The following is a 144,179-nucleotide window of genomic DNA, read 5'->3' as shown; positions in this document are numbered from 1 at the left end:
ACCTGTATTACGCACGACATTACTACCTCAGCTGTGTTGGGCAATGCAATGGGATATTTCTATGTACCGCCGGTGGCTTCCTGGCACCCACCCATGCTGTGGGTCCACAGGGAATTATAAATGCATGTGTTTCCACTTGTAAAGAACCCCAGTCTGACTGGGGCATGCAGTGTGGGCCGAAGCCCACCTGTATTACGCACAACATTACTACCTCAGCTATGTTGGGCAATGCAATGGGATATTTTTGTGTACCGCCGGTGGGTTCCAGGGAGCCACCCATGCTGTAGGTGCACACGGAGTGTAACCTACATGTGTCCACTTGTAAAGAACCCCAGTCAGACTGGGGCATGCAGTGTGGGCCGAAGCCCACCTGTATTACGCACGACATTACTACCTCAGCTGTGTTGTGCAATGCAATGGGATATTTCTATGTACCGCCGGTGGCTTCCTGGCACCCACCCATGCTGTGGGTCCACAGGGAATTATAAATGCATGTGTTTCCACTTGTACAGAACCCCAGTCTGACTGGGGCATGCAGTGTGGGCCGAAGCCCACCTGTATTACGCACAACATTACTACCTCAGCTGTGTTGGGCAATGCAATGGGATATTTTTGTGTACCGCCGGTGGGTTCCAGGGAGCCACCCATGCTGTGGGTCCACAGGGACTTCACAATAGGGAGTTGTACCTGCCTGTGTCTATGAATTAAGAACCGCGGTCTGACTGGGGCATGCAGACACCTTGACAGAATGAATAGTGTGTGGCACATAGGTTCCCCATTGCTATGCCCACGTGTGCAGCTCCTGATGGCGGTGGCACAGGATTCTATTTCTCATTGCTTCTGTACAGCATTGTGGGCTATCGCCCCGCCCCTTTTAAAGAGGGTCGCTGCCAACCCTGTGCAGTGTGTGCCTGCGGTCCCTCGTCATGGCAGACGCACTTCTAAATAGACATGACGGTGGTGTGGCATGAGGGCAGCTGAAGGCTGCGCAGGGACAGTTTGGTGTGCGCTGTGGGGGGGAGGGGGTGCGGTTGGTCAGCATGTAACCCAGGAGAAGTGGCAGTGGAGTGTCATGCAGGCAGTGATTGTGCTTTGTTGGAGGTAGTGTGGTGCTTAGCAAAGGTATGCCATGCTAATGAGGGCTTTTCAGAAGTAAAAGTTGTTGGGAGGGGGGGGGGGCCACTCTTGCCGGTATTGTGGCTTAATAGTGGGACCTGTGAACTTGAGATTCAGCCCAACATGTAGCCCCTCGCCTGCCCTATCCGTTGCTGTGTCGTTCCCATCACTTTCTTGAATTGCCCAGATTTTCACACATGAAAACCTTAGCGAGCATCGGCGAAATACAAAAATGCTCCGGTCGCCCATTGACTTCAATGGGGTTCGTTATTCGAAACGAACCCTCGAACATCGCGGGAAGTTCGTTTCGAATAACGAACACCCGAGCATTTTGGTGTTCGCTCATCTCTAATTATATTAGAAGAGAAATTTTACTTACCCCTGAGGCAACACCATTTTTGTTGACTGCCTTTTGCTGAAGGAGCCTCTCCTAGGTGTAGCATCATTTTTGATGTTAAGAATCCCTGTTTTAAGGAGATATCGGAGGGACGAGTCCATACCTGGTCTCCCCTCTCATCAATATTGTAACTTTATCTGCCACTAATTACCAAATTGCTCTGGTTTTAATCTGAGTTAATAAAGGTTATTTTTTAATCCTATTCTGTGTAGACATTTTTGAGGTAATCAGGATTTTTTCTGCCTTCTGTGATTCCTTTAAGCTTATATGTTACTTACTTTTTTTGTTACTTTTTAAAAATTCCTTATATCTTGCATTTTTCACATTGACCACTGCAGAAAATAATAAGCTGACACTCCCTGTTAGAGAAAGCCTTTTAGTAGCTACCTAGTTATCACAAAATGATTGCTACTAGTAGAACAAACTGTTACTGCCAGCGGCATAAATAAAATAATCTTGTAGACAGGATGCCATTTAATGACTTACTAAAAAAACTGTTACAGCAAGCTTTCGAGACAATTCAGGTCTATTTATCAGGCATGATATAACAAAATATCTCAAGAGTTTTGTTGTCTCCAAATTGATGTGTGTTTAGGGATCTGATTGCTCCCATTATCCTTGGACCAGATTTCTCAGATGTTGTAACCTGCCATAAATCCTTGTGACAGATTTAGTCCTGTGTTCAAAGTATAAAAGATTTTTTATAAATTTGTATTCTCAGACTGTTATTTCCCTATGGAATTTGACGTTGCTTTTAATATAACAAGCCTCATATGGTTTGCAGTGTGTCCTTGGCTACAAAAATGCTTAGCCATAGGTAAATGGCTTTTTAATGTGTTTGGGGTGGAAGCTGTTCCATCTGAGGTATGTAGGATGAGCAATAGGTTTTAAGTACAGGGATGCCTGTATTGAGCTGTTTAGAATTTTTATGGTACTGTCTAGAAAGTTAATTTCCATATATGAATAGCTCAATGTCAGGTTAATGCTGGGATGAAATTCATTTATTGGAATTTTATTAGTTCTTGTTCAGATGATTACCATGTCATCAAATAGAAGTAAGGCAATGGTTTGATAGAGCAGTATGCCAAGAACTCACTGTCCAGTTTTGTTATGAAAAGGTTAATAGAAAATAATAAAAAATATCTAAATTAAAAAAATTATAAAACCTGATTCAGTGCACCTATTGGTGGTCTTTATGTTGGATAAATCGGACAAAAGCTTAAAACAAGGAGGTGGTTTCATTGCCACACAATTAAGACAAAAACACTAATTTACCTGTGGCTCAGCAGTTTTGTAGCAAAGGACACTATAGCTTTTTTTTTTTTTGCTTTCCCTGAGGACACTGTAAGGCAAAAAACTGTCGGGTAGCTATAGGTTAGATTTTAATATTGTTTGGTGGTGCTGACTTATTAATTTCCACATAGGCTTTTGGAAGTTGGCCATCCAGGCCTATGTTTTAGGGCTCTTTCACACAGCCGTAGAAGTTTTTACGTGCACCTGCCGGCGCCGTAAAAACGCATGTACGGGTGCACAAATCTAACTCGTTCAGGTCCGTTTAGACAGCACAGCCCCAGTGCGTATATGCTGAGGCTGCAATGCCATTGGTCGTGGGGAGACAGCATAGCTGTCTCCCCCTTCCCTCCCCCTTGCTGACTCACCTCCTCACTCCTCCTCTCTGGCTGTTTGCAATGGGAGGGGGCGAGGTGGGGGTGGAGCTAAACTCCCACCCCCTTCCCCCGCCCCTTGTCCACAAACAGCAATGAGAAAGGGCGGGAGAAAGAGCAAAGCTTAGCTCCACCCCTGTTCTGCTCCCTCCCATTGCAAACAGCCGGAGGGGAGGAGAGAAGGGAGAGGGAGTTTAGCAGTCACGCTGCTAAACTCCCTCCCACCTCCCTTCTCCAGCCGCTGTCATTGGCTCCCATAGGAGCACATGCATCAGCCAATGTATTCCAGCCGGAAAGATAGCTTCAGGACTATCTTTCCGGCCTGGTGTAAAAGCATCTGGCGCTATATTGTACCGTCTGGGCACTTTTACATCGCGGTAATACAGCCATGTGATCTGATGCATTGAAATCCAATGTATCAGATCGTAGCGTATAATCGTCCGGCTGTGAAAAAGGCGGCCAATATATGCTCATGTGAAAGAGCCATTAGTGTGTATATGCACAATCACACACATGATACTAATTGATAACTGCTGGTCACATTTCATTACTACCATTAGCCCATTTATTTTAAATATCATTCGATGTGGTCTTTGTCTTTTTTGAATAATAAAGTATTTATATTATATTTTAGGAGATATTACCTAGAGGCATTCTTTGCCTTTGGCAATAAGAATTGTGTTTATATAACCCGAAGTATTCCTAGGGCAATTCCATATTATAAGGACACAATGTAGAGCATATGAATGTTGTTGTATTAAAAAGGTAATTTCAAATTAAAAGTCTGAGAATACAAATTTATAAAAAATCTTTGATACTTTGAATACAGGACTAAATCTGTCGCAAGGATTTATGGCAGGTTACAACACCTGAGAAATCTGGTCCAGAGGGGGTGAGGGCACCAGGTCTCTGAACCTACATCAATTTATAGATAATTATTAGAGATGAGCGAACGTACTCGTCCAAGCTTGATACTCGTTCGAGTATTAGCGTGTTCGAGATGCTCGTTACTCGTGACGAGTACCACACGATGTTCGAGTTACTTTCACTTTCATCTCGCTTTTCTGGCCAATAGAAAGACAGGGAAGGCATTACAACTTCCCCCTGCGACGTTCAAGCCCTATACCACCCCCCTGCAGTGAGTGGCTGGCGAGATCAGGTGTCACCCGAGTATAAAAATCGGCCCCTCCCGCGGCTCGCCACAGATTTGTTCTGACATAGGGGAGGGAAAGTGCTGTTGGTGCCGGAGCTGCTATAGGGAGAGTGTTAGGAGTATTTTAGGCTTCAAGAACCCTAACGGTCCTTCTTAGGGCCACATCTAACCGTGTGCAGTACTGTGGAGGCTGCTTTTTGCAGTGTTGCACTTTTTTTTTTTTGTATATCGGCCGTGCAGAGCATTGCGCCCTGCAGTAATACTCCAGGGCCAGAAGTGGTGGTTACGCAGGGACAGAAGACATATATTGTGAGGCAGGGACAGAATACATATATTGTGAGGCAGGGACAGAAGACATTTATTGAATATAGGCAGTGGGCCTTTGCAAAAACATTTGGGGAAAAAAATCTATTTGGGCTGCCTGTGACTGTCCTCAGTGTTCTGGGTCTGTGCTGGGTGTAGTAGTCCTCCTAATTCATATGCAGCCAGCTAAGTGTTACAGCAGGCTTGCGCAAAATTATTTCCTGGCGTTCCGTAAGCGAAGTCAGCCTCCAACCACAGGCCAATAAGCGGCACATTTAATTACAGCGTTCTGTTTCTGCACTAATGGTAATACACCATGCTGAGGGGTAGGCCTATAGGACGTGGACGTGGACGAGGACGCGGAGGCCCAAGTCAGGGTGTGGGCACAGGCCGAGCCAGTGCGGTGGCTAGGGGTAGAGGCAGGGCCAGACCGAATAATCCACCAACTGTTTCCCAAAGCGCCCCCTCGTTCCATGCCACCCTGCAGAGGTCAAGGTACTCTACGGTGTGGCAGTTTTTCACAGAGACGCCTGACGACCGACGAACAGTGGTGTGCAAACTTTGTCGCGCCAAGATCAGCTGGGGAGCCACCACCATCAGCATGCGCAGGCATATGATGGCCAAGCACCCCACAAGGTGGGACGAAGGCCGTTCACCGCCTCCGGTTTGCACCACTGCCTCTCCCCCTGTGCCCCAACCTGCCACTGAGATCCAACCCCCCTCTGAGAACACAGGCACTACCGTCTCCTGGCCTGCACCCATACCCTCACCTCCGCTGTCCTCGGCCCCATCCAGCAATGTCTCTCAGCGCACCGTCCAGACGTCGCTAGCGCCACTGTTTGAGCGCAAGCGCAAGTACGCCATCACGCACCCGCACGCTCAAGCGTTAAACGTGCACATTGCCAAATTGATCAGCCTGGAGATGCTGCCGTATAGGCTTGTGGAAACGGAGGCTTTCAAAAGCATGATGGCGGCGGCGGTACTGCGCTACTCAGTTCCCAGTTGCCACTACTTTTCCCAATGTGCCGTCCCAGCCCTGCACGACCACGTCTCCCGCAACATTGTACGCGCCCTCACCAACGCGGTTACTGCCAAGGTCCACTTAACAACAGACACGTGGACAAGCATAGGCGGGCAGGGCCACTATATCTCCCTGACGGCATATTGGGTGAATTTAGTGGAGGCTGGGACAGAGTCAGAGCCTGGGACCGCTCACGTCCTACCCACCCCCCGAATTGCGTGCCCCAGCTCGGTGGTGGTATCTGCGGCGGTGTATGCTTCCTCCACTAAACCACCCTCCTCCTCCTCCTCCTACGCAACCTCTGTCTTGCAATCAAGATGTGTCAGCAGCAGCACGTCGCCAGCAGTCGGTGTCGCGTGGCACAGCAGCACAGCGGTGGGCAAGCGTCAGCAGGCCGTGCTGAAACTACTCAGCTTAGGTGAGAAGAGGCACATGGCCCACGAACTGCTGCAGGGTCTGACAGAGCAGACCGACCGCTGGCTTGCGCCGCTGAGCCTCCAACCGGGCATGGTCGTGTGTGACAACGGCCGTAATCTGGTGGAGGCTCTGCAGCTCGGCAGCCTCACGCATGTGCCATGCCTGGCCCATGTCTTTAATTTGGTGGTTCAGCACTTTCTGAAAAGCTACCCACACTTGTCATACCTGCTCGGAAAGGTGCACCGGGTCAGCGCACATTTCCGCAACTCCAAGACGGACGCTGCCACCCTGCGGACCCTGCAACATCGGTTTAATCTGCCAGTGCACCGATTGCTGTGCGACGTGCCCACACAGTGGAACTCTACGCTCCACATGTTGGCCAGGCTCTATGAGCAGCGTAGAGCTATGGTGGAATACCAACTCCAACATGGGCGGCGTAGTGGGAGTCAGCCTCCTCAATTATTTACAGAAGAGTGGGCCTGGTTGGCAGACATCTGCCAGGTCCTTGGAAACTTTGAGGAGTCTACCCAGATGCTGAGCTGGGATGCTGCAATCATTAGCGTCACCATTCCTCTGCTATGCCTCTTGAGAAGTTCCCTGCAAAGCATAAAGGCAGACACTTTGCACTCGGAAACGGAGGCGGGGGAAGACAGTATGTTGCTGGATAGTCAGAGCACCCTCAAGTCTATATCTCAGCGCGTTGAGGAGGAGGAGGAGGGAGAGGAGTATGAGGAGGAGGGGAAGAGACAGCTTGTCCCACTGCTGAGGGTACCCATGCTGCTTGCTTGTCATCCTTTCAGCGTGTATGGCCAGAGGAGGAGGAGGAGGAGGATCCTGAAAGTGATCTTCCTAGTGAGGACAGCCATGTGTTGCGTACAGGTACCCTGGCACACATGGCTGACTTCATGTTAGGATGCCTTTCTCGTGACCCTCGCGTTACATGCATTCTGGCCACTACGGATTACTGGGTGTACACACTGCTCGACCCACGGTATAAGGAGAACCTTTCCACTCTCATTCCCGAAGAGGAAAGGGGTTCGAGAATGATGCTATACCACAGGGCGCTGGCGGACAAACTGATGGTAAACTTCCCATCCGACAGCGCTAGTGGCCGAAGGCGCAGTTCCGAGGGCCAGGTAGCAGGGGAGGCGCAGAGATCAGGCAGCATGTACAGCGCAGGCAGGGGACCATTATCCAAGGCCTTTGCCAGCTTTCTGGCTCCCCAGCAAGACTGTGTCACCGCTCCCCAGTCAAGGCTGAGTTGGCGGGAGCACTGTAAAAGGATGGTGAGGGAGTACGTAGCCAATCGCACGACCGTCCTCGGTGACGCCTCTGCCCCCTACAACTACTGGGTGTCGAAGCTGGACACGTGGCCTGAACTCACGCTGTATGCCCTGGAGGTGCTTGCTTGTCCTGCGGCTGGCGTCTTGTCAGAGAGTGTGTTTAGTGCGGCTGGGGGAATCATCACGGATAAGCGTACCCACCTGTCAACCGACAGTGCCGACAGGCTTACACTCATCAAGATGAACAAAGCCTGGATTTTCCCAGACTTCTCCTCTTCACCAGCGGACAGCAGCGATACCTAGGCAATACGTAGGCTGCACCCACGGATGGAAGCATCGTTCTCTATCACCATCAAAAACGGGGACCTTTTAGCTTCATCAATCTATGTATAATATTCCTCCTCCTCCTCCTGCTCCTCCTCCTGAAACCTCACAATCACGCCGAACGGGCAATTTTTCTTAGGCCCACAAGGCTCAGTCATATAATTTTTGTAAACAATTTTTATACGTTTCAATGCTCATTAAAGCGTTGAAACTTTCACCTGACCCAATTTTTATTTTAACTGGGCTGCCTCCAGGCCTAGTTACCAATTAAGCCACATTAACCAAAGCGATTAATGGGTTTCACCTGCCCTCTTGGTTGGGCATGGGCAATTTTTCTGAGGTACATTAGTACTGTTGGTACACCAATTTTTGGGGGCCCTCGCCTACAGTGTAATCAAATTAATTTTTAGCCCACCTGCATTAAAGCTGACATTACATCAGCTGTGCTGGGCACTGCAATGGGATATATTTATGTACCGCCGGTGGCTTCCTGGCACCCACCCATGCTGTCGGTCCACACGGAGTTGTAACTGCATGTGTCCACTTCTAAAGAACCCCAGTCTGACTGGGGTATGCAGTGTGGGCCGAAGCCCACCTGCATTAAGCACGACATTACCTCAGCTGTGATGGGCACTGCAATGGGATATATTTATGTACTGCCGGTGGGTTCCAGGGAGCCACCCATGCTGTGGGTGCACACGGAATTCCCATTGCGGAGTTGTACCTGCCTGTGACTATTTATAAAAAACTGCGGTCTGACTGGGGCATGCAGACACCTTGACAGAATGAATAGTGTGTGGCACATAGGTTCCCCATTGCTATGCCCACGTGTGCAGCTCCAGATGGAGGTGGCACAGGATTGGATTTCTCATTGCTTCTGTACAGCATTGTGGGCTATCGCCCCGCCCCTTTTAAAGAGGGTCGCTGCCTAGCCATGCCAACCCTCTGCAGTGTGTGCCTGCGGTTCCTCCTCATGGCAGACGCACTTATAAATAGACATGAGTGTGGCGTGGCATGAGGGCAGCTGAAGGCTGGGCAGGGACACTTTGGTGTGCGCTGTGGACACTGGGTCGTGCGGGGGGGGGGGGGGTGGTCGGTCAGCATGTAACCCAGGAGAAGTGGCGGCGGAGTGTCATGCAGGCAGTGATTGTGCTTTGTTGGAGGTAGTGTGGTGCTTATCTAAGGTATGCATTGCTAATGAGGGCTTTTCAGAAGTAAAAATTGTTGGGAGGGGGGGGCCCACTCTTGCCGCTATTGTGGCTTAATAGTGGGACCTGGGAACTTGAGATGCAGCCCAACATGTAGCCCCTCGCCTGCCCTATCCGTTGCTGTGTCGTTCCCATCACTTTCTTGAATTGCCCAGATTTTCACAAATGAAAACCTTAGCGAGCATCGGTGATATACAAAAATGCTCGGGTCGCCCATTGACTTCAATGGGGTTCGTTACTCGAAACGAACCCTCGAGCATCGAGATAATTTCGTCCCGAGTAACGAGCACCCGAGCATTTTGGTGCTCGCTCATCTCTAATAATTATCTATAAATAATGATGCTGCTGAGCCACAGGTAAATAAATCTATAAATTAAATCATAATTAAATGCTCACATTCTTATCTATAGACTAGTTAAGGATTTACTCTCCAAGCACATTTTGGTATTTTCTTTTTTGAAATGTCAATTAATCATGCCATGTCTCTGCTCACACACATGCTTCCACTCCATGCACTTTAATGCTGAGATAACCGAGCACTAGAACTTGGCTATCTCCAAGAAAATATGAATGTCTCCAGGCTTTGGCATAACACAATCCTATCATCTGAACTGTAAGTTATACTGTTGAGAAAGGCCTTATGGGGCTGAAACATTCTTAATACTTTGTTCTTATGCTTTTACAAACTACATCTGGATGTTTGTGTATCAATAAAAACTGTTTGAATTCCATGGATGTGAGAATGCTGTGGATTTCTTCTTTATTGTACTGTAACTGGAAATAAGTCATCCATGGGAATCTCATGCTATACATTGCCCCCACCCTGACTTGTGATAGCTTTAGGTTGCAATATATTCAAGTTACAATGGCCTCTCCTGAGCTATCGTAACTTGAATATGTATTAAATAAAGGATTGTTTTGTCAGCTCTGATCTTTAGCATACACTATTGACTGGAAGATACAGCCATTGGGGTGCATATTGTTACTGCAAGGCATACAATCATTCGCTGGTCTTCCATATATGCTAAAGATCAAGGCTGACTGCACATTTGAATTTAAAATATCTTGGCTTCCTTTAATGTTAACTTGAAAGTTCGTGTTCCCGGTCCCTTCTACTCATCTAGGAGCTTCAGCTCTGTAATGGTCAGCAGCATGCCCCCAGGATGTATCCTTGCAATTTGACAAGGATGAGGGGCCTTCTCCTCTCAAAAACTTTTAGCAATACTGCACACTCCGGATGGGATGTGCCCATCGTTCCTTTAGCTACTCTATCTGTTGTGAGTCACTGCACTGTTTGCAGATTCCCTATCTTCCTCTCCTAATTCCTTCACACTGTTTTTTTCACAGTTGTAAAAAGAGTTGGCTCTTTCATAGTGGCCGCACACGTTCTGCACCTGTAATATCTTTAGTGGTACATTGTGGAGTATATGTTAGTTCGCATTGTACCATTAACTATACAGAGGTCACAGTCTCCAATCCTAAGCGTATGTTCACATTTGACGTAAATGCTCAAGATTTTCCATAGTGGAAATGGCCACCAAAAATCTGCAGCATTTTACTATATAGGCATTTGTGGATGGGATTTCAAGAAATCTCATCCACAAACTGTAGAAAAAAATATGGTGTGTAAATTGACCTATGCTGTGGGATTTAAATTTGCAGCATATCAATTTTTTGCTACTGTTTTTCACCACAGATTTCACCTCTTCAAATGATGATGTGAAATCTATGGTAAGTCCTCAAAAAAATTCACATGCTGTACATTTGGATTTTGATGCAGATTGGCACAAAAATTTATTACAGATTTGTCACATGTGAAAATGACATCTCTTGTGGACATACCCTAAAGGCACTTTCATTATTGTAGAAAGTAATTCCAAAGTTCCCGCAGCTCCTTTTGACTGCTATATAGAAAGACTTCCTTTATCTATATTGATTCTGTGATTATTTTTATTCAGTTTTTCCTTTTTTTGACAGGACAGTTGACATTTCAGAGAATTTACAACCAATTACCAGTTTTTCATAGAGTTACGGTCTCAACCTAAAATATTTTCAATATATAATGATCATCCCGACACCAATTAATATTGTATGTTGAGGGATTACAGTACTATGTAGTGCAGGACATCCATTGAATAGAGGTAAAATGAGGACTACCATAAAACGTAATTGATTTATGTTGACATATTTGTAGGCAACGGCAGGTAATTTCAGCCTCCTAGACTCATTCATGTTATTATGGAATGCTATTGCAATTTGCACTCCCTCAACTGATAGTTAGAAATTTCCTTGTCAAGTCACATCTATATTGTCTTGTGAGATGCATTGTCTCTGAAAGACATGCTGAGCCATGGATTGTGGCCGCATGGATGTGATGACATAACAAGAACGGTAGTCCACACCATGGCTATTGGAACAGCTGAAAGTCAGGACAGAACTGCAATGAGGGTCTACAGCTAAGTATTTTAATGTCGGAATCTTGCACTGAAAAACACATTTAATATATTAAATGTTCTATATGTCAAATCAAGACTGATTTATTATACCATTTATAAGAAATTCTATCAGATTTTTTTTTACACTGAACACTAAAATATACACAAAAGGCAGTGTTGCAGCTGTTCTGAGATCTTCACTTTGTTTTCAGGTTGGACCAGGTTTTAGCAGTATCTCTGCCTTTCCTGGGGCAGAGGGGCCTGGTGTCAGGTGAGTGATGTCAATTCTCACCTGTCTCTAGTTACCCTGCCCTATATAACCTGTTTTAGACCGGACTTCAGTTTTTTCCTGGATTGCTGACGAGGAGCACAGCCTGCCTCTGGAGCTCCTTTTTCTTGCTGTAGACTGCTGCTACAGTTAAGTGCAACAGTTGGTTTCATTGTACAGTTTTTTTTGTATTTAGGGCTCCCTGGGAGGGATTTATTAGTGGCCAAGGTACGTGTGTGGGTCTGTACTTATCAGAGCGGTCGGCCTGCTGTTGAGGCAAGGGTTTCTCCAGGGGTAGGGGTTTACAGGGAAAGGTTTCCCCTTCATTTCATTTTGTTGCACGGTCATACTTTTGGCTGTGTTACACAAGGTTCTGCTTATTCTTACGTTAGTGTGGCGTACACATTCGATCAGGACGCAACAAAAAAAGATTTTCATATGTAACACAAAAAATTAGTTGTATGTATTCTGCACCCAAATGCTATGGATTTAATAAGCTTTTTTTGTTAAGTATTCACTGCTTAGTGATTAGCAATGATTGAGATTCAGCTAATTGAAATGCTTGAAACAAATGCATTTCTTGAAGGTCAGGAATTCATTTAGTTTCTTAAGAATATCAAAAGTAAATTAATGTAAAATATGTAAAGAAGATCCCAGGAAACTAATACAACTACAGTATTTAATGTATTCTTAAGATTAGGATTTAGAGTCAATAGTTTGATCAGTCCTTTAGGATCACATAAAAATCATCTAGTTATTTATCCTAGAGGGAAAGAAAGTATGTTTTATCACTTTTTTTGTGATGAAACTCAATTGCCCATATAAAGGTCTTTCCACACAATTTTATTTAAGTGGTCTAGTTCAGTATTTGTGATATGTGTAAGTATAGGGCATGGGGAAGTACTGTAGTCAGTTTTCAGTTTCTACTTTTGTATAATACATAAATAATGCAAACAACTGTAAATGGACCCTTGAATTTAATAGCCTGTAGATCCCCTAAAGTTGCAATCACCACCACCAGTGACATCTGAAAATTTATATTTTCCCTTTCCATGCAAAACCATCTGTTTCTAGAGCCCAATGTTCTCTCTGCTTGTCAGAGAAGATGCTGACAAAGCTCATGTGCAGTAAGCATTGCTACTCACTGGCATATTTGCGCGCGCAATACTCAGAGAATAGGACCCATTGATTTCAATGTGTTCATTCTCACTTCCTTCCTTTGCATGCACATTGCACACGCAAAAAAAAAATGCAGCATGCTTTACGACAAACATTTCTAGAAGTCTACGGGGGATGCGCAAATGCCCGCGTAATGTACAGTGGAATGTGCAATACACTGCGCAATTCTGTGAGAAAAAGAACAAATCGAACTGATTAGGCTTAGTAGCAGATATTTCCAAAAATGAAGAAAAAAACGTTGCTTATCTATGAGAAATCTTTTAGCCTTTATTCTTCAGTGTCACGCATGAATGTCAGATACAGAGAACGCATTTCGATTCACAAACTAATCTTGGTCACCTAATTGTCATACAACATCACTTCCTTTTAAACCCGACATGATTAAAACCTAATTAAAAACAAAAGAAACAGCTGACATTTAACTCCTGCATCACTAGTTTGAAATGCAAAGCACAAATTTCAATGCCAAATGACTACCATATGAATTTTCCAGTTAACATATACATTATCTAATGCTTGAGCACACTGACTTGGCAAACAGCTGATCAGAGGGCGTTCTAGGTGGCAGATCCCCACCAATCTGCTATTGGTGGCCTATGTTTGGCCGCCTGCAGATGGCCGGGTCGGATCCCGCTGTGAGAATTGTTGCAGCAGGATGCGGTCCCATGCCCTTTGCACAGCCCTGCACATACCCACTCCCGGCGTCTCCCCTTTGCGCTGTGTGCCGGCTGCCGGTCAGCCGACGCATGCGAAGAAAGAAGCCGGCCCGTCACCACTGACATTTCTGTGCGGGCCTCTGCTAGACACGCTCAGAAATAGAGCATGCCGCGATTTGCTTTCTGCGTGAAAATCACGGCCGTCTGCCTAGGATTGCATTATCTAATGCAATCCTATGCAGGCAGGCACTGACAGAAATTATGCGGGAAATGCAGGCGGCCTTAACCCCTTAGTGACGAAGCCAAATTTTGGAAATCTGACATGTCACATAACATAACTCCGTGAAGGTTTTGCATATCCAAGTGATTCTAACATTGTTTTTTCGCCACATGTTGTACTTCATTTAGGTTGTAAACATAGACCGATATAATTTGTGTATATTTATTAAAAGTGCCAATATTGGGAAAATTTTGAAAAAATTGTCATTTTTTCACATTTTCAACTGTAATATCTCAAATATGTGCAAACAAACTGTACAAATTTTTGCTCAGATATATATTTCCATCTGTTCACTTTATTCTGGACACATGTTTAAAAACTTTCGTTTTTTTAACCATTTAGGAGACGTACAAATTTAACATTAATTATCAACATTTTGACGAACACTATTTTACGGCACCAAGCCAAGATTGCAAAGGCTCATGGGTATCAGAATTATAGATAACCCCATTTTAAAAACTACACCGGAGTATTTTGACCCCTCAGTTTCTTTTCAGGAATTAATGCAATTTAGAGTAGAAAAAATAAAATTTCATATTTTTGCAAATATGTAATTTAAACAGAGGATTTTTTTCTATAGTGCACATAAAAATGAGGATTTACACCTCAAAATGCATACCCCCATTTGTCCTGTGTTAGAAACATACCCATTGTGGCCCTAATCTTCTGTCCGTATGTGCAACGGGGCCAAAACTGAAAGGAGCAGCCGGTAGCTTTCAGATCAGACATTTTGCTTGAAGGCGTTTTAGGCCCCATTGCCCACTTGTAGACCCCTTGAGCGTCCAAAACGCAGAGGACCCCCACAAATGACCTCATTTTGGAAACTAGACCTCTTAGCGCATTAATCTAGGGGTGTACTGCGTATTGTGACCCAACAGTTTTTGAATAAATCAAAGCAAAGCAGAAGTAAAAAATTACGATTTTTGTTTTTTTTTATCAATTATGTAATTTTAAACACAGTTTTTTTTGGACAGCAGACATATGAATGGAGGCTTTCACCCAAAAATGGATACCCCCGTTTGTCCTGTGTTCAGAAACATACCCATTGTGGCCCTAATCTTCTGTCTGTATGCACAACGGGGCCCTAACCGAAAGGAGCAGCGCGTGGTTTTCAGAACAGACATTTTGCTTGAAGGCGTTTTAGGCCCCATTGCCCACTTGTAGACCCCTTGAGCGGCCAAAATGATATAGAACCCCCGCAAATGACCCCATAATAAAAACTAGACCCCTTAACGCATTTATCTAGTGGTGTACTGCTTATTTTGAGTCTACCGTTTTTAAATGAATCGAAGCACAGCAAAAGAAAAAAAATTACGATTTTTGTTTTTTTGGCAATTATGTAATTTTAAAAGGTTTTTTTGTACAGCATACATAGGAATAAAAACTTTCACCCCAAAATGTATACCCCCATTTGTCCTGTTTAGAAACATACCCATTGTGGCCCTAATCTTCTATCTGGATGCACAACGGGGTCCAAACTGAACGGAGCATCAAACTTTAACTTTTACGTGATCGCCATTATCCATTGGATAATGGCGATCACGTGACTGAAGACGCTCACTGCGGCCCCCGTGACATCTCCAAGCTATTGGCTATCTTTAGTATCCAGGAGCAAGCAGATTTTAAATTTTCTCTTGCCCTCCCCAGCTTCTGCGCTTGCGTCCACCATTTTGGCGAAGGGCGCATGCGCCAAAACTGGGGAAAGGTCCGCGGATAAGGATCCCATCAGGGGACATTGCCAGTGGCCTTATTTAAGTAATTTCGACTCCCCTCAAGGATGCGATCAGTGAGGGGAGGTGAAAATTGAGTTTTTTTTACTTTTATGTGATCGCCGTTATCCATTGGATAACGATGATCACGTGACTGGGAAAAGCGTACTATGGCACCCCATGAAATCTGCAGGCTCTTGGCTACATTTAGTAGCCAGGTGTGGGGAGATTTTAAATTACCCCGCCAATCTGGCAGCGGACGCGTGCGCAGAAGCCGGGCAAGGTCCGAGGATAAATCTGGGGGCTTTAGGTATCGAATTTCATCTCCCCTCATAGATATGATCCATGAGGGGATAGCAGAGATCATGTGACCGGGAACTGCATACAGTGGCTCCCGGTGACAGCTTCCTGCTCTCGGCTACTCATACTAGCCGGGAGCAGGGAGTTTTTGAATTTTCCAGGCCTCCCGGCTCTCTGCGCATGCGCGTGACGTAATGCGTCTGGCGCGCGTGCGTGCATGCGCAGGTGCCGGCGGCGGGGCCGGGGAGAAGCAAGAAGATGCCGGATGGCGTGGAGGACGGGGGTGAGTACTCTCAGCTCCCCTTACGGATGGGAGCTGAAACTTTACTTTTTTTACACTTCATCGACTTCAACGCGATCGCCGGTAACCGGCAGCATGGAGCTATCACGTCCTGAGCCTGCAGGGCTTTTATTCCTAGAATATGCATATTTCTACGTCCTCTAGAAATTAAGCCCAGCAGGCCAGGACGTAGAATCCCGATGGGGCAGTCACTAAGGGGTTAAGGATAGGCTATCAATATTTTACAACTGGACAACTTTTTTAATGACTAAGCATTACTTTCCTTTTTTTCATTATTTCATTCTAAAAGCCATAACATTTTTTGTTGATATATAAGGACTTGTTTTAGGTGGGACAAGTGGTATTTTTTTAATTGCACATTTGCAGATATGTAGCATTCACCTTACCATATAAATAAAATTATACAGTATCTGAGTCAATACCATTAAGGTAATATCAAATTTATATACTCTGTTTTGAATGCTTTTGCACAATAAAAAAACACTTGTCTTCCTGTCACAACATTCAAAGACCCATAACATTTTTATTCCTATAACAAAGCTGTCTAAGGGCATATTTTTTTGCTATTCAAGTTGTAGTTTTGATGTAAATATGACATTTGATCACTTTTTATTTCATTTTTGAATGACAGAAAACAGCAATGGTGCCATTGTTTGCTTTTTCATGTTTTGCTGTACGAGATAAATACATCATATATTTACTCTGTGTTGATAGGATCAACAAACATAGCTTTATGTTTTATTAATTTTACACAACACCACTTAAAGGGCTCCTTGCCACGGACGGATTTCCGCCGCATAATTCACGGCGGAAATCCGCTGCGTTGCCCGCAGCTATTAGGTTCTATTGAACCTAATAGCTCAGGGCTCACGTCGTGGAATTCCACTGCGGAATTCCGCACCGTGAAATCACCCGTCCTCACCCGCGGCATGCTCTATTTGCCGCGGGTGTACGTGCGAACGGCTTCCATTGCAGTCAATGGAAGCCCACCCGTCACTATCTTCCGCTGTAGCACAGCGGAAGATAGCGTGAAACCGCTTCCCCGCCTACTGCCGCCGCGTCATATGACGCGGCCGGCCGTGTCATGTGATGCGGTGGGCGTGTCATGTGACGTGGCCGTCGTGTCACATGACGCTGCGGCGCGTCACGCTGAAGCGTCATGCGGGAGCGAGGATGCTGGATCCGCAGGTAAGTTTGGGGGTCTCTGGGGGGCGCCAAGGCGGGCTCCGCCGCGTGCAGCCGGCCAAAAAAAAAAAAAAATCGCTTGTACTTAAATTGCCACATTCAAAGACCCATATTTTTTATTTTTCTGTTAATGAGTTGTTTTTATTGGTACCACTTTGGGTCAAATATGATTTGATCACTTTTTTAACCTTTTTTTTGAAAGACGTAATCAAAAAGTAGAAATTTTTCTGATTTTTGTTTTTTCTGTGCTCATCAAAGCAAAGTGATAATTTTATAGATAGGGTCATTGCGAATGTCACAATACCTAATGTAGCCTCTTACTGGCGCTGGGTAGGAGCCATGGGTGTAGTAGCTGTGCAGATCTGGAGAGGTAATCAGGGATGAGCCACAGGTCAGCAATGGGTGGTTTTGGTATGCAATACAGAAGATGAGCCCTTCGGGAGGGAAGCCAGGAGTCGTTATCAGGAAATTTTCAAGTCACTTGAAGTGGAGAAGGAGGAGAGGATCTAGATCAAGGGCTGTGGAGCTGAAATAATATCGCACTGAGGGAGTGGCAGGGCCAGGCTTTTATAGAAAGTGCTAATTAGCAGTAGGGCAGGACCAGAACAGAGAGACAGGAACTAGATTAGGAGCGAGGACAATGCTGTGATCATCAGAGAAGCTTGTCCAGCAGGCTGGATAGCTCACTGCTGAGAGAAACCATCCGGAGCACAGGAGGTCTCAAGTTCAATCCCTGATAGTGGGCCCCTCCTTCAAAGATGACCTCTGGTCATCCCAGGGACTAGGTTACTGAGGTACTTTTTATGAAAATCCTACATGAGCTTAGTTACATGCACATTTTGGAATGGCTCCCATGATTTCTCCTCTGGCCTGTATCCCTGCCACTGCACCAAATACTCTAACCTTCCTCTATGCCTTCTGGAGTCAAGAATTTTTTCCACTATTAATTTCTCCTGGCTCTGAACCTTCATGGGAGGGGTAAGTGGTTGATGTCTTCCCACGAATGTATTCTCCAGGAATTATTTTAGCAGGGACATGTGGAAAACAGGGTGAATCATTAGGCTGCCCGGGAGTTTCAAATGCCACCTGGTTGACCCTCGCCGAGATTGGGAGAGGCCCAATAAATTTTTGCCCAAGTTTGGGGAGGGTATGTGGGCATTTAGATTTTGTATTGGATAACCGCACCTTTTCTCCAACCTGGAAAATAGGAGCTGCTTGGCGGTGTCAGTCGGCCACCTCTTTATAGGCATTCCGGGTTTCCCATAAGGCTTATATAGTTCCTTTTGAATCTCCGCCAGTGCTGCCAGTGATTGACCATTGGGACAGGAGTGTTAACAGAAAGACCAGAAATGAAAAGGTGGCTGTAGAACTATGTTGGGCATTACATGTGAACTCTGCTGTGGATAAGTAATCCAACCAATCATCCTGTAGATGGGAGATGAAGCAGAGGATATCTTGCTCAGGGTCTGGTTAGTTCTCTTGGTCTGGCCATTAGATTACTGTTGAAAGGCAGAGGAGAGACTCACGGTAGTTCCCAGGGTTGTACAGAAGTGTCTCCAGATCTTGGAGGTCAACTGAATCCCTCTGTCCGAGACAATATCATCTGGAATTCCATGTAGTCGGAAAACTTCTTGAATCATTAACTCCGCAGTGGGAATTTTTCTATGGGGACGAAGTGAGCCATTTTTTAAAGTTGGTCTACAACAACAAAAATGGTTAATCATCCCTATTGAGGGGGGCAGATCCAGTATAAAGTCCATCAATATAGATCCCAATGGTCTGGATGGGATTGCTGGAGGTTGTAGGAAACCTAGTGGGTGAGCTTGTGGTGTCTTGTTCCAGGTACATACCTCTCAAAAGTGAACATCTCTTCACATCCTTCCTGCAGTTGGGCCACCAGGAGGAACGAAGCAGGAGTTCCAAAGTCTTTGTGACCCAAAGTTGACCAGCCAGCTTGGAAACTTGGACCAGCTTGAGGAATTCGAGTTGACCGACCTCAGGAACATGTAGTTGATGTTATTACCTCCAAAGTCCATTCCTGAAAGAGAGCTTCACATCCTTAGAAGGACAACTCAGCAAAGGGTCACTTTTGTAGCCTCCCTTAAACTTTGCAGAAGTGCAGGATACCTAAAAATTTTGGGGGGGGATAGAATTGTGTGATAGGCTTTGAAAATATCCTGGACAATGCATCTGCCTTGCCATTTCAGAAACCGGGGCGGTAAGACACAAAATTAAACTTAAAGAACAGGGCCCATCATGCTTGTCCCGCCGATAACCTCTTAGCAGTACAGAGAAATTCAAAATTTTTATGATCAGTAAGAACCATTACTGGATGATGGTCTTCTTCCAAGAAGTGCCTCCATTCACTGAAAGCAACCTTGATAGCTAGAAGTTCCTTGTTCCGGACATAATAGTTTTTCTCCGTGAGTGATAAGGTGTAGGACAGAAATGCAAAAGGATGTAGTTGCATCTTATCTCTGCCTCGTTGTGATAGGATAGTTCCCACAGCAGAGTTAGAGGAATCTATCTCCAAGAGAAAAGCCATACACAGAAAAAAAGTAGCAGGCAGCACACGGGAATTCATTACATAAAATATTACATCCTAAGATGCGTCTTTATTCAGTCCATTAAAAGAAGCTACGAGAAAAGTCAATTCTGGTCTTGGGTGAATCAGTACTGGTGCTGAAGTAAACAGAGTCTTTAGTTTCTCCAAAGCGACATGTGCCTACGGGGACCAGGAAAACGTGCTTTCTTTGTGAGGGAGTTGATGGTAGAGTTGACTTTTGAGAAGTCCTTGATAAATCATCTGTAGAAGGGTTTACTTCCTTCAAATTTCTTGGAATGGGCCAATCCAGGATGGCTTTAATTTTGCTGGGATCCATGCTTAAGCTGTTTAGGGAGACAGTGTATCCCAGGAATAGCATTTGGGTTCGTTCAAACACTTTTCTAACTTGCTATAGAGGTTATTCTTTTGGAGTTGTTCCAAGACCACCCAAACGTGCCTGTAATGTTCCTCCAAATTGTCAGTCAGAAAAGATGAGGATGTCTTCAAGATATGCCACTATGAATTGATCCAACAGGTCTTGAAATACATAATTGATAAAGTGCTGAAAGGTAGCGCGAGCATGGCATAGACTAAACGGCATCACTAGAGATTGGAAGCGTCCATATTTTGTTCTGAAGGCCATCTTCCATTCATTTCCGGGATAGATCCGTACTAGATTATATGCTCCTCTGAGGTCCAGTTTAGTAAAGACCTTGGCTGCCGGAAGCCTCTCCAGTAGTTCTGGGATTAACATGAGAGGATAGTGATTCTTAATAGTAATCTTGTTTAGTTCCCTGTAATCAATGCACAGTCGAAGAGTAGAATCTTTCTTTTCAACGAAGAAAAGGAGTGCTCCCACTGGGGAGGAAGGAGGACGAATAAAGCCCTTCCTTAGATTTTCATCCAAATGTTCCTGAAGGGTCTTTAATTCTGGTTCTGAGTAGTTGAAGATATGCCCAAATAGCATAGAAAATCCAGGGAGCAGCTCAATAGGACAGTCATATGGCCGATGAGGTGGCCGCTGGTCAGCCTTTCTTGCTGCAAACATCCCTGAACATCTGGAAGTGAACTGGTAATTTCTCAAAGTCTTGTTGATCATCCTCAAAGTCTTGACTAGGGGTGTATGGTGCCACCTGGCAGTTCTCCTTACAGTATTCTGAAGGGAAGGCAATGATCCTTGTTTCTCAGTTGATAGAGGGATTATGGGTAGAGAACCAGGGAATCTCGAGAATCACCGGAAATCTAGGGGACAAGATGAGCTGGAAACTGGTTGTTTCTTGATGGTCAGGGTTCATGCAGAGATCCCATTTAATTGTCACTCGTATGACAGGACCTGAGGACAAGGGTGACACATCCACGATTTCCATATTGATCAGTATGGGCTTAAATCTGGTTACAAGAGTTTTGTCACAAGCAAATCTTAAAACCATGAAGTTTCCTCCTAACTCCTGAATCCAACATTGCTGAACACTGCATCTTCTGATTACCTGTTAAAATCTCTATTTGGAGGACAAAAGGGTGGAGCAGGTGAAGGGTTGTCATACTGTCTTGAACTACTGCTGTAAAGGTGTGTTTGGTAGCATCTCCTTGTTTCATGAAGGCTGGATTGCTCTTGATGTTGGCTAATGTCCCGAGCTTTTACAATTAAGGCACAGATTTTCAGTCCGCGCCTTTATTTTTCAGTTGTGGAGAGGGGTTTGCGGATGACGTCAACCTGCATTGGTTCAGGTGTGTCTTCAGTTCTTGGCTAGGGACTAAATGTAGACTGACTGAAGGAGTGTTGGTGCCCAAACCTGCAGTCTCTTTTCACCGCTCGGTAAGTCTCTGATCAATCTGGATGCATAGCTGAATAAAGTCTTCCTTATCAGGAGTTTCCACACTGGGAAGTTCATCCTTTACCCACTCAGATAATCCCCATCGGAACAGGCTCTGTTGTGCAGCTGGGTGCCATGTGGTATCATTCACCCAGCAATGAAATTCCGCTGTATACTCTGCAACAGAACATTGCCCTTGCCTTTAGCCATGGCACAACGGTTTGAATTATCAAAGATTTAACCCATAGCGGTTGTGAAGGCAAGAAGGTTATCAAGGAGATGACTGTTGGTCTCTACACATGGATAGGCCCATGCAAGCACCTCATCATTTAGGAGGTTGTTGATAAATAATACCTTCTTCTCGTCACTGGTAAACAAAGTGAGCTGCATCTAGAAATAGATTAGGCACCAATTCTGGAAACCTCAGTATTGTTGACAATCTCCACCAAATTTCTCTGACAGTGGCATGTGGGCATCCTGCACTGAATTATGCATCTCCAGAAGTTGCCTCTGTAACCTTTCAACCTCCTTTGCATTCCAACAACCCTCTTCTGGTAGGAGGAACAAAACTATTGGAGCTCTGTGACTTGTTTCAACAGAGTAGTTACTACAGACTCCATTTTGAGGCACGATTATTCTGTAGCATCTTACTGGCGCTGGGTAGGAGGCACAGGTATACTGGCCATGTAGATCTGGAGAGGTAATCAGGGATGAGCTAGGAGTAAGCAATGGGTGGTCTCAGTATGCAATAAAGAAGAATGAGGCGGGTAACGTAGTCCAATGGAAAGCCAGAAGTCAACAATGGGTGGTCTTGGTATGCAGTACAAAAGGATGATGCAGGTTGCATTGTCCGGAGGGAAGCCAGAAGTCATTATCAGGAAGTCTTCAAGTCACTTGTTGTGAAGGAGGAACTAGATCAAGGGCTGCAGAGCACAATAATCTCGCACTGAGGAAGTGGCAGGGCCAGGCTTTTATAGGAAATGTTAATTAACAGCAGAAGGGCAGGGCCAGGACAGAGGCAGGAAATAGATCAGAAGCCATGACAATACTATGATCAGCAGCAGAGCTTGTCTAGCAAACTGCGTAGCTTACTGGGGAGAGAAACTGTGCGGAGCACAGGAGGTCCGAGGTTCAACACCCAATATGTTTTTTAATTTTTTTACATAACAAAAAATGTGTTGTAAGAGAAAGATGTGATCTTTAATTTTGGATTTTTTTTAAGTTATCAGTCCCACAAGGGAACTTGAGGATGCAATTGTTTGCTTTTTTTTTTTTTTTAATAATACACTGAAGTGTATTCAGCCTTTTATGTTATGGCAGCTAGCCTATTAGGCCCTGCCTAGGCTAGGTTATACGGCAGACCCTTTGTTATGCCTCTGGCTGCAATTGCGATCACCACACCATGACCATATCACAGGGGCTGATGGATTAGACAGGGACACAGCCAATCTCCTACTTTTCCTGCTGCGGGACTCCCATGCTTGTCTAAATCCGCTACACACCAAAAAAGTGTATATGCAGTTTAGAGCACGATAGTGGTCACTGTAATAACATTTTAGCAGTCACTAGCAGTTTAAGTAAGTGTAGATATTAACATTTTTTATAATCGACTGAATTTTAAAAAATTATATATTTTTCATAGGACAACTTCTTTAACATCTGTCTTAATAAACCAAAGTAAACCTTACTTGATCTTCTTTCGTTATTGAATTCTCTGAGGGACCTTTCACACAGGATGGAATATTCTGCAACAGCCATCCCTGAATTCGGCGCCAAAATCCGCATAGCTGAATATGGATTTTGATGTGTAATTGCGCCAATATCCGCACATTAGCAATTCAGATTTTGAGGATGAATATTCCACAGGAAAGCATATGCCAAAATGTTGTTGCGGAATATTCTGTCCTTTGTGAAAGGTCCCTTAGTTGCCCAGGTTTTTGACTACAGATGTCTAATATAAATAAGATTTCAAAAAGGTGTGTTGTATCTTTCTAGATCTGTGGGTTTTGTCAAGCAGCATTTTTTATAGAACTTGATGATTTAGCTTGACTTTATTTTCTTTTATGAAGTTAATGGATTTTTGGGACTGTTGAACTGTAAATAAGAAGCAGTGTAGCACGTTTCATGCCAAAAGTTATCCAAAGAAATACTTCACCATATACATATATTGAAACCCTTATACTCTTTAGTATTTCACACCGCATTCAAATTTCAATTACCACAAACTATAATAAATTACTTAAACATGCTTCTAGGTATGATTCCTAGGAATTATATTATTAATGACTTCTGAATAAAAATTAAATTATTATACTGAATTCCTGTTAATATCAATTTTAATCTTTTTTCCCATTGCAACTTATACTTGTGAAAGCTGGACATTTAAAAAGAATGACAGGAGAGAGTCAAACACTTTTTATTATGGTGCTGGAGAAGAATGCTTCAGATCCCATGGTCAGTGAGAATCACTAACAAGGAAGTACTAGATCGTGTCAAGCCAAAAAACATCTCTAGAGGTGAAGATTTCAAAACAAAAGCTATCTTATTTTGGACACATCATGCGAGCAAATGGACTGGAGAAGGATATTATGCTGGGATTTGCCAGTGGTTCATGAAAAAGAGGTCACCAAAGAACTTGCTGGCTATAAACAATCACGGAAAATACTGGCATGACTATTTGCTAGTTAAAAGAAGTTGTACTTGAGAGGTGAAAATGGCAAGAGTTGATCTATAGGATGACCCAGAGTCGGCAACGACTGGATAGTTAATCATCATCAATCTTTTTAAAATATTTTCAATTTTTATCTTCATTTTGCAAAGTTACAAATTAATATGATGTGAAATATTTATTATCATTATAAAAGTCAAGACAAAGCAAAAAACAATATAATATAATGAAGTAATTTACATAACATGAATGCATGGAGATATGAAGATAAGAAAAACTATTCTTGTGTCCTTCTGCGAGCAGTCGAAAAGGAGAAGCTCCCATTGCAGCCAGTTGTATAACAGGAAGCATCACTTGAACCATGGCAAGATTGCAGATCTCTCATGAAATTTCATCTAGGTTAGTGGGTTGTTGACACACACCCTTAAAAAGAATAATTTACATATATATTATCTTATGTTTGAACAACTGACCGATAATCATGGACCACAACCTCAGGGTTTGCGTATAAATTTGTTTAGCGGAAAAAAAAGCTGTGTTGTAGGTTATCTCCTTATGGCTGAAATCTGACATGCAGTTTCTGTGGCAGTTCTTTGGATGCAGTTTTTTGAGCCAAAGACGGGAGTGAAAGCAAAAAAGAAACAAAAGGCTGCTTCCACATGGGTGACAAAATTGCGCAATTTCCTTGCTATGTGACAGCACTACAAATCTCATGTATGTGAAGCCCATGCTTTCCTATGGGTTCCTTCACATTAGCAATGTTTTGTAAGCTTCTACATCACGAGAAAAAAAAAATTGTTGCATGCTGAATATTGCCACGATTTGCAATGTTTTGTAGCCTATGTTTCCCTATGGAGCTTTTCTTTGTGTTGCATCGCAATGAAACTTTTACAGTAGGAAATTCTACTGTTTCCCTTAAAATAACTCCTAGTTACATTGAAAAAACAAAAGGAAAACACACCCAGCTCTTCCTGGTCAGGGGTTCTTGAGGGTCGCGGCTCAGCCAATCAGAGCCAGGCTTCCTGGAGACCTCTGACCAGGATGCGTTGGGTGAAAACTACCAGCAAGTCTGCTGGAGCTACAGAGAAGAGCGGTGGAGCCAGACAGCACCTGTTAGGTGATTTTTAAAAAAAATGCAGCCAAGGTTTATATTCCAAGCCCCCCAGAAAATTCTGGCAAAAGAGCGCTACAAAGTTGAACGACAATCGCGATATCACTGTGAGAAAATGCAGTGATGTCGCAAAGAACACAGATGCGATATCGCTATGATTTATTTCGTGCCATGGCAACCAAATGGCACCTTGCAGTCTCATTGCCAGGGTTAACAGACTCAATCAGCGTTCAAGCTGTTCGGGGCTGTTGAAGCCAAGTGTCACCTGTCAAAGACAGCCGGGACCCATACTGTATGAAGCAGAATCAGCTCCTGATCCCCCTCCATACAGACCCAGAACACGCAAGATGTAACTATGTCATGTGCCATTAATTAATTAACATACAGATGTGTCATGTTTTAGATTGACTCTTAGGACAGAGACTCATGGCAGTGCAGCATATTTGCGTATGAACAAGGTTTGAAGAGCAATGTAAATCAGCCTGTCTGCATACTGCTGTAATTTTAGTGCTCACAGAGCAAGTTCACACATGCAGGCAACACATCCTTTCCATGGAGTTTAATAGCCATGTGAAAGAGCTCTCAAGGTGACATGATATGACAGTGTGCCAGGCTATAAGGGTGGTTTATTTACGCTATGAATTATTTTACAATAGGTTTTGTTGTGTTAAGAGAAGAGTTTTTTTAATGCATTAAGTTACAATAGTGCGATCACAATGAAGGTAAAATTTGTCCCATCTTTAAATAAACATAACACAGCATACCATGATGTCATATTGCATTAAGGCCTCCTTCACACGGGCGACAAAGTCGGGGGATTTTGTTGCATTGTGAAAATGTGACAAATCTCGTGTTCGTTCAGCCCATGCTTTCCAATGGGTTATTTCACACATGCAATGTTTTAGAGTGTGCGACATCTTGACACAAAAACCTTGCAGGGTCTGCGATATGCACGTGACTTGTGAGGTTTTTAGCCCATGTTTCCCTATGGAGCCTTTCCTCTGTTGCATCGCACAAAAATGCGGTTTTCATGCAGTGCGATGCAACGTTGACAGTAGGAAATCCTACTGTCAAAGCCATAACCTAAGCCGTAGCTGCTGAAAAAAAAAAAGAATACATCACTTTATAAGCGCTGTCAGCTCCTCTGCATCTTCTCCCTGGTCCCCGACACTGGTCGTCTTCATCTCTTCTGGCCGGGGAATGAAAAATTCCCGCCTCCTAGAAGTGCTGCCTCTGATTGGCTGATGCTTAGCCAATCACAGCCAGCGCTCGATGAACCAATTACAGCCATTCATTGAGCGTTGGTTCTGAATGGCTAAGCGTCACCCAATCACAGCGAGCGCTTCCAGGAGGCAAGATTTATCAATTCCCGGCCAGAAAAGATGAAGAACTATGCCGGGGATCAGGGAGAAGATGCAGTGGAGCCCCGAACATAGAATCATAGAATGGTAGAGTTGGAAGGGACCTCCAGGGTCATCGGGTCCAACCCCCTGCTCTGTGCAGGATTTACTAAATCATCCCAGACACATATTTGTCCAGCCTTTGTTTGAACACTTCCATTGAATGAGAACTCACCACCTCCCCTGGTAACCTGCTCTACTCATTGATCACCCCGTCAGAAAGTTTTTTCTAATATCTAATTTTTGTCTCCTCACTTTCAGTTTCATTCCATTGCTTCTAGTCTTTCCTTGTGCAAATGAGAATAGGGCTGATCCCTCTGCAGTGTGACAACCCTTCAGATATTTGTAGACCGCTATTGAGTCTCCCCTCAGCCTTCTCTTTTGCAAACTAAACATTCCCAGATCCGTTACCCGTTCTTCATAGGACATGATTTGCAGACCGCTTACCATCTTGAAAACTCTTCTCTGAACTTGCTCCAGTTTGTCTATGTCTTTTTTAAAGTGGGGGGCCCAGAACTGGACACAGTATTCCAGATGAGGTCTGACTAAGGAAGAGTAGAAGGGGGTAATGACCCCATGTGAGCTAGACTCTATGCTTCTCTTAATATATCCCAGAATTGTGTTTGCCTTTTTGGCTGCTGCATCACATTGTTGACTCATGTCCAGCCTATGATCTATTAGTATACCCAAGTCTTTTTCACATGTGCTACTGCTTAGCTCAATTCCTCCCAATCTGTATGTGCTTTTTTCATTTTTCTTGCCCAGATGTAGGACTTTGCATTTCTCCTTGTTAAATACCATTCTGCTAGTCGCTGCCCACTGTGCAAGCTTTTCTAGATCTTTTTGAATACTCTCTCTCTCTCTTCCCTAGTGGGCCTAAGACAGAGCATTGTGGTACCCCACTTGATACATTCTTCCACTTGGATGTGCAGCCATTTATGACCACTCTGAGTATGTTCACTTAGCCAGCTGTGAATCCACCCAACAGTTGCCTTGTCAATCCCATATTTGGTCATTTTTTTAATAGGTATAGTATGAGATACTTTGTCAAATGCTTTACTAGAACAGCGCTTCTTAGGTGATTTATACTTAAAAAAATTTAAAAATCTAGGGCTTCTTTTCAGGGTAGGGCTTATATTTCAATATTTTCAAAATTTAGCTACTTTCTCGGGGTGATGCCATGTTGCCTATGTGAACAAGGCCTAAGAGTCAAGCTAAAAAAAAAATTATATATATATATATATATATATATATATATAGGTGAAAGCCCTCACTCACTGACTCACACCTAATTCTCTAACTTCCCATTGTGTTGCAAACATGAAATTTGGCTTGACCATTCTTTAGGTCCTAAATAGGAAAATCAAAGGGGTCACTACTCGATTATTTAATGGTAATTGCAAAAGTAAGTGCACCTCTATGTAATGTAACTTCTCATTGTTGTGCTAGCGGGAAATTTTGCGCGAGCATTTTTTAGGTCCCAAGTGAGGAGAGTAGGATGGGTGGCACATTCTGCAGTGGGACATCGGTACATGCGGCCTGAGGAAAATCTAATGCTTCTCTATGTGTATATTTTTTTTTTTCCTCAGTTACTCAAAAGTAACCTTGACTTCATACAATTTTCCATGCAAACACCACAAACACCTGTATCAAATTAACTCGGGCGAGGCAAGGTATATCAGCTAGTATACATATAAAATCATCCAGTACATTAGAAAAAACAGTAGTTGTGTCACAAAACCATGTGGCATCTTCACATCTAATGTTACTAGGCATGTTAAATTATGTTTGCAATATGAGCTACCAAATTAACATCTCATCCTTCTTTGATGCCTAAACCCTCTTAAGTAGATTAAAGCATAGGTTATTATTAAAGAATTGCTTATTTCATTACTGAAAGCAATACTATGCATGTAGTTCTGGAATCATTTCTCATAGGATCTGCAGTATCTTCATCTAGGGGAAGAGATGCTACCACAAGCACTTGGATTATGTTACATGAAATTCACCATTGAGATGTAAATTATTACCAGGTTTTTGCCAAACAGGCTTCATGAGATGTCTGCAAAAAGATGATGGGGGATCTTGGTATTGAATTCAAATAGATGTGTAGAACTAGAGGGAGTGGGTAGAGCTCCTATATTGTGTGGAAAAGCTGACTCATTTTACTACCTGGCTTATTTTAATGGCTTACAGTTTGGGCCCGTGAAAAAGTATATTCTTAAAGGGGTTGTCCCGCGCCGAAACGGGTTTTTTTTTTTTCAACCCCCCCCCCCCCCCCGTTCGGCGCGAGACAACCCCGATGCAGGGACCTAAAGAAAAAACCGGACAGCGCTCTTACCTGAATCCCCGCGCTCCGGTGACTTCTTACTTACCGGCTGAAGATGGCCGCCGGCATCTTCTCCCCTCGGTGGACCGCAGGGTTTCTGTGCGGTCCATTGCCGATTCCAGCCTCCTGATTGGCTGGAATCGGCACGTGACGGGGCGGAGCTACACGGAGCCCCATTGAAGAAAGCAGAAGACCCGGACTGCGCAAGCGCGGCTAATTTGGCCATCAGACGGCGAAAATTAGTCGGCTCCATGGGAACGAGGACGCTAGCAACGGAGCAGGTAAGTGAAAAACTTTTTATAACTTCTGTATGGCTCATAATTAATGCACAATGTACATTACAAAGTGCATTAATATGGCCATACAGAAGTGTATAGACCCACTTGCTGCCGCGGGACAACCCCTTTAATTGAATTGTTCTCATCTGAGTGGGAATGCATGAGGAAGTGGGAAAGTGAGGGAGGAGGTTAAAATGCAGAATTTTTGGAACGACAAAATATATCTAAGGGAACATGTTATGTGCTCATTATCCTAATACGTATAGGATATGGTACTGGATAAATGGTATTAATATTGCTCTAAGTCCATGGTTTTTCTATATGTTAGCTGCAAACCTAACTTTTATCATCTGGAAGTACAATAATGGTTTGCCATCTACTACAATGTTGAACAATAGTGTCATGGTTGGTATTATATCTGTTATGTCCACGCGGCGCACTAACGCGCCCCGCCTCAGCACAGATGCAAGAAGGTGTCCTAATAAAACCGCAGCAACTCTCATGTTGCATAGATCAATTGCACCACTCCAGGTAAAGATTGAAGGACCCCTGTCCCTTACTAATCAGGGAACATTGGGAACCCCTGCCTAAAAGAAGGGCGATTGTCCCGATAAGGACAGCCCCACTGTCTTCATCTGGGACCTGGCTATCCCTGATTAGGAACCTGGATATATGTGCAAAACACAGGACATGACACTGTTCACACATACTAAGCACAGAACACAACAGTTCACATGTCATGTCTGGCCACCTACACAGACACACGGAACAAGTCGCTGTTCACACCAACACACAAGATTATGCATACCACATGGAACAGAAATCTCACCCAGAACTCACATGCATACAGATAGTAAAACCATAGCTAGTCCAAGTGTCCTCACACCAAGGTGATAGAGTCAGCTGTCATGCTGACATAACCGGGAACAGTGTCAGGCATCACCCATCTGACACAGATATAAGACAGACGGCTGGAGGCCGCACCTGCAAAGGGATAAGGAGAAACCTACAGCCTCATGCAGTCACCGTACCACAGAGTACTCAATGTACATATCCCAGAACATAAGGAGGGAAGAGACAACAGGTGTCCAGACCATCCTCATGGAAGGTGAGAGAGACACTCCAGACAAGCATGCATAACACCAGCTCTGAGTGGGATTAACACAGAGTAAAATAGTAAAGCACTAAAATGACCAGCATCTACTACCAAGAGATGCTGGTATTTATATGCATCAGACCAGAGGGGATTGGCTAGTGGAGAATACCACACCCAGCCAGCTTAATTAACCCTCACCTGTGAAGCTGTGCTCATGGAAACCTGTAGAACCACAGGTCCCAGGTAAACAATCTAACAATATCCTCCTTCAGTTTAGATTTGTGCTAATTTACAAGGCCTGATGTATATGGCTGTATTTTGACTACGTACAAGGTACTAGTTTTATGGAGCAGTAATAGGACATTAAAGAAGCCAGTATGCCTCAGATTTTTTTTTGTTCTGATATTTATGGAATCTGAGAGAAAACAAATCTTTTTATCTGAAAGGAAAGCTGAAAATTGTAGACAGGGCTCCCGGGTGAGCCTTGCTTTTATATGAAGGACATCATGTCTGAAATACTGCTACATATGTTTCTTTGAAACCAATGAAAGTTACAAATCGCATCAAAAAGCTCTGATGTTGTTGTCCCATTTTTAGTTTTTTATTACACAGACCTTCCCTGGAAGTGGATATTGGAATGGACACATACCATTAACTATATTTTTAATTGGGGTGTGCTACCATTTGTTATGTTCAAAAGTATTTTATTGACTTTCATATAGAAAATTGCAATCAGAATTGAGATATAAAATATTGAATTAAACTGAAATACCAGAGGAACATTTTCACAGTCATATTTAATATTGCTGGAATTCATGTCTTCTCATGTCAAAGTGAATGTACCACTTTCCCGTATAAACATATGTTAACAAAAATAACAATTTCAGTGCTATTTTGTGCTCCGTCCAATGAACACCTGCCCAGCCAGCTCCCCAGCTACTAGGCCATGAGGACTCCCAGAGAGCACCCCTCAGACACAACATTGTCCCCTTTCTATTACTCATTCTATCCATGAACATCCAAAAATGTACAGAATTAGAAAAGAAGTCAGAAAATGAAAAAAGAGAAAAAGAACAAAATAATGGGAAAAAAAGCAGGGGAAAGTGGCAAAAGAAGGATTTAGAGGGGGAAGGGTACCCGCATTCAATTATGGAGGTTTCTCAACTCTTCACACAGAACCACTCAGATTAGCTCTCACGAGACCCATCCATTCCTCATCCAAGACGTCAGAGAGGGGAGTCTCAGAACTCCACCCAGATGGCCCATGTGGAGTAGAATTTTGAGTAATCCGTTTCAAGGTCACTAGATTTGAGCTCCCCCATGTTGTTTAAGGAGTCCATGGCCTCCAACCACACTATTCTAGGGATTGCAACACACTGTCTCCAATATCTAGGAATAATCTCTTATTGCCATAATAATGTGCCGGAGCAGACCCTGTTTGAGCTGAGAGACTGGACCAGGTGGAATAGACAGGAGCACCAGCTCTGGTGTGAAATGAAGTGAGGATACACATATAGCTCGATATAGTCAGGTTATGTCCTGCCCCAGGGGGACTATAAGAGGACAGTCCCACCACATGTGTAACATGAACCCATGTGAGACATACACCTCCAACACTGTTCTGAAACTGAGGGGTATATTTTGTGTAGTCTGACTGGGGTTCTATACTACTGTGAGATTATTTTGAAGTTGTATTTCTGTAGTCTGAGTGATACATTTCGTTTTTTGTGATAGGGCAAATGATTTAGACCAGAGCTCCCCAGGAACAGTTCTTTTAAGGCCTCCTCCTACTTCCTGATCCAGCTAGGATCAAACTTCCCTGTCTACTCATCCATCAGGATCGTGTACACTAGGAAGATTACATGCACAGATATACCCCTGATCTGTATAATCGTTGAAATAGTTCAAGTTCTGCTGTAAAATCTGAGAACGGGGCAAGCGCAGTAATGTAGCTGTGCAATTGGAAGTATAGTAACCAGGCCCCCCCTGGTGTTCTCCCTTTAAAGGGGTTGTCCCGCGAAACAAAGTGGGGGTATACACTTCTGTATGGCCATATTAATGCACTTTGTAATGTACATTGTGCATTAATTATGAGCCATACAGAAGTTATTCACTTACCTGTTCCGTTGCTAGCGTCCTCGTCTCCATGGTGCCGTCTAATTTTCAGCGTCTAATCGCCGGATTAGACGCGCTTGCGCAGTCCGGTCTTCTTCTTTTCTGAATGGGGCCGCTCGTGCCGGAGAGCGGCTCCTCGTAGCTCCGCCCCGTGCCGATTCCAGCCAATCAGGAGCCTGGAATCGGCAATGGACCGCACAGAAGACCTGCGGTCCACCGAGGGAGAAGATCCCGGCGGCCATCTTCACCAGGTAAGTAAGAAGTCACCGGAGCGCGGGGATTCAGGTAAGCACTATCCGGTTTTCTTTTTTAACCCCTGCATCGGGTTTGTCTCACGCCGAACGGGGGGCTATTGAAAAAAAAAAAAACCCGTTTCGGCGCTGGACAACCCCTTTAAGTCTGTATGAGTTCACATACCCCAAGACCCCATGATATCCCAGACACAGGGAAAATCCCTCCCTGGCAAAAAGGAGATGGAAGTATGTGATATCGTAAACAATATTTCGGGGTTTCCCACCAGTGGAATGAGAGCCCCTGGCCTCGAAACCACCAAACTCCGTCTAGTGTATTTATGCCAAGTTTATAATAAAGCCTTGATAAGGGCTGAAGCATCGATCCTCTCCTAGTCCACTCTGCTGAGAGCACAGAATGCTCCTTTAACCTGAAAAGGGTTTAGAGCCTGCTCCATCTCCAGTGCTACCATTTGTTATATATGAATTTGTAGTGAGAAAACATAGGGACTCAGTTTGTCAGTGCAATGACCAATGACTCTTCCATTTACATGTGGCCTACATGTTTCCTATTTTTTTTAGTACTTTTCCATTTATAAAAAGATTTAGTTTGCATAGGGAAGCAAGTGGCAGATTCTTATGAGCGTATAATTCTGAATACTGGAAAATATGCCTTAGTTTTCAAGGTCAAACAGTAGTCATTATAATTGGCAAGACTATGTTTCTAATCAACTTGTTTTTCAAGCATTACCAAAAAGTGAACTTACACATTAAAATTTTGTAAATAGTAGACACAGTAGCAGTGTAATTATTTGTCTGCAGTCTCTGTTCTCTTTATATGACTCTAAGGTTAAAACCACAATTACAAATCAACAACGAATTTGTTTACATGTCTTAGATTCAGTATAATAAAAATGTGACCTAAGTGACAAGATCTTAAAATACCACTCCAAGTCAATAAAATAGTTTACAGTATTTGTTGTTATTGTATTTTTTCTGCCCACGGTTGTTAACCATTAGAAAATGTTTGCCTTTAGAAAATTAAAAAAAGATCATCATAAAATGTAATTTAAAGTACGTTGTTAAATTTTAATGTTAGTTTATTGGGACAGAATGTACAATCAAATAGCAAGTAATTAGGTTTCAACATAAATTTCCAAGACAAGAAGGTGGAAGCTTATGGCTGCTAATAGTTTAGTGCTGGCTAGACTGAGGCTTAGAGTTTACGGATTCCCTGTTTTTCAGCCTTTAACGCCCTATATAGGTGTAGGGAGGAGTGCCCTTTGAACATACTATATGCAGCTACTCCAATACACAAAGAAGGAAGGAAATGATCATGTACCTCTAGTAATGACCTACAATTCTAAGCTAGAGCTACTAAGGAAAACCACAAAGCAACTCAATCATACCCTACACAAGGATGACCACCTGAAAACCATTTTCTTGGACCCTGCTCTTCTTTGGGCAGGAGACATGGATGTTACCAATATACACTAAATGGGGTACTGCTAGGGAAAAGTGATATGGAAAAAGACCTGGGGGTACTAGTGGATTGTAGATTTAACTGGAGCAACCGATGCCAGTCAGCTGCTGCAAAAGCTAATAGTCTTGGGGTGCATTAAAAGAGGTATATGGGCGAAGGACGAGAACATTATTCTTCCACTATCTAAGGCACTTGTCAGGCCCCACATGGAGTACTGTGTACAATTCTGGACACCGGTGCTCAGGAAAGATGTTGCAGTGCTGGAGGGGGCTCAAAGAAGGGCAACTAAATTAATAAATGGAAGGAGCGGATTGGAATACCAAGAGAGGCTATCAAAATTAGGACTTTTCATCCTGGAAAAAAAAAGATGGCTAAGGGGCGATCAAATAATGTATAAATATATTAGGGGACAATACAAGGATCTCTCCCATGATCTGTTTATACCCAGGACTGCATCATTAACAAGAGGGCATCCGCTACGTCTAGAAGAAAGCAGGTTTCATCACCAGCACAGAAGGGGGTTCTTTACTGTAAGAGCAGTGAGACTTTGGAACACTCTGCCTGAGGACATGGTAATGGCAAAATCCATTGAGGAGTTTAAGAGGGGACTAGACATCTTTCTCAAGCAGAAGGATATTACAGGATATAGACATTAGGTGACCAGTGGGTTTGAAGTTCCAGGTCTTATATTTAGATAGGAACTATCTAAAGGTTGATCCAGGGATTATTCTGATTGACATTATGGAGTTGGGAAAGAATTTTCCCCCAAATAGGCTACTTGGCTTCTGCCTCTTGGGGTTTTTGCCTTCCTTTGCATCAACTAGGGGTTAAAACAGGCTGAACTAGATGGACATTGTCTTCATTCAGCCCAACATACTATTTTACTATGTACTATATTACTATGTTTGTTGTTGGCAACCTCAACATTTGAGGAACTTTATAAATCAGGAGTGCCTTGCCCTCTGACCCAAAAAGGAACTTATCCTTGCAATGAAAGCAGCTGCAAGACCTGCTCACATGTACTGACCATGGACAGGATACAAATCCCCAACACACAGCTAGACTATAAGATCCCTGGGAAATTCACATGTTCCATGTCCATATGTTGTGTACTTGATTCTGTGCAGTAAATGTTCTGTTGGGGGGTTTTATATCGGAGAAACTGGATAAAAACTGAAAGCGAGGATAATCTGTCATCACCACACAATTAAAGAAAGAAAGACAGAATTACCTGTGACAGAGCATTTTTCTAGTCACGGACACAACATAGAGCACATGGAAGTCACATTTTAAAAGGCAATTTCAAGTCACAAAGTCAGAGAAGAATTTGGGAGTACAAATCTATAACAACTTTTGACACTTTTAACACAGGGTTAAATTATTCAAGAAGATTCATTCGTGACTGGGAAGAATGAGAAATCTATAGCAGAGATAACACGCAGGCCTTGTGACCCCCTAACACTAATTCAGAGACCATAAAACCTTCACATCTTTACTTGTGGACTATTTAAGTATTTATCTCTCTACTCATCCTTTTGTTCTTTGAAGTGCAAATTAATCACATCCATGTCTGTGCCTTGTCATAAGTATGCATGCCTCTTCTATTTTATTATGCCTAAAGAAGAACCCTGAGAGGTTCAAAATCTTGCTATAACATCATGTATTTTTGTTAGCCATTAAAAGGTATCATATCTACAAGATTACTTGTTTTCTCTTGCTGGGAACAATCTCATATGCAACAGAGATATGTTTTCCCCTTTGTTGATGTACGATGTTCCTATGATTATGTTTTATATCCGGAATGTTAATGTAACAGACTGTTGCTATCTTGCTGTAACTCAGGGCTGGACTTTTGTGAATAAAACAATGTACTTGCTGTCATCTAGCAGCTAACTTTAATTATTACCTTATTGTTATACTTTTTTCAGCCGAAAAGGAGGGGTGCGGTTGCATGAGGACGGTAGTACTCCAGGTAACCTGGAAATGCTAGCAGTCTGGGTGTGTTTTGCAAGGACATCAGAGATACTGTGTCAACCTCTGGTCTCCTGAAAGTACACAGCATTAGCAGTATGTGCAAGGTGTACTGTGGGCCCGTTCCAGTGCAAGGAAAGCAAACATCTATGAATGGTAAAGATGGTGATCAAGACCTGAGAAGGTTGAAATGCATCCTCAGGACGTTTGTATTTTCCTTGTTATGATGGGCACATACTGAATAAAGAGAGAAGAAAGCTTTTATCTCTATGCATCCAAGCTCCTATCCTTTAAATGCACTTGTGTCAAGAAACCGCCTAGGATCGAGTGGTATGGATGAGAGACTGCTTTCTTCATGCTGAAAAGAGGACACAGCAAGGAATATAAGACGGGAGCTAACATAACCTGCTACATAGGTGAGATTAATACCTTTATTTGAATATTTATGAATGGTAAAGATGGAATCAAGGGATCAAAGCAAAAGTTTGACCCTAAGAACTTCATTCAGTTTTATAAACTATTCATTTGCAAGCATCAACCCCTCTTTGATGGCTGCATTCTTCATTCGAGTGGGTAAGTAAAACCGCTGCGACTGCATACACTACATGAATCCACCCAAATTGTCCAGCACAGTGTAGTGGGACAATGGCGCTTTTACCTGTGTCCCTGCCTAAAGTAGATTGACGACATCCGCACAGGCCCCTTAGAGCCAAACCTGCCCGGGGCCCCTATTGTCACCCTGGAGCCACCAGATCACAGGGATCTGGTGTTCACTGGAAGGAATTCCCACAACTTTGTGTATAGAACAGTCATCAGTAGGCAGCTGGGTTCAGCCATAAAGATGTGAAAACTGAACTGAAGAGTATATATGTAGTAAAGCAATAGCACACAGACTTCATGGAAAAGGTAGAAACCTCCTGGTTTATTCGCCACATGTAACACATGTTCAATGTTTCCACATGTAACACATGTTCAATGTTTGGGTTCTAATGAGCCTTTGTTAAGCCTTGACAAATGTTCATGTGAGCTGAAACGTTGTACATGTTTACATGTAGTGAATAAAACCAGGAGGATATTACCTTTTCCATGAAGTCTGTGTTTTTGCCTTACTACATATGTACTTGGATTGATGTTCATGCTAGCTCTGTGAGCTCATAATGTACTGCATCTGGTATTAACTGCTATTAACTGTAGAGTACACAACAGAAGAAACATGGTCAAGATAGCTGCGGGCAGTCACCAGCCGATCAGTACAGGAAGCATTCAAAGCATTCAGAAGCTAAAGTGTAGTCCTTATTAGGTAGGGATCAGAGCAGGAAGGAATTATAAGTACCAGGAGTAGCATTACAAAAAAACTGGGAACATTGAGGATAGAGAAGGAGCCCAAAATACTAAGGGCTAGATGAGACTGGCATCAGGAAACTGCACTGGGAATTGTATACTGGCCCCTAAGCCCTAAATGAGGGCAGGACCACCTGGGGTAGCACTGATGTGGTTGCGATGTGGATTAAAACTTCAGCATTGTGGGACGATTGTGTTTTTTAACCCATTAGTGACCAAGCCTGTTTGCGCCTTAATGACCAGGCCAAATTTTGCAAATCTGACATGTCACTTTAACATGGAAAAACACCAGAAAGGTTTTGCATATCCAAGCAATTCTGACATTGTTTTTTCGCCACATGTTGTACTTCATTTAGGCGGAAAAAATAGACTGATAGAATTTGTGTTTATTTATTAAAAGCGCTAAAATTGGGAAAAATTTGAAAAAAATCGTAATTTTTTCACATTTCCAACTGCAATATCTTAAATATGTGCAAACATAATATAGAAATTTTTTCTAAGATTTATATTTCCATCCATTTACTTTATTTTGGGCGCACATTGGAAAAACTTTCGTTTTTTTAACCATTTAGGAGACGTACAAATTTAACATTACTTTTTAGCATTTTGAGGAACACTGTTTTCCTACACCAAGCCAAGATTGGAAAGGCTCATGAGTGTCAGAATAATAGATACCCCCACAAATGACACCATTTTAAAAACTACACCCCTTAATGTATTCACTGAGGGGTGTCATGAGTATTTTGACCCCACAGTTTTTTTTCAAGAATTAATTCAATTTAGAGGAGAAAAAGTAAAATTTCATATTTTTGCAAATCTGTCATATTAAAGACATATTTTTTTCCTATAGTTTACATGAAAATGAGGATTTACACCCCAAAATGGATACCCCTGTTTCTCCCGTGTTCAGAAATATACCCATTGTGGCCCTAATATTATATCTGAGTCCACAACGGGGCCCAAAATGAAAGGAGTAGTCAGTGTCTTTCAGAACAGAAATTTTGCTTGAAGTCCTTTTAGACCCCATAGCACACATGTAGAGTTCTTGAGCATCGGTGAGGGGAGATGAACCTTCAATTTTTTTTACTTTTAGGTGATCGCCATTATCCATTGTATAATGGCGAACACGTGATCAGGAACCGCTCACCGCGGGTCCCCGTGAAATCTCCAGGCTCTTGGCTCAGTTTTGTAGCCAAGAGCAGGGAGATTTTCAATTATCCTGGCAATCCACAGCTTTTGCGCATGCGTCCGCCATTTTGGCGACGGGCGCGTGCGCAGAAGCTGGGGTAAGGTCCGCAGATAAATCTGGGGGCCTAAAGTACGTACTTTCATCCTCCCTCATGGATATGATCCGTGAGGGGAGATGAAACGTACACTTTTTAAACTTTTTGAAAACTTTTTAAAACTAACTTTTTTTTAAAAACTTTTTTACACTGTTTTTTTTAACTTTACATGATCACTGTCATCCACTGGATGACAGTGATTCATGTCCCTGGTGACATCCCTCTGCTCCGGGCTACACATGGCAGCCAGGAGCAGAGGGATTTTGAATTTCCCGGGGCTCGGAGCCCCTCTGTGCACGCGCCCGATGTCAATCATCGGGCGCACATGCGCAGAGGGGGACTTCGGGTCCCGTACCATCGAGACATCGGGGAGGACTTAGGTGAGTATTTTCACCTCCCCTCATGGATCCAATCCATGAGGGGAGGTGAAACTAGCACCTTTTTTTTTACTTTTTAAACTTTATCGCGATCGCCGCTATCCATTGGATAGCGGCGATCGCGGGCCCGGGGACCGCTCACCACGGTCCCCGGTAACACCTCCTGGTTCCCGGCTACCTTCAGGAGCCGGGAGCCAGGAGGTTTTGAATTTGCCGGGGGCTCCCGGGCCTCTGCGCATGCACGTGGCGTAATCATCTGACGCACATGCGCAGAAGGCCGCCGGCGGGTCCGGTAGGACCAGATCTTCATCCGGCAGAGTGGAGAAGGCGGGTGAGTATTTTCAGCTGCCCTGATGGATCCGATTCATCAGGGCAGCTGAATATCTATCTTTTTTCACAGGTTTACTTTTTTGTGATCGGCGCCGATCGCAATGCTGGGGGGGGGGGGGGGGTCCCCGCCGCCCGGGATGACAGCTCCATGCTGTTGGCTACCTGCGGGCACCGACAGCATGGAGCTGTCACGTCCATAGCCCACGGGGCTTTATTCTCTGCAGGACACATGTTTTTACGTCCTCAGAGAATAAAGCCCACTTGGGCAGGACGTAAAAACACTATGGGCTGGTCGTTAAGGGGTTAAATTGATTAAGTGGAACCATGATTTTGCCAGAAACCAGCAGTTTTACCCACAAGATTGCATGCTATTGCAATCAGCTCAGTTTCTAGCTGAGCCTCAAAGACCAATACACTATGTATAATACCAACAGAGTATTATACCACCGAACAAGAGTTATGAACTTCAAGTTTCCTAGTGGAACAAAGAAGAAAAGTTAAAAAAAAAGTGCGTACAAAAAAAAAAAAAGTTAAAACCTTGCCTAGTATGTAAAAAAGAAAATAAAAAACATTTGGTATCACCACGTTTGCAATGACCCATGTAAAAAAGTTGCCATTTTCACCATCTCGCCTCACTAAAAACAAAATAGTCATAAAGTCATATGTATTACCAAATAGTAATATTAAAAAGGACATGTTCTGCAAAAAAAAAAAACCCTCTTATAACACCACCAATGGGAAAAAAATAATACGTTAGCAATTGTGGCAGTACATAAAAATGCATCTTTGTAAGGCTTTGTTCCCATGAGCGTATATCGGCCCACCAGTATTTCACGGTCGGCCGATATACTCTGTGATCTGTTGCATTAGATTTCAATGTATCAGATCACATGGCCGTATTTCCACAGCGTAAAAGCATCTGGCCAGCCAATAGTTTTTACGTCGGGTCTGAAAGATAGACCTGGGCTGGAATATGTGGCTGCTGCATGGGCTTCTATGGGAGCCAATGACAGTGGCTGGAGAAGGGAGGTAGGAGAGAGTTGAGCAGCGTGACTGCTAAACTCCCTTCCTCTTCTCTCCTCCCCTCCAGCAGATTGAAATAGGAGGGTGTGGGACAGGGCAGAGCTAAGCACCGCCCTATCCCACCTCCTCCCATTGCTGGCTGCAGACAAAGGGCACGGAGGGGGGAGAGCTTAGCTCCACCCCCTCCCATTGCAATCAGCCGGAGGGGAGGGGAGGAGAGAGGAGGTGAGCCAGGGAGGGAAGGGGGAGGAGAGAGGGAGAGGAGAGAGGGAGAGGAGAGAGGGGGAGGAGAGAGGGGGAGGAGAGAGGAGAGAGGAGGTGAGCCAGGGAGGGAAGGAGAAGGGGCAACTTAATGGCGGCCTTGGTGTATATGTGCTGCAGCCCATGCCATCTTAATGGGCACACTATAGATTTGTGCAACTGTTCACGAGTTTTAACTCTCAGATCACAGCGTATATCAGCCGGCTGTGAAAACATATTGCTGCACTTTTTTCAATGGGACTTTCTAATGTTAAAATCGCATCACAAATATGTTCACAGTATGACTGATGACTCTTCTATCAGATGATAGAATTATTTTTTCTATTTTAGAGAAACTTCCATGTACCAATCTACATGACTGTATACAATATATAGTCTCTCCTTGAGTGTCATATTTCTGTTTAAGACACTCAAGGGGAGAGATGATTAGGCATCTAAATGTGTTTATACCTCCATAATACGTATAGTTAAAGGGGTTGTCTCGCGGCAGCAAGTGGGGTTAAGCACTTCTGTATGGCCATATTAATGCACTTTGTAATGTACATCGTGCATTAAATATGAGCCATACAGAAGTTATTCCCTTACCTGCTCCGTTGCTTCTGCTTCTACCAGTCCGTGCTTCTGGCTGGTGAATGGGGCCGCTCGAGCCGGAGAGCTGGTCACCGCGTCATCATCGTAGCTCCGCCCCGTCACGTATGCCAATTCCAGCCAATCAGGAGGCTGGAATCGGCAATGGAATGCACAGAGCCCATGGTGCACCATGGGAGAAGACCTGCGGTGCACCATGGGAGAAAACCGCAGTGCATCCCTGGGAAAGGACCGGCGGCCATCTTAGGGAGAAGATTTTTTATAACTCCATATTTCGTTGGATCGGTGAGTAGCAAGCGGTTTAAAAACCGCTTTAAATTGCTATTTTATGCCGGGGGGGTGACAGGGGGAATGGGGTAAGGTAAAATTTTGATGTTTGCCGCGAGACAACCCCTTTAATCAATTCATCAACTGTTAATTTGTTCTTAAATGAGTACATGTTAAAGGGGTTGTCCCGCGAAAGCAAGTGGGTCTATACACTTCTGTATGGCCATATTAATGCACTTTGTAATGTACATTGTGCATTAATTATGAGCCATACAGAAGTTATCAAAAGTTATTCACTTACCTGTGCCGTTGCTGGCGTCCTCGTCTCCATGGTTGCCGCCTAATTTTCGGCGTCTAATGGCCAAATTAGACGCGCTTGCGCAGTCCGGGTCTTCTCCTTTTCTCATTGGGGCTCCGTGTAGCTCCGCCCCGTCACATGCCGATTCCAGCCAATCAGGAGGCTGGAATCGGCAATGGACCGCACAGAAGCCCTGCGGTCCACCGAGGGAGAAGATCCCGGCGGCCATCTTCAGCAGGTAAGTAAGAAGTCACCGGAGCGCGGGGATTCAGGTAAGCGCTGTCCGGTGTTCTTTTTTAACCCCTGCATCGGGGTTGTCTCGCGCCGAACGGGGGGGGGGGGGGTTGAAAAAAAAAAAAAAAAACGTTTCGGCGCGGGACAACCCCTTTAAGAAGCATTCATCAATTAGGTTTATTTTCCTATAGGTTCCCTCATCATTAGCGCTCAGATACTTTATTCAGACATGGCTATGATCAACCATGTGTCCTAAATATATTCTGAACATATTTTAGCATTCAACAACTTTTTAAGGCTAGTTTTCAATATTGCGTGATGCTACTGGCTTCAATCATTAGTCTGAACTGCAGAAACGGAAAGGTGGTTGCAGTCATTAGCACATCGGAAGTGAATAATGAATTACTTGAACTTGTCAGATGTAATAACCATGGTGCCTTTTCACTACAAAAATAATCCCTCTACATACTTGAAATACAGAGAATTTCACTTTGTTGCTTGGAAATGTTCTTTCATCCGCTTGTCACTATGTGTTGCCTTGAAAAGCATTTGAGAATGAACATGTTTTTAAGAAAATGATACGTAAACATTCAATATAAAGCTAATGATCTTAGGAGCTCTAAATTGTTATATACATTTGAATTAGTTAATGGTCTTTACTCATGGGAAATATAGGTATGTCTCTCCAGACTAGTTAAGCAGGAATCATATACATAGCGTTGATATGTAATACATGCAGAATATATTATTTGCCCCAAATGCTCAGCTTTTAATGAATTTTAGGGTGCATTCAGACGACCATATATCGGCGTCCATCTCTGCAGGGGGAGGAGGCTGGAAGAGCCGGAAGCAGTGCCTCCTCTCCACCCCCTGCACTACTTTCAATGAGGAGAGGCGGGATGGGGCGGAGCTAATTCCCGGAACTTATCCCTGCCCCTGTTCCGCCTCCTCTCATTGCAAATAGTGCAGGGGGCGGAGAGGGGGCGGAAGCTCAGAGCACTGCTCCTGGCTCTTCCAGCCTCCTCCCCCTGCAGAGACGCGCCGTATATCGGCTGGGCATGAAAACCTTCTTGTATCAGATTAGTTCCCATTAGTGTTGAAATATTTCTTACATTTAACAAAAATTATTTGAAAATATTAAATATTTTATTAGCCATTATTCTTCAAAAAATATTCAAGTGATTTTTGACCTGTAAAAAAATCTTGTCCCACAGTAGGAGTGGCAAAAAAGGCAATTATTCACCCTTCCACTGTGCCTCCAGTGGAGCACCACCACCATTCTCTCACTCTTGCTCCTGCTGAAACAGGAAGTGATGTCACTTTCATCACTCACATAGAAAAAGTAGTTTTACCAGCAGCACACAAATTATGTACTTACCCACAGAGAACCATGGGATGATTATGGGATGTTGGATAAACTCATGCATGCGCACTTCAACTATGAGATGCTGATTAATATTAACCTAAGTATCTCTGACAGCGGTTTTGGCACCTGGACCCCTTTCTTTGGACTTCTGTAGGGTATTTATGGAGTTAATTCATGTCTATTATAGTTGATTGTTCATAACTGATGTGTAAATTGTAAAAGGGGTGTACACTGCGAGGTCATTGGGTATGGCATGTCTGACTAGTGTTATTTATTTTTGTTATTTATTGTCTTTCCACCTTCTAACCAACCTCCCCTCAACATCTCCATTCCAGTGTCTGGCATAACCCCCAGACGGCATGCCCGATGCCTTGGGATCACACTGGACTCTGTCCTCTCCTTTACCCCCCCATATCCAATCTCTGGCCCAAACATGCCACATGCACCTCAGAAATATTGCTAAAATACGTCCTTTTCTAACCACAAACACGCTAAAGACACTCGTGGTCGCTCTCATCCACTCCCGGCTTGACTATTGCAACTCGCTACTCATTGGCCTCCCTCATACTAGACTCGCTCCACTCCAATCCATACTAAATGCAGCAGCCAGGCTCATTTTTCTATCCAGTCGTTATTCAGACGCCGCTGCATTGGCTGCCAATCCACTGCAGAACTAAATTTAAACTCCTCTACCTCATTCACAAAGCTCCGCATGGCGCTGCGCCAGCATACATCGCCTCCCTCCTGTCAGTACACCACCTGGCCCGCTCACTCCGATTGGCTAACACACTCAGACTAAACACCCCTCTAATACGAACCTCACATGCTCACCTACAGGACTTCAACAGAGCAGCACCCATCCTCTGGAACGCTCTACTCCAAGGCATCCGGACAATTGGTATCCGGACGATGCACGAAATTTCAGACGTGCCTTAAAAACGCACCTCTTCAGGGAAGCATACCAAATCTCCACCCCGTTTGCCTTCTAATAATTGATCTGCACATAAAATTTCCTATTGCCTGTGTTCCCCACCCCTTGCACCTCCTGTACCACCCCCAATCCATTTGTGTCTAACCCAATGTACCTCACATTGTAATTGTTGTATTGTTTTGCATTTATCCATACCTGAAAGCGCTGCGGAATAAGTTGGCGCTATACAAATAAAGATTACTATGTTTATTTCTGTCATCATTTTATGTTAAATTGAGCTTGACAAAGACTAGGAGGTCAAATGTTGCCTTTTAGGAATATGGAGGAATAAAGAAAGAAAATTGTATCTACACAGTATTTATGCTGCCACATATTCTGTTATTTTTGTGGACTTTCATCACTCACATGATTACTGCAGACAATCCACTGGCCAAGGTAGCACACATTACTGCGGAAGCCAGCAACTGACTGAAGTGGACATATGAGCAATGAATGTGACGGCAACTAATGGCTATTTTATTGTGTTATGCCATTTCCTACCATGGTGAAAATTCTCTTTTAGAGGTCAGAAAACCTTAATGTTATCTAATATTTAAAGAGAGTAAACTTAGACACGGCAGTGTAAAGATGTGCCAGGTTCACTAACTTATGCTGCATAATAATTTGGCGTATCTTGCTAGGTATCTTTTTTTCTAACTTTATACCACCTATTAAACTATTTCCCACTAAGCCATGCCCACTTATCTAGTCAGACATAAAAAGTGTCTACAATGTAATAAATGGGGTACAAGGTATGTACACCAGCATTCTGGCATCCCTCTTGCAGTAAGTATCACTCCTTGTCTGGTATCACATCATGGTACACATTATGCAGTCATGTCTCAACTTGCTGATGGGATCATAAGACTCAAAGTAAAACTGAACCTGGAGATGTTCACATCGTAGGACTCCAGGTAAGTAATTTTGTAGCAATGGTAAATAGGACCTTCATTGGGCAGAAAAAAAGAAAATAAGTCCCACAATTCAGATCAGGTATAATGTTCTGGTAACACTGCAAAAACTACATAAGCAAGTGGTAGTTCGGTCAGACTCCTGAAATCATCAGTAATTGATTGCACTTTCTTTAGACACTGGGTCATAACAATGATCTTGAACAAATTTGAAAAAGTTATTTACTTCTAAGTTATGATCTTGAGAACATTATGGGTTTTCCAAGCTAATTCAGTTGCTGCTGAGATCAGCCAATGACTGCAGTGGTCATATCCTGATGGAGCACGTCATCGCAGAACGTGTGTAAACAAAGACTGGTGAGGGGCCACGGGAGCAAGCATTGGCACTGGCGGAGCAGAGGATTTAACAATTTAACAGGTCATTTAAAAAAAATATATATTTTATTACATTTTCTACTGCAAGTTTATTTTTTACCCTTGAAACAACTTCTTAAACATGTATTTCATGAATGTTCAGATTTGGTGAACATTTGCGTCAAATAGAAATGTTAATTCTTCCTATTATTATGAATATGAATTGCTATTATCATGTTGGAGAATAAGACAAACAGGAGGAAACATATTTTGACTAAGGGCTCCTGCACACGGACGAGGGTGATATCGGGATGTGATTCACGGCCCGATATCTCCATCATAGTCCTGAAAACCCCTGGATGCGAGGTGTTTTTACAGGGAAACTACCTCGCATCTCTGCAGGGTTCCCTTCATCCCAGCTGTGGCAGGAGATCACGATCTTCTCCCATTGTTTTCAATGGGGCCTACGCTGCTGCCACCGGCCCATTGAGAGCATGTGGTAATCCCTGTATGTGAGGTGTTTTCATTTGAAAACCACCCTGCATCACTGCGGGGTTCCCTTCATCTCTGCTGAGACAGGGGGTTGCAATCTTCTCCCACTGATTTCATTGGGGCTAGCGCGGCTGCTGCCAGCCCCCTTGAAAACAATGGGCAATATCGCAAAAAGAATGAAGTTCCTGTGATTTGTTTCCTGCATGCCATCGCCACGTCGTGCCATGCAGGGACACATTGCGAGTGTGAATGAACCCATTCATAAGAACAGGTTTCATATTTGTGCGAGATTTGTGCGTCTAGCAAAGCACAAATCTTGCATGCTTTTCTCGCCCGTGTAAAGGACCCCTAATGTGGTGGGCCATATTCTATGAATCTGCCAATTTTTTAATGCAGTCATGAATTGTATTATTATTCCTAAGCATTGTAGCTGTTTCCCAATTATCACTATTTACTACAATTTCTGAAGATGCGAAGGAGACAAAACAAGAAATTAATGTTGTAGAAAATGGATGCTGAAAATGTAGGTAGATGTGTTTTATTAGTGATAAGATGGAATATAATACAACTTCAGTTTATGAAGAGAGGAATACTAACTCATATTTAGTCTACATGCCATAGTCATATTGCAGGCTACATCTGAAGACAATGTACTTTATTCCTAAAAAACAAAGTCTCACTGGCAAACAATAAGGAAAACTTTTGCTTTCTTCCATAAATATTGAGTCATGATTTATCACCATTTAATAACAGGTATGATGATTTTTTATCCCCCCCTTTTTTTTGGTCAAAGCCATAAAAAACAAGGTCACATCATACAGTATATGAACCATACCTACTTTTTGATAATAGCAGTACCCTCAAATCACTAATGCAAGAATCAAACTCTCAAACAATAGAAATACTACACAATGCAAATTACTGAAAGGTGCAAATACCTGTTAAAATTGACATTCATCATATTAAACTCAATATATCAATCGTAAAGATAGCCATTAATCCTACTAGTCAGGAAGGAGAGAAAGGCTAAAAGAAGAAAGCTTCATATTAGATAAAAAGGTGTCTGCCGCAATACCAAATTACCTTATCACTAGTTGCATAGTTACTCTACTTCCACCCTCGCCCCTTACCCTGTCTACCTTTCAAATCAATATATTTATTGTGGCAAATACATAAGAGAAAGAGCACAAGGTGATAATGCAAACAATGTTCCATGCAAAGAAGTTTAAATATTAAGCAAATAGTAAACTGATTAATAATCTCTTCTCCAAATTGAACAATAGAAAAGTATTATGTATTGAGATATACGGAATGATAAACACTGTTTCACCACCAAAATGTGCTTCCCACCCAATAAAGAAGCTCATCAGGAAAAAAGACAAGGGGGATATTCACAAATATGCCTAATTAAATATATGATCCAGTATGCCTACTGATAGTGTGCTGATTCCAGTATTAGATTGAAACAGTAGTGGCTGCTTGTTTTCAGAAAACCCAAAGCCCCATTTAGACACACCCAGTGACGCTCAAAATCCGCTCAAAAGCCATCATTTGAGCGATAATCGTTCTGTCTATCTTACTCCTGTCGAGCAGTTTTCGTGAATGATTCGCTCATCGTTGTCTTTCAGTCTGCTTAAAATCCATTGTTCAGCAGTTCGCTTCTCGTTTCGTTAAAATGACATTCGTTCAGTCATTCAGCGATTTGAGGTGTTTAATCGTTTGACGGGCGTTCATTCAGCCAGCTAAAGGCAGAGCGATTGGCTGTTGGGAGGACATGTTGTTCCCTAAACACAACTGCAGATTCTTTTAGGCCATTAATAGGTCAATACACTAAACTACACATTTTTGACACGGATGACCTAGAGATTAGTTACATTCCAATGACAAAAATACTATAGTTTGTACTACCTAGTTTTTTTTCATATATAACTATCGCAATTCCTTAACATAAATCGCCTATAATAGGAGTCTTTTTTTTACTTTTATATTAAATACATCTAGTTTGTCACTGCTAAATAGCTAATTTTTCTTAAAGAGATAGGCGCACCCACGATTTTCACGAGCCAATACAAAGAAGCTCTTTTGTTTCCCTTCAATAATGCACACGCCTTTCAAACAAACTATCGCTCAATTATCGTTTAATTTTTGTTCAATGCAAACTCTACACAATTATAATACAATGACTGAAATGCCCGGTCGCTACGTCCATTTTCCAATGACTTGTTAGGTTAAAATGTTCGTCTTTAAAAGCAAAACCATCACTCACTTATAACGAATTTTGAGCAATAATCATTGTGTCTAAATGGGCCTTAAAGGGGTTGTCCCGCGCCGAAACGGTTTTTTTTTTTTTCAATAGGCCCCCCGTTCGGCGCGAGACAAACCCGATGCAGGGGTAAAAAAAAAAACTGGATAGTACTTACCCGAATCCCTGCGCTGCGGCGACTTCTTACTTACCTTGCTAAGATGGCCGCCGGGATCTTCACCCACGGTGGACCGCAGGTCTTCTCCCATGGTGCACCGTGGGCTCTGTGCGTTCCATTGCCGATTCCAGCCTCCTGATTGGCTGGAATCGGCACACGTGACGGGGCGGAGCTACGAGGAGCAGCTCTCCGGCACGAGCGGCCCCATTCAGAAGGGAGAAGACCGGACTGCGCAAGCGCGTCTAATCGGGAGATTAGATGCTGAAATTAGACGGCACCATGGAGACGAGGACGCTAGCAACGAAACAGGTAAGTGAATAACTTCTGTATGGCTCATAATTAATACACGATGTACATTACAAAGTGCATTAATATGGCCATACAGAAGTGTATACCCCCACTTGCTTTTGCCTTACAACCCCTTTAAGTCCTAATGAAGAAAGACCAAATAGAATTGCAAGGCCAAGTATGGAGTGCCCCTTCAAGGCATCACAACAGCCATACATCACATATGTATTTGCCTTTCGTTTTTTTTTTTTACTTCTCCCTTCTTTCACATTAAGTAGGATGGTAATTATTCAGTAAAACTGCCCATGGCAAGATGTATAATACAGGGTCATATATATTGCCTGTGTACAGCCAATCCAGCTTCACAGGGGTCCAATGGGAGGGATGCAGTTAAACAGAAAACACAAAAATACCATATTTTTCAAACAATTAGATGCATCTGACCATAGTACTTGTACAACTGCATTTTTTTTCCTGATCATTATAATTTTGTTTTCTGGAGAATTCTGTCTACTGCACGGTTAGAAGAAAAGCCCTTCTCATATATATTATTTATGCTGGGGAATTAGGTTCACGGAAATAGTAGAGTGGGAAGCTTTGCCACACAACGTGAACCAGTTGCAAGGGAAATATGAAACATTTAGCTTAAAGTACTTATTTCCTGTGAGCAATTAGTACACATTAGGATAATAGGCCCCACTGTTTGGACTATCCATTTCAATGCTTTGCCTGCTGTCTGTCAATTTTAGTGACAGATATTCAACACATGTAGGCCATGGGTTCACTAAAGCGTAATTAACAGCAATCTTTATGATACATAGGAGACATGATTTCTTTTGCCAGTCTGACACAGAGATCATGTTTATACAGGCAGGCTCGTTCTGAAAAAACTTCAGATTCAATAGGTGATACAATTTAACAAGGAAATTCCGTTAGGATAATTCAATTTTATCACATAAGCACATTTTCGTAGACTGCAAAGTAGATGAGAATATTGGAAAATAATGGGGTTGTCTTATCACAGACGACCCTTTTTGAAATTGTTGTGTATGCAAGTATAGCAACAAAGTATACAATGCAATTTAAAGTGGAGATGAATAGGTTCTATATAGATGGAACACAAGTCTTCACGTGGGCTCAATGAATCTACTCCGATTTTATGCATTAATTGCATTTAAGCAGTAAAATTCAAATCACTTGTATAATATGCCCCCTGAACCTAAACCTCAACTATAACAACATTCCACATTTCATATTTCAAATCCTACATAGCATCTATTTAAAGATATTGGCTAAGTAGTTTCCAGAGCTTTATGCCTATATAAAAATAATTTTTTGTTATTATATGCAAAAAAGTTCTAGAGAATTGTGACTTTAAGAAAAATGTTCATTTAATATCTACTAGATCTTTACAATTTCATAATAGATAACATAAATCATAGATTTACAAACATGTTTAAGATAGGAGATGACTGTCAAATTGCTGAGGGCCCACCATTGGAATACACATGACCATTAGGAGAGTAGCCAAGTCACTGTTAGACCTTGGTCAGACGAGCATTTTTCTTGCGCAAAAAAAAAATAAATCACCGCTCGCATGTGTCAACGTTTCATGCGCAGAAGACCCGAACTTCATGCGCATAAAAATTACCTATTTACTTTAAAAAGTGCAGCTGCTCCAGGAGGAGAGAGAAGAAGCAGCCCTGCAGGGCTTTGAGATTTCCCCATAGCAGGGAGAGAGAGCAGAGCTGTGGGGGATTAACTCATAGCAGGGAGAGATTGAGTGGGGCTATGGGTTAATCCACCATAGCTCCTCTCTCTCTCCTGGCCCTGGGGACCCCCAAGAGATATCCACATAGCATAGAGAGAGTGGGAGAGGCTATATGGCTTCTCCCAGAGCATCCCCCACAGCAAACAGAGGGGGCAGGGCTATATGGACAGGCAATAGGGTGGATCCCTCTAGCCCCACCCCCTCGGGGAAAGCCCTGTAACCCCGCCCCCCTCTCTCTCCGCTATAGGAAAATATCTTGGGGAGAGAGGGGGAGGGAGTCCCCTACTGCCCCCTGCTGCTGGGGAATTGCCACACTGCTTACAGCAGGACACTTCAAACGTGCTACCCAGAAGCAAATTTTAAATGTCCCTTTAAATTCCTGTTAGTCCCCATGGGGATTAAGGGAATCCACAGAGAATCCCCTTATTCCTGTGGGGACTAACAGGAGTTTACAGCGGGACATTTAAAATGTGCTTCTGGGCAGCAGGTTTTAAATGTCCTACTGTAAGCAGTTTCCATTATCTCCTGCTCCCATAGGAGACAATGGAAACTCCTGCACATCGTGCACCACAGGTAGCCAATGTTCTATCTTTGTTAGGTGCGCGTCATTTTATGCTACTACATTCTGTCATGTGAGCGCTTTTATAGAATCCCATTGGTTCTGACCAAGGCCTTATATGATAAGGGGGAGTTTGAATGGCATGTCAATTGAGCTTACACTCTGCAGTTCCATACAATATCTATGGGGCTGATAGAAACAGTTGAGTACTTGACTGTCTCTCTGCAAGAGATTCATTAACAAAGCCCACACCCTCTTGAATTTACCCAAGTCTTGCAACAACATTGTAAAAAATCGGCTATAGAATAAGTGAATTAAAAAGCTTATTTAAGCTTTTCTCATATTTCAGGCAATATATTTCACAACAGTTTAGCTGGACCTTTTAAAATAACGTGCCGGCTGCGAATGGTAAATTGCAGGGAGAGTGGAACCAGCACTTATAGAATATAATTAAAATACCTTGACTGGTTTGTTGCTCCACAAATTAATTGAATTTCAACTTGGCTGTTATCATTACCGCTACAGTAGCTAGCATATGGATTGGGTGTATATGGATGTAGGTAGCATATGAATGATATGATCAGACATTTATCAGCAATCCTATGGATAAGTCATGAATGTTGTTTGTAGAAAAACCCTTATGGAAACAACGCCACTATTTAGGCTAAACCTCATTGCAATAAATGAAGCTGGGTTACAATACCAGACACAGCTCATATATATAAATGGTGTGTTTGCTGGAAAAAGCAGTCTCTACTTTCTATTTTCATTCAACCACAATACAATTCCTTTAATATGAAACTTTTATAATATTACTGTTTGCTCCAAATTTCAGAAAGATTTTCATGAAAATTTAATTAGCGATGCGGAATATTTTGTAATGCTTCACATTTACTATTTACATGTTACTATGATGTCACTATATACATAATGATACTTGGAATCTGGCACACGCATAGCAAATTTGTTCAAATACACTGTGGTATAATATATTTTAATGAGTCAGCATAACAAACTGTCACAGTATGATGCTTTATTAAGCCTTGTTTGACAGTTTGTTTGCAAGGAGTCAATTAAAAAAAACCACATTCATTCCTCTCTGCCCAAATAATCTGTTACAAATAAACCAGGGTTTGTTTATAGGAAGTAAGTTAAGAAGTTTCAGAAGCAACACCTAATTATATCTCAGCAATAAAACAAGTTTTGTCTCAATTGGCTACCAAAACAGTTAATAAGAAACTCTTCTAAGGCTGATGGATTCGTGTACAACATGCACCATGGTTTCATCCTATAAAACTTACAATCCAGCAATGCAATTTATTTTAAATGCAGCTCCAGTAAAAATACATAATAATGCTCTTAGATTCTAATGAATAGTACAAGACTTTGTCAGTTACCATGTTACAGATACAGTGGAGGTCATGGCCACTTTGTCTATTAACCTATAAAACTTGCTACCACTCTACCCTCACATAGAAAAAGAAACAGTCTGCTTTAATCAGTGCAGATACTGCTGTGATCACATGATTTATTGGCTAGCAAGTTCCCTCTACAACCACACAGACACCTTGTTCAGACAATAGATTCAAAATATTTTAGATATATCTTAGAGATGAGCGAGCGTACTCGGAAAAGCACTACTCGCTCGAGTAATTTGCTTTATCCGAGTATCGCTGTGCTCGGGGCTAAAGATTCGGGTGCCGCTGCGGCTGACAGGTGAGTCGCAGCGGGGAGCAGGGGAGAGCGGGCGGGAGAGAGGGAGAGAAAGATCTCCCCTCCGTTCCTTCCCGCTCTCCCCTGCAGCTCCCCGCTCAGTGCCGGCACCCGAATCTTCAGGGACGAGCACAGCGATACTCGGATAAAGCAAATTACTCGAACGAGTAGTGCTTTTCCGAGTACGCTCGCTCATCTCTAATATATCTCTACATTTTAGAAAAGTGGAAGTAAAAGGTTGCGACTTCTCTTACTATGCCCCATAGGGAACTGAATGGAGTGTGTAGCCTGCTAGGGAATGAAGCTACTTATGGCATATAATTCTCTTTTTTTTCAATAATTCTTTTTTTATTTATACTATATTAAAAAATGTAACAAAACCAAAAACATTTAAGAGGTGACAACTCCGGTATAAAACAAAAACTTGTTAAACATATCACAATGTGGAAACAGCAGATATTAAAGGTGTACAATTAAAATAATTGTGCAAGTAAACAAAATAAATAATGATTAATGATTAAAAATAACAATTATAGGAATAGTGTCCCCACCATCACTGAGTACCATAATGAGGAAAAAGAATTAAAAAATCAGAATGAAGCAGGGGTTGAACAAATCAAAATGAAACAGAACATAGTCTCTAGGGGCATACAGACTGGGCACAAGCGATATATCCCCAACGACAGAACAGTGTAGGTAGCGTATACATTGAGGAATTTTCAGCAAAATTTTCTGTACAAGGTACTCGGGATACAAATTAGGAGGTTTTAGTAAGATGTTTATAAGAATATAGTTCCTTCATGTGATACATTAAATTAGTGGAATTAATAACTTTGTTTAAAGAAGGTGTTTCTGAAGAGTTTCAGTTTGCTTTTGCAAGCGACATGCAAGAAAAACATGGACAAAAAGCAAAACTGGTTCCGGGGCCACAAAATGGTAGGATACAGTATGAACAAAATCAAAAATCGTGTTTCAAAAAGAACGAATGACATTGCAAAACCAACACATATGAAAGAAAAAAAATCTTGAGGTCATATGCTCTCCAACATGTTTCTTGGATAGAATTCTTCATTTTTTGCAAGGACTTCCAGTGCCTGATTCCATGTGAAACTTTTTTAGTCCAACACAGAGCCAGCTCTAGTTTGAATTTGCATTTAAAGTCTTATTCCTATAGTGGCATATGAAGAGATTTGCTTTGGGAAGCTGGGGATAAAAACTGTCAAAGATGGAAACGCCCTTGGATGCCTGAAAAGGTAAAGGAAAAAAGTGGACTTGGGGAAAGTAGGCTTATGAACATCTAGTGATTGAAGCGCAAGCTGCAACCTTAGAAGGGCAAAAAATATACTAGTAGGTATAGGAAATGACTTAGAAAATGTAGGAAAATCTAATATAGAATTATTCTCATAGAAAACATAAATTTTCCTTATGCCCAGAGATTCCCAGGCTTCAAAATCTGTGAGAAGGAAGGCTAAAAAAAAAATTGAAGGACCGAGATTGGAACCAAGGATGTTGATGAAGAGACATAATGCTGCCAGACATGACCTGAGATTTGCAAGCTCAGTAAGGAATGAGATGCTAAAGGAGGAGATTTAACCCCAAAAGAGAAATCAGAGGGGTTCCTAAGAGGATTCAATCCATACCCATCTTCTTCTTGAAGAAGAAATCCAGCAATATTTCATATGGGCCAGAATCATTGCGTGAAAATAACAGTTAATGTCAAGGTGCTATCAAACCGCCTATTTCATAAGGCTTAGCTAAGGTGGAAAATTTTATTGTAACATGAGTACCGCCCGAAATGCAATTGTTAAGAATAGTCTGTATTTGAGTGAAAAAAGAATTTGGGAATGAAATCATTATGGTTCCAAAAATATAGGGAATTTGTAGAGCATCCATCATTATTACCACTGCTATCTTTCCCACTTAGAAAATAAAGGGTTTATGAAAGTCATTTAAAAGTTGTGGAATGTAATTAAGCATGGGCAAATAATTTTTTGTGAATGTACAGGAGCTAGGGCTTGTTTAATGAATACCCAAATAAGGTATGGAATGGACATTCCATACAAATGGGAAGGAATTAATTATATGTTGTCTAGTTTTAGCACAACTGAGCTATTGAGATTTTGCATTATTTACTCTATAATACGAAAGTTTTCCAAAATCAGAAATTACAAATTGAGTTTGCTTTAAAGAGGAGATAGCGTCCGTTAAAGCTAATGTAATCTGCATAAAATCATATTTTATGTTCCTGATGTACTAGTTTAATTCATTTAGTGTTATTAGTTCTAATCCATTCAGCTAGTAGTCCCATAAAAAGGGAAAAAATTGGAGTTAGAGAGGGCAAACCTATCGAGTACCATTAGAAATTGTAAATGAAGGGGATATGCACGCAGATGAAAAACCCGTGCAGATGGTGCCAAATATTAAGACAGGATCACAAATTTAATGGAACTAGAGAAGCCAACGTTCCCTAAGGTAGCCTCTAAATAACCCTAGTGAATCAGATCAATAGTCTTTTCTGCATCTAGGCCTAAGAATAAAGAAGGTGTACAACCAAGTTCAGCAGTTTTGATGAGGTTCAGGAACCAACAGGTTTTATTAGGGGCCTGTCCCTGTGGGACAACACCTAGTTGGTTTGCTGGAACTAATGTTCGAAGAATAGAAAAAAGTTAGATACTGAGGATCTGGCACAAATTTTTACATCAGTATTCAATAGTGAAATAGGATGAAATTTAGCTGGAGAAGTAGCTTCTTTGGCAGATTTGGGTAAAGTGACTATAACGGTCTCTAGCATTTTCAAGGCAAAAAAAACCCTTAATTGCCTCATTGAACACAGCCACCAGATAATGGGCCAAAAAGGACAAGTTTTTTTTTTACAACAACTATTATAAAAGTCATCTGGGCCCGGAGATTTGAGAGGTTTTAACGTTTGGATGATTTCCAGAACTAAAAACATGGATATTGGTGTAAAAAAGAGAGGTTACTTGGTAAAAGAAGATGATGATTAATTTTCTGGGGATAGCTTGAAATTTCTTATGGTTAGGGCTGATACGTATTTGTATCTTCTGATAGATTATAAAGGGAGGAGTAATATGAGGCAAATGCATTAGCAATTTCTGGAGGATGGGTAATTTTATACCCATCAGGGGCTAAAAGATAACAAACTTTTCCCTATATTTAGGCACTCTGAACTCCTCAGCAGTCCCCAGCAGCGTGATTGCCAGGAAGAGGACTGTCACAAGCACAGAGTAGATGGCCAATGGATCCAGCCTCCAGCACATGCGGGTGGAAGGGGAGAGTCTCACAGGAAGCAGAGTAGGAGCGTCCGTCCCCAGAGATGTTGCCAAAGTGCAGGAGTCCAGGGCTAACAGGCTGCGACTAGGCTTAAGCCACTGCCACTACCAGGCAGGATGTGGGGAGCCCCAGAAGGCAAATTATGGAGCAGGGGAGTCCACAATCTGCCCCAGTCATCCCAGGGACCCCACCCAGTGCTAAAAGGATCAGAATCTGTAAGAAAAAAATGGATTGCAGCAGAGCCACTCCACTGTGCATCTGTTCAGCTTGGCTGCCAGACCCTCTCTTTCCACAAAATGCTCAGTTTTTATTCTAGATTAAAAACTTAAATTTACACATACAGAGATTCATAACATCAGAGGATCCTGCATTGATCACTGATGGTATGCTTTGACAAAATAAAAATTCTACTATTGTTGCAAAAAATATATATATTTTTTTCTTAATTTATACTTTGTTTTCTCACAGAAGAACTAATATTATTGCTTGGAAACTTCATGTTAATTTCTGCTCATTTACATTTAGTTTGAGAAAAATGCTTAATTCTTTGTTTTACTATTCAACATTATCTTTCTACCAGAACATGAAAAATTGCACCAGCAATTGTAAAACAATTGTCAAGATATTTCAGTTGTTTTTTATTGTCTAATTGAAAGCAAATATCTTTTGGCTATAGCCACTTTCAATGGCCCTTTATAGGCTGCCAAATTAGTTTAGTAAGATTTATTAGGTTTTCTTTCCAAAGAAAACAAAATGCAATAGCATTGTGACAAATTGGGCATAGAATAAGTGGTTTAGAAAGTTTATTTAAGCTTTTCTCAGATTTCTGGTAACAAATCACAACTGTTTAGCTGGACCTTATAAAATGACTTGCCAGCTGCTAATGTTGATTTGTAGAGAGAACAGAGCTATCACCTATAGGATATAATTAAAATACCTTCACTGGTTTCTGCTTTGGAAATTAATTGAATTTCCACTTGGCTGTAGGAGTTTATTATTACCGTCAGGTAGCATATGGAATGTTACTTAGATTTAGGCAACCTAAAAAAAACAAATATTGAATGATTCACAAAACATTCCTCCACTGAAACATTTGTGAAAGAGTGATTTTGTAAGTGTTTTACCATTTAGCACTGTGCTTTTTTGTTGGTGGAGTCTTGTATGCTTTCCTTTCCATTATCTCTTCAGTTCTTGCCATGGTTTATTCATTTTTGGGTAACAAATTTTATATAACTGTACTCAAAGTTTACCACAAGTCTACCATTGACTATGGAACTTACACAACCCAAATAGTTTTGTGTTGTACTAGTCTTTCTAACTTTCACTTTTCGTTTAAAATAATATAACCTTGTACTATGTGATTTCTAAAAATATGGGTCCTCCAGTGGAACAGTATGTGCAGAGCTTATTTTCTAATAATGGTACTCCTATATTACTTTAGGTCTGTTGCCATTTGCAGCATAAGGCCTCATTCATACAAGCGTGCATTTGCACGTCCATAAGGTGCTCACAAATCCGCGCGTCCACGCTTATGCCAAAACACGCATGAACGAAGCTCCATGCAGCATTGATCTCAATAGGCTACCAGCAGCCCCACTGAAAGCAACAGCCTGCCAGCAACCCCTGCAATAGGATGCCAGGGGTGTCGGCATCCTATTGCTGTCAATGGGGCCTCCAACAGCAGAATCCCCATTGAAATCAATGGGAGAACTTCGTGATCCTCTGCCACAGCTGTGGCAGAGTATTCCTTACTCCCCACGGGGAGTCCCCTTGTCACTGAACACTGTGGCAATGCTGTCACAGTGTTCAGTGATGAGGGGACTCCCCACGGAGATGAAGAAATCCTCTGCCACAGCTGTGACAGCTGTGGCAGGGGATTATTTACTCCCAATGGGGAGTCCCCTTGTCACTGAACACTGTGGCAGTGCTGTCACAGTGTTCAGTAACAAGGGGACTTTCCGCGGGGAATATTGATGCGCAGCACACCTGTAAAACACAGACATGTCAACACACCATAGGGAACCAATGGTCCTAATAAACGCACGGTTTTGTGCGGACATATGTACGCACATAAACACGCTTGTCTGAACGAGGCCTTAGGTCCTTGTTGATAACATGTGCTGTTCTGAGAAGTGACAAAAACTTAATGATCTGTTATAAGTTAAAGGGGAGGGGGCAGATTTTAAATGGATCATAACAAATCCAATAAATGGGTTATAACAGATCATAATAGATCTATTGGTCCTTTCAAACTACTTTTTTTCGGTCGTGTTAAACTTATCTGAAGGTCCCCTATGAGGAGGTAAGTTCTGGACTGGACCAGTTTAGTGCATTCAGTGCATGAGCTAGGCCCAGATGGAATACACCCAAGGGTTCTAAGGGAACTAAGTGACATGATAGATTGCTATTTCTTATGTATATGAACTCTATTGAGACCGGTGTTGTACCACTGGATTGGTGCATTGCCAATGTAGTTCCAATATACAAAAAGGGGTCAGGAAGAGAGCCTGGTAACTACAGGCCAGTCTCACTTCAATAATTGGAAAAATATTTAAAGGTTTCTGAGAGATGCCATCCTGGAATACCTCAAGGAAAACAATGGTATAATTCCTCAGCATGGGTTCACGAGGGGTCGACTATGTCAAACCAACTTGATCAGCTTCTACAGTGAAGTCAATTCTACGCTGGACCTGGGAGTCTATTGATCCCATATATCAGGATTTTTCTAAAACATTTGACACCGTGTTGCATAATAGGTTAATCTATAAAATGAGACAGCTCTGTCTGGGAGAGAATGTGTGTAGCTGGGTAAAGAACTGGCTCGAAGATAGAAAAGCAGAGGGTGTTTCAACTCTACTATTCTATGATTCTTTATTTCTATGATTCTACTTTATAGTTTGTACTCTGATTGGGCCACCGTTGCTAGTGGGGTGCCACAGGGTTCAGTATTGAGATCTCTCCCATCATCTATTTATACCCAGGACTGTGACTGTAAAAAGGGGGCGCCCTCTACGTCTAGAGTAAAGAAGGTTTCTACTCCAAAATAAAAGGGGCTTCTTTACTGCAATAGCACTGAGTCTATGGAACTATCTGCCAAAGGAAGATGGCAGGGTGAATTGGCATGGTGAATTGGCAAAGGAGTTCTAAAGGGGTCTGGCTTAAAGATGAGGGAGCGTACTCGCTAAGGCAAACTACTCGAGCGAGTAGTACCTTATGCAAGTACCTGCTCGATCGTCTCAAAAGATTCGGGTGCCGGCCAGGGAGAGCGGGGAGTTGTGGGAGTGAGCAGGGGGGAGCGGGGGGGGGGAGGTGGAAGAGTGAGATCTCCTCCCCCGCCGCTCCCCACCCCCCACCGGCACCTGAATCTTTTGAGATGAGCGGGCAGGTACTCGCATAAGACACTACTCGCTCGAGTAGTTTGCCTTAGTGAGTACGCTCGCTCATCTCTAGTCTGGATCCTCTCTCAGTCTAATAATATTTCAAGTTATAGTTACCTGATTACTGAACATGGGTTGTTGATCCAGAGATTTATTCTGCTTATCATATTTGGAGCCTCTGGATCAACAATACAGGATAACAGGCTGAACTGAATGTATGTATGTCACTTCTCAGTCTACAATCTCTGATACTAATGGATAACTTTGGCCTGTTTGATACGGAACAAAATAGGATACGCTGAAATTCTTTTTTATACGCATAAAAAAACGAACGTCTGACTACACCAATTCCAATCAATTGTGCTGTATACTGTCCATATTACATCCATAAAAGATATGGACGTAGTATGGACAGGAAATTTCTCCAGTGTGAATGGGCCCTAAATGTTTTCTTAGAGGTTCGTTACAGTAAAAAAGAAACACTGCCACACCAAATTGCTTCATTAAATGAACATTACTTCTAACAATTTGAAGATAGTGAACAATCATTACGGGGAATCAGTTGGCTCCTATAAGCTTCATAAACGAAAGTTAGGGGTTCATAGGATCTGAAATGCTGAATTGATGGGACTTTTATACTTACTCTCTTCGGCATTCCCCGACCGGCCCCTCTCAAAGCTTTAGCTGCAAGCAGATTGTGGACTATATAGGATCACATATAGAATAACAGGACTAGTCCTTTCATTCTCTGCACATTCCTATGAAGTTCGTGGTCTGTATGCAGCCATGCTTGCAAGAGGGCAGTGGAGAATGCAGAGAAAAGTATGTATGATAGTCACATCCCTGGATTCAGTGTTTCAGTTGCTAAAAGCCTTCAACTTTAGGTTATGGAGCTAAAAAAGTCTCTTTCCTGGTGTTTGTTGGTAGCAAATTTGAATTGCACTTTTCTTATTAATTTTTATCATGGAGAAAATCAGTACCATTTCAATGAAACAGTTCAATAAAAGTAGCAAAGGTTACAGTAAAGGTTACAGTATTTTGTTTATATTTGTAATGCCCAAAACCTGTAATTTACTTTGAAAGTTGTGACAGCAACCTACCATTAAGAACAGCAGGATCATAAATCAACAATATCACACTTACACAAGATTTCCAAACATTGTACGAGTGTGATATTGCTTATGTGTTTTCATGCTGTTTTTAATATGATGCAATAAAGGGAAACTTTTAATGTTTGAACACCTGCTGCTCAGTATTTTGCCTGTGTGATTAATAGGTGGTTAGCAAAAGGACATAAACTTCTTCATCTTCCGGCAACAAAGTAACCTGATGAAAGAGTAGTGCAAGGAAACTTTCTTTTAATTTACTAAAAAAGCTTCTCATCTGTTTAATCCCACTGGAATTGCAGTTTTATTTGTAATGGAAAAGTAGATCGATACTTAACAGTTATTATTCTGTTGCCAGCTGACGCAAGAACAGAGATGAAACTAAAATTGAAATAAGGTTAACCTGACTACAATTCAAGAGATTTTTTTGTCACTTGATCCAGAAGTGATGAACATGATTAATAGGAAAAGCTTGAGGAACTATTTAAAAGGCAAGACGAACTTGAATGAGATATTATTACTTTGATAGACCTATTACAAGCAAGAATAACAATATGATAAACTAATAGAGGTGCTGTATACAAGTGAGTACAATTGCAACCACCAAAGAGTCAGCCCTCAAGTTTGAAACAGAACGTACTGTTTGGTCCTGTGAAGTCATCTTTGGATCTCTTGTCTACGCTGATAGAGAAGGGCCTTCATCAGCATTAGGGCTATTATCTGCTGACTGCAGTTTTTGACTAGACAGGAGAAACTCTTAGAAGACCCTTTAGTAGATTCAAAAATTATGTGACCCTGTCCCAGATTCCAGCTATTTTCCCTGGGATGAGAAAAGTGAGATTCCATATCTGATTTAATGAATAGAAAACCAGACCAGTTGGTGCTTTGGGTATACTGCAGATAGAATGCCCTACATTTGGTAGCCCTGCTCAATTAATCTTCAACTTGTCTCTGTACCCTGAAGCTAATCTTCTGTTTATCATTGTGGGTTCAGGGTCTAGCCTAAACAGAATGTCCCTAAATACTTGACAGACATGAGAACCATAATTTGTTGCTACTTGTGGTGAACCATGGCTCCTTATATGTTGGAATAGGTGTGGGAAATGAATTACCTGCACACAGAAAAACAATTGCAGACAATACATAAAATTACGTAAATTCAATGCTAGCATGTCTTGCTGGATAATCTTCCAGACGTGATTCTCAAGTCTTTTCTCAGTCTTTCACTAATATGATGCTTCCATCCCCTGTCTTTCTAATACCGTGATACTTTCTCATTATCCATCTTTTTATTTTTTGTTCTTCATTCTAGCCTTAGGTTAGCTTCACACAGGACTATTATAAGTCAAAAATTCACTCAAACGAACGGTTTTAAGTGATATTTGACCAGTTGAAAACATGCTCTGACAGCATACTGAGCGAGAAATCAATTAGTAGCTGCTAGCCACAATGTTTCAGTTCACTGAAATGAAGCAACTAGTGAACATATTCTTGCTTGGAGTAAATAGGCAGTTGTACATTTTTGAATGACTACCTGTTCAACGTAAATGGGGGTGGGAGGCCAGAAGAGATCTCCCATGTGCTCTGCCTCCATTCACTAAATGACCATCATTCATGTGTGAAAGTATAGGAGCACTAAGTGACTGGGACAACTGTCCGGTGCTTGTGTGCTCAGCAAGCATCCCGGGTAAAGTCATTCTTACCATATTTCTTGTCTACTACTTTCTCTTTATCTTCCATTTTTCTTCTTTGATCTGCCTTCTTTTCCTACATCTTCTGGGATATGTAATTGTATTTCACCAATATGGTTTTGCAAAACAATGTGGGTAAGGGGCTTTATACACTAGATGATCTCCCACATGATAACACTTTTTTTCTGTAGGTGCTGGTGCTCTCCATTATATGTAATATTTGCACAGTTATTGCACTTGTAAGAATATTGCCTTCTACTATCTTTCAATATGCATAAATTTCCCAGAGGAGCATGCATGGCCTTATGGGCCTCTTCACACCTACTAGGTGCTCTCCCTAAGATGAAACTTTGCTCTATTGTCAGTATGCTATTCATTGAGTCATACTGTATGGTACAAACTGTGATAGATTCAATTTTTGCTTATTTATGAGGTAAGAATATAGTATCTCTGGAATACATGTTTTATTTTTAAATAAATGTCGAATCAAATATTCTTTTTGACATTTGTCATATTTTGATTAATTTTAAAATGCATCTGAATAAGTGTAAAATCAAATATGAGTATGTACTGAAATCTTAAAATATGCAGCTTCAGGACTCATCCAGTCTCTTCAAAATGACTTCACAAGTAACTGTAGACACATGGACTTCCAAATTTTGCAGAATTCTTATTTTAAGCAAATAAAATATAAATTTGATTATCACATATGTTTTGCATGTACTTGTATGGGATGCTTGTGTTCTCCTGTGGGTAACTTGAAGCGAGGATATCATTAAACCAGATTTGGATGTAACACGTTGAGGAAAATTATGTATGCGTAAATTGTTATAAAAAAAGTGATTGTGTGAGATTATAATCTATTATTACAAAGATGAGAAAGAGATATTTAAGTGCCTATCAATGGCGGCTACGTATAGAAAGAGAGAAAGTATAGCCTACACATCCAACAGAAGTCTAATCATACTTTAGATCAAACAGCATAACTGGTAGGGGATCATAGTAGATTTCATGAATGTTGTATTAGTGAACTGAATGCAAAGAATTCATGTCCCACAAAATCCATTTTTAACAAAATTTATCAAATATTTTTTTTATTTTTTTTTACAAAAAAATAATGCAGATTACAGCATCTAACTCAACAGCACCGTATGCTGTATGTAATGATAAACCAAAAAGCAAAGAAATGATGATGAATGGAACTTGTAGACGGATAGTCCACCATTGCCATAATTACATATGGGGAGCATACATGTTTACCATTATATGAGATAATGTACAGTATCAATAACATAATTGAGTAGGGAAATTAAAGCATTTATCCAAAATTTAGATTTAATGGGTTCTTAGCTTGTATAGATAGCTCCTAAATATTATGCCTTTTAAGGCCGCCTGTCAATGGCCGAGGTGGGATATCGCTAGCGATATTCTGCTGCGGGGGAGGAGGCGGAGCACTGACAGGTCTCCGAGGTAAGTCTATCTAATACATAGGCACACTGCGGAGAATCGTGGCAATCGCAGTATGCCGCGATTTAAATCCTGCGAGCGAAGAATCGCTATGATTCTCTGCTAGTGGACGCCGGCGCTGCACTTTCCATAGTAATCCTTTACAGAGCTTGATCCGTGGGTGATTTATCGCCCACGGATCATTGCTCTTGGACAGGCAGCCTAAAACTGCAGATATTTATTATAATAATTACTATTTATTTTAAATCCGCATTATTTCCAGGGCTAAGTACAAATGAAGAATAAGGGTTTAACAATGTCTGCTAAATGACTAACAAATTGGAAAGGAGGGAGAGAAGACCCTGTGCACAATGACTTAAGGTGTAAAGGGGAAGGGGTAAGGAGACAGTAGGTAGGTCGGATGGAAGGTGTTAATCTGTTGAGGCAGCTGTGTTACTGTAGGTTGTAGGCTTGTCTGAAGAGGCAGCTGGGTTACTGTAGGTTGTAGTTTTCCTGAAGAGGAAGCTAGGTTACTGTAGGTTGTAGCTTGTCTGAAGAGGTGAGTTTTAAGGTTCTTTTTGAAGCTTTACAAAGTGGTGGAGAGTCTGATGCGCTGAAGTAGTGAATGCCAAAGTGTAGGTGATGCACAGGAAAATAAAATACCCTTTAATTTGAACTTGAGTTGGAAGATGATTCAAGTGCATAAGACGTAAAGCTAATTGAGGGTATTTTGGTATTTTGAGTCTACGCACTTGAATAATAAAGTGAACACTGGTAGAGCATAAATGTTTTCTGGAGTAAGATACTGATTTATGGTGAGTTTCATTGTTGTTTCCAAATCAGAAGAATTTTTCAAAAATGTTGCTAAATTCTCTCTCAGATATAGATGTAAACAACTGGGAAACCTCTAATATCTCCTGTATTGTGCAATTTTATAAAAATGTACTTGGTGTTGATGTGTGGCTCAGCATTTACAACCATTTGAATTCCTTGCTAATTAATTTCAAATTCCTCACTGGGACTATTGAGTACCTTAGGATTAGAAACTTGACCCAACAACTCGATATTTGGTCTCCTGTGAAAGGCTCTCATAATTTAATTCTTCATTGAACAAACTCAAAGGTATAGCTTGTTTCTATAAACTATTACAATCTCACCAATGTGAAATAACACTTCACATCAGTTCAATTAGGAACAGCTATTTCAGTTCCCTTTCTCTATACAAAACTACTTAGCAGCCACAAAGTCCCTTTTTAATGGAAAGCTTCACCTTGGAAGCAATGTAAACCTTACATTAGGAAACATAGCCTTCCCAGCACTACATTATGTAAATTATATGATGCTCAAAACATGTTACAACCAACTCTCTTCACCAAATTAAAAGAGGTTTTCCAAGTAATTTTTTAACATTTTATGCCCCCATGCCCTAAACTATTCTTGCTATTATACATACTGTGATAGCAACTGACCTGTGATAGCACTGTGTCTCCTGTCCTGGTGACACCCTGTAAACATGTTACATAGGCCTCTAATGTAGAAGTCCCCTTTGTCAGGCCTCCTATTAGCTGCAGGAATCACATGGGTCAACAATAGAGATGAGCGAGCATCAAAATGCTCGGGTGCTCGTTACTCGGGACGAAATTTTCGCGATGCTCGAGGGTTCGTTTCGAGTAACAAACCCCATTGAAGTCAATGGGCGACCCGAGCATTTTTGTATATCGCCGATGCTCGCTAAGGTTTCCATTTGTGAAAATCTGGGCAATTCAAGAAAGCGATGGGAACGACACAGCAACGGATAGGGCAGGCGAGGGGCTACATGTTGGGCTGCATCTCAAGTTCCCAGGTCCCACTATTAAGCCACAATAGCGGCAAGAGTGGCCCCCCCCTCAACAATTTTTACTTCTGAGAAGCCCTCATTAGCAATGCATACCTTAGCTAAGCACCACACTACCTCCAACAAAGCACAATCACTGCCTGCATGACATTCCGCTGCCACTTCTCCTGGGTTACATGCTGCCCAACCCCCCCCCCCCCCCCCGCGCACGACGCAGTGTCCACAGCGCACACCAAAGTGTCCCTGCGCAGCCTTCAGCTGCACTCATGCCACACCACCCTCATGTCTATTTATAAGTGCGTCTGCCATGAGGAGGAACCGCAGGCACACACTGCAGAGGGTTGGCACGGCTAGGCAGCGACCCTCTTTAAAAGGGGCGGGGCGATAGCCCACAATGCTGTACAGAAGCAATGAGAAATATAATCCTGTGCCACTGCCATCAGGAGCTGCACACGTGGGCATAGCAATGGGGAACCTATGTGCCACACACTATTCATTCTGTCAAGGTGTCTGCATGCCCCAGTCAGACCGCGTTTTTTTATAAATAGTCACAGGCAGGTACAACTCCGCAATGGGAATTCCGTGTGCACCCACAGCATGGGTGGCTCCCTGGAACCCACCGGCTGTACATAAATGTATCCCATTGCAGTGCCCTGGACAGCAGAGCTAACATCAGATTAAATGCAGGTGGGCTTCGGCCCACACTGCATGCCCCAACCTGACCGGGGGTTTTAATTCATAGACACAGGCAGGTACAACTCCCTATTGTGAAGTCCCTGTGGACCAACAGCATGGGTGGGTGCCAGGAAGCCACCGGCGGTACATAAATATATCCCATTGCATTGCCCATCACAGCTGAGGTAATGTCATGTTTAATGCAGGTGGGCTTCGGCCCACACTGCATGCCCCAGTCAGACTGGGGTTCTTTAGAAGTGGACACATGCAGTTACAACTCCGTGTGGACCGACAGCATGGGTGGCTCCCTGGAACCCACCGGCGGTACATAAATATATCCCATTGCATTGCCCATCACAGCTGAGGTAATGTCATGTTTAATGCAGGTGGGCTTCGGCCCACACTGCATGCCCCAGTCAGACTGGGGTTCTTTAGAAGTGGACACATGCAGTTACAACTCCGTGTGGACCGACAGCATGGGTGGGTGCCAGGAAGCCACCGGCGGTACAAAATTAATTGGATTACACTGTAGGCGAGGGCCCCAAAAAATTGGTGTACCAACAGTACTAATGTACCTCAGAAAAATTGCCCATGCCCAACCAAGAGGGCAGGTGAAACCCATTAATCGCTTTGGTTAATGTGGCTTAATTTGTAACTAGGCCTGGAGGCAGCCCAGTTAAAATAAAAATTGGTTCAGGTGCAAGTTTCAACGCTTTAATGAGTATTGAAACGTATAAAAATTGTTTACAAAAATTATATGGCTGAGCCTTGTGGGCCTAAGAAAAATTGCCTGTTCGGCGTGATTACGTCAGGTTTCAGGAGGAGGAGCAGGAGGAGGAGGATGAATATTATACACAGATTGATGAAGCTAAAAGGTCCACGTTTTTGATGGTGATCGAGAACAATGCTTCCATCCGCGGGTGCAGCCTACGTATTGTTTAAGTATCGCTGCTGTCCGCTGGTGGAGAAGAGAAGTCTGGGGAAATCCAGGCTTTGTTCATCTTGATGAGTGTAAGCCTGTCGGCACTGTCGGTTGACAGGCGGGTACGCTTATCTGTGATGATTCCCCCAGCCGCACTAAACACCTTCTCTGACAAGACGCTAGTCGCAGGACAAGCAAGCACCTCCAGGGCATACAGCGCGAGTTCAGGCCACGTGTCCAGCTTCGACACCCAGTAGTTGTAGGGGGCAGAGGCGTCACGGAGGATGGTCACGCGATCGGCTACATACTCCCTCACCATCCTTTTACAGTGCTCCCGCCGACTCAGCCTTGACTGGGGAGCGGTGACACAGTCTTGCTGTGGAGCCAGAAAGCTGTCAAAGGCCTTAGAGAGTGTTCCCCTGCCTGTGCTGTACATGCTGCCTGATCTCCGCACCTCCCCTGCTACCTGGACCTCGGAACTGCGCCTTCGGCCACTAGCGCTGTCGGATGGGAATTTTACCATCAGTTTGTCCGCCAGGGTCCTGTGGTATAGCATCACTCTCGAACCCCTTTCCTCTTCGGGTATGAGAGTGGAAAGGTTCTCCTTATACCGTGGGTCGAGCAGTGTGTACACCCAGTAATCCGTAGTGGCCAGAATGCGTGTAACGCGAGGGTCACGAGAAAGGCATCCTAACATGAAGTCAGCCATGTGTGCCAGGGTACCTGTACGCAACACATGGCTGTCCTCACTAGGAAGATCACTTTCAGGATCCTCCTCCTCCTCCTCAGGCCATACACGCTGAAAGGATGACAGGCAAGCAGCATGGGTACCCTCAGCAGTGGGCCAAGCTGTCTCTTCCCCCTCCTCCTCATCCTCCTCATGCCCCTCCTCCTCCTCCTCAACACGCTGAGATATAGACAGGAGGGTGCTCTGACTATCCAGCGACATACTGTCTTCCCCCGCCTCTGTTTCCAAGCGCAAAGCGTCTGCCTTTATGCTTTGCAGGGAACTTCTCAAGAGGCATAGCAGAGGAATGGTGACGCTAATGATTGCAGCATCGCCGCTCACCATCTGGGTAGACTCCTCAAAGTTTCCAAGGACCTGGCAGATGTCTGCCAACCAGGCCCACTCTTCTGTAAAGAATTGAGGAGGCTGACTCCCACTGCGCCGCCCATGTTGGAGTTGGTATTCCACTATAGCTCTACGCTGCTCATAGAGCCTGGCCAGCATGTGTAGCGTAGAGTTCCACCGTGTGGGCACGTCGCACAGCAGTCGATGCACTGGCAGATGAAACCGATGCTGCAGGGTGCGCAGGGGGGCAGTGTCCGTGTGGGACTTGCGGAAGTGTGCGCAGAGCCGGCGCACCTTTCCGAGCAGGTCTGACAAGCGTGGGTAGCTTTTCAGAAAGCGCTGAACCACCAAATTAAAGATGTGGGCCAGGCATGGCACATGCGTGAGGCTGCCGAGCTGCAGAGCCGCCACCAGGTTACGGCCGTTGTCACACACGACCATGCCCGGTTGGAGGCTCAGCGGCGCAAGCCAGCGATCGGTCTGCTCTGTCAGACCCTGCAGCAGTTCGTGGGCCGTGTGCCTCTTCTCTCCTAAGCTGAGTAGTTTTAGCACGGCCTGCTGACGCTTGCCCACCGCTGTGCTGGCGTGCCGCGCAACACCGACTACTGGCGACGTGCTGCTGTTGACACATCTTGATTGCGAGACAGAGGTTGCATAGGAGGAGGAGGAGGAGGAGGAGGAGGGTGGTTTAGTGGAGGAAGCATACACCGCCGCAGATACCACCACCGAGCTGGGGCCCGCAATTCTGGGTGTGGGTAGGACGTGAGCGGTCCCAGGCTCTGACTCTGTCCCAGCCTCCACTAAATTCACCCAATGTGCCGTCAGGGAGATATAGTGGCCCTGCCCGCCTGTGCTTGTCCACGTGTCCATTGTTAAGTGGACCTTGGCAGTAACCGCGTTGGTGAGGGCGCGTACAATGTTGCGGGAGACATGGTCGTGCAGGGCTGGGACGGCACATCGGGAAAAGTAGTGGCGACTGGGAACTGAGTAGCGCGGGGCCGCCGCCGCCATCATACCTTTGAAAGACTCCGTTTCCACAACCCTATACGGCAGCATCTCCAGGCTGATAAATTTGGCTATGTGCACGTTTAGTGCTTGAGCGTGCGGGTGCGTGGCGGCGTACTTGCGCTCCAACACTTGCGCTAGCGACGGCTGGACGGTGCGCTGAGAGACATTGGTGGATGGGGCCGAGGTCAGCGGAGTTGAGGGTGTGGGTGCAGGCCAGGAGACGGTAGTGCCTGTGTCCTGAGAGGGGGGTTGGATCTCAGTGGCAGGTTGGGGCACAGGGGGAGAGGCAGCGGTGCAAACCGGAGGCGGTGAACGGCCTTCGTCCCACCTTGTGGGGTGCTTGGCCATCATATGTCTGCGCATGCTGGTGGTGGTGAGGCTGATGGTGGTGGCTCCCCGGCTGATCTTGGCGCGACAAAGGTTGCACACCACTGTTCGTCGGTCGTCTGCACTCTCAGTGAAAAACTGCCAGACCTTTGAGCACCTCGGCCTCTGCAGGGTGGCATGGCGCGAGGGGGTGCTTTGGGAAACAGTTGGTGGATTATTTGGTCTGGCCCTGCCTCTACCCCTGGCCACCGCACTGCCTCTTCCAACGTGCCCTGCTGCTGCACTTGCCTCCCCCTCTGAAGACCTGTCCTCAGTAGTCGTAGCAAACCAGGTGGGGTCAGTCACCTCATCGTCCTGCTGCTCTTCCTCCGAATCCTCTGTGCGGTCCTCCCTCGGACTTAGACAACTGTGTCTCATCATCATCGTCCTCCTCACCCACTGAAAGCTCTTGAGACAGTTGCCGGAAGTCCCCAGCCTCATCCCCCGGACCCCGGGAACTTTCCAAAGGTTGGGCATCGGTCACGACAAACTCCTCCAGTCGGAGAGGATTCGGAACCATTGCTGCCCATTCTGGGCAGGGGCCCAAGAACAGTTCCTGGGAGTCTGCCTGCTCCTCAGAATGTGTCATTGTAATGGAGTGAGGAGGCTGGGAGGAAGGAGGAGCAGCAGCCAGAGGATTCAGAGTTGCAGCAGTGGACGGCGCAGAATTCTGGGTGGTCGATAGATTGCTGGATGCACTTTCGGCCATCCACGACAGGACCTGCTCACACTGCTCATTTTCTAATAAAGGTCTACCGCGTGGACCCATTAATTGTGAGATGAATGTGGGGACGCCAGAAACGTGCCTCTCTCCTAATCCCGCAGCAGTCGGCTGCGATACACCTGGATCAGGAGCTCGGCCTGTGCCCACACCCTGACTTGGGCCTCCGCGTCCTCGCCCACGTCCACGTCCTCTAGGCCTACCCCTACCCCTCAGCATGCTGTATTACAAGTAGTGCAGAAACAGAACGCTGTAATTAAATGTGCCGCTTATTGGCCTGTGGTTGGAGGCTGACTTCGCTTACGGAACGCACAGCAGAGGCAGGAAAGAATTTTGCGCAAGCCTGCTGTAACAATTAGCTGGCTGCGTATGAATTAGGACAACTACCCCCAGCAGAGACGCAGTACAGTCAGGACGGTCACAGGCAGCCCAAATAGATTTTTTTTCCCAAATTTTTTTGAAAAGCCCACTGCCTATATAGACTGGATATGTCTTTCACTGTCCCTGCCTCACCACCACTACTGGCCGTGGACTATGTAAAATTACTGCAGGACACAATTCTCTGGACGCAATGCTCTGCACGGCCGATATACCAAAAAAAAAAAAAAAGTGCAACACTGCAAAAAGCAGCCTCAACAGTACTGCACACGGTCAGATTTGGCCCTAAGAAGGACCGTTGGGTTTCTTGAAGCCTAAAATCACTCCTAACGCTCTCCCTATAGCAGCAGCACCAGCAGCAGCACTTTCCCTGAGCTATGTCAGAATGCATCTGTGGCGAGCCGCGGGAGGGGCCGATTTATATACTCGGGTGACACCTGATCTCGCCAGCCACTCACTGCAGGGGGGTGGTATAGGGCTGGAACATCGCAGGCGGAAGTTGTAATGCCTTCCCTGTCTTTCTATTGGCCAGAAAAGCGCGCTAACGTCTCAGAGATGAAAGTGAAAGTAACTCGAACATCGCGTGGTGCTCGCCTCTAGTAACGAGCATCTCAAACACGCTAATACTCGAACGAGTATCAAGCTCGGACGAGTACGTTCGCTCATCTCTAGTCAACAATCATGGGTCAGACAAAGTAAACAAACTGATAGAGAACTGGAGTGGCGAAGGAGGAGCGGCATAGCAGCAGATAGATGACTTATTTTTTTAATATACATTTCATCCCCGCACTCTCACTAATGCATTCATGTATTTGATAACCCATTTAAGTGAATAAAGGTGTTTTGCATGTAGCTATTGAAGCAATTTGGGGAGCAGGTTTGTGTATTGTATGTATGAATATACTGTATATGTGTGATTGTTGTGGGCAAAAGTTAGTCAATGGCTATGCACATACTGTAAGTGTTGCTGACTGTATGTTTGCTCTGAATTGTCCATATGAGTGTTAGTGACTGTATATCTACTCCTGTCTCTCCATATATCAGCTCCTGGCAATCCGGTTGTCGACAAATGACTTGGGTATAATGTCCCTCAGGATGCAATATATTCAAGTTACAATAGCCTCTGATAGGCCATAGTGACATATGTATATTTAACTTATAATTAAACTGACAACCCCCAATTTAGGTGCATATGATTGGCCTGGAGATGAGCCAATTGGGTACATGTTCTGACTTCTAGGCGCATGTTGGTTGGCTGGATTTTCCAGCTAATTTCATGTGCCTCAGATCAGCACTGACAGCACAACCGCTGTTCTCCCCTCCCTTATACTCCATTAGCTGTATTCTTACATGCAGACACATGGTGACCAAAATCCTGTAAACCTCACTATATGACAAGTGAGAAGCCTCTTCCATCCCTGTTTGCTGCTAGAATCAGATTGCTGTACAGCTGTGGTGTCCTTGCCTCCTTTCACCTACCTGCAGGTGAGACGCTGTTGTTCACTAAAAAACAATCCCCTCTTGACTTCTATAACTCTGTGAGCTACTCCACTTTTTCCGCTAACCCATCTATGCTGTTTACACTTGTTGAGTTAACCCTTTTTTAGAAGTGGCTACGCAATGCACTGGCTCAACACCTCTCACTTTTTTCAGGTTAGCTACTTATAACAAAGGGGGGCAAAAATGAATTGGTAAGACTGGATTCATATGTTCTGGATGCATTGTGACTGAAGGGTGCATAAAAAGTGTTTGAAAATGGATATATGCATGGCTTTGAAATGACTGCCACTACTAGCATTTTTATATTTAATGGCTGTGCAATAATGTGCTGTTTTGCTGCATAAATGCATGGTTATTAAAGACGTAAGTGTTTTATCTGCAATCATAAGAAAAGCACTCTGATCTCCATATCGATGTAGTTCTTGGATGCATTTTAAATACACCTCGGCCATGGCGTGTCTGGAACCTATGAACCGAGCCTAGAAGACACCTACATTTCAGAAAGATGGAAGGAGCATGAATTCATAGGTTATGTTTACATTTGGAGGATTTATGGAGTGGGTGTTTACCAATCTAAAATTTGCTCTGGGACCTTTACTACTCTAGTTATGCCACTGGATGCTCCCATGCTTGTAGAGAGTGATTACCAGTTCCCAGTTGCTCCTGTCTTATAAAAGGACTTCCTCTATCTCTAGTGATTTTGTGATTATTTTGTGGGGGTTGGGTGGGGGGATGGGGAGTGGTTTGATATTACTGAGAATGCAATAATCGGTTTGTGTTGGTGTAGGGCTAATTTCACAAAATCATTACAAATTGGGACTGTTAATGCTGATTCCCATTAAAGTCAATGGGAGTAAAAATTGGGTTCACTAATTTGCCCTTAAGAAGGTCCCCAATGCAGCCAAAGTCTTCCAAATTGCATGTGAATATAGACACACATCTGGGGAGCACTGTGCTCTTCCCAAAAATTAGTACAATAGTGTACAGTGGTGCAGGGGTCAATTGTAGCACACGGGTGTCACTGAAAACAAAAGAAGGCCCACATAGGGGAATTATAGATCAAAAATTGCGTCAAGGAATACAGTAGATGTACTGCTCGTTTTAGAAGCAATATCATTAGTTTTGCAAGGAAAAATTCTGCCAGGTGAAGACAACACAAGCATGGGCCTGCTCCAAGGAACAGCTGTAGAGGTACCAAAAATTTGACTATGCAGGCCAAGTGCGCTGCTTGTTTTAAAAGCAATGTCATAAAGCTTGAAAAAGACAAATTCTACCAGGTGAACAGAACAGCCAATAACGATCCTACTCCAATGAACACATGTATTGCTTCAACTGTTTCTTGAGCTTTAGAACATTTTCAGTTTGGAAGGAGGAGATATAGTGAAAACAGGAGTTAGAGAGCAGCAGCAGTTCTACCACCACCAGCAGCAACAGCACCTTGAGGGTACAATGTTGTTCCTTATGGAAACATGAGAGCTGTAGCTCCGTATTTCCATATCAATATATTTTTCATTTGGAAGGGAAATAGAAGGAGGAAACATGGTGAAAGCAGAAGAGCAGTACCATTAGTAAAAGCACCTTGAGGGCAGTGTGGTCATTGATATAAATCTATTCTCAGTTCTATATGAGTAAAAATTGCCAGCATGCAAATTAATCAACAGAATCTGCCATAGGTGCAGAAGTCAGGTGAAATTCTTGCCCGATTCATTTTTATAATTGTCTAGCGATCCACATTGTCTGTGGACAAGTGGATGCGTCTGTCAGTTATCCCAATTCCAGCTGTGCTTAACACCCTTTCTGATAGCACACTGGAAGGCAAGCACCTCTAAACATGTGCAAGTTCTGGTCACTCGTTCAGTTTAGACACCCAGAAGTCAAAGAGGCCAATGCCATGTCCAAGTACACCTATGCAAGAGCTGACATACTCTTGGATTATCATGGATAAGTGCTGCCTGTGACTGTCAGTCCCAGTCTGTGCTGCTGCGGCAGCTTCTTGCTTTTTGAAGTGCCAACTTGCCCTGTCCTCTACCACCAGCACATACATTTTTCCTACCCATTGCTTTTTATTTATTCATTTATCATTTTTGGTTTCATTTTTGCATGTAGTTTTATGTAACTTATCAGCTTACTTTGTAGAGAACCACTGCTAACTGTGTATAGCCTGCAAAAAATTTGCTAGACTGGTGACTGTGAATGACATCTGAGGCAGCTAACATGCACTGTGTGTATTTGCTGTTTTCCTGTTTGGTTTCCTTTTTGTTCTCTATTAAAGAAAAATGAGCACGCCCAACTAAATAAACCACAATCCCTGGGTGACACGATATGTGACAACAGAAGGCCATAGAATATAGCTTGCATCTTTCTGAGCTGTCCCTGTTTGGTGCAGCTTAATTGAATTTCCTGAACCGCAGTGCAAGATGCATAAGGTGTGCAAATAATTTGTAGTGGCTTGACTGGCAATTTTGAATGATGTTTGAGGCCATAAACAGAGAACTGCAATATTTCCCACACCAAAGCTTATTTGTCTGCTTTATTACTATAACAACTTGGGTTTTTTAAGCTATCGGAAACGCCATCTGTCCTCCAATCAGATAGGTGGCCGCACCTTAGTAACCCACGTTCAGGCCAAAATTTGTGGTAAACTCAGGAAATCCGTATATTTTGGTAATATCACTAACAGAATAACAGAAACTTCATATTGTTGTTAATAGTCACAGTACATACATTTATGCCATTTCCTGTCTGGCCACAAAATAACACTAATGCACTAGCTAACCTTGGCCTAGTGCCTTACACACAAAGTCCATCATATCCAAGCAGGAAGTCGTCCCGTCAGGATCCTAGCTTTCAGCCACCGTGCTCCTCAGAGCTACCGTCTCTCATGGGCCTCACAGGGCCCTCTCCCAGGGACACTGAGTGTAGCAGGGCTGCAGGTTTTATTTCCTTCCTGCCACACCCACACTGGTGTTTTGTCTAATTTACTAGCAGACTGACTGCTCTACCGCCCTCTGCAGGAAATCTGTTCTACTACACTGCCACACTATATATGTTGACAGCAGCAGAAATATCCCCTCTCCCAATGTAAAGACCACGTTTGGTATAGGCACATAAACGTGATGCAGCAACTTTCTTTGCTCCCTTCAATAGAACATTCTTTGCTGGCATACAAGCTTTTCCATCCAGCAGCAATATATCCTCTGTAGAATATCTGTTCTTGACAACAGCATAGAAATGTGATACAACTTCTCTGTACTGTTGTACAGCGCAGCTTTCATTTTACCTCAGCAGTATAACAAGTGAAAGCTGAGCTGTGATTGGTTGCTATTGGCAACAAATTACAGGGAAAGTCATGAGTTTTTTTTATTTTTAAGTAAGCCAGTATTACACAGACCTCCTGCTCCTCTGATAATATCTTACACAGACAACTTCCTCCTCCTCATATACCAATATATTACACAGACCTCCTGCTCCTCAGATATCTTATACAAACGACCTCCTGCTCATATACCAATATATTACACAGACCTCCTGCTCCTCAGATATCTTACACAAACGACCTCCTGCTCATATACCAATATATTACACAGACCTCCTGCTCCTCAGATATCTTACACAAACGACCTCCTACTCCTCAGATAATATGCAGTAAGATATTACACAGACGACCTCCTCATGCAGTAAGATATTACACAGAAGACCTCCTCATATACTAATATTATACAGATGACCTCTTCCTCCTCATATACTAATATATTAAATCAGTACATATATAAATACACACACAAATTCTTTTCGTGTCTAAAAATAAAATACACGGGCAACGCCAGGTAATCAGCTGGTAGGTGATAAATCAGATGCCCTATCACAAGTTCATGCTAAAAAGTCCTATGGTTTAAAATTTAGTTGTATAGTCATAATTAAACCAATATAAATTGACGTAACACATTTGTTGTGGTACCGATCTAGTAATGTAATGAGGGATAAGCTCTTCATATAACATCCATTAATTGACCTAACTTTTTTATAACAACCGTTATTTGACCCTACGCGTGTTTCAAACCAAATTAATGTATGATCAGGGGTCCTATATTAGAAAGTACCAGTTTCTTTTATTGGTTAATTGATCCTAGGTACCTTGTATCCTATTAGCAGTGGTAGTTCATTGACAGTAATGGGGATGTAACCTTTATAACAGTGAGTACAAAATGTCTGCATAGACCTCAAATATGATATAAACAAGGGAACACCCTGCACTTCCATATATATATATATATATATATATATATATATATATATATAAATAAAAGGAGTACTCAATGGTGCTGCAATCTGGTGTAGAAATATGACGGTTAGCTCCAGAAGTTCCAGGGTTATTTATTACTTCAGTAGACACCATGCTGCACTTACTATCTGACTGCTAGAAGTAACAAAAGGGGCTGATTTCCATTAGCCAGACGTAGCCGTTTTTAGCCTGGTGTGGCTCAATGACAGCTAGACTAGCTACTCTGCCTAACTGCCCTGTCTTTGCTAAGTACAAGTTGCAGTTAGCTAGTCCTGAAAAGAACTACCAAGGTGTGGAAAAAACACCTAGCATGGCTGCTCCTTAAAATGTCATCAAGAGACTGCTGCACAGGCCTACCTATTTATTCCATATGCTCCTCCTATTCAGGTGCTGGAAGAACCAATAGAGACGTAGATGCACACCTGTAGGTTAATAGTGAAAGTTCATGCAAGACACTATCTAGATAGCAAAAGTCTGTGCAAATTATGAGCATCAAATACCGAGATGAAGTTAGCTCAGTCTGTAAGAGCACAGCGCTAGAAGTAGCAAGGTTGTGGGTTTGATTCCCACATAAAACAGTTACTTGGAGTTCTCTAAATTCTTAAGTCCATGAATCATCATTTTAGACCACTGCCATGCTTTGCTCCTTTTATATATGCTAAACACCAACATCAGAAGCAGACATAAAGTTAGTTCAGTTGATGAGAATGTACCATTAATAGTGGCAAGGCTGTAGGTTTGACTCCCTACAGAGCCAGTTACTTGAAGTGCTGCAATAAGCAGCAGAGGAGATCCTCTCCAAAGTTCTTTACCATTTTAGACCATTCCAATGGATTGCTCCTTTTATATGTTGGTCCGGTGATAATGAATAATGTCAGCAGACCATTGTACCTAATCAAGACATGAACTATGCTCTTGCACCTTATATAATCTACAGTCCTTAGATCAGAAAAGACACCTGATATTCTTGTCATCACCAAGACAAAATTGCATCATGATTGGATTTATCAAGTGGACGCGAAATTGGTAAATCAGTAGTAAAAACAATGTACAAGCTTTAGGAACGTGGAAGGCCATCACCTTCCCACAATTAAATGGCATAATCTCCCAAGCACAGACTGAAAAAACAGAGTTAGACGAAAAAAGCACACTTTTTTAGTCAACTGAGGAACAGAATCGTATGAGGGATAAATAATTCAGGGATAAAGCAGGTAAGGGTCTGAATCTCATTCAACCCTCTAGGATGAACACAATCCAGCCTGAAAATCCATTGAGATTATTTTTCAGAAAGTGATTGTCCCAATTACCTTCTCCTAACGAGTGCTGTTTTTTTTTCTATGGCTTGGAAAGAGATCTGTCTACAGTCACCACCATGAACCTCATTGACATGTCTTGCCAGTGGTTTGTCACGTTTGTTCTTAGCATTGCAGATATGTTCCCTAATCCATCTGCAGAATTGTCTGATCGTTTTGCCGACGTAATCCATTGGGCAGGTACAGGTAGCAAGGAAAACTATTGCCATTGTCTTACTGTCGGCGTGATATTTTAATCTGAATTCCTGATTAGTGACCGCACTCTTAAAACTGTTGCCCATGTTCACAAAAGGGCAGGCTGAACACTCGCCACATCTGTACATACCGGTCTGTCTGTCCAGATGTTGTGGTTTATGTTTGGTAAGGTGACCGTGGACAAGTCTCTTCCCAAGACTTTTTCCTTTCATATAGGTGATTAATGGCGACTCCCAAATGTTGCTTGCAATATGAGGGTCAAGACTGTAAGATGTTCGGCACTTCTTTATGTTTATCATCAAAGAGGCCTATGATTCTGGCTACATTCGAATCCTTTTTATTGTCATTCTGAATTATTATTTCTCTTATCCATCCTGAGGGCTGTCTGGTATGCTTCTGTCAGCATTGGTTCTGGGTATCCTCTATCCCTGAATCTTTTTCATATTTTCTCTTGCACGAAATCTGAATCCTTTCTTGGACAAGCAATTTCTCCTTAAATGGAGATATTGTCCTTTAGATATCCCCTTCTTCATTGGTATTGGGTGATAACTATCCCATTGCAACAGAAAAGTTCTCTGGATATCCATCATTCTCTGAAAGAGAACAAAGCCTGAAGACAAATATAGAAAAAAATCACTTTGTGAGGGGAGAAGACAAAGCCAGGAAGATGATGATTCATTTAGCTCTGTAAGGTACTGCCACATGGAGGAAGATGATCATCTACATGGGTAGACATAATGGGAGAAATTACCCAAGACTATGTTCCCCCCTACAAGCTGGTGGCCCACGCTCTATACGACCACTAAGGCTGGCCATGGCATTAAACCCTCTGCTTCCATTGACCACCAAAAATAGTGTCATATGCAAAGGATGATTTCTGCTGAGGGCAAGCCTTAAGAAACTTGTAGGCTGAACTGGGTGGACATATGTATTTTTTTGTCCTTACATACTATGATACTAGGTTTTGCCATGGATTTTTCCTTAATTTACTGTATGCAATCCTTATTATCCTTGCAATGAATGAGTTTGCAGCATAAAAATGTTAGCAACATGTGAAAATGGGGGTGGGCATTATTTCACCACAGCTACCGTAGCAGAACGTTGCCCCCAGATTCAATGCATAGGGTAGTCTAAACCATCAATATGACATTGTTTCCATAACAAGTACATACATTCTGTATACAGCTAAACTGTTCATGCACTACTCCTTACATATATTTTTAATGCTTTCTCTTGTTTTTACTTTTCTACTTATTTCTTAAACCTGCAAATGTTCTCCACTTTAAAATTAGTGTGCAGGCTTTTAGATATTTTCTGTAGACTTAATGAGGGTTATTAGAGCCTTTATGTTGAGAAATGAAAGCAACAAATCCTCCCAGTGCTACCTTTGCAGTTTGACAAAAGACATGTTTTCTTTTAAACTACAAATAGTGTAGAAATTTGTAATTATCATGCATATGAGACTCAGCTTAAAGCTGGAAAGTCTTATAATAGGACTTAATGAACAGGACAAAATCTTCCACATTTAATGAAATGCATCCTATACCGATTTAAATTGATGTTAGATGTTCTGAGCCTCACATAAAAACATTATCTTTCAAAACCAGCCTAGTAAGTCAGTTAAAAAAAACATTATTTCCAAAACATCTCTCCTTTCACTTCAATGGTAATAATGGCAGCTGTAAGCAGTAAAGCAAGCCAATTTAATTTTGCTTTCAATGTCTGTCTGTCTCAGGCTTTATTCACACGAGCGTATATCGGCCGCGGTTTTCACGGCCGGCTAGTATACGCTACCATCTGATGCATTGGATTCCATCAGTTTAGATGGGCGTATTCCTGCGGTGTAAAAGTGGCCGGCTGGCCGGCCAATATAGCTCTGGGCTCTTTTATGCCAGGCAGGAAATATAGTCCTGGAACTATCTTTCTGACCAAAATACGTCAGTAGCTGCATAGACTCCTATGGTAGCCTATGACAGCTGCTGGAGCGAGGAGGTGGGAGGGAGTTTAGCAGTGTAACTGCTAAACTCCCTCCCTCTTCTCTCCTCCTCTCCTCCTCTTGCCGGCTGTTTGTAATGGGATGGGGTGGGAGCTAGTTGCTAAGCTCCCACCCCATCCCACCCCCTCCCATTGCTGGCTGCTGACAAGGGCCAGAGAGGAGGTGGAAGCATAGCACACTAGCTTCCACCCCGTCCCACCTCCTCCCCTTGCTGAGAAGCGGCAAGGGGGTGGAAAGAGTAAGGCAGTTTAGCAGAGCTAAATCGTCTCCTCCTATCTGACGGCAATCTGGGCTCGTTGTATATGCACCGGGCTCGGGCTGTCTGAACAGCTAACAAACAGCAGATTTGTGCACCCATTCACACGTTTTTACGGCACACGGGTGTACATAAAAACGACTATGCCCGTGTGAAAGAGCCATCTATTTATCTATCTGTTGCTGGGATTCAATTTTGAAGTAGCAGATTTCCTAATTAATTGACTAAAATATGTGTCTGATGTGTTCACAGTGTAGGACTCCACAGAAAATTACCATTAAACTAATAATCCAATAAAACAATCACAATGCTCCAAATCTATCTTAATGTAGTCACTAATGCTTGAGCAAAGTTCATTACATATATACTGCACAAAAACCAAGCACAGTCCATAGCTCCATGTACCATTGAAGATGCCAGTTTTCTGGTGAAACATGTTGGGGGAGCTCTAGTGCTATGTTTTAGCTTCAGATCTATGCTGCAGGCATGCATCTCCTCACTACTGATTGTGGTGCTTTTCGTATATTAGTACCACTGATACCAGTCAGTGACTAGTGTCATATATGCACTAGTTCACATGTCCCTATTGGTTTCTATGACTCAGGCCTTAGTCAGACGGGCGTCTTTTCGCGCGATTTGCGCATGCGTCCGGCGATTTTTTAAAACCATTGATTTGCAATGGTATCGGACACATGAGCGCTTTTTATGCGCTCGTCCGATAAATTATAGAACAGAAATCGCAGATCGCACCTATCTGTGATCTGCGATTCCTGTTCTCTTCTCTATATGCGCTCAATGGGGCCGGCGGCAGCAGCGCCGACCCCATTGAGAACATATAGAAGACAAATCATTCTTCTCTGCCACAGCTGTTACAGAACGATGTTTGCCCATTGAATTCAATGGAGCCGGCAATACAGCCGGCTCCATTGAAAGCAATGGGCTGCCGGCGATCGCGGGATGAATTGTTGGGAAGGGCTTAAATATATAAGCCCTTCCCTGCAATTCATCCAGAAATGTGTAAAAATAAAAAAAATATATATACTCACCTTGTCGCGGCAGACGGAGTTCAGCGCGGCCGGCCTGCAGTGGGTGTGAAGGGGGTGTGAGTCAAACCTGCCCATGATTGGCTCAGCGCTGAGCCAATCAGAGGCAGGTCTCACTCACACCCATTCATGAATGGGTGTGAGTGAGACCTGCCTCTGATTGGCTCAGGGTGTGAGTGAGACCTGCCTCTGATTGGCTCAGCGCTGAGCCAATCAGGGGCAGGTTTGACTCACACCCCCTTCACACCCACTACAGGCCGGCCGCGCTGAACTCCGTCTGCTGGGACAAGGTGAGTATATATATATATATATATATATATATTTTTTTTTTTTTTTACACATTTCTGGATGAATTGCAGGGAAGGGCATATATATTTAAGCCCTTCCCGACAATTCATCCCACGCTCGCCCGCAGCGCATTGCTTTCAATGGAGCCGGCTGTATTGCCGGCTCCATTGAATTCAATGCGCTGGACAGCTCCGGCCCGTTTCTAATGAAACGCGGCTAGGAGCAGATTTTTCGGGCGATTTTTGGGCCCCAGTCACGCGATTTGCGGATGCGCATCCATCATGCGATCCGCAAATCGCGCAAAAAAACGCCCGTGTGACTAAGGCCTCAGTGTGCATAAGCCATCATGCTGGAGTCAGTGGAGCGAGTGCTAGCTCCACTGTTCTTAATAAAGAAAAATGTGATTGTTCCCAACAAGAGACACCAAGCAATCTTGTAGATATGATATCTTTTATTGGTTAACAAAAAAATATGATCGTGAGCTTTCGTACTTTCTCAGGGTTCTTCCTCAAGCTTATGAAATAGATCCGAAGATGCATACATATACGAGTATTTACACATACATTTAAAAAGGCACAGATGTGGTGTGATTAATTCTTTGGATCTATTCCATAAGCCCGAAGGAGGACCCTAAGTAGATTTAAAAGCTCGCTATAACATCATGTATTTTTGTTAGTCAATAAAAGGTTTCATATCTACAAGATTACTTGACTGCTCTTACTGAGAACAATCACATTTTGCGCTACTGACTAACAGGGTTCCAAACTTAGGTTTTTTTTCAATAAAGTATATACACCTAAGGTATTAAGTAAGATAGGTAGTTCATATCTTCAGACTCTTTAAGTCTGTGTAATCATTTTTTTCTGCTGCTACAGCATATCTGTTCTTTTCATATTTTTTTGAGGTGAAACTTTAAATGTGGTTATTAGGTTTTTCTTTTAAGGGGTTTCGGTATTGATTACAGTGGGACCCTGCTGGATCCTGAGCCTTTTACTTTTTGTCAGTCCATAAATACAACACTTTGAATAACAGTATTAGGACTAAGATCAATACAGGAATAAATTCCGAAGTCATGTTAGCCCCTGCTATTTTTCCATCATGAAAAATTACACCTCCTGGTATAGCCTGAACAATGCCACCTATAATTTTGGGAATTGTTAGTTCACAAACAAGAATGTTACCACCCATTTTAACTCTGTAGACCATAGAATGACTACAGGATTCATCAAACACAGTCAGAGGGAAAATAAGCATTGACATTCAATGACTCATAGGTAATGTCACCTGTGATTGGTCTTGTTCTCCTTTTCTTTTTCATCTGGCCTAGACTGCCATGATGATTTCTCCTGGACACAATTTGTTTCTTCAGAGTTTGCCACACAGATGACTTTGGTCCTTTGCTGATACATATCTGTAATCCCTATATTAAGCTAACTCATAATAGCGCCAAACACAGTGTCCCCTGAATATATTATTACTATGTACCATGCTCCATGAGATGCTAATAAGCCTTCACTGTGTGCTTTGAGTAATTAATAAACCCCTACTGTGCCACCTGAGTAATTATTAAGCCTCACTGTTCATCTGCATAATTCATAAGCCCCACTGTGCCCCTTAATTATTTATAAGCAACCACAGTGTCCCCAAATTATTAATTAGGCACCACTCTGCACCCAAATTATGAATAAGCCACCACTGTGCCTCTGGATTAGTAATAAATGACCACTGTGCCTCAAAATATTATTATTGATTATTAATAATTTCATTGACCTCTTTCACACTTTTATACTGTTATCTTCCATACGTAGCTTTGGCCTCCTCTGGATGAGATCCTGTGGACCAATGCGGGCAGTGTGATGACATCATCATAATAACTGCATCCCACAGAAGGTATTGGGTAGTGGAAGATGGAGCTAAGCATGGCTTACTGCCGAGTTACTGCCATAGTGAATTATATTTACATTGCCCCTTTGTATATCTGCTGCTTTGCTCTGAAACTAAGAATTATGAACCCTTTTTTGAAAATTTGTCCCTTATGTTTTCCTGATGGGCTGCAGCTAGTATAGCTACTGTGGTAATGTGGAATTCATGGGGTATGGTGTAGTGCTAACCTTGGATAGTGACGTAGATAGAGGTCTTATGGAAAAATTGTCACCCAATAGCTTACATAAACATGAGGAGAACATGCAAAATTCATTCACTTTTTATAAAACTTGTTTCTAGTTTCTGATGAATGCACATACTTTAAAATCAAACAAAATTCATCAGTTTATTAATTTACATGAAAATATAAAGAAGACAGAAGGAGGACACAATCATGAGAATAAATATCTGGCTTTTTGACAATAATGCCGCTTACACTTTCCTACCAGAAGGTATTTAGCAAGAACTGCCAGAGTTCATTATCCTTCTGCTCCAAACACTGTCCAGTGCTGGCTTTACATGAGCAAAAAGGAAATTTCCAGAATGACTCTACAAACTTTTTATTTTTAAAATACAAAAAAAGAATCATATTGATACCTAACACGTTGCAATTTACATATTTTTTAAAATAAAACATGACAACTAGTGTTGCTCATTGTGATCAGCCGGGTGTGTTTCAACTGTTAGCACTGTTACTTTACAGTGCTGGAATCCAAGGTTCAAATAACATTTATATAGACTTTGAAAAACTTCAGCTAAATGTTGCTGTTGGTCAGATTTGAAACTAGAACTCCAGCACAGCAAAGCTGCAGTGCTAACAACCAAGCCACCACAATTGTCTGTTCTGTTCTAGAAAAGGGGAAGAACAACACAAAGAGAATGTTAAAACAAACTTCCAGATGTTGCCCTTGGACAGACTTAAACCTAGAACTCTAAGATTGCAAAACAGAACCACCAATGATCTATTCTACACTAAAACCTGGAAAATATCAATTAGCATATTATTTATCTTATGACTGTTGAAGTAATCACTTAATTTAGGTGATACTCCAAGGGTATTGGATTCTTATGAATCAGGTATACCAAGTTATTATTCAATGCATCGGAGAAGAAACCAATGAGAAACACTCAAATGATGTTTCCAAGCTCTTCTGTTTTATTTTTCGATGCAAGAGGTTATATTGTGTGGCATCCACCACAAAGTCAACAATTCAAAGTCTGCAACATGTGTGATACTTTTCTCTTAGTAAAACATTACAAAGGTTAATTATGACAAAGCTGCGTGTTCAGCGTCTGAGATCCTGCAAAAATTTCACTACAATGCCTGTCTTTTGCACACATACTTCTTGCTATGCACACAGCACATATATCATGCAAACAATCGTACTGCATAAAATATAGGTCAATACTTTTACATTTTCCCCTCTTGTGAATAATATTTTTACCTAACAAGTATATGTCTTTCAGCTCAATGAAAGAGGGAATCTTTCAAACCTACTGGGGCTATTTCCCAATAGGACTTTCTTTACCCCATTCCCTGTCAGCTTTCAGGAAAACCTTCACTTACAGATGGCAGTAGGTGTATATACCTTGGATATGCATCATCATAAGACCGTGGTTTAGTTCCTTTTCTACAAAGCTTAAGGAATATTGGGAGGCTGCATAAAGCTATTCTGAACAGTAAATAAGTAGCAAAGCACAATAGTATGATCTGAAATATAGCTTGGATGACTTCCATGATCCATCCCTTAACAGATTTCAACCGATATGGGTTCTGTTCATGTTCTTTCAACCATTTGTTTCTCATTTCCTCAATTACCTGTATACTTGCTTTGATCTGCATATTACCTTTGGGGGCCTTTATATAGTGGCAAAAGGTCGGTCCAATTATATGACACATTCTACCTTGGGCAGCTGGAAGGTAATCAAGTACTATTGTATGTTGGTTAGTGACTACAATTTTATGGGACTGCATTTATCTGTTTTACCAGTCCTAACACAGTGAATATCTGATCATCTAAAATAGTCTGTTGTCACTACCAATTTCTTCCACATTTGCATAAGTATGGAATAGATACAGATAAACAAAATCTTATTAATAATAAATACCACATAAGACTTACCATTGGGCCTTGTGACGTTATCTTCAAATCTCCTAAAAAAACGTGGTTAGGGATACTAATATAAGATAGACATTCATGTGGAAGTATAAAGGTGGCAGATGAAAGCTGACCAAGGGTAAATAACCCTGTCTTGTTCAATGGAAGCGACTTACAGGCCTTATGTCCATGTACAATGTAGATACTTGGAGGAAGTGCTAGGATGGTTGGGGACAACAGCTAACCACCATGCCCAAACGATATCTACTGTCTTTTATTTGGATGCCTTATCATTGTAATGGCTGCGAGATAGATTCACTGACCTACAGTAATTAGAGATGTAACCGCTTTTAATTATGGTTCTCCTCCTATACACTGAGCATTGTGTGATGAGTTTCCCAAACAAATTTTATGCAGTGTGTGGGTATGGAAAGAGTGGGTCTACTGCACTGCTGCTTGTGATCACAGAAAGGGAAATATAAAAACAATCACTCAAAACGGCCATATACTTACTGATACAGAAGGGCAAACATGTGCACCACCTCAACATGCAGGTGTCAGGACTCGGGGTCCGGGAAACTGGAGATCCCTGAAAATACCCGCAACCCCTGTCCCTTCCTACTTGCCCCCCTGGGCTAAGCCCCAGGGCGACAACTGGGCGACGGTCCCTACACTCACTAAGGAAGGGGGACACGGGGACTAACGAACAGACAGGCACTGGAACAAACAACAGCAAGGAGAGTCAGACAATCCGGGTCAGCAACGAGAGGGTACGCGGTACAGGTGGGTCAGGCAAAGGCAACGTCAGGTCCAAAGGCAGAAGGTCAGTGTCAGGAGTCAGGAGTCAGAAGTATGCAGTACGCTGGTGTAGCAGGAAATCCAAAACTAACACTGGCAATGCTAGAGAGAAACAGGCAGGTTTAAATGCTGTCAGAACTTCCGCCCCAGCAGCTGATTGGGGCGGGGAGTCTGCCAGCAGCCAGACCTAGGCAAAAGGCAGCGAGTGCAGATCCCAGACCTGCAGCAGCAAGTGCAGATGCTGCTAGTCCTAACAGCAGGCAGCCAAACTGCCAAATGAGGGAGCAAGTTACACCTGTGGAGGACACCAATGAGACAGCCACTCACACAACCGCCTAATATAGAGGGGGTGGCTGCTTAGTGTATACTCCTTCACAGAGTAGATACAAAGTGCCAGACCATTTTGATACATGTGGTGCACCATGCAGACTAGCAACCTATTAATGACGCCATAATAGTTCGGCGGGCTTATTAATAATATCTAATTAATATCACTCAAGGGACAAGTAATTTAATTCAGGGTAGATTTGCAGAAGAGTAAAATTATTTCACTACTTGGAATATAATGTTATATTTGACGAGGTTTGGAACTTCCATTGTTAGTTTAAAAGCAAAACAAGCACCATTCTTGTTCTAGATTATGCACCTTGGAATGTATATTGAAGGAAAACTAAAACATTCAGATAAAGAAGGAAGATGGTAGCACTAGACAGGATGATTACTGTCTTTTATTTTATCATTACTTAAATTATATTATTCTGCAGTGTGTGGATAATATATTACTAACATTGCATTGTTCAAATTGGAATGCACAGTTCTATTCTCCTATAATGGCTACACATAAAAGTTACGATAAATGCATAAGAAGTGAACTAAAAACTATATGCGCCCTAAATGCTAAGTCACGCAGGCATATTTGCGCCCTGAGGGCGAAGTCAGATGAACATTTTCTTCTTTAGGCATGCCTATGTACTTCCGGCACTGCCAGAAACCGTTCACATTGGTGCAGGACACATCTGCTCTGTGATTTAAAAGGCTGTGCAGCCTAAATAGAGAAGTTCATTGCACAATTGAACTGAAATCAGATACACATAGACACCTATGGTACCTTTGCTGCGCAAAAGTGCACCAAAATAAAGCATGTAGCAGTTTTCTTGCATGTGCATACACGCTCAAGTGAAGCCAACATAAATATTTTGACCAAAACAAGACAAGAACTTCACATCGCCATGCAGACTACATGGGACTTGTGTATAGATATGTTCTCAGTTAAAAGAAATGCTTCTGGGGCAGAATGCTTCCAAACAACATATGGCATCTCATGGAGCATGTCACCATCTTTTTCTGTTCAATTCATGCAGCATCCGACTTTAAAAAAAAATAAACCTCAGCATGCCTCCATATAAAATTGAATGCATTGACAAAGATCTATTGAGAGATCGAAACGTTGCAGCTTTTTATGCTATGGGGGAATAAAAGTTAAGTTTTTTTGCATCTACACATGCCGCTACGGTATTTATTTACTGGAACTATATATTGTCTTTTTTGGGATCTGATCCGAATCCCTTACTGTGGCGTGCATACTATTTGGTCCTGCCCTATCGGGGAAACTGGTGAGTGCCGATGGTGCTACTATACATAAAAAGGGATTTGCTAGAGTCACTTGAAAGGGTATCTGTGATGAGCACTCTGTTCAAATCTGACAGGGGCATTTAAACCCCCCAAAGGATGTTCAGGGGTCCTGTACAGCCTCCTCATGATGAGATCGGGAGAGCCGAGTGGGTGTCATGGCAGCCGGGGTACTTCTAAAAGGCCACAGGGCTGTCATGGTAGAATGCATCCCCGTGGGGGGGCTTGATAGACTGCCTGTCAGATCACAGGATGATTTAATACTATGGCATTACATCATAGTGCAGGAGCGATCAAAGCATCACTAGTTGTGGTTCCCTCTGGGGACTAAAAGAAAATGTAATAATAAGAACAATAAAGTTTTATTAATTATTATTTTAAAAAAAGTTATAGAAGTGCAATCCCCCCTTTTTCTATATTTACAATAAAAAATCTAAATAATAAAATAAAAATACATATTTAGTATCGCTGCATTAATAAAAGTCTGATCTATCAAAGTAATGTTTTATTTACTGCGCATGGTCAACGTCGTCTGAAAAAAAAAGAACGCCAGGAATGCGCTTTTTTGGTTATCCTGTTCCCAAGAGAAAATCTAATAAAAAGCGATCAAATAGTGATATGTATTCATATGGTATCAATGGAAACTACAGGACGTACCACACGAAATAAGCCCTCGCACAACTATGGCAACAGAAAAATATAAAAGTTATTGTGTGCAGAAGATAAAGACAGAAAACAATTTAAAAAAATTAAATATCTTTAAAAAAATACAGCAAAAAAAAAAAAACTATACAAGTTTGGTATCATAGTAATTGTACTAACCCATAGAATAAAGTTATGTCATTTTTGTTGTAGTTTGTGCGCCGTAGAAAGTCGCACCAGAAGATGGTGGAATGTCGATTTTTTTTCCATTTCTCTCCACTTAGAATTTTTAAAAAGTTTTTCAGTACATTATATGTAGAGATGAGCGAACCTACTCGGCCACGCCCCTTTTTCGCCCGAGTGCCGCGATTTTCAAGTACTTCCGTACTCGGGCGAAAAGATTCGGGGGGCGCCGTCGGTGAGTGGTGGGTTACAGCGGGGAGTGGGGGGGGGGGGGAAGGGAGAGAGAGAGTGATCCCCCCTGTTCTCCGCTGCTACCCCCCGCTCCACCACGCCGCCCCCCGGCGCCCCCCAAATCTTTTCACCCGAGTACGGAAGTACTCGAAAATCGCGGTGCTCGATCGAGTAATCACTCGAAACGAGTATATTCGCTCATCTCTAATTATATGGTACATTAAATAGCTCCATAGAAAAATACAACTCGTCCCGCAAAAAACAAGCCCTCATATAGCGATGTCGATGGATAAATAAAGTAGTTACGATTTTTTAAATGGGGGGGAGAAAAAAACGAAAATGGAAAAAAACAAAAAAGCTTGGTCACTAAGGGTTTAATAAAAGGACCTTGAAATAGTCCCCTACTTGCACCATGTATGCATATCTACCCTTGAAGCCTAGCTTGCAAGGAAATAGAGGCTAATATTCATAACTCTATGGAAATAACCTTCTGAAAGTCTTACTTTTTTATCTTTTCAAAAGTTCTCCAACATTTTCTTCACATTTTGGTTTTGCTAGCCTGGGTTACATGTTAGGACAACATGCTCTGTACTTCTTTAAAGCCTTTCATGCACTAAATTATAGAGCTCAGTTCTTTAATGTTTCATTTCTCTTACAAGTGAAAGCCAAACCAAAATATTTCTTTATATGGTCTCCTGCCCTGAACTCATGTTTTCCTTTTCTTTTAATTTATGTGATCCTTAAAGTGTATTTTACACAACATTCTAGATACTTTAGGAAAAATGCTGCCTCTAGTATACATTTATGAGTATAGCCTTTAATAATTAAATGTACTTATATAAACTACATAAAGGACTGCAATACAGTGGACCTGAAAGCTGTAGCTCTCAGCCTTATGTAAAACTACAACTTCCAGCATGTCCTGACAACCCACAGCTGCAGGTCACTGTGTACTTTGTGTACATTATTTTCTTAACCAAATATGCCTTCAAAATTTGTATGATGGGATGAGTGTCGGGCGCTGAAGCTGTCTTTACACAGGAGGATCATTGCTCAGTCAATGGAGATGCAGCGGGCCAGAGATCGTTCCAGTCCACCCGCCTCCATTCACAGTAAACAGGCAGTCGTTCATAGATAGTCGACTGCCTGTTTAAACTGAACGATGCGGCGGCAGACTAATGATAATTCTATGGTCTGCATGAAAGATTTAATCAGCAATTTATTGCTGATCGGTCTCTCATTGCATGCGTTCACACTGTACAATTATTGTACAGACTGCTCAATCTAATGAGGGATTTGCATGATAATTGTCCTGTATAAAAGAAGCAAATATGTACAAGGTTGATTTATGTGCGTGTCTGCAGAGTTTAGGTTTGTTCACATGAGCGTTTTATCGCAGTAATTTTGCAGCGATAAAACGCCAGCCAAAAATCGCGTCAATTTGAAGCATTGGATCACAATGCATTTGTTCAGACGGGAGATTTTCTGGTGTGTAAAATCGGCTGGATGGAAAAGATAGCGCATAAGGTGCCACTTTTACATTGACCAAAAAAGATAGGTCTTGTCCTATCTTTTGCCGGAATATGCCGGCCATTCCCATAGACTCCTATGGGAACCTATGAGAGCCATTAGGAAAGGGAAGAGGGAGGGAGTTTAGCGGTGGCTCGCATTGCTAAAGTCCTTCCCCCTCCCCTTGCCGGCAGCTCCCATAGGCTGAGGAGGGAGGGGAGGTAGTTTAGCATCACTAGCTCTGCTAAGCTCCCGCCCCCTACCTTTGCCAGTAGCCGGCACGGGGCAGAGACGGTGAGGGAGTTTAGCAGAGCTGAACTCTCTCCCCCCAGCCGACAGTATTCTGGGCTGCGGCATGTATATGACACACTGAATGGGCAATAAAATGGGAGATGCAGCTGTGACTTGGTCGTGACTGGCTCATGTGCATGCGATCTTCAGTCGCGATTTGGACGGCCGAAAATCACAGTGCCCGTGTGAAAAAGCCCTTACTGTACTTTTTTGCATATGCAGGGCCTGTTCACATGAGCACGGAACACCGTCCATCCTGCCCTGATTTAAAAGGCTATTTAGCCTAACGTGGTACTAGTGCATTCTGCTCCTGATGAGTTTGCACAGTGTCTTGCGCATCCCGTTGCACACTACATAGACTTCTATGGGGAGCCCTGGTATGTAAATATGCAGGAAAATAGAGCAGGACCTACATTTTTGCGTGCACATGAAATGGGCGCAAAAAAAATTGTCACTGTGAGTGAAACCATTAACATCAATGGGTTCTATTCTCTTCGTATTGTGCACGCTAAATCTATGTGCGCAATGTGTGGCACATCCATTCATCTGAAGCCGCCACGGAGGTAGAGAAAAGTAGATGAACTGAACCATTACTGTTTATTTTTCCTTTTTATAGTTGTAAAATGATTGTATGTGATGAGTAAAAAAATATTGACATCATTATATCCTTTATTATTGCACATTCATACAAGAATTTCTCCTACTGAAGAACTTGTGCCAGAAATTCACCAAAGAAGTAATGAGGCACACAAAGCTATCGATTTTTCTTTTTTCTGTTACATGAGAGATTTCAGTGTTATCTAGAGGGATCGCAATAATAAAAGTATAAGAATCCGCTATATTGCATGTTTGTGATATAAAAAGGTAGTAACAAAACATACTACAATGCAAGTAAATAAAAAGTACAAGCAATGGATGAACATCTTGTATAACCTGAACCTGTGAAAAAAACGAAGAGTCATCAAAAGTAGGACAGTTGCCATTGCAGTAAGAATCCAGCTCTCATTTTTCAGAGGCCCTCTGGGCTTACACTTAGGGTTGCTTCACATGAGTGTGTTTTTGTGTGTGCATACGCACGCACAAAAACACGAGTCTATTACAACCACTGCATTCCCTATGGTATGTTCACTAGAGATGAGCGAGCACCAAAATGCTCGGGTGCTCGTTACTCGGGACGAAATTATCGCGATGCTCGAGGGTTCGTTTCGAGTAACGAACCCCATTGAAGTCAATGGGCGACTCGAGCATTTTTGTATATCGCCGATGCTCGCTAAGGTTTCCATTTGTGAAAATCTGGGCAATTCAAGAAAGTGATGGGAACGACACAGCAACGGATAGGGAAGGTGAGGGGCTACATGTTGGGCTGCATCTCAAGTTCCCAGGTCCCACTATTAAGCCACAATAGCGGCAAGAGTACCCCCCCCCCAACAACTTTTACTTCTGAAAAGCCCTCATTAGCAATGCATACCTTAGCTAAGCACCACACTACCTCCAACAAAGCACAATCACTGCCTGCATGACACTCCGCTGCCACTTCTCCTGGATTACATGCTGCCAACCCCCCCCCCCCCGCACAACGCAGTGTCCACAGCGCACACCAAAGTGTCCCTGCGCAGCCTTCAGCTGCCCTCATGCCACACCACCCTCATGTCTATTTATAAGTGCGTCTGCCATGAGGAGGAACCGCAGGCACACATTGCAGAGGGTTGGCATGGCTAGGCAGCGACCCTCTTTAAAAAGGGCGGGGCGATAGCCCACAATGCTGTACAGAAGCAATGAGAAATATAATCCTGTGCCACCGCCATCAGGAGCTGCACACGTGGGCATAGCAATGGGGAACCTATGTGCCACACACTATTCATTCTGTCAAGGTGTCTGCATGCCCCAGTCAGACCGCGGTTTTTTATAAATAGTCACAGGCAGGTACAACTCCGCAATGGGAATTCCGTGTGCACCCACAGCATGGGTGGCTCCCTGGAACCCACCAGCGGTACATAAATATATCCCATTGCAGTGCCCAGCACAGCTGAGGTAACGTCAGCTTTAATGCAGGTGGGCCAAAAATTAATTGGATTACACTGTAGGCGAGGGCCCCAAAAAATTGGTGTACCAACAGTACTAATGTACCTCAGAAAAATTGCCCATGCCCAACCAAGAGGGCAGGTGAAACCCATTAATCGCTTTGGTTAATGTGGCTTAATGTGTAACAAGCCTGGAGGCAGCCCAGTTAAAATAAAAATTGGTTCAGGTGCAAGTTTCAACGCTTTAATGAGCATTGAAACATATAAAAATTGTTTACAAAAATTATATGACTGAGCCTTGCGGGCCTAAGAAAAATTGCCCGTTCGGCATGATTACGTGAGGTTTCAGGAGGAGGAGCAGGAGGAGGAGGATGAATATTATACACAGATTGATGAAGCAAAAATGTCCCCATTTTTGATGGTGATAGAGAACGATGCTTCCATCCGCGGGTGCAGCCTATGTATTGCTTAGGTATCGCTGCTGTCCGCTGGTGGAGAAGAGAAGTCTGGGGAAATCCAGGCTTTGTTCATCTTGATGAGTGTAAGCCTGTCGGCACTGTCGGTTGACAGGCAGGTACGCTTATCTGTGATGATTCCCCCAGCCGCACTAAACACCCTCTCTGACAAGACGCTAGCCGCAGGACAAGCAAGCACCTCCAGGGCATACAGCACGAGTTCAGGCCACGTGTCCAGCTTCGACACCCAGTAGTTGTAGGGGGCAGAGGCGTCACCGAGGACGGTCGTGCGATCGGCTACGTACTCCCTCACCATCCTTTTACAGTGCTCCCGACGACTCAGCCTTGACTGGGGAGCGGTGACACAGTCTTGCTGGGGAGCCAGAAAGCTGTCAAAGGCCTTAGAGAGTGTTCCCCTACCTGTGCTGTACATGCTGCCTGATCTCCGCGCCTCCCCTGCTACCTGGCCCTCGGAACTGCACCTTCTGCCACTAGCGCTGTCGGATGGGAATTTTACCATCAGCTTGTCCGCCAGGGTCCTGTGGTATAGCATCACTCTCGAACCCCTTTCCTCTTTGGGTATCAGAGAGGAAAGGTTCTCCTTATACCGTGGGTCGAGCAGTGTGTACACCCAGTAATCCGTAGTGGCCAGAATGCGTGTAACACGAGGGTGACGAGAAAGGCATCCTAACATGAAGTCCGCCATGTGTGCCAGGGTACCTGTACACAACACATGGCTGTCCTCACTAGGAAGATCACTTTCAGGATCCTCCTCCTCCTCCTCCTCCTCCTCAGGCCATACACGCTGAAAGGATGACAGGTAAGCAGCATGGGTACCCTCAGAAGTGGGCCAAGCTGTCTCTTCCCCCTCCTCCTCATCCTCCTCATGTTCCTCCTCCTCCTCAACGCGCTGAGATATAGACAGGAGGGTGCTCTGACTATCCAGCGACATACTGTCTTCCCCCGGCTCTGTTTCTGAGCGCAAAGCGTCTGCCTTTATGCTTTGCAGGGAACTTATCAAGAGGCATAGCAGAGGAATGGTGACGCTAATGATTGCAGCATCCCCGCTCACCATCTGGGTAGACTCCTCAAAGTTTCCAAGGACCTGGCAGATGTCTGCCAACCAGGCCCACTCTTCTGTAAAGAATTGAGGAGGCTGACTCCCACTGCGCCACCCATGTTGGAGTTGGTATTCCACTATAGCTCTACGCTGCTCATAGAGCCTGGCCAACATGTGGAGCGTAGAGTTCCACCGTGTGGGCACGTCGTACAGCAGTCGGTGCACTGGCAGATGAAACCGATGTTGCAGGGTGCGCAGGGTGGCAGCGTCCGTGTGGGACTTGCGGAAATGTGCGCCGAGCCGGCGCACCTTTCCGAGCAGGTCTGACAAGCGTGGGTAGCTTTTCAGAAAGCGCTGAACCACCAAATTAAAGACGTGGGCCAGGCATGGCACGTGCGTGAGGCTGCCGAGCTGCAGAGCCGCCACCAGGTTACGGCCGTTGTCACACACGACCATGCCCGGTTGGAGGCTCAGCGGCGCAAACCAGCGGTCGGTCTGCTCTGTCAGACCCTGCAGCAGTTCGTGGGCCGTGTGCCTCTTATCTCCTAAGCTGAGTAGTTTCAGCACGGCCTGCTGACGCTTGCCCACCGCTGTGCTGCCACGTCGCGCGACACCGACTGCTGCCGACGTGCTGCTGCTGACACATCTTGATTGCGAGACAGAGGTTGCGGAGGAGGAGGAGGGTGGTTTAGTGGAGGAAGCATACACCGCCGCAGATACCACCACCGAGCTGGGGCCCGCAATTCTGGGGGTGGGTAGGACGTGAGCGGTCCCAGGCTCTGACTCTGTCCCAGCCTCCACTAAATTCACCCAATGTGCCGTCAGGGAGATATAGTGGCCCTGCCCGCCTGTACTTGTCCACGTGTCCGTTGTTAAGTGGACCTTGGCAGTAACCGCGTTGGTGAGGGCGCGTACAATGTTGCGGGAGATGTGGTCGTGCAGGGTTGGGACGGCACATCGGGAAAAGTAGTGGCGACTGGGAACTGAGTAGCGCGGGGCCGCCGCCGCCATCATACCTTTGAAAGCCACCGTTTCCACAACCCTATACGGCAGCATCTCCAGGCTGATAAATTTGGCTATGTGCACGTTTAACGCTTGAGCGTGCGGGTGCGTGGCGGCGTACTTGCGCTTGCGCTCCAAAGGTTGCACACCACTGTTCGTCGGTCGTCTGCACTCTCAGTGAAAAACTGCCAGACCTTTGAGCACCTCGGCCTCTGCAGGGTGGCATGGCACGAGGGGGCGCTTTGGGAAACAGTTGGTGGATTATTCGGTCTGGCCCTGCCTCTACCCCTGGACACCGCACTGCCTTTTCCAACCTGCCCTGCTGCCGCCCTTGCCTCCCCCTCTGAAGACCTGTCCTCAGTAGGCGTAGCAAACCAGGTGGGGTCAGTCACCTCATCGTCCTGCTGCTCTTCCTCCGAATCCTCTGTGCGCTCCTCCCTCGGACTTACTGCCCTTACTACTACCTCACTGATAGACAACTGTGTCTCATCGTCATCGTCCTCCTCACCCACTGAAAGCTCTTGAGACAGTTGCCGGAAGTCCCCAGCCTCATCCCCCGGACCTTGGGAACTTTCCAAAGGTTGGGCATCGGTCACGACAAACTCATCCAGTGGGAGAGGATTCGGAACCATTGCTGCCCATTCTGGGCAGGGGCCTGAGAACTGTTCCTGGGAGTCTGCCTGCTCCTCAGAACGTGTCATTGTAATGGAGTGAGGAGGCTGGGAGGAAGGAGGAGCAGCAGCCAGAGGATTCAGAGTTGCAGCAGTGGACGGCGCAGAAGTCTGGGTGGTCGATAGATAGGTCCACGACAGGACCTGCTCACACTGCTCATTTTCTAATAAAGGTCTACCGCGTGGACCCATTAATTGTGAGATGAATGTGGGGACGCCAGAAACGTGCCTCTCTCCTAATCCCGCAGCAGTCGGCTGCGATACACCTGGATCAGGAGCTCGGCCTGTGCCCACACCCTGACTTGGGCCTCCGCGTCCTCGGCCGTGTCCACGTCCTCTAGGCCTACCCCTACCCCTCAGCATGGTGTATTACCAGTAGTGCAGAAACAGAACGCTGTAATTAAATGTGCCGCTTATTGGCCTGTGGTTGGAGGCTGACTTCGCTTACGGAACGCACAGCAGAGCCAGGAAAGAATTTTGCGCAAGCCTGCTGTAACACTTAGCTGGCTGCGTATGAATTAGGACAATTACCCCCAGCAGAGACCCAGTACACTGAGGACGGTCACAGGCAGCCCAAATAGATTTTTTTCCCCAAATGTTTTTGGAAAGGCCCACTGCCTATATACACTAAATATGTCTTCTGTCCCTGCCTCACCACTACTGGCCCTGGACAATGTAAAATTACTGCAGACTGTTTCACTGTGGAGAGGAATACAGCGGTGATGTAACAGGCAACACAGAGCCAGGAAAGAATTTTGCGCAAGCCTGCTGTAACACTTAGCTGGCTGCGTATGAATTAGGACAACTACCCCCAGCAGAGACCCAGTACACTGAGGACGGTCACAGGCAGCCCAAATAGATTTTTTTTCCCAAATGTTTTTGGAAAGGCCCACTGCCTATATACACTAAATATGTCTTCTGTCCCTGTCTCACCACTACTGGCCCTGGACAATGTAAAATTACTGCAGACTGTTTCACTGTGGACAGGAATACAGCGGTGATGTAACAGGCAACACAGAGCCAAGAAAGAATTTTGCGCAAGCCTGCTGTAACACTTAGCTGGCTGCGTATGAATTAGGACAACTACCCCCAGCAGAGACCCAGTACACTGAGGAGGGTCACAGGCAGCCCAAATAGATTTTTTTTCCCAAATGTTTTTGGAAAGGCCCACTGCCTATATACCAGATGTGGCCCTAAGAAGGACCGTTGGGGTTCTTGAAGCCTAAAATAACTCCTAACACTCTCCCTTTAGCAACTCCAGCAAGACAGCACTTTCCCTGAACTATGTCAGAATGCATCTGTGGCGAGCCGCGGGAGGGGCCGATTTATATACTCGGGTGACACCTGATCTCGCCAGCCACTCACTGCAGGGGGGTGGTATAGGGCTTGAACGTCGCAGGGGTAAGTTGTAATGCCTTCCCTGTCTTTCTATTGGCCAGAAAAGCGCGCTAACGTCTCAGAGATGAAAGTGAAAGTAACTCGAACATCGCGTGGTACTCGTCTCGAGTAACGAGCATCTCGAACACGCTAATACTCGAACGAGTATCAAGCTCGGACGAGTACGTTCGCTCATCTCTAATGTTCACATGTCCGTGTTTTAAAGGTGCGTGCCTGCAAAGATAGGACATGCGTGCACCATAGGGAACGCACGTATTGTCTTCAATGGAGCCGCTGCTGCTGCCGGCGGCTCCATTGAAGGCAATCGTCTGCCAACACCCCGGAAGTGATTTTCAGGGAAGAGCTTTAAGTATATTCGCATTCCTGCAAATTTACCTGTACTTTTTTGCACTGCGGGGCCCATTTACCACATCTCCTGCGCCATGATTGAACAGGCTGTGCAGCCTAATTAGTCCCCGATGTTATGCAGTTCAGTGTGCGAGATTTCGTGCAGATAAGGTACCATTTGTGCACTTCCATAGACTCCTATGATGCCTTGGCTGTGCAAATACGTACAAAAATAGAGCATGCCGCGTATATTTTCGTATGCACGAAAATTGAGTGAAAAAAACCCTGAATGTCAAGGAACCCATTGAGATCAGGGCAAGTGTAGTGCAGGTCAATTTATGCTGCAGATGTTTTTAGTGCAGCATGTGGATGAGAGTTAGTAAAATTTCATTCAATAAACTGCTACTAGAAAATCTGCAAATTTTCTGCATGCAATTCCTTTGCAGATTTACGGCTTGTGGGAATATATCTTAGGGCTCTTTCACAAAAGCGTATATTGGCCCGCCGTTTTCATGGTTGGCCAATATACGCTTTGATTTGATGCATTGGATTTCAATGCATCAGATCACATGGCCATATTCCTGTGACGTAAAAGTGCCCAACCGGCCAATATAGCGCCGGGCGTTTTTACGTCAGGCTCAAAAGATAGTCATGGAACTAGGAGAGAGGAGGTGAGTCGGCTAGGGGGAGGGAAGGGGAAGGCTCAACGGCATGACAGCCTCAGCGTATATGCCCCGGGACCCATGCTGTCTGAACGGGCGCGCAAACGTTAGATTTGTGCGCCTGTTCGCAAGTACTTACTCCTCACATTGTAGCGTATATCGTCTGGAAGTGAAAATGGCAACCGATATATGCTTGTGTGAAAGAGCCCTAAGACTGTATTCACACTTGCAAGAAAATCGCGCTAGAAAATGCAGAATCATGAAACCCATGATTTTCAATGGCTTTATTCCAGTTTGCGATGTATCCTCTCATGCGATGTTGCGAGATTTGGAAATCGCTGCCTGCCATATCTTCCTGCGGTTTGCAATTCTTTTTTCTTTCTTGCCCATGTTTCCCTATGGAGCCTGAGCTTTATTGTATCACAACACAGAATTTGCGATGCTCACATGATGCGATGCATTTTTAACATTAGCAACTCCTGTTTTCATCCATCGTGCGAGAAGATTGCAAGTGGCAGCGATGCAATGAATCGCTGATGCTCAGACATCGCATGAGCGCATGTCAGATATTGCTGCCATTTTCTTGCGGCAATTTCGCAATCGCCATTGTAAAGGATCCCTAAGGCTGCCTTCTAGCATGGCGGAAATGCTGCTGATTTGCTGATGATATTCTGCAGCACTTACAATCCATATGGAGGAATTAAAAAGGTTTCCTTCACATGGTGCGGATATTTTCTGTGACAAATCTGCAGCATTTTTTCAAAATGTTTATTTATGCTACGGAATTCAGCCCTTGAAATACAAAAGTTAAACACTGTAGGTGTTCTCCAAATAAAAACAAGGCCACATTTGTACCATTTAGGTGTAGATTTGGCCATCGCTGAATTCTTGCAGAATTGCTGCAAGTTTTTTTTGCAGAATTTATGCAGCGATTCTGCCATATGAGAACGTGGCCTTAGGCTGTCTTCACACTTGCGAGAAAATCGAGCGTGATTTCTGTGTTGCGACACGCACAAATACGAAACCCATTTTTTTAAATGGGTTCAGTCACATTAGCGATGTTTTCCTGCATGACACAGCAATGTAATGCTATGTGCGAAACACATCACAGCATGTTCTATCTTTCTGCTAGATCATCCATTGCCTTCTATGGGGCCGGCGGCAGCAGCGCAGGCCCTTTTGAAAACAATGGGAGAACTCCGTTGTCCTTTGCAGTGACTGTGACTGCTGCGTTGGGGATTCCGTTCATCCTTTGCAGTGATGGGAGGCTGTTTTCACGTGAAAACACCTTGCATCCATGGGGCTTTCACATAGTGGCAAGTGTGATATGGGCCAAGTTTCACGCCATGATATCGTCTTCGCCAGTGTGAAGGAGCCCTTACTGTTTTTTTTCACTTCAGCCAGTCATAGATCTTAATGCAACTGAAGCTCTCTGATCTTCATATATCAGGGCAGTCAGTGTAATGTCCTTTTACACAGGCCAACAGTTGAGTAAACATCTGCACGAGTGCTGACATCACTGCTAAGGTCACCAGCATTCTTGCACAGCATATAGACTGGAAGACATTGCTGACTTCTTGCTGGCTCCTCGCTCAGTGCTTCACCTTCTATGTGAAGTTCTATGTTTACACGCAACATGAAGACAGCGATCAAGTGATACTTTTTTTGTGACTGAGAGTCAGTGATAAACAACCGCAAACAAATAGTGAATGATTTTTTTTTGTATTTAGGGCTTGATCAGACAAGTGTGTTTTGCACGCTGCTACAGCAGCGTGCAAACCACGCTTCTATAGCAATCCTTGCTGTCCAGGGTGCTCACCATAGGCTTCTATGGGAGCCATGGAAGCAGGCTACCCGTACCACAGACATGTGACAGGCTGCTCCGCGGAGCTAGAAGAACCCCATTTATGCGCAGAATTCCCTGTAAATGGGCCATAAGTATTGAGGGTATAGTATTTTTAAATGATTATAATCGTGCAAATAACTTTGGTGTCCTCTAGGCATTGCATAGAATCTATATACTTGATGGGGGAGGTATATATATCTTAACCAATGTTAAAAACTGTGAATAACCTGAGGCATGCCTGCCCAAGGTTACGCAATCTTGGATGTGCCCCAGGCCATAGAAATATGTGTGTTCAAACTGGATCAAATCCAGTTGTTTGGCTAATGCGGTTTCTAAAATGTTCAGCTTTGCAGTCATTAGGGTTAGTTAACCAGGAGGAAAAATATCGGATGAGCAAAATGATTGGAACCATCTGCTTTAATCTCTGCTCTGTCTATAAACAAGTCAATGATGATTAGATGTATTTTATTAATTGCTGGCATTTCTGGGCTGTACCTGCTGCAATAGCTGATGATGTCTCCTTTAGGAGACATTATATGATCAGTGGGTGATTTATTATTGTACTGTATGTCACAATAACCGGAATAAACAAAACTTGTTAGAGCATTATATTGGTGCAGAATGTAAACTATACAGAACTCAGTGATAGCGATCAATTAATTAAGAGCGGAGTCTACAAACTCCTCTATGAAATATGCTTACCAGCAAAAAAAAGCTGAGTATTTAGCTGAACGCATCAACAATGACACTGAAAAATGCAGCTGTGTTCTACATATTGGACGTTCAATCTAATTGAGTTTCTTGTACTGTGAAGAAAGATCTCAGGAGGAATAATACACCTACAGTACATGTGGTATAAACATGTGAAATCAGATCTAACACTTCAGCACAGAGAGGACTGTAGAGCTCTTTTCAATACTTTATATAAATATTAACACATTATTTTCACTTTTACAGTATGAGGTCATGGGCAATGTGCTTTTCAGCTTAGGTGTTACAGTATATTATGAATCTATAGAATGTATTCAGCAAAATGGAAAATTCAACCTTATAAACTGAAGTAAAATTACAGTAAAATTAAAATATAAACTCCAATATAGGTTATGTGATTAAAATTTTTATTACTTTTTACAATACTGAAGTGACTATTAATATATATGGTCATTTACATGCCCAAAACTCCTAAAGTAACATTACTTGTCTCTGTTTTACAATCCTAGGCCAAATTTAGGTGACCATAATGTGGCCATGTTTTAGAGTCCGCCCCATTTCAGCCCTGACCGCCGGACTTATGGCCCAAACAAACAACTTATTAGGGATCTAATTTAAAGGGGTTTTCTTTGAAAATATACATTTTTTCCTTTTTGAAAAGCTTTTTTATAGTAATTAAAGCTAGTCTCTCATCAAGGTTTCTTTAAATCGTGAAGCCGGCCCATCATGGGTTCAAGTTCCGAAACACTCATGTTCTGTTGATATGTCCTACGGATATACACACAGAGTAAAATCGCAGATTACACAATATAATATCTAAGAAAACATAAAAGTGTGGAAACAGGGAAACTGAGTCTAACCTACTAATATGAAGAGACCAAACCTAAAATTGGAGTGCTCACCCTGATGAGGGTAACCCCAGATCAGGGACATTAGGCAACCCTGACTCTCCATAGATGGTGACAGGGAATGTGGCAAAGGTTAGATGTTACACAAGTATATGAACGACAGACATACAGGAGATAGGATATAACAACATCCCAGAAAAAATAAATTACCAGATAGACTTATCTGAACTGAGATGCAGGACTGAACCATGAGCTACCATCTAGATCAGAAACAACTTCAGACTTAAGGTATAACCGGCATCGCGTGTGAGGAGGAGCCGGAATGTGTACAAACTAAACCCAATTGGCTGGCTGGGATAAATACCTCTCAACTAACCAAACCCTCCATACACTAACAGAAATGTGTCCTCATCATTTTCCAGCACCAAAATTACAATGAGCATGCATTGACATAAGGATCATGTGGGTCGAGGCTGATGCCGCGGCATCATCCGAGACTCAATCCTCCAACACCACCCGCAACCCGTGACACCTCAGCAATCAACTGTTATGGATAAAGGATACTCTGGCTGGCAATACATGGTCATAATTTTAATGAATAGCCATGCTTGTAACATGTGGAAGGTTTGGGTCCCCCAAGGTGAGAGCAGCTGTTTGCAGTGGTTATCTGCTCTGGCTCCTTGAGGGTGCACCTGAGGTTTCCTAATAGAAGATATAGACACTTGCTAGTTTGGCACAAATAGATAGGGACATACTGTATGAGGGAGGCTTCACACGAGCGTGTTTTTGTGCATGCATATGCGCCCAAAAATACACGCTTCTATTGGAACCAATGCATTCCCTATGGTGTGTGCACATGTCCGTGCTTAACAGGCGTGTACCTGCAATGATAGGACATGCGTGCACCACAGGAAATGCATGCATTGTCTTTAATGGAGCTGCGGCTGCTGCCTACGGCTCCATTGAAGACAATGGTCTGCCAGCACCCCTGAATTGTCTTTCAGGGAAGAGCTTAACATATAAGCTCTTCTCTGAAAAACTAGAACTGTAGTGTAAAAAAAAAAAACTTACCTGTCCGTCGCTGCCGTGTCCCCACGGGGATGAAGAACACATCCGCCACATGTGGCAAATGTTTCCTTCATCCCCATGAGGAAAAAGAATTCCCTGCTGCACCTATTTTATTATGGGGAATAAAGAATTCCCTACCACAGCTGTCACACATGACAGCTGCAGTAGGGGATCCAGCTGCCGGCATCCTGTAATTGTTTTTTCAGGGAAGGGCTTTAAATATAAGCCCTTCCCTGAAAAACAAGAAAAAGTGGTGTTGAAAATAAAAAAAAAATCATACTCACCTTCCTTCAGCTGCTGGGGCTCAGCCGCGTCCTCTCTGCTCTGTCCCCAGCTCTTCAAAGCAGTTCTTTTAGCAGGCAATTTAAAATCCCTGCCTGCTGAAAGAACTGCTTCTGATTGGCTGAGGCGCTCGCCAATTACAGGCAGCTCTCGGCTGTCAGTCATTCAGCAAGAGCTGCCTGTGATTACAGACAGTTGCTTCTGATTTTAAATCCCCGGCTGCTGAAAGAACTGCATTACAGAGCTGGGGACAGCGCGGAGAGGACGCAGCTGAGCCCTGGCAGCTGAAGCAAGGTGAGTATGCTTTTTTTTAATTTTTAACACCACTTTTCCTTGTTTTTCACGGAAGGACTTATATTTAAAGCCCTTCCCTGAAAAACAATTACAGGATGCTTGCAGCTGGATCCCCTACCGCAGCTGTTATCTATGACAGCTGTGGTAGGGAATTCTTTATTCCCTGCAGGGATAAAGAAAATTTACTACGTGGACCCTTAGGCTAAAGATATTAAAATATAACTTTTAATTGACAATAACTAAAAAGACAAAAGAGGAAGAACATACACACATATATCAAATCCGATAAAAAACGGTAAGTTAGAATCTATGCCACTGTCCGTAGACAAAAGTAGGACCAATCAGGCTGAGTGAAATTGTTACTCAACTATTTCGTATTATCGGTCTTTAAAAGAAAATTGACACAATAGTCCAAGTTTATAGCGCACACGTCATTCTAATCAAAAAATGACATGTGCAAGAAAACTGAATGTTACAAGCGTAACCCTACACGTTTCCCCCACACAGTGGGTTCTTCAGGGGTTTCGATACGCTGGCTCCAGTGATGTACTGGATGGTGGCTTCCAGTGATGTACTGGATGGTGGCTAAGAAAGATGATAAATAATGAAGCCTCAAAGTATCCAAAGTTGGATGGAATGGATAAAACGTTGGATACAGAGGAGTGAATTAATATAGATCTGTCAGTTCAGGTGACTACAACCATCCTAATAATTATATAGTTGTTACCAGGTGGTAGATGTCGCCTGACAGATCTATAAAGACCCAGTTCCTACGATGGAAATGATTAGGAGTAGGGTATGCTTCAAGAACAAATCTACTCTTTTAGATCAAGTTTGACCGGGATGATATTCCACGGTACAAAAAAAGTTTTTTTGCCGTCAGATCGTAATGTACCAAGATAGCTATCTAGAAGTTCTCAGTTAATACTGCCAAGATAGCTATCTAAAAGTTCTCAGTTGCTAAGCGATATTGGCTCAAAGAAATCATTAGATAACGTTTCTAAGACCTATATTAGTCCCTCGATAGTGTGGTTCCTAAGTCAGAGCTTTAGAAAACAAACTGAAATCAAATAAATGAAAAAAACGGTCAGTCCTGACATGCCGCCGTTTTTTTCATTTATTTGATTTCAGTTTGTTTTCTAAAGCTCTGACTTAGGGACCACTCTATCGAGGGACTAAAATAGGTCTTAGAAACGTTATCTAATGATTTCTTTGAGCCAATATCGCTTAGCAACTGAGAACTTTTAGATAGCCATCTTGGCAGTATTAACTGAGAAATTCTAGATAGCTATCTTGGTACATTACGATCTGACGGCAAAAAAACTTTTTTTGTACCGTGGAATATCATCCCGGTCAAACTTGATCTAAAAGAGTAGATTTGTTCTTGAAGCATACCCTACTCCTAGTCATTGCCATCATAGGAACTGGGTCTTTATAGATCTGTCAGGCGACATCTACCACCTGGTAACAACTATATAATTATTAGGATGGTTGTAGTCACCTGAACTGACAAATCTACACTAATTCACTCCTCTGTATCCAACGTTTTATCCATTCCATCCAACTTTGGATACTTTGAGGCTTCATTATTTATCATCTTTCTTAGCCACCATCCAGTACATCACTGGAAGCCACCATCCAGTACATCACTGGAGCCAGCGTATTGAAACCCCTGAAGAACCCACTGTGTGGGGGAAACGTGTAGGGTTACGCTTGTAACATTCAGTTTTCTTGCACATGTCATTTTTTGATTAGAATGACGTGTGCGCTATAAACTTGGACTATTGTGTCAATTTTCTTTTAAAGACCGATAATACGAAATAGTTGAGTAACAATTTCACTCAGCCTGATTGGTCCTACTTTTGTCTACGGACAGTGGCATAGATTCTAACTTACCGGTTTTTATCGGATTTGATATATGTGTGTATGTTCTTCCCCTTTTGTCTTTTTAGTTATTGTCAATTAAAAGTTATATTTTAATATCTTTAGCCTAAGGGTCCACGTAGTAAATTTTCTCTAATATATAGTTGGACTGAAACTGCCTCTGTAAAACTGCAGGGATAAAGAATTCCTTTGTTGCATCTGACACAGATGTGGCAGGTGCAGCAGGGAATTCTTTTTCCTCACGAGGAATAAAGAATTCCCCGCATGTGGCAGATGTGTTCTTCATCCTCGTGGGGGACACGACAGCGGCGGACAGGTAAGTATATTTTTTTAACACTAAAATTCTTGTTTTTCAGGGAAGAGCATATATATAAAGCCCTTCCCTGAAAAACAACTCAGCGGTGCCGGCAGACCATTGCCTTCAATGGAGCTGCCGGAATCAGCCGTGGCTCCATTGAAGGCAATGTATGGACCTTCATACACGCATGTTTTTGCACATACAGGGATGCGAACGTATGTACGCACCTATGTACGCGCAAAAACACACTCATGTGAAGCCACCCTGACACTAATGTTTTCTGGTAAAGCATTCACTTCTCTACGTTTAATGTGCCATCTGAATGCATTGACAGTGACTTGTCTTTAGCAAACCTGTATTATTTGTGTAGTTTAATTAGAATTAAAAAATCAGTAAAAAGTGAATGGCATATTGAAAAGTATTAAAAATTTACAAATTCTACCATTGCAAATTAACAATTTAGACATTTTAACCATAATGTTTATGCCAAAATCAATGGGCTAGTGTGCATAGAGATATAAATGTGGGCCAATATGTGTAGTGTTATTGATATATTATTATAGACAAATGGCTAACATCTGACCATTTAGTTTTCATCTTTGAAAAGCACTCCAAAAGAGCTGCAAAAACCACAACTAAAAAAAAAATACCCATATTTATTAATCAGTCTACACCAGTTTTTGGCATGAACTGAGTCCCCCCAAAAATCATAATTTGCACAAAATTGTCATTAAAAATTGTAAATTGCAGAAAAAAATGTAAACTTCTTTAGCTACATTTGCTAAAAACTGGAAAAGTGGGTGCGGTTTACCAGGTAGGTCATAGTCAATAATGTTGAGACAACTTTATTAAGTTTAAAGCCAAAATTGGTAAAACATTTTGGGGCAAATTTACATCTCTTCGTAGCTGCTATGGATTTCATTTTCTGACTTCAGGACAGTCCAAAGTCCACTCAATTTATTTGTGTGCTTTTTAATAATTTTGGCATAATCCGTATCAAATGCCAGTCTTAATAAATCTGCTTGTGTGTGGGAATATGGCTTAACCATGTTTTATTTTGAGTGGCACCAAGGTGGAGTGTGACTTTAAAACAATGCATTAGTTGTGTTGTCCTTCTCCAATTTACTTCAAGACAGTGAAAACAATACATCTTCCATTCTCTTACCAAGGAAATATATGGCTTTAGTTGTGATTGTTTGCAGTATCAAAGCCTTATTTCATGGAGAATCAAAGATGGATATAGTCTGCAGAAGACAAAATTGTTTTGTGCCCTTTTGTCAAGGATAACTTGTCCTTTTCACAGTGCAATAGGGGAGACCACATATCTTCCCATACAAATGATTGCGAGCGCCTGTATACTATATCTATGGTTCTGTATGATCTGTATGTGCATTGGTGTTTATATTTCCAGCAATATGAAATGAAATCATTGGCTGTAATTTTTATTAGTGTGTTATAAAACATAGAAAGGTTTCTGTTCTGATTGCTCTTTTGCTATTAAAAAAGTTAGGTCAGACGTGGAAAAAAAATAATCAAAAAATTTCAATTACATTTACTGCAGCAGCTGAAGGGGAACAAAATCAATGAAAGGAGCATACTTATTAGAGACCTGCAGTTGCCATAAAACTGAAACTAAATCACAATGACAGTGTCTGAACTTCAAATAAATTGCTTTGTATTCTGAAGGGGAGCCTAGAGAAAAATGGAAATGATATTACAGTTGTTAGAGAAAAGGGATAGAACTTTCTATAACCGTCACTACTCTAAACTGAATCATCCAAACACGGCATGGACCGCTGATTTGTTACGGATCTCTTTCTGGAAGCCACTGTTTTTACAAGAGATGAAACAGTGTTCTATGTTTAAAAGCAGAAGAAAAGCAAATAGTGTTGAATGATATTTTACTGTTAGGCAGTCTATTCACCTTAGGATATACATTGCAGAATGTATAGGAAATATCTAGAGAATTAGTAGTGCGATAGATAGATTTAAGTGGACTCATTAGCTTTCTGACATGTCTGTCTTAGTAAATACAGTGGGGAAGATTTACTCTTGAAAGCATGCCAGTTTTTCAGAGCAAATTAAGCCTAAACCTGCGCACCACATTTAAGATGTTTTTAAACACTTTTACACATTTTTTGGCAAGTCTGAAAAAGGGGCTTTGCTTCACAGGAAGGGGGCTTAGGCTAAATGCTTCACTGCACACCAAAAATGTGCCAGAATTTTGTTACAAAAACTGAGGGCAAACCTAGCCAACTAGTAGGTAATGGGCATATTCATCATTGCACTCGAAGCATGGAAAACATAGAAGCCAGGACCAGAGGCGTAACTTGAAGCTTCTGGGCCCCAATGCAAAACCTGTAACAGGGCCCCCAACTATAATGGTTTATTCATAGTACTGGGCTCCTTATATGGAGAAGAGAGGCCTTATGGGCCCCCTAAGGCTCCTGGGCTCGGGTGCAACCCCATCCCCTGCATCCTCTATAGTTACGCCCCTGGCCAGGACTGTAGTTCTACGCAGTGACTGCTGTCAGTTCTCTCCTTTCTACTCCTGGTTGTCTGTAATCTGCCTCTCCCCAACATCACTGCTACTAGCAGTACCCCTGACAAGTGTGTTCATTGGACATGTAGGGATTAACGCTCTGAAGGGTGCATGTGCTGAGAGCATTTATACAGGTCACAGAACTCTGAGTGTGTATTTGCCTTAAGAGGATTAATCCACACTAGTCTACTTGTCAGAGGGAGTGATAATGGTAGTGATGTCAGGTAATAGGCAGAGTACAGCCAGCCAATCACGAGTGGGAGAGCTGACAGCAGTCACTTCCTAGTACTACAGGCCTGCCTTCTGTTTTCCATGTTCCAAGCATGCTCAGAGTGCAATGATGAACATGTCCAGTATAAACTTAAACTAGACAGTAGAGATGAGCGAACGTACTCGTCCGAGCTTGATACTCGTTCGAGTATTAGCGTGTTCGAGATGCTCGTTACTAGAGGCGAGTACCACGCGATGTTCGAGTTTCTTTCACTTTCATCTCTGAGACGTTAGCGCGCTTTTCTGGCCAATAGAAAGACAGGGAAGGCATTACAACTTCCCCCTGCGACGTTCAAGCCCTATACCACCCCCCTGCAGTGAGTGGCTGGCGAGATCAGGTGTCACCCGAGTATATAAATCGGCCCCTCCTGCGGCTCGCCACAGATGCATTCTGACATAGCTCAGGGAAAGTGCTGCTGGTGCTGCTGCTATAGGGAGAGCGTTAGGAGTTATTTTAGGCTTTAAGAACCCCAACGGTCCTTCTTAGGGCCACATCTGACCGTGTGCAGTACTGCTGAGGCTGCTTTCAGCAGTGCTGCGCAATTTTTTTTTTTCTATATATCGGCCGTGCAGAGCATTGCGTCCGCAGTCTGCAGTCATTGTACAGAGTATAGGGGCAGTACTGGTGAGGCAGGGAAAGAGATATTCAGGCTATATACGCAGTGGGCTTTTTCCAAAAAATTGATCGCCGTCATCCCGCCAGAGGGAAAGAGTATACATAACATTATACGCTGCCTACAGTATCTATCTGCTGGGGGTAGTAGTCCTAATTAATACGCAGCTAAGCGTTACAGCAGGCTTGCGCAAAATTGTTTCCTGGATCTGCTGTCTCTGTTACATCAGCGCTGTCATCCCGCCAGAGGGAAACAGTATACATAATATTATACGCTGCCTACAGTATCTATCTGCTGGGGGTTGTAGTCCTAATTAATACGCAGCTAAGCGTAACAGCAGGCTTGCGCAAAATTGTTTCCTGGATCTGCTGTCCCTGTTACATCAGCGCTGTCATCCCGCCAGAGGGAAACAGTATACATAACATTATACGCTGCCTACAGTATATATCTGCTGGGGGTTGTAGTCCTAATTAATACGCAGCTAAGCGTTACAGCAGGCTTGCGCAAAATTGTTTCCTGGATCTGCTGTCTCTGTTACTTCAGCGCTGTCATCCCGCCAGAGGGAAACAGTATACATAATATTATACGCTGCCTACAGTATCTATCTGCTGGGGGTTGTAGTCCTAATTAATACGTAGCTAAGCGTTACAACAGGCTTGCACAAAATTGTTTCCTGGATATGCTGTCTCTGTTACATCAGCGCTGTCATCCCACCAGAGGGAAACAGTATACATAATATTATACGCTGCCTACAGTATCTATCTGCTGGGGGTTGTAGTCCTAATTAATACGCAGCTAAGCGTTACAGCAGGCTTGCGCAAAATTGTTTCCTGGATCTGCTGTCTCTGTTACATCAGCGCTGTCATCCCGCCAGAGGGAAACAGTATACATAATATTATACGCTGCCTACAGTATCTATCTGCTGGGGGTTGTAGTCCTAATTAATACGCAGCTAAGCGTTACAGCATGCTTGCACAAAATTGTTTCCTGGATCTGCTGTCTCTGTTACATGATCGCTGTCATCCCGCCAGAGGGAAACAGTATACATAATATTATACGCTGCCTACAGTATCTATCTGCTGGGGGTTGTAGTCCTAATTAATACGCAGCTAAGCGTTACAGCAGGCTTGCGCAAAATTGTTTCCTGGATATGCTGTCTGTTACATCAACGCTGTCATCCCGCCAGAGGGAAACAGTATACATAATATTATACGCTGCCTACAGTATCTATCTGCTGGGGGTTGTAGTCCTAATTAATACGCAGCTAAGCGTTACAGCAGGCTTGCGCAAAATTGTTTCCTGAATATGCTGTCTCTGTTAGATCAGCGCTGTCATGCCGCCAGAGGGAAACAGTATACATAATATTATACGCTGCCTACAGTATCTATCTGCTGGGGGTTGTAGTCCTAATTAATACGCAGCTAAGCATTACAGCAGGCTTGCGCAAAATTGTTTCCTGGATCTGCTGTCTCTGTTACATGATCGCCGTCATCCCGCCAGAGGGAAACAGTGTACATAATATTATACGCTGCCTACAGTATCTGTCTGCTGTATCAGCTCAGCATTTAAAAAAAATAGAAGCAAAATACTTAAGGCCTACTACTGGCCTTTGGCCACTTGACTGCCTCTGCGCTGTGAATTCCACTAGCTCAGTCATACGCACCTAAGTCTCACTACAGGCGTGCGCAAAATTGTTTCCTGGCAATGCTGTGCGTTCTGTAAGGGAAGTCAGCCTCCAACCACAGGCCAGTAAGCGGCACATTTAATTACAACGTTCTGTTTCTGCACTACTGGTAATACAGCATGCTGAGGGGTAGGGGTAGGCCTAGAGGACGTGGACGCGGGCGAGGACGCGGAGGCCCAAGTCAGGGTGTGGGCACAGGCCGAGCTCCTGATCCAGGTGTATCGCAGCCGACTGCTGCGGGATTAGGAGAGAGGCACGTTTCTGGCGTCCCCACATTCATCTCACAATTAATGGGTCCATGCTGTAGACCTTTATTAGAAAATGAGCAGTGTGAGCAGGTCCTGTCGTGGATGGCAGAAAGTGCATCCAGCAATCTATCGACCACCCAGAGTTCTGCGCCGTCCACTGCTGCAACTCTGAATCCTCTGGCTGCTGCTCCTCCTTCCTCCCAGCCTCCTCACTCCATTACAATGACACATTCTGCGGAGCAGGCAGACTCCCAGGAACTGTTCTTGGGCCCCTGCCCAGAATGGCCAGCAATGGTTCCTCTCCCACCGGAGGAGTTTGTCGTGACCGATGCCCAACCTTTGGAAAGTTCCCGGGGTCCGGGGGATGAGGCTGGGGACTTCCGGCAACTGTCTCAAGAGCTTTCAGTGGGTGAGGAGGACGATGACGATGAGACACAGTTGTCTATCACTCAGGTAGTAGTAATTGCAGTAAGTCCGAGGTAGGAGCGCACAGAGGATTCGGAGGAAGAGCAGCAGGACGATGAGGTGACTGACCCCACCTGGTTTGCTACGCCTACTGAGGACAGGTCTTCAGAGTGGGAGGCAAGTGCAGCAGCAGGGCAGGTTGGAAGAGGCAGTGCGGTGGCCAAGGGTAGAGGCAGGGCCAGACCGAATAATCCACCAACTGTTTCCCAAAGAGCCCCCTCGCGCCATGCCACCCTGCAGAGGCCGAGGTGCTCAAAGGTCTGGCAGTTTTTCACTGAGAGTGCAGACGACCGACGAACAGTGGTGTGCAACCTTTGTCGCACCAAGATCAGTCGGGGAGCCACCACCACCAGCCTCACCACCACCAGCATGCGCAGACATATGATGGCCAAGCACCCCACAAGGTGGGACGAAGGCCGTTCGCCGCCTCTGGTTTGCACCGCTGCCTCTCCCCCTGTGCCCCAACCTGCCACTGAGATCCAACCCCCCTCTCAGGACACAGGCACTACCGTCTCCTGGCCTGCACCCACACCCTCACCTCCGCTGTGCTCGGCCCCATCCACCAATGTCTCTCAGCGCACTGTCCAGCCGTCGCTAGCGCAAGTGTTGGAGCGCAAGCGCAAGTACGCCGCCACGCACCCGCACGCTCAAGCGTTAAACGTGCACATAGCCAAATTTATCAGCCTGGAGATGCTACCGTATAGGGTTGTGGAAATGGAGGCTTTCAAAGGTATGATGGCGGCGGCGGCCCCGCGCTACTCAGTTCCCAGTCGCCACTACTTTTCCCGATGTGCCGTCCCAGCCTTGCACGACCACGTCTCCCGCAACATTGTACGCGCCCTCACCAACGCGGTTACTGCCAAGGTCCACTTAACAACGGACACGTGGACAAGCACAGGCGGGCAGGGCCACTATATCTCCCTGACGGCACATTGGGTGAATTTAGTGGAGGCTGGGACAGAGTCAGAGCCTGGGACCGCTCACATCCTACCCACCCCCAGAATTGCGGGCCCCAGCTCGGTGGTGGTATCTGCGGCGGTGTATGCTTCCTCCACTAAACCACCCTCCTCCTCCTACGCAACCTCTGTCTCGCAATCAAGATGTGTCAGCAGCAGCACGTCGTCAGCAGTCGGTGTCGCGCGGCGTGGCAGCACAGCGGTGGGCAAGCGTCAGCAGGCCGTGCTGAAACTACTCAGCTAACGAGAGAAAAGGCACACGGCCCACGAACTGCTGCAGGGTCTGACAGAGCAGACCGACCGCTGGCTTTCACCGCTGAGCCTCCAACCAGGCATGGTCGTGTGTGATAACGGCCGTAACCTGGTGGCGGCTCTGCAGCTCGGCAGCCTCACGCACGTGCCATGCCTGGCCCATGTCCTTAATTTGGTGGTTCAGCACTTTCTGAAAAGCTACCCACACTTGTCAGACCTGCTCGGAAAGGTGCGCCGGGTCAGCGCACATTTCCACAAGTCCAAGACGGACGCTGCCACCCTGCGGACCCTGCAACATTGGTTTAATCTGCCAGTGCACCGACCGCTGTGCGACGTGCCCACACAGTGGAACTCTACGCTCCACATGTTGGCCAGACTCTATGAGCAGCGTAGAGCTATAGCGGAATACCAACTCCAACATGGGCAGCGTAGTGGGAGTCAGACTCCTCAATTCTTTACAGAAGAGTGGGCCTGGTTGGCAGACATCTGCCAGGTCCTTGGAAACTTTGAGGAGTCTACCCAGATGGTGAGCGGGGATGCGGCAATCATTAGTGTCACCATTCCTCTGCTATGCCTCTTGAGACGTTCCCTGCAAAGCATAAAGGCAGACGCTTTGCGCTCGGAAACGGAGGCGGGGGAAGACAGTATGTCGCTGGATAGTCAGAGCACCCTCCTGTCTATATCTCAGCGCGTTCAGGAGGAGGAGGAGGAGGATGAGGAGGAGGGGGAAGAGACAGTTTGGCCCACTGCTGAGGGTACCCATGCTGCTTGCCTGTCATCCTTTCAGCGTGTATGGCCTGAGGAGGAGGAGGAGGATCCTGAAAGTGATCTTCCTAGTGCGAACAGCCATGTGTTGTGTACAGGTACCCTGGCACACATGGCGGACTTCATGTTAGGATGCCTTTCTCGTGACCCTCGCGTTACACGCATTCTGGCCACTACGGATTACTGGGTGTACACACTGCTCGACCCACGGTATAAGGAGAACCTTTCCACTCTCATACCCGAAGAGGAAAGGGGTTCGAGAGTGATGCTATACCACAGGACCCTGGCGGACAAACTGATGGTAACATTCCCATCCGACAGCGCTAGTGGAAGAAGGCGCAGTTCCGAGGGCCAGGTAGCAGGGGAGGCGCGGAGATCAGGCAGCATGTACAGCGCAGGCAGGGGAACACTCTCCAAGGCCTTTGCCAGCTTTATGGCTCCCCAGCAAGACTGTCACCGCTCCCCAGTCAAGGCTGAGTCGGCGGGAGCACTGTAAAAGGATGGTGAGGGAGTATGTAGCCGATCGCACTACCATCCTCGGTGATGCCTCTGCCCCCTACAACTACTGGGTGTCGAAGCTGGACACGTGGCCTGAACTCGCGCTGTATGCCCTGGAGGTGCTTGCTTGTCCTGCGGCTAGCGTCTTGTCAGAGAGGGTGTTTAGTGCGGCTGGGGGAATCATCACAAATAAGCGTACCCGCCTGTCAACCGACAGTGCTGACAGGCTTACACTCATCAAGATGAACAAAGCCTGGATTTCCCCAGACTTCTCTTCTCCACCAGCGGACAGCAGCGATACCTAAGCAATACGTAGGCTGCACCCGCGGATGGAAGCATCGTTCTCCATCACCATCAAAAACGGGGACCTTTTAGCTTCATCAATCTGTGTATTCTATTCATCCTCCTCCTCCTGTTCCTCCTCCTGAAACCTGACGTAATCACGCCGAACGGGCAATTTTTCTTAGGCCCACAAGGCTCAGTCATATAATTTTTGTAAACAATTTTTATACATTTCAATGCTCATTAAAGCGTTGAAACTTGCACCTGAACCAATTTTTATTTTAACTGGGCTGCTTCCAAAGCGATTAATGGGTTTCACCTGGCCTCTTGGTTGGGCTTGGGCAATTTTTCTGAGGTACATTAGTACTGTTGGTACACCAATTTTTGGGGGCCCTCGCCTACAGTGTAATCCAATTAATTTTTTGCCCACCTGCATTAAAGCTGACGTTACATCAGCTGTGCTGGGCACTGCAATGGGATATATTTATGTACCGCCAGTGGCTTCCTGGCACCCACCCATGCTGTCGGTCCACACGGAGTTGTAACTGCATGTATCGACTTCTAAAGAACCCCAGTCTGACTGGGGCTTGCAGTGTGGGCCGAAGCCCACCTGCATTAAACATGACATTACCTCAGCTGTGCTGGGCACTGCAATGGGATATATTTATGTACCGCCGGTGGCTTCCTGGCACCCACCCATGCTGTCGGTCCACACGGAGTTGTAATTGCATGTGTCCACTTCTAAAGAACCCCAGTCTGACTGGGGCATGCAGTGTGGGCCCAAGCCCACCTGCATTAAACATGACATTACCTCAGCTGTGATGGGCAATGCAATGGGATATATTTATGTACCGCCGGTGGGTTCCAGGGAGCCACCCATGCTGTCGGTCCACACGGAGTTGTAACTGCATGTGTCCACTTCTAAAGAACCCCAGTCTGACTGGGGCATGCAGTGTGGGTCGAAGCCCACCTGCATTAAACCTGACATTAGCTTTGCTGTCCAGGGCACTGCAATGGGATATATTTATGTACCGCCGGTGAGTTCCAGGGAGCCACCCATGCTGTTCGTCCACACGGACTTCACAATAGGGAGTTGTACCTGCCTGTGTCTACTTATAAAAAAACCCAGTCTGACTGGGGCATGCAGTGTGGGCCAAAGCCCACCTGCATTTAATCTGACGTTAGCTCTGCTGTCCAGGGCACTGCAATGGGATACATTTATGTACAGCCGGTGGGTTCAAGGGAGCCACCCATGCTGTGGGTGCACACGGAATTCCCATTGCAGAGTTGTACCTGCCTGTGACTATTTATAAAAAAACGCGGTCTGACTGGGGCATGCAGACACCTTGACAGAATGAATAGTGTGTGGCACATAGGTTCCCCATTGCTATGCCCACGTGTGCAGCTCCTGATGGCGGTGGCACAGGATTATATTTCTCACTGCTTCTGTACAGCATTGTGGGCTATCTTCCTGCCCCTTTTAAAGAGGGTCGCTCCCTAGCCGTGCCAACCTTCTGCAGTGTGTGCCTGCGGTTCCTCCTCATGGCAGACGCACTTATAAATATACATGAGGGTGGCGTGGCATGAGGGCAGCTGAAGGCTGCGCAGGGACACTTTGGTGTGTGCTGTGGACACTGGGTCGTGCGCGCGGGGGGGGGGGGGGGTTGTTGGGCAGCATGTAACCCAGGAGAAGTGGCAGCGGAGTGTCATGCAGGCAGTGATTGTGCTTTGTTGGAGGTAGTGTGTTGCTTAGCTAAGGTATGCATTGCTAATGAGGGCTTTTCAGAAGTAAAAATTGTTGCTAGGGGGGGGGCCCACTCTTGCCGCTATTGTGGCTTAATAGTGGGACCTGGGAACTTGAGATGCAGCCCAACATGTAGCCCCTCACCTGCCCTATCCGTTGTTGTGTCGTTCCCATCACTGTTTTGAATTGCCCAGATTTTCACATATGGAAACCTTAGCGAGCATCGGCGATATACAAAAATGCTCGGGTCGCCCATTGACTTCAATGGGGTTCGTTATTCGAAACGAACCCTCGAGCATCGCAAAAATTTCGTCCCGAGTAACGAGCACCCGAGCATTTTGGTGCTCGCTCATCTCTATTAGACAGTCTAAAAAATGCACCAGATTTACTATACAGAGGAGTCATGGGAACCTCTGAGTCACATGTATAACTATTTGGCATATAATGGTATACTGTATGTTGGGGGTTTAATTTTGGCACACACAATGGAAGGTTTTTCTGCCATGTTCACTAAACCTAAGCTAAAAATGCAGTATGAATAGAAAATACATTGACACAATATGACACTGTCCAATCAATGCTAAAGGGGCAGGTTTTATATGGAGACATCCTATTAATAAGGGGAATAGTTACACCAAGTCGTCATTTATATTCATTTTGCGGAAGGAATATTTCATGTGGAATGCAAATTGTACTACAACCACAATTCCAAAAAAGTTAGGGGGCTGTGTAAAATAGAAATAAATATGAAGAAAAAGAGAAGGCAATGATTTGGAAATCTCATAAAGCCATATTTTATTCACAATAGAACATAAAGCACATATCAGAAGTTGAAAGTGAGACATTTTTCTATTTCATTAAAAAAATAACTCATTTAGAAATTGATGGCAGCAAAACATTTCAAAAAAGTTGGAACAGGGCCATGAATACCACTATGTACCATCCACTCTTTTTTCTCAGTCAGACGGGCGTTTTAATCTGCAAATTTTTTGTGCGCAAAACACAAATGCACAAAAATTCACATGACCAAAGCAAGCGGCACACAGAAAAAAACGCACTTGGTCGCGTTTTTCCACACAAAGTGCGACTGTGACAGCTGCAGCAGGGGATTTCTTGGATGTGAAACCCCTGGGTGCTGTCACATCCAGTGGTTTCACTTTTGGTCAACGGGGCTGGCAGCAGCAGCCGAGTCCCATTGTCACTGGACACTGTGACAGCATTGTCACAGTGTCCAGTGACAATGGGACTCTCCGTGGAGATGAAGAAATCCTCTGCCACAGCTTTCACAGTTGTAGCAGGGGATCGCGATTGTTCTCCCATTGAATTCAACTCAGCTGTCATTCAATAGCTGAGAGTTGCCTCTGATTGGTCACAGTGCTCAGCCAATCAGATTTTAAATCCCGGTCTGCTGAAAGCACTTCCGAGCAGTGCAGAAGAAGACCCAGCTAGACGTGCCTGAGCCCCGGCAGCTGCAGAGAGGTGAGTATATATATTTTTTTATTTTTTACACATTGTAGGGATGATTTTCTGGAAAGGGCTTATATTTAAAGCCCTTCCCCGAAAATCACTGCAAGACTTGCCAGCAGCCCATTGCTTTCAATGGAGCCGGCTGTAGCACTGGCTCTATTTGATTCAATGGGAGAATATCACGCTCTTCTGCCACAGCTGTGACAGCTGTGACTGAGGATTGCGATCTTCACTATATGCTCTCAATAGGGTCGGGCTTAAACAATTGACTGTATTTAGGCCCATTATGTGCCCTTGAGAATCATGGCCGCATAATAGGGCACAACAAAACTAGTGATTTCAATGGTTTTGATTCCACTATCAGGATTCCCACACATTATTACTATGCATGAAAAAAGATAGGACTTGCCTTATCTTTCTTGAATGTGGTTAATACTCTGTGCGAGAAAGATAGGGCAGGACCTAATACACTCCGTAGAGCCAAGCGTATAAGAGCATGCCCCATATGCTTTTGCCCTAGTTTGGTGCAGATGATGTTTGTAGCAAGAGAATGGAGTTCTCTGAAAATCTGCAACAATACATATGGGTCAGCAACTGTGGATCAATGCAGCACCATGATTTTTTGCCCTTTTAAATGGGCAGCTCACTGTGAATGCATGTCTTTTCTAACATTTATTTGTATGCAGACGGGTTCACCCTTACTGTTCTGTGAAATTCACAATACAAATTCAATACATTATTGTGACATGCTAGTTAAATCCTCAACAGTCACATCACAGCCATTTGGAGGCCACCGATAGGGACATATTTTATATAAATATATATATATATATATATATATATATATATATCTATATCGTGTTTCCCCAAAAATAAGACATCCCCTGAAAAAAGGACCTAGTAGAGGCTTTGCTGAAGTGCTAAATATAAGCCCTCCCCCAAAGGTAAGACCTAGCTCTGTCTCTGCTGTTCGAATCTGCTGTGAAGAGCTCCCCCTGGTGGCCTGGAAGCTGCAATACTGTCCCTGCTGTACAAGTGGTCTAGGAACTGCTGTGGGTGATCGTTACAGTCTCCAGACAGTGTGTGGGAGCCAGGTACTTTACAGCCCTTATTTTTTGTGGCCCTGTGTGTGAGTCAGGCAAGACAAGAAGTACTCATTTAAGGATAGTGCTATTGCTAGACATGAGAGATTTGGGCCAATGATTCTGAAAGAAATGGAGTCACAAGAAATTCACCAGGAAATTCAGGGTTTGGATTGTTCTGATGATGTTCCAGAAGATGATGACATGACTGTCATTGAATAAATCTTGCTTTGTGTTTATAAATATCATGATCGGTAAATGTACCATAGATTGTTGTACATGGAAATAATGTAAAGTAATGTAAAGTAACAACAAACTCTTGATAGGATTCACAGTTTGTCTGGTTATGCTGGTTTGTGATGACAACTACTGTACAGCCTATAATAAATGTGCATTTTTTTCCTCAACAATAAATGTAAATTCTTCATAGAAAAATAAGCCATCCCCTGAAAATAAGACCTAGCGCCTCTTTGGGAGCAAAAATTACTATAAGACACTGTCTTATTTTCAGGGAAACAGGGTATATATAAACATCTTAGCCTGATGCATTGCAGATTGTTATCAAAACAACTCTGTCCTCATGTATACGCATTATGTAATTACACGCTATGCCTTGCACTCACAAATCATCACCGTAGTATCTACAACAAACTTCATGGCTCACATCAGCTGCATCCACCCAAGTGGCGCAAAGCCACATTTCTTAATCAAACACAGAAGCCTACATTATAAAATGTGCACTTTTTCATCAATCATCTGCTGAGGTTCCATGATGACGGTAACAAAGTCCAAATCATGGTACATTCTTGAATATACAATTGTATCTAAAAGATTGAAACAGGTGTTTAAAAAAATGCTGCAAAGTAAGAAATTTTTTCAATAATAGAAGGCATCTGATTGACTCCAAATTTATTCTGCAGCAGGGCAACAACCCCAAATATACAGCCAATGTCATAAAGAACTATCTTCAATGTAAAGAAGAACAAGGAATCCTGGAAGTGATATGACCCCCAAAGAGCACCGATCTCAACATCATCAGGTCTGTCTGGAATTACATGAAGAGACACAAGGATTTGAGCAGGCCTACATCCACAAAAGATTTGTGGTTAGTTCTCCAAGATGTATGTAGCAACCTCCCTGCCAGGCTCCTTCAAAAACTGTGTACAAGCATACCTAGATGAATCGGTGCCATTTTGAAGACAAAGAGCGGTCACACCTAATATTGGTTTTATTTAGATTTCTTATTTGCTAATCCACTTTGCAGTTTGTTGATTGTAGAGATGAGCGAGCGTACTCGGAAAAGCACTACTCGCTCGAGTAATTTGCTTTATCCGAGTATCGCTGTGCTCGTCCCTGAAGATTCGGGTGCCGCTGCGGCTGACAGGTGAGTCGCAGCGGGGAGCGGGGGGGGGGGGGGGGGGAGCGGGCGGGAGAGAGGGAGAGAAAGATCTCCCCTCCGTTCCTCCCCGCTCTCCCCTGCAGCTCCCCGCTCCGTGCCGGCACCCGAATCTTCAGACCCGAGCACAGCGATACTCGGATAAAGCAAATTACTCGAGCGAGTAGTGCTTTTCCGAGTACGCTCGCTCATCTCTAGTTGATTGCCAAAAAAAACTATTAAGATGTTAATTTTTGAAAATATTCCTACTTTGCTACATTTTCCCACACCTGCCAAAATCTTTTGCACAGTACTGTGTAACAGCAAAGCACTGAGCTGTGCAAGCAGAGACAATGAGACAATGAAAAGACCACATCGGTTTGTCCTGGGAATTTAGTATATTCAAAATAGCTGACGCCTCTGCATTATAACTTTTATTCCTAATTCCGCTGAATTCTTTTCCTGAGCATGGAGATTTATTTACAGTATATAGATTGCAGTCACCATCCTGGGGTGGACTTTCTACTAGTATTGCATAAACACCTCCCAACAAAGTACTGCAATTTCATATTTTTTTTATTAAAGCTGGTGATGTCGCATCTGTCACTTCAGGATATGTTGAACCATGAGGAAAGAGTAGGAAGGACAAATAATTTTGAGATGCTAGTCATTGTTTCTTATATGTTGTAGTTTCATTTGGAGAACAGTATACAGTAGGTAGTAACATGTGGCCATAAACTATAGCACATCTGTTTCAGATTTCTTTATACTAATCCCACGTGAACATTATCAGGGGAAACTTAAGATATTAATGTTGGCTAATAAATTCTTCTGGTACCTTATTTATAGACTTCTGCTTGTCATTGTACTGGTTCATTTTCCAGTTGTATAAGCTGTTCTAAAACTAACATAAATAAATCATACCTGTAATTTCAAGTGACTTTTCAGAATAAACTATCATGTGTGTACTTTATATGACTTGTATATGAAAACGTTCAACACTGCAGACTCCATCTCAAATTCTCAGTTTTCCTTGAGCTGGTGGATGGGGTCCAGGGGCGGATTGGCTATAGGCGCTACAAGGAAAATTCCATGTAGGCTGGTCAGGTCAAGGGATGGTCTGATCAGGCAGGGCTAGCATCAGCATGTGGGCAGATGCCCAGAAACACTGCATCCCAGGGGGCTCCCTGAGGTTGATACAAGATGTAGTACTTGCTACAGACTCTGCTCTCATGCTGCTTCTTCTTTGGCACTATACATAAAAAATTGATCTCCTATGCACAGATGCAGCATCAGGTAATAGAGAGTGCTATGTAGTATCTTGTCTATCAGGGGTTTATAAAAGCAAATAGGAAATTGCCCAGCAAGCTAGCACAAGTGATGATGCCCAGGGATGCCAGCTTAGCATCTGAGCCACAGCTAATGTCAGAAAGGGGTAGCTCATGACCAGCCATGGAGACAACTGCTACTTGCAAGTCATGTGCTTACCAAGAGAATCATCAAGCAGCTCAGGCTTCACTTTAATATATATGCATGGTGTTCTGGATAATGTAGACTGATGTCCACATCTACGGTAATTACAGGGCAACTATTTCTGCCATTGCTTGGGATCTAGTTGTACAGATCAGAAGCGATGACGTAGACAGTCGCCCTGTAATCAGACTATGCCTTCATACTGTATACTAGTATCTTAATGCACCGCCAGATCTTCTCTTATTCTCCTCTTCAGCCTGCTTGTTCTCCTCTCAGATCCCCCTTCTCAATCCTCATGTCCTTCTCTGTTATCCTCCTCATCCTTTATGTTCTTCTCTCTCATCCTGCCTCCTCCATCTCCTCATTTCTCATCCTCCATATGCTCATCTTTCATTCTTTTATATCTTCATGTCATTCTCCATTATCCTCTAGATAGGTTCCTCCTACTGCTCTCTTTCTTTGTTGGCAGAGACAACAGTCAAATACCCCAAACAGAAGCACATAGGGAAGGCCAACAGGACAGTGAGAGCAAAAAGAGAAACTAACAGGGACAGCACAGGACCATTGCTACATGATAAAACCCAAAAGGCCAGTACCACAATCTTACACACTTTCTATGCTAACATCCTAAGGCCTTAGTCAAACGGGCGGTTTTTTGCGCGATTTGCGCATGCGCATGCGTCCGGTGATTTTATAAAACCATTGCTTTGCAATGGTATCGGACACATGAGCGCTTTTTATGCGCTCGTCCGATAAATTATAGAACAGAAATCGCAGATCGTACCTATCTGCGATTCCTGTTCTCTTCTCTATATGCGCTCAATGGGGCCGGTGGCAGCAGCGCCGACCCCATTGAGAGCATATACTAGACAAATCATTCTTCTCTGCCACAGCTGTAACAGCTGTGGCAGAGAAGAACAATGTTTGCCCATTGAATTCAATGGAGCCGGCAATACAGCCGGCTCCATTAAAAGCAATGGGCTGCCCGCGATCGCGGGATGAATTTTTGGGAAGGGCTTAAATATATAAGCCCTTCCCTGCAATTCATCCAGAAATGTGTAAAAATAAAAAAAATATATATACTCACCCGCTCCCGGCAGACGGAGTTCAGCCACGGCTGGCGGCAGTTCTCTGAACTGCTCTCTGTAGTATTCAGCAGCCGGGGATTTAAAATCCCCGCTTGCCGAATGAGCTGCCTCTGACCAATCAGAGGCAGCTCTCACTCACACCCATTCATGAATTCATGAATGGGTGAGTGAGTGCTGCCTCTGATTAGCTCAGCGCAGGGACCAATCAGCGGCAGCTCTCACTCACACCCATTCATGAATGGATGTGAGTGAGAGCTGCCTCTGATTGGCTCAGCGCAGGGACCAATCAGGGGCAGCTCTCACTCACACCCATTCATGAATTCACATATTTCTTATATATTTATATATTCTTATATATACTTATATATTTAAGCCCTTCCCGAAAATTCATCCCGCGATCGCCCGCAGCCCATTGCTTTTAATGGAGCCGGCTGTATTGCCGGCTCCATTGAATTCAATGCGCTGGACAGCTCCGGCCCGTTTCTATTGAAACGTGGCTAGGAGCAATATTTTCGGGCGATTTTTCGGCCCCGGTCACGCGATTTGCGGATCCTCATCCGTCATGCGATCCGCAAATCGCGTGACCGGGGCCGAAAAATCGCCCCGGTCACGCGATATATATACACATCTTAGACTGATGTGGTGTGGTTTGTTATTTAAACAACTCTGCCCTCACGTGCATGCATTTTATACCACTACCAGCTATGCCTCACAGTCGCTCATTATCACCATAGCATCTACAGGGTGGGCCACGGAAAAGTAACTCTGCATCACACTATTATAAAAGCTGTCTAAAATAAAATCAGTTTTTTCTTACTTTTTGTAGAAACCAATCACAGCACAGCTTTAATTTCTTATACTGCTAAGGTAAAAATTAGAGATGAGCGAGCACCAAAATGCTTGGGTGCTCGTTACTCGGGACGAAATTACCGCGATGCTCGAGGGTTCGTTTCGAGTAACGAACCCCATTGAAGTCAATAGGCGACCCGAGCATTTTTGTATTTCGCCGATGCTCGCTAAGGTTTTCATGTGTGAAAATCTGGGCAATTCAAGAAAGTGATGGGAACGACACAGCAATGGACAGGGCAGGCGAGGGGCTACATGTTGGGCTGCATCTCAAGTTCACAGGTCCCACTATTAAGCCACAATAGCGGCAAGAGTGGGGCCCCCCCCTCCCAAAAACTTTTACTTCTGAAAAGCCCTCATTAGCAATGCATACCTTAGCTAAGCACCACACTACCTCCAACAAAGCACAATCACTGCCTGCATGACACTCCACTGCCTCTTCTCCTGGCTTACATGCTGCCCAACCGCCCCCCCTCCCCCCCACAGCGCACACCAAAGTGTCCCTGCGCAGCCTTCAGCTGCCCTCATGCCACGCCACACTCATGTCTATTTAGAAGTGCGTCTGCCATGAGGAGGAACCGCAGGCACACACTGCAGAGGGTTGGCACGGCTAGGCAGCGACCCTCTTTAAAAGGGGCGGGGCGATAGCCCACAATGCTGTACAGAAGCAATGAGAAATATAATCCTGTGCCACCGCCATCAGGAGCTGCACACGTGGGCATAGCAATGGGGAACCTATGTGCCACACACTATTCATTCTGTCAAGGTGTCTGCATGCCCCAGTCAGACCGCGGTTTTTAATTCATAGACACAGGCAGGTAGAACTCCCTATTGTGAAGTCCCTGTGGACCGACAGCATGGGTGGCTCCCTGGAACCCACCGGCGGTACATAAAAATATCCCATTGCAGTGCCCATCACAGCTGAGGTAGTAATGTCATGTTTAATGCAGGTGGGCTTCGGCCCACACTGCATGCCCCAGTCAGACTGGGGTTCTTTACAAGTGGAAACAGATGCATTTATAATTCCCTGTGGACCCACAGCATGGGTGGGTGCCAGGAAGCCAGCGGCGGTACATAGAAATATCCCATTGCATTGCCCAACACAGCTGAGGTAGTAATGTCGTGCTTAATACAGGTGGGCTTCGGCCCACACTGCATGCCCCAGTCAGACTGGGGTTCTTTACAAGTGGACAGATGTAGGTTAAACTCCGTGTGCACCTACAGCATGGGTGGCTCCCTGGAACCCACCGGCGATACACAAAAATATCCCATTGCATTGCCCAACACAGCGGATGTAACATCAGCTGTAATGCAGGTGGGCTAAAAATTCATTTGATTACACTGTAGGCGAGGGCCCACAAAAATTGCTGTATCAACAGTACTAATGTACATCAAAAAAATTGGTCATGGCCAACCAAGAGGGCAGGTGAAACCCATTAATCGCTTTGGTTAATGTGGCTTAAGTGGTAACTAGGCCTGGAGGCAGCCCAGTTTAACGAAAAATTGGTTCAAGTTAAAGTTTCAACGCTTTAATGAGCATTGAAACATATAAAAATTGTTTAGAAAAATTATATGAGTGAGCCTTGTGGCCCTAAGAAAAATTGCCCGTTCAGCGTGATTACGTGAGGTTTCAGGAGGAGGAGCAGAGGAGGAGGAGGAATATTAGACACAGATTGATGAAGCAGAAATGTCCCCGTTTTGGATGGTGAGAGAGAACGTAGCTTCCATCCGCGGGTGCAGCCTACGTATTGCTTACGTATCGCTGCTGTCCGCTGGTGGAGAAGAGAAGTCTGGGGAAATCCAGGCTTTGTTCATCTTGATGAGTGTAAGCCTGTCGGCACTGTCGGTTGACAGGTGGGTACGCTTATCCGTGATGATTCCCCCAGCCACACTAAACACACTCTCTGACAAGACGCTAGCCGCAGGACAAGCAAGCACCTCCAGGGCATACAGCGCGAGTTCAGGCCACGTGTCCAGCTTCGACACCCAGTAGTTGTAGGGGGCAGAGGCGTCACGGAGGACGGTCGTGCGATCGGCTACGTACTCCCTCACCATCCTTTTACAGTGCTCCCGCCGACTCAGCCTTGACTGGGGAGTGGTGACACAGTCTTGCTGGGGAGCCATAATGCTGGCAAAGGCCTTGGATAATGTTCCCCTGCCTGCGCTGTACATGCTGCCTGATCTCTGCGCCTCCCCTGCTACCTGGCCCTCGGAACTGCGCCTTCTGCCACTAGCGCTGTCGGATGGGAAGTTTACCATCAGTTTGTCCACCAGCGCCCTGTGGTATAGCATCATTCTCGAACCCCTTTCCTCTTCGGGAATGAGAGTGCAAAGGCTCTCCTTATACCGTGGATCGAGCAGTGTGTACACCCAGTAATCCGTAGTGGCCAGAATGCGTGCAACGCGAGGGTCACGCGAAAGGCATCCTAACATGAAGTCAGCCATGTGTGCCAGGGTACCTGTACGCAACACATGGCTGTCTTCACTAGGAAGATCACTTTCAGGATCCTCCTCCTCCTCCTCAGGCCATACACGCTGAAAGGATGACAGCCCAGCAGCATCTGTACCCTCAGCAGTGGGCCAAGCTGCCTCTTCCCCCTCCTCCTCATCCTCCTCATGCTCCTCCTCCTCCTCCTCAACGCACTGAGATATAGACAGGCGGGTGCTCTGACTATCCAGCGACATACTGTCTTCCCCCGGCTCTGTTTCCGAGCGCAAAGCGTCTGCCTTTATGCTTTGCAGGGAACTTCTCAAGATGCATAGCAGAGGAATGGTGACGCTAATGATTGCAGCATCGCCGCTCACCACTTGGGTAGACTCCTCAAATGTTCCAAGGACCTGGCAGATGGCTGCCAACCAGGGCCACTCTTCTGTAAATAATTGAGGAGGCTGACTCCCACTGCGCCGCGCAAGTTGGAGTTGGTATTCCACTATAGCTCTACGCTGCTCATAGAGTCTGGCCAACATGTGGAGCGTAGAGTTCCACTGTGTGGGCACGTCGCACAGCAGTCGGTGCACTGGCAGATTAAACCTATGTTGCAGTGTCCGCAGGGTGGCAGCGTGCGTGTGGGATTTGCGGAAATGTGCGCAGAGCTGGCGCACCTTTCCGAGCAGGTATGACAAGTGGGGGTAGCTTTTCAGAAAGCGCTGAACCACCAAATTAAAGACATGGGCCAGGCATGGCACGTGCGTGAGGCTGCCGAGCTGCAGAGCCGCCACCAGCTTACGGCCGTTGTCACACACGACCATGCCTGGTTGGAGGCTCAGCGGCGCAAGCCAGCGGTCGGTCTGCTCTGTCAGACCCTGCAGCAGTTCGTGGGCCGTGTGCCTCTTATCTCCTAAGCTGAGTAGTTTCAGCACGGCCTGCTGACGCTTGCCCACCGCTGTGCTGCCACGCCGCGTGACACCGACTGCTGGCGACGTGCTGCTGACACATCTTGATTGCGAGACAGAGGTTGCGTTGGAGGAGGAGGAGGAGGAAGGTGCTTTAGTGGAGGAAGCATACACCGCCGCAGATACCACCACCGAGCTGTGGCCCGCAATTCTGGGGGTGGGTAGGACGTGAGCGGTCCCAGGCTCTGACTCTGTCCCAGCCTCCACTAAATTCACCCAATGTGCCGTCAGGGAGATATAGTGGCACTGCCCGCCTGTGCTTGTCCACGTGTCCGTTGTTAAGTGGACCTTGGCAGTAACCGCGTTGGTGAGGGCGCGTACAATGTTGCGGGAGACGTGGTCGTGCAGGGCTGGGACGGCACATCGGGAAAAGTAGTGGCGACTGGGAACCGAGTAGCGCGGGGCAGCCGCCGCCATCATGCTTTTGAAAGCCTCCGTTTCCACAAGCCTATACGGCAGCATCTGTAGGCTGATCAATTTTGCAATGTGCACGTTTAACGCTTGAGCGTGCGGGTGCGTGGCGTCGTACTTGCGCTTGCGCTCAAACTGTGGCACTAGCGACGTCTGGACGCTGCGCTGAGAGCCATTGCTGGATGGGGCCGAGGACAGCGGAGGTGATGGTGTGGGTGCAGGCCAGGAGACGGTAGTGCCTGTGTCCTCAGAGGGGGGTTGGATCTCAGTGGCAGGTTGGGGCACAGGGGGAGAGGCAGTGGTGCAAACCGGAGGCGGTGAACGGGCATCGTCCCACCTTGTGGGGTGCTTGGCCATCATATGCCTGCGCATGCTGTTGGTGGTGCCTCCCCAGCTGATCTTGGCGCGACAAAGGTTGCACACCACTGTTCGTCGGTCGTCAGGCGTCTCTGTGAAAAACTGCCAGACCGTAGAGCACCTTGACCTGTGCAGGGTGGCATGGCGCGAGGGGGCGCTTTGGGAAACAGTTGGTGGATTATTCGGTCTGGCCCTGCCTCTACCCCTGGCCACCGCACTGGCTCGGCCTGTGCCCACACCCTCACTTGGCCCTCCGCGTCCTCGGCCGCGTCCACATCCTCTAGGCCTACCCCTACCCCTCAGCATGCTGTATTACCAGTGATTTGATTTCCCAGGCAGGAAAGAAATTGGCGCAAGGCTGCACTCAACCGTAGCTGGTTGCGTCTGATTTTTTTACGTTCTCCACGCAGCACACACGTACCCAGAGCCCTTAGGACAGACACAGGCAGGCCAAATATAATGAATTGAATTCGCTTTTTTGCAAAGGGAGGGCCCCACTGCGGATATTCAATGAACAATACGTTTAATAACTGTGGTGTGGCCCTGAAAAAGTGTCACACAACTTTAGTGTAGCAGAGTTATTAACTCTGGCAGAGCAGGTATTTGCCAGGCAGGAAAGACAATGGCGCAAGCCTGCAGTAAACCGTAGCTGGTTGCGTTTGATTTTTGTACGTTCTCCACGCAGCACACACGTACACGGAGACCTTAGGACTGACACAGGCTGGCCAAATATAATTAATTCGCTTTTTTGCAAAGGGAGGGCCCCACTGCGGATATTCAATGAACAATAACTGTGTTGTGGCCCTGCCTACACAATTCTGTCCCTGTAGTATCAATGGAGGGTGCAATGCTCTGCACAGACGATTTTTTGAAAAAAAAAAAAATGCAACACTGCTAACAGCAGCCAGCACAGTACTGCACACGGTTAAATTTGGCCCTAGAAAGGACCGTTGAGGTTCTTGAAGGCTACACTCACTCCTAACACTCTCCCTGCCTAAGCACCACTTCTGTCCCTAATACCGGGTGCAATGCTCTGCACTGCCGATTTTGAGAAAAAAAAATAAAAATTTTCCACTGCTAACAGCAGCCTGCACACACGTAGATGTGGCCCTAAGAAGGACCGTTGGGGTTCTTGAAGGCTACACTCACTCCTAACACTCTCCCTGCCTAAGCACCACTTCTGTCCCTAATACCGGGTGCAATGCTCTGCACTGCCAATTTTGAGAAAAAAAATAAATAAATTTCCACTGCTAACAGCAGCCTGCACACACGTAGATGTGGCCCTAAGAAGGACCGTTGGGGTTCTTGAAGCCTACACTCACTACAAACACTCTCCCTACAGCAACTCCAATAGAACAGCACTTTCCCTCACTAACTCACACGGCATCTGAGCCGAGCCGCGGGAGGGGCCGACTTTTATACTCGGGTGACATCTGATCGCCCCAGCCACTCACAGCAGGGGGGTGGTATAGGGCTTGAACGTCACAGGGGGAAGTTGTAATGCCTTCCCTGTCTTTCAATTGGCCAGAAAAGCGCGCTAACGTCTCAGAGAGGAAACTGAAAGTAACCGGAACACCGCGTGGTACTCGTTACGAGTAACGAGCATCCCGAACACCGTAATATTCGCACGAATATCAAGCTCGGACGAGTACGTTCGCTCATCTCTAGTAAAAATTAAAGTTGTGCTTTGGTTGATTGCTATGGGCAACAAATATTTTCTTTTAGACAGCTTTCATAAGAGTGTCGTGCTGGGCTAATTTTCCGTGGCCCACCCTGCATAACAAAGTTCACGAGTTTAAGGACTTGAACCCAGGAGCTACTTTCCTCCAGGCAGCAGCTCTACCTGCTGAGCCATTCAGCCCTCTGGACAGCTCCCTTGTTGAACCTGTCCTTGGCTCTTGTTCTTGCAAGTCTGGTTTCTGTTTTCCATTTAGCTCCACCCTCCATTCCTATATAGACGTGTCCCTGTCCCTCCCTCATTGCATGTTTATTGTGCCCTGAGTCTTTAACCATCCTCTCTCTCTGCGTATCTGTCTTTGTTACAAGTGGATCGTCATCTTTGTGTACCGAACCCTGGCTGCCTCCTTGACTACGTCCCTTCTTAAACCCTCTGTGCTGCATCATCATCTTGTGCACCGGACGAGTGTCTACAAAAGTAGGCCAGTGGGGCAACACGTAAAGGCACCTCCACGTAGATTTGAGTATTTTGTGTATTCTAAACAGTTGACACCTCTGCATTATAACTATTATTCCGAATTCTACTCAATAATTTTCTTGGGCATGGATACATATATATATATATGGATTGCAGTCACCATCCTGGGACAGGCTTTCAACTAGTTTGAGTATAACATTGTTTGCAATCATTTGGGCATTATGCCTTTGTTTTTTGGTATAACATAAAATGTTAGCCTGATGTGAAACACATAATTTATAGTTTGCATTATTCTATATTCCTATATGCTTAGTCTTCTATTAGCTTCATTCTATATTAGTTGGTGCTAAAAAAAATGCACATTTATTTCTATGTAAGATTCTTCAATTCACCTTTTTAATCTGCCTAGGCTTGAATTGAAATATTTATTGTCATATTAAAATGACTAATTATCAGTCATTAACTTGTCAGTTCTTAATTAACAAAGTAACCTCTCTAGGAAAATATCTATTGCTAAGAAATTTTAACTATTGTGCTAAACTGCTATGTTTATCTAAGAAAGATAAGGTGAACTATATTTTATTCCTAGGAAATGGACACAAATGTATAAAAGAAAAAATAGGCAAGATAACTTTTATAATGTTTGTCGTCTAATACGGTACAAGCTGTAAAACACTTTTAAACTAATTAACAGAAAGCTTTCAAAGCCACTGTTAAACTAATCAGTTTTCATAACTCAGATTCTTGCTTTATTTTTCCCATTACCAGTGAAACTAAAAGCAATATTTAAATTTTTATTTGTTCCATTAATTTGCATTGAAATTGAACTGAAGTGGAGCTAATGGATAAAGTGAGGAACAAATTACATATATAATGAGTTTGATAGGTTTTAATCTCTTTTAAGAGGATTCTCAACAAAGAAAATATAGGCAGAAGAAATTGATATAGGTTTACACTTTACCACATTTGTCTTTAAGCTGTGAAATTAGTAAAAGTTTTAAAGGGGTTATCCCAGGACTTAAAATTGATGAACAGCCACTCTATCCTTTCTGGTTGCTGCTGACCATGACATGTGACTACTGTAGCTAATCACTAACTATAGAAGTGAATTGTTGTGGCCCGTGATTGACTGCAGTGGTCATAGGATCTGCGCAGCAGCAACAAGGAAGGACAGAATGGTTGGGAGGCAATTTTAAGTTATGGGAAAATCTCATTAAAGGGGTTGTCCCGCGATAGCAAGTGGGGTTATGCACTTCTGTATGGCCATATTAATGCACTTTGTAATATACATCGTGCATTAAATATGAGCCATACAGAAGTTATTCACTTACCTGCTCCGTTGCTGGCGTCCCTGTCGCCATGGTGCCGTCTAATTTCAGCGTCTAATCGCCCGATTAGACGCGCTTGCGCAGATGGGTCTTTTCCCTTCGGCTCGGTCCGGCAGCAGCGGCGTTCTGGCTCCGCCCCCTTGTACACGTCATCGCGTAGCTCCGCCCCATCACATGTGCCGATTCCAGCCTCCTGATTGGCTGGAATCGGCACACGTGACGGGGCGGAGCTACGCGATGACGCGTACAAGGGGGCGGAGCCAGAACGCCGCTGCTGCCGGACCGAGCCGAAGGGAAAAGACCCATCTGCGCAAGCGCGTCTAATCGGGCGATTAGACGCTGAAATTAGACGGCACCATGGCGACAGGGACGCCAGCAACGGAGCAGGTAAGTGAATAACTTCTGTATGGCTCATATTTAATGCACGATGTATATTACAAAGTGCATTAATATGGCCATACAGAAGTGCATAACCCCACTTGCTATCGCGGGACAACCCCTTTAAGTAAATGTCCATTTTTAACAAGTCATTTTAGGTCCAACATTGTGCATGAACTGATTTCTTAATTTATATTTCTAACAGCTTGAGCTTTTTTATACAGAGCTCCAAATCCCCTTCTAGGGCATAGCGTAACGTAAGCAGCAGAAAATGTGGCTGCCTGCAGCTAACACCAGGTGGAGCTTAGCAGCTTACTGCATGTTGCTATGTTATTGAGGTCAATGTACACTCTTGGTAAAAGAAAAAAACAAGCCCCTAGAAGGAGTTGTTTTGCTGCAAAACTCAGCATGCAGTTACTTCTTGGTCAGATAAGCAAATGATTAGAGCTGTGGTGTGATTATATGAATGGCCTTGCAACCTGAGGCCCTAAAAGTGGCTGCACCCTTGGCATATAAAGGCTCTAAAAGAGTACTTGTGTAGAGCTTGTTGACCACTAAATATGCCTCTACGACGCAATCAAAGAGATTTTCCCCAGTTAAGAGTTAGAGTGTGGGCACAATATTGGAATCCAAGAAGCTAAATGTTTGTATTGAGAAATTGCCCGCCACCTGAGTCATTCTGACCAGACAGTTAGAAGGTGTTAGGACCAGTGGATGTGTGAGGGCACACCCTCGACATACCACCATTGTCTGATTGACAAGCATGAGCAGCTCCAACCTTTTTCATTGTCCCCCATTCAGAGACAGGCGGCACCACTGTCACAGGCCCCTGTGTCTGTTGGAACCATTTCCAGGCACTTGGCTGAAGGACATTTGGTCCCACAGCACCCATTACATGTACTGCCTTTGACACCCATCCACTGCTGCCTCCATTTGCAGTGGTGTTATGAACAATGAAACTGGACTACTACAGTCAAACCGTATTATCTTCAGCGATGAATCCAAGTTTAGTTTGGCCACTGACGGCAGCTATGTTCATCCAAAGTAGGAGTTGTGTGACACTAGGAAGATGCAGGTTTTAAATGAAAAAACTATATTTTTCCATAGTCTTGTTAAAAAGTCAGTGACGTTTCGACCAAGTGTTTGGTCTTTATCAAGCTAACTTAACACACTAGACAGTCACATATATATACACAATCACAAAAACACATAAGTGGCATCAGTTGTGGGTCTAAATTAAACACAGCCATAGCCACTAACATTATAACATTAACCATATAAATACTTTAAAAAGGACTGTAGTGTCATACCAGGACAGAACCGCCATCTCTGCTGGGAGTCATCATGGTGTTAATTCATCCTTAAGGTGTTCTGTGATGTTGTGCAAGACCGGAAATTCCACAGCGTCATGAATGTCACGTGACCCCGGATCAGTAGTGCCTGCTACGCAGGATCAAAGGTCCCGCAGCGTCATAGATCTCATGTGTCAGAAACGCTCTTTTCTCCTTAGGGAGAGTAATACTATAAACTAAGTGAGGAGACTCAAATGGCCACGCACGCTCCTCTGGGTAATATGGGCTATAACCCGGAAACAGCTGTATGTACATGGAGTCTGGCTTTGCTTTTGATTCCCAGTCATTGTAACAAGACTTGTATAAAAAGTCCCACTTTGACTCGAAGGAATGCTGCCTTTCAATAGGTGGCACTGTAGAGGATTTATTCCATCTCCCTTATTTGCATATTACCCAGAGGAGCGTGCGTGGCCATTTGAGTCTCCTCACTTAGTTTATAGTATTACTCTCCCTAAGGAGAAAAGAGCGTTTCTGACCCCTGTCCCAGGCCTCTCACTAGCAAAAGCCAGACTCCTACTGTACACTGATGATGGGCAATAACCTGGAAACAGCTGTATGTACATGGAGTCTGGCTTTGCTTTTGATTCCCAGTCATTGTAACAAGACTTGTATAAAAAGTCCCACTTTGACTCGAAGGAATGCTGCCTTTCAATAGGTGGCACTGTAGAGGATTTATTCCATCTCCCTTATTTGCAGATCTCATGTGATCGCGGACCAGCTGCATCATCCTTGTCATGTGACCAGTGTCACATGTCAGCGGCAGGCTGGAGCCTCTAAGCAAATCACCATAGCTACAGTGCAAGTGCACATGGTTGTACAGGCAACATCAGAGGCACATTTAAAACAGAACTTATTGGGGGTGCTTTCAAATTTTTTACAGAAAAGAATTTTCGGTCTTGCGCAATAGACATCACGGAATGCCTTAAGGATGAATTAACACCATGATGACTTCCATCAGAGATGGCGGTTCTGTCCTGGTATGACACTACAGTTCTTTTTAAATTATTTATATGGTTAATGTTGTAATGTTAGTGACTATGGCTATGTTTAATTTAGACCCACAGTTGATGCCACTTATATGTGTTTTTGTGATTGTGTATTTATATGTGAATGTCTAGTGTGTTGAGTTAGCTTGATAAAGATCAGAAACGCTCTTTTCTCCTTAGGGAGAGCAACTATATACTATAAACTAAGTGAGGAGACTCAAATGGCCACACACGCTCCTCTGGGTAATATGCAAATAAGGGAGATGGAATAAATCCTCCACAGTGCCACCTATGAGCGTGTGTGGCCATTTGAGTCTCCTCACTTAGTTTATAGTTTATAGTTGCTCTCCCTAAGGAGAAAAGAGCGTTTCTGACCCCTGTCCCAGGCCTCTCACTAGCAAAAGCCAGACTCCTACTGTACACTGATGATGGGCAATAACCCAGAAACAGCTGTATGTACATGGAGTCTGGCTTTGCTTTTGATTCCCAGTCATTGTAAGAAGACTTGTATAAAAAGTCCCACTTTGACTCGAAGGAATGCTGCCTTTCAATAGGTGGCACTGTGGAGGATTTATTCCATCTCCCTTATTTGCATATTACCCAGAGGAGCGTGTGTGGCCATTTGAGTCTCCTCACTTAGTTTATAGTATATAGTTGCTCTCCCTAAGGAGAAAAGAGCGTTTCTGACCCCTGTCCCAGGCCTCTCACTAGCAAAAGCCAGACTCCTACTGTACACTGATGATGGGCAATAACCCGGAAACAGCTGTATGTACATGGAGTCTGGCTTTGCTTTTGATTCCCAGTCATTGTAAGAAGACTTGTATAAAAAGTCCCACTTTGACTCGAAGGAATGCTGCCTTTCAATAGGTGGCACTGTGGAGGATTTATTCCATCTCCCTTATTTGCATATTACCCAGAGGAGCGTGTGTGGCCATTTGAGTCTCCTCACTTAGTTTATAGTATATAGTTGCTCTCCCTAAGGAGAAAAGAGCGTTTCTGACCCCTGTCCCAGGCCTCTCACTAGCAAAAGCCAGACGCCTACTGTACACTGATGATGGGCAATAACCCGAAAACAGCTGTATGTACATGGAGTCTGGCTTTGCTTTTGATTCCCAGTCATTGTAAGAAGACTTGTATAAAAAGTCCCACTTTGACTCGAAGGAATGCTGCCTTTCAATAGGTGGCACTGTGGAGGATTTATTCCATCTCCCTTACTTGATAAAGATGAAACACTTGGTTGAAACGTTGCTGCATTTTTTATAAGACTATGGAGAAATAAAGTTTTTTTCATTTAAAACCTGCATCTTCCTGCTGTCACACAACCCCTACTTTGGATGACTACTTTTGGTTGGTAGTCCAGACCCTATTAGTGTGGCGAGCACCCTGGTCTAAAGACCTCCTCACCTGGGTGGGTTTTTTCGCTGCCAAGTGCTGCTGACTATCTTTGTTTCGCAGCTATGTTCATGTCTGGAGTTATAGGAATGTGCACTTTAGGCCTCCTTCCCACGAGCGTGACGGGCTCCGCCGCGTAATATTCCGCTGCGAAGCCCGTCACGGCGCCCCCCAGAGACCCTATACTTACCTGCGGGAGATAGCGTGAAATCGCTTCCCCGCCCACCGCCGCCGCGTCACCGCGCGTCACCGCCCGTCACCGCCCACCGCCGCCACGTCACCAGCCGTGTCACGTGCCGCGGCCGGCCGTGTCACGTGACGCGGCCGGGCGCGTCATATGACGTCATATGACGCGCGGCGGTGGGCGGGAAAGCGTTTTTTCACGCTATCTCCCGCTGGTTACAGCGGGAGATAGCGTGAATGGACGGCTTCCATTGACTTCAATGGAAGCCGTCAGTGCGTACAGCCCGTCCTCGCCCGCAGAAAATAGAGCATGCTGCGGGTGAGGACGGGAGAAATCGCGGTGCGTAATTCCGCGGTGGAATTACGCATCGTGAGCATGGAGCTATTAGGTTCAATAGAACCTAATAGCTGCGGGCAACGCAGCGGATTTTCGCCGCGAATTACGCGGCGGAAATCCGTTCGTGGGAAGGAGGCCCTAGTCTTGCCTTTTCTAGGAACACTGCCCCACTGCTACTGTAATGGTCTCAGGAGCCATCGCATATGACAGTTGGTCATCCCTAGTAGTAGTAGAAGGGGCATTAACAGCTCAGCGATATCTTCAAGACATCTTGTAGCCACATATGTTGCTTCTAATGGCAGGGCTTCCTAGAGGCATTTTCCAGCAGGATAATGATTGGCCCAACACAGCAAAGTGTCACAGGAATACCTCTACAATATTGCTACACCTTTGTGGCCTGTCCGATCGCCAAATTTATCACCAATACAACATGTATGAGCCCATCCAGGATGCCAGTCACCAGCCTATAAGTTTGAATGATCTGGAGGCTTGGATATAGCAAATGGACTGACATGCCTCAGGATACCATACAGATCCTGTATGCCTCCATGCTCGCCCATCTTACATCCAAACTAGAGGTAGCCCAACAGGGTACTAAAGCCTCCCTCAAGTGTTCCGTTTTCGGTAATAAATTATCGTTTTGCTCTGATATTCTAGTCACATATATCAATGTTACAATTACATAATTTCATTTCATTCCAACAACTCATTCTTGGTGCTTGACATTTTTGACAATGAGTATATAAGCTGTGAACTCCTAAGCTCCTACTAGTGGTGGCTGCAGGAAGCCAGAATATCATAATTTAAATGAGTTTTTCTGACATTAAAAAAATCATGAATGGCATAAAATAGAAATAAAATTTATAATCAGCTTTCTAATGGTCTCCCCAGCCCAGCGATGGTGCTTTACTTCTCTTTAGTCTGATCCCAGAAGCAACTACAGCAGTCAGAAAGTGACTATAGCATTCGCATGCCATTCATCCCGCAGATCACCACGCAGCCAATAACAGGCCTTATCAGGCAACTGTGTATGAATGGCATATGACTGCTAGGGCCAGTGATTGGCTGAGCGATCACGAGAGCTGCAGTTATTTCCAGGATCAAGCTAGTGGACACTGGAGGGGCATCAAACTTCTGGTAGATTTGACAAAGGCTTTTATCAATATGTTAAAGCATTTGGATTGTAACTGTTTATTATTACATTTCCCTTTGATTTGGTACTGCAAAGGGAATATATGACTTTCTGCAACTTCTGCTGGTGATAGCTGAGATCCAGGGCTTTCAAAAACCAGACCTGTAGCAATTGGCTAATTTTCAGTTTGACTTTATTTCAAAAAGTGGTTTTCAAGATGAGAAACCTTTAAACACATTTAATATACTTCTACAGTGCCCCATATACTGTTTTAGTAACAGGTCTCTCTGTTTTCCTTAACGTTTTGCCTTTATGTTATTAGGGTGGTCTAATTTTTGACCCCATCTGCTTCTTATTTGTGCAATGCCCTGTTGGCTCTTTGTTCTGGTAACTTTGTTCTGGTAATTCTTTTGAATTTGCTTTAATAGTTTTGTTATTACAATTTACTGTACGTAGCCCAAACCAGTGCTAAACGAAATACATGAAAAAAAACTACTTAATTTTAAAAGTCCCCCAAAATATAAGAAGTAAAACAAAATCTAGTAACTTTTAGCCAAATGCTTCTTTTCCCTGAGCATGGTAATTTCATTCTGTAGCTCCCTCGTAGTTCCCACAAGCTCTATGAGTAAGATTATTATTACTAATTGTTTCCACATATAATTTTAAACAGCAGAACAGAGTCTTGAAGTATCATAATAAAGCAATAATTTCTAGTCCAGTGCACTTATCATCCAGGAAAGCACCCTCAGCACTCATAATTTCTGCATTGGATGAAAAAATGTGTATCTGCAGTATTGCAGAAATGGCACAGACCCAGTTACTATTTCTATGCTTCAGTGCTTTTAATACAAGTCATCTAACAAAGTAATGAGGAGGATGACAGGATGCTTAATATTAATTTTGCATGGCTTGTTTTAGTCTTTTTTTATTAAATTGTTTTTTCAGATGGTGATATAATAAATGTCTAAAGTTATAATTTTAAGCTTGAAAATACTTATAGTGTGTGCTTAATGCCAACAATAAACCCTTGCTTCAACAAATACATGTTTACTCATGTGTGTTGTTATGTTAACAAACCTATAAAAAGCCAGGGACTTTGTGATACAGAAGGTTTCATTTCTTTTCCAGGAAACATTGAAGTCAATTTGCATTAATTTAAAATTCAGTCTCCTAGCAAGTGGAATGAACACAGGTTGGTTGGACACCGGAATTCCCACACTCTATCCAAATACCTCTTGTATAAGATTATAGAGGAAGATGTTCCAGTACATGCATGTACAGTATCCTCATAGTTCAAGAACTAGTAAAAGTTTTTAGTCTCAGTTATGTATTAGAATTAGTGATTACTGCAATTCACAAAAATCCTTTTTCTTAGTTTATGACAGAAATGCAGCCACTGAGCATTGAATTACACAATTTGGTAACTGGATACGCTGGCATGTATTGCTATTCCATTTTGCTTCAACCACTCCAGAATTGACTAAAGTTTTGATTAAGAATCAAATTCTGTAGCGCTTTGAGATAACCACTAGTTGTCATGGCACCTTTTTACATCCACTTGGCATGGCTCTATTGAAATCAATTAAATGGAACCAATCAAAATTCAATTACATCAGTGGGATTTCCAGCACTATCTTTTGACATGTCAAATGCTTTTTAAGAATCTGAAATGCCTTTAAATACTTTCTTTAGACTAAATCCAATAGAAAATAAAAAATAGAGTGTGTTCCTAATACCCATGTCCTAGGATTACATAGTTTTCCAGGCATTGTATTTGACCACTGAGGTTTAATGGGCAAAAGACAGTAATGTGCTGTACATTACACATAGTATATTATAGCAGGCTTAGGGTACATTCACTACTTCGTTAAGTCTTTCCGTCACAATTCTGTTTCTCTGTTCTATTTTTGGGGAAAACTCAATTAAGGCTACTTGTACATGGGCAATTTTAAAGCTGCGCCCAAGATTCTCGGGTGCAACTTGTAACGGACTGCACTCGGACATCTTGTCCATGTACGGTTTGATGTGCTAAACACTGCAGATTGACATTTGCTATTCTCCTCTAAAAATCAAACAAGAGTATGACACATTGGGATTTTTTTTTCTGACTATCGCTCCAAGTACAAAAAAGCCTGTGAGCACACACCCATTCAAATGAATGGGTCCTACTTCTGTCCAATTTTTGGGCCGATTTTTCTTTATCTGAAAATTGAATGGAAAAAATACCCACGTGCAACTAGCCTTAAATGGAAACAAATGCTTGTTTTTTTTCCCCCTTGTTTTCAATAGGTTTTTTTTTTTTTAAATGGAATGCTTTCCGTTTACTTCCGTTTCATTAGGCTTCCATTTTTTTTTTTAATTCTTTATTTCTCGTTTCAGTTTACATACAATTAACGTTAGTCATCTTTCAGAAAGTATTTACGTCTTATTGCAGGGTATATGCAAATCCTTGTTTTCAACAATTATTCTTGAACATAAATAAAGAAAACTATAACCTTCTTCCCGACTCAAGGCTATGTTTTCTTCTCAACTGGGTATATGAGTTACCGCTATATTTGAAGCCCTCGGGTAATTAAAGTGGAACAAGTGTCAGATGTAACATTTAAAGTGAACTTAAAGCCCCGCAACTAATTCTTATAATTTTATGCACGAAATATAACTGGAACTATCTCGTATATTACAAATACTAACAAATTAATTGATGAGACACCAAACACAATGGATTACATAAGGAGACAATATGGGGGGGGGGGGGGGGCACATAGGCTTCCATTTTTTAATAGAACAAATAGGACCGTCTGTAGCACTATTTGTTCTGGTAAAAAAAGGAAACATAACAGAATGGAATCAAACGGAAAGAATTCCTTTTTTTTAATCTTTTTTTGAAAAGCCACTTAAATCAATGGGAAAAAGTGGAAATGTTTAATTCCATTTTTATGCTCCAAAAATGGAACAGAGAAATAGAATAGTGACTGAATGCCTTAAGACAGATGTGAAAGTTCCTTAAGAGAAACTTGATCCTATCATAATAATGGGCTATTTTTCTTCTCCAGCTTAACTATGTTTCTTACACCTGGGCAAAAATTCAATTCATGAGAAGAGAGAGGCACATTTTTACCTATATCATTCTGTGTAAATACTCTGGCCAAAGCAAAATGATGGATATAATCTCAATTAAGTATAGATAAAAGGGTTTCCTTGATGAATTTGGGAGGATTGTCAAATTCTGGAGTGCCTGAAAACAAACAGTAGTACTAGGGGGAAAAAAAGTACAGAACATTTATCTCATGACTAGGAATATTGAGAGTTATCTGATAAACCTTTCTTAATCCTTCTTGTTGGCATCTCCTGGTATCTAACAATTTATGGGCACAAGTCCCATAAATATACATCTGTGCTGAAAAACATAATATCAGCTTCCTAGCATCTAACAACACTGCCACGTGCTCTATGAGCCCCCTAAATATACTCATGCACTGAAAGAGAACATAATATTTGCCTCTATTTAAAAAGTCCTCTACTTAAAAAGTGCAATATTCTCCTTTAAGGTAAAATCTCACTTTTTCTTTTCATATTTATGAACTTCATATGTGTGACTATAATATACTTTATATTCATTAAACTCTTCTGTTGTTACGATAACACCATGAAATTGAATCAAATTGCTTTAAATCCCTTATTTATGCTATTGGCAAAATTAATACATTTGTTCAAACTTTCTGGAATTAGCAGTGCACTCTCCATAACTATTATATATGCGTACTTGCTGTAAGCATATTGAGAAACAGCTCATTTAATTATTGGTGCTGGTATTTTATTGCATAACATTTGTCTGCAACTGCAGTAACAAACTATAAATGACACAATAATAATCCAAATAATTACCTCAGCTTGGGATCAAATGAAAGCATTATTCTTTAGACCTTCACCCAAACTACTCTGCAATTCAAAGTTTAACTGCTATGTTACCTTGTTATGCATGCATCAACCATATTTAGAATCCGTTTATTAAAAGTCTTTAATGTTTCAGGAGTTTGGGCTTCTCTTGAAAATGTAAGATGTGTTCTAGTCCTACAGAATATCGACACATCATTAAAATGTACAAGGGAAGCTTATTCTCTTTCATGAGCACAGAGAAAAAAGTATGCTGACAATAAAAAAAAGTGTTTTCACTTTCAATATTTCAATAATGTATGCTGTTTTAAAGTTTCTGTCTTAAGTTGCCAATTTCACTTGCTTTCTTTTCTTGTTTAATTGAAAAGACCAGAACTTGTCTCCATAGTTTGTATTCATTAGTCAAAAATGTAACTAGCCTCCGAAAGGCTACAAAATGTTCACCTGTTAAAATAACAAAGGATAAGGGCAATCTGAAAGGTCATTCAGCATGTCTCTTTTATTTTTTTTTCTTTTCTCACTTATTTTGATTATTTTAATAAAGTGTGACCTCTATGCATCCAAACTACACTGACAATGAGAAAGAGCATTCTATTAAACATGTCCCAGTATGCCGATACAGTCAAATGAGAAAAATAAAGACAAGAATACAGACTTATAATACTATTAGATTCATGAAGTTCCCCAAGAAAATAAACTAGGCAATAGTTAGGTGCAAAGATATAAAATTTGAACAGGCATTTGTAATGATGACTACCTGAGTAGTGAACCCTCCAGGTTGCAACAGATTTGGCATAGGGATAAACTAGGGCGTGATGTCCAACGGATTGTGTGTTCTTCACCCTTAACCCCAAGCTCCCTATTTTAGCAACAGCTGACTTGAAATTGAACTCATGACACCAGTTTGCAGTACCAAATTAGAAGATAGAATATGTACTTGAACGGGCCAAAGGTCAGGAGTATCACATTTCTTGCAACACATACTGTAGGATAGGTGATATGTCAGGACAGGCATTTTGTATTTTAAAAGAAACATAACTCTGTTTACTCGATATCAGGAAAGCGCCAGAGATATGTGAATGTTTATAGTTAGAGATGAGTGAGCACCAAAATGCTCGGGTGCTCATTACTCGAGTCGAACTTCCCGCGATGCTCGAGGGTTCGTTTCGAGTAACGAACCCCATTGAAGTCAATGGGCGACCCGAGCATTTTTGTATGGGACCTATGCTCCGCTAAGGTTTTCATTTGTGAAAATCTGAGCACTTCAAGAAAGTGATGGGAACGACACAGAAATGGATAGGGCAGGCGAGGGGCTACATGTTGGGCTGCATCTCAAGTTCCCAGGTCCCACTATTAAGCCACAATAGCGGCAAGAGTGGCCCCCCCCCAACAATTTTTACTTCTGAAAAACCCTCATTAGCAAGGCATACCTTAGCTAAGCACCACACTACCTCCAACAAAGCACAATCACTGCCTGCATGACACTCCGCTGCCACTTCTCCTGGGTAACATGCTGCCCAACCACCCATTTCAGTAGTAGTAGCAGTCAAGACAGGCCCCAGTAACAATTCCAAAGCAGCAGTATAGGGGGAGCACAGTATTAGTTCCATTTCAGTAATAGTAGCAGTCAAGACAGGCCCCAGTAACAATTCCAAAGCAGCAGTATAGGGGGAGCACAGTATTAGTTCCATTTCAGTAGTAGTAGCAGTCTAGGGTATTAATGAGCGACTACTACCCCCAGCAGACACGCAGTAAACTGAACAGGGTCACAGGCAGCCCAAAGATTTTTTATTCTAATTTTTTAGAAAAAGCCCACTGCCTATAGCCAGTATATCTCTTTCCCTGTACCACTGTCCCTGCCTCACCAGTACTGCCCCTATACTCAGTAAAATGACTGCAGACTGAGGACGCTATGGTCTGCACGCCCGATATACAAAAAAAAAAATGTGCAAAACTGCTTAAAGCAGCCTCAACAGTACTGCACACGGTCAGATGTGGCCCTAAGAAGGACCGTTGGGGTTCTTGAAGACGAAGATAACAGCCTAACACTCTCCCTATAGCAGCTACAGCAGGACAGCACTTTCCCTAATGTCTCTCAGCGTGCATCTGTGGCGAGCCGCGGCCGGCCCCAGTTTAGATACTCGGGTGTCACCTGATCTCCCCAGCCACTCACTGCAGGGGGGTGGGATAGGGCTGGAACTTCACAGGAGGAAGTTGTAATGCCTTCCCTGTGTTTCTATTCGCCAGAAAACAGCGCAAACTTTTCTGGGAAGAAAATGGAAGTGACTCGAACACCACGTGGTGCTCGTCTCGAGTAACGAGCATCTCGAGTACCCTAATACTCGAACGAGCATCAAGCTCGGACGAGTACGCTCGCTCATCTCTATTTATAGTCTCACCTGGTGCGGACAGCTCAGCACCCTATGGTTTGAGGATGATTCCTGGTGTAATGACTCCTATGCCCGGTGGCATCCGCTAAATCAAGGAACAGCTGCAGGAGTTGCATGGGTCCTCACAAGGAGGATCCTCCCATACATAAATGAAACAAGAAAATACTTGGTTATAAAAAGCCCCTCACTTATGGGTTCACCAGATAATTATGAATATGAAAATTCCGTGGATATTCTGTCAAGTAAGGGAAACCTACTTTGGAGGAGGGGATATGGTGTCCACAGACGCCCCCTCCTGTTGCATATGCCTCAAATGATGTTCCAATCTGCCAGAAGATAAAGTATTTTCCTTCTTTATTTAGTGATCACGAGTAAAAGATATAAGGGCTACACGTTTCGGTGCATAAAGGCACCTTTTTCAAGCTATACAGTAATACATATAATGTGTGTATATATAATATTTTACCTGTTCCCATTGCCACGGCGTCCTCCATTCATCCCGATGGAGGGGGGTGGCCCAGCATGTGCGTCAATGTGATGTCATCACGCCCCATTGTCATTACATGCTGCATCACCTGACCACGTCAGCACATACATGCATTCCAACTCTGTCCCAAGTGGAATGCATAGTAATTTTCATTCATAATTTATGCTCTCAGATGCCATGGAATGAAAACAGGATTTACGGCAGTCTTATTCTCTCATCAAATTTGGAGGACATTGGTGACTGTGGAATTGGCTGAAGGTATTCCTGAAATAGCAGAATTCAGAAGAGGCACCCCTGGGTACTGACCACATACAGTGAGGAATGGTGAAGCCTTATTAGATTCTTTGGTGTAATTATTCCAAAACTCCACACATGA

This window comes from Eleutherodactylus coqui, chromosome 5, assembly GCF_035609145.1.
Source record: "Eleutherodactylus coqui strain aEleCoq1 chromosome 5, aEleCoq1.hap1, whole genome shotgun sequence".
In the NCBI taxonomy this organism is placed as follows: domain Eukaryota; kingdom Metazoa; phylum Chordata; class Amphibia; order Anura; family Eleutherodactylidae; genus Eleutherodactylus; species Eleutherodactylus coqui.
Note: the sequence above shows the minus strand (reverse complement) of the source record.